The sequence below is a fragment of the Tyto alba genome, unplaced genomic scaffold, assembly GCF_018691265.1.
Source record: "Tyto alba isolate M040663 unplaced genomic scaffold, T.alba_DEE_v4.0 Super-Scaffold_2, whole genome shotgun sequence".
Classification (NCBI taxonomy): Eukaryota; Metazoa; Chordata; class Aves; order Strigiformes; family Tytonidae; genus Tyto; species Tyto alba.
In genome coordinates this window covers 57,464,022-57,608,200 of record NW_024881282.1, presented here as the reverse complement: position 1 = coordinate 57,608,200, position 144,179 = coordinate 57,464,022, and the positions used below count along the sequence as shown (strand labels likewise).

Genomic DNA, 144,179 nt, shown 5'->3' with positions numbered 1-144,179 from the left:
GATGCAAAGAGGAGAAAGAGAAATAATGCTAATGGAGTTGCCAGATTTCCAGAAGTCCTGGACACATGGCCACCACCCATGGCAGATTGACTATGCAGCCCATAAAACATGACATTGTGGTATCCCAGACATGCCAGACTTCTTAAATAGGCTCTGTACAGTTACTCTGAACATGCACTCACCACTCATGCTCCAGAGTGTGGAGGAATCATGTGTGTTGTCCTGGCAGATATTTGGAGGCTCTTCCAAATGATGCTCCAGAAAGGTGCAGAATGCCAGGTGTTGCTTTGTTGAGATCTGTTTCTCCTGTGAAGTCTACAGTCAAATAGAATTGTACCAGAGTCCTTCGCAGAGCCTGGGTGCTATCACTTACTTCAAATTGCTTCAGATATCATATTGCTTCAAATATCTATCACCTATTAGAAGCTAAATTTAAACTGTAATGTTAATTTTTTGGTCAAGGAGTGTGTTTGCCTACCAAGAATGTTATAATGGGACTTAGGATGAACAGAGTATTATGGCCCATTTTTATGAGGAGTAAGAGACTCAAGGATTGTGCCCAAGAAGTATATGAGAGGCTAAGAAAAAAGAAAATAAACAACACCGCAATGTATCTGCAAACACGAAAGCACAAAGATCGAGCATCCTCTCAGTAGACAGCAGTCTAATAGATAACTAGGAAAGGAAATTGTGTTACAGCTTAGCTAATTGCTTTTCATCAAGAAATATTAAACATCCCTTCCTACATATGAGGAGACTGAAGCAAAAAAACAGGGAATGGGCTCCTCTGAGGTGACTCACTAAGTGAAACAACAGAGATAAGAATAGACTCTGACTCCCAAATCCTCTCACAGACTGACCTGCAAATATCCATCACTTGTGCAATCACCTTAGCGAGGCTAAGGACACCTCAAGGTCACTGTAGAGAACTAAAGGTGACTTTAAAGATAGCCCTGTGACTATTAAGGCACAAAGCTCAGGGATTTTTCCAGGGATTTCCATGAAAAAGGGTATCCCAGGATAAATGTGTATAAAACAAGAGTGGACTGTCGTGCATCAGCACAAGAAACAAATAGAAAAATATGGGACAAATGCACCGGAGAGTGTGGACCTCTGCCACAATGACTTAACCAGCTACAGGCGCCATCCAACATAAACTGCTGCTCTGACTAAGATGTGCTGTGTCTCAAAAGCACCTTTCCCGGGCAGATTCCCCATACGAGAAGGACACTGACATATGGCCAGTGCTGCTGTTGCTTTTTTTCATCCAATTGCCAGGAAAATATCCTTGTCTTTCACCCTGTACAAATGACCACAGCATTGCAACTACGTTACTTCACTACTTTTGAAAAGACATTTCACCCCTGAGTAGTTCTTAACTGGCCATGCCAGCTTGCATGTTGTTTCCTACAAACAGAGCTTTTTTGATGTAGTTCTGGTTATACAGAGAAATAAATTTTGTGCTCTGCCACTGCTGAGAATGAATCCTGGCTTTGGAGACAGCGAGTGCCAGATAATTGATACAGAACATGACAGAGTGAAAAGTAAAAACAAGAATACATTCAGGGCTAAGACAAAAACTAGCAACAAACAGACAGCAGAAAGCCATAAAAATAAGGACGGACACAGTGTTGTCTGCAGTTTACACCTCTGTGGCTCCTGTGGTTGTATGAAGGCATTTAAAGTACACATAGTTGCTCTCTGGTTTTGACAAAACGGATTTTAAACTTAGAGGAACACAAAAGCACCTTAGGAGTATAAAAGAAAGTCCCAGGTTAAGGCTGGACATTATGAGACTGAGGACAGCAGAATGACGGAGACTGTGAGCTCCTCAGGACAAATCAGAAAAGCAAATGACTGGGTGAAGATAGGGTCTCCATCACCTCGCAGAAGAAGGAGACAGAGTTTGGAGTCTCCATGCCGCTCATCAGACACGATGTGTGCTGATCTGCAGCCCAGTTCTCTTTCAGTAAACAGATTGCTCAGAAAGATTGCTACCACTTACTGCAGTAAGGGAGCAAGATGATTTATTCCGGCGATGTCACTGCATGCCACCCCAAGGATAGCGTTCCTGCAGCACAGTTTCTTTGCAATACCATTCTGTTATCAAGAAATATAAATCTTTTTGATGAAGGGCAAGCTATTAAATGTGCGGAGCTTAGCTAGTAATGCACTAAAAGTGTATAGGCGGTGTTCACTGCTTCCTCAGCTCTTTCCCGAGGTGCCTGTGTAACCTTTCCTGGTGTCAGCTTTCCTTCAACCTTGCAGTATCTTAGCAGCAAATAAAATATTGCGGGGTGACTTCATTCATTGCCTTTTACCTCTGGGAGTCTATGGTGAATTTGTCTTGAGTCTTTAAAGACTGTTCTAGGTGGATGGATGGAGAACAGGTGTACTAAACTCACCCTGTTTTCCTTCATGTGCTTTAACCTACAGCTGAAAGTGTTCAGCTTGGAGCTGTATGTCAACATCCCAAACCACGAAAATCTGACAGGTTGGGAATCACACACGCTCCCAGAATAATCAGTTAGCCATAGTGATTATGTATGTGCTGTGGCTGGGAAAGGGACTTACGGGGACAGATTTTGGGAAGTGCAGATGGTCTTCCAGGAATCATTCAAATGCACAGCATTTCATTTCAGCTAGTAGAGTTAGTGCTGAAGAAGGAAGTCTTTTCAATGAAGGCTTTGGTTTCTGAGAATGTGATCACATAGTGAGTTCAGAGCCTTGGCCCAGTGCACCACCTGATTTATTCTGGTTTTCTCCAGGCAAGTATGCATTTGGGAATGGAGTCTTACAAAGAAGGATGGCAAAAAATAACTTTAAAATGTTTCTTTTAACCTCTTTCAGCTATCCTTCATTCTTGTAGAAAAACAAAGGGATTAGCTTAAATCACTGGCACTTTCTGGTTTGGCCTCTTTGGCATTGCACTGCAATGAAATACAACTCAAAAATGGTTTCAGAGGAGATTCCTGCCCCATAGCTATTATTGGCCAAAGTTGAGCACAGCTCGCTCTCCACATTGCACATGGGAAGCTCTCCTGAACAGACTGGCCCTATGCTGATGCTTGGATTCTGCTTGCTTAGCAGGCACCATGAAAGCAGGCAGCAGAGCCAGGGTTCAGAGGTTGAGGAGTTTATTTGGCTCCAAATCAGCAGCTAAGCTGGGGCTTAACCAACAGTGTGACCATCCCTTTAGCTTCCAGTGAGCTATGGACGTGTGTCAATAACAGGGATTTGTGTGAGAGCAAACTAGGCTCTTGCAAATGGAAATGGAAATAAACAACCGTAAGTAAATCTTGGCTAAATGCAAAATAACACAACAGTGCTCAGAAAACCCTGCTTAAAGATAATTTGTTTATTTCTTCCCCTCAAAATTTAAAGGAGATTAAATAGGTCCTTTAGAGATTTTTTTTCCCAAATTTAGCTTTAAAATTGCTTCATCTGAATTACAAGGGGTCCTTGACTTCACAGTGGGACTGGTCTGACTGCCGGTCAATGGGCTGTGTGGTTCTGGAGGGGAAAGAAAGGAAAACAAGGACAACTCTAAGCCTCCAAGGCCAGCTCAGTCTTCACTATAAAACTGAGGAGCCTGTTCTCCACCTGATCTTACTCAGGTGATCATCAGGGCATAGAAGTCACCCATATTTTTCATCTTGAAATTGAGTAAGGATGCACTATATTTGAGGGGAGGCAGAAAATGATCACCCTTGTGGTATTTAGATCCCTCTAGAGAAATTTAGATGTCTAGATAAATAATTTAGATTTCTAGATAAAATAATCTAGAGATTTATCTATAGTAAAATCACCTGTTCATGTCTGCTAATGTCACACGCATTTCCTTGACACCTTCCTGATCATCAGTTTGGACAGTATATTTGTTTGGAAGGGAAACACCAACAATTTCATTTAGAACAAGACACACAATGTAATAATTAATTACTTAAAATTTTGTAAATCAGATCACTTGTATTGAGTAAAACAAAATCAAAATTAGCATCAGCTCTGCCTTCATGTGGCTTAAATTAAATGTCTTTATAAGTCACTGAGCACAGCCATTGCCCACCTTCCTATCACATTCTTGTTCCTGCAAAGTCGCAGGGCAGTATGTAAACTTTGGGAGGTATCTGCAAGGAGCCCTAAGTGATGTGAGCTGTCTTGTTTCTCCACCTCCATATAATTTATGGTCCTTCATTCTGCTTCCATCCTGTCTTGTGTCTTTAAGGCAGCTGAGAGCAGGGACTGCAAATTTTTATATGAAGCACAGTCCAAAATTATTTTCATGCAATTTTTTAAAATAGTAACAAACTCTATCAGTACTTTAAAAATCCATAACCTTTCTTTGCTTCATGAATGTTAATTTTCAAGTATGCTGAACTAATATGATAGCATTGCAGCTGTGCAAGAGGAAGATGGTTAAAAATAACTCTACTGCTACATCTGCATATAACAACCATTTGCTCATCACCTCCATGTCCAGCATGACAGCACCAGGCCAACTGCATCATTTCAGTACCAGATGTCTTGTGTGAGCATAAACTTGTGATGAATGAGGAATAGAGTCCCAGAGGAGAGGGTATTCCTAAAATGAGGGTGGGAATTGCACTGTGGGTGAATGAGAGGAGTGATTTGTGCATGGAAGGTGTTGGTGGGAAAGCAGAGATTGATGCTTGGCAGAGAGCCAAGACAGACACACAGAGGTGGGGAAGGCAATGTTCACCTACCACTGGCAACGTCTGACTGGGTAAAAGATGTCTGGAGCTGAGGCACTGGGGTTTCAGTGTGTGTTCCCATGATAGAATCCCCATGTGTCTCAGGCCTTAGACAACTTTGGGATGTAAAGCTCCCTGTCAAGGTGGCTCAGTGACTAACAAGACTGTGATAGGGGAGGGATATGATATTGTCCCTCCCTAGGCTGAGTCTCGCACCAATAACCACCAGATCATCCTCCCTCTCTACAACAAGAGCTAACAGTCATTTCTTGCTTCAGAGCACTGTTAAATAATTGAAATTTTTAGCAGATGTTCACATGCTAGCATCAAGAATGTTCACGTGCATGTAGAAACATATACAGATAACAGAATTGTGTTCATCACATTGCTTGGATATTACACCATTTTGATGGGCAAATTATTTTTTTTATGGTTTAAGTTCTGTTTTCATATTTCCTGCCCTTATTGCTCACTGTTCAGGGCATGCCAAAGCTACTACACTGCTTAAAATACTAAAACTTTAAGAGATGCATGCCTTGTATCTAGTGATCTAGCTAATGATCTAACAAATAGATCATTAAACAACCCTACTCTACACATTTGTGCTAAGAAGATGGAAATTGCAAACACAATTATTTGCATTTTTTTGCTTTGTCTAAATTGGAAGTACTGCCCCTCCTCCCTCCTCCTCTTTAAACACCAAAGAGAAAACACATATTATTGTCCAGATATCAGAGAGTAAGGGAAGTTAGCTTCTGGTCAAAACCTGCTTAAAAGATTTATGTCATCAAATACATAAAGACGGAGCTTGAGGCAAGAAAATGATGAGTTGTAGGAAAGGGTTGGTTGTAAGAAAGTGTTAACACATTTATTATAGCTCTAGGGAAAGGTGTATTTTACATTCTTATCAGACCAGCTGTTAAACTATAAAGGCACTAAATTTTGCATCTGGTTTTGAAAACCCAGACAGAGTCACATGATTGACGCAATACTGAGTTGATCAGATCTATTTTTTAACTATAAAATGCCTTGTTACATTAGACATAAAACTGAGGAGTCTGGTCATTATGGCCTACACACAACAGTGGTATTTCGGCTTGTATTAATTTTGTTGTCAAAGATACAGCTGTTGTAGGAAATATTTTGAATTTTTAGTACCATCTGGTGTGCTGAAAGAAGAAGAAGTGCTTTAAATGTTGGCATAAATCCATTTTCTAAGTGGGTAATATTGGTGCTTTGAGAAGGGGGCTGTCAGAGCATGAGATGAGAGGAGTTAATCTGGGCTGTTTTCATTGTTCTATCACACTACAAACCCTACCCTACCTCAATTAAAACAAACATGTTTATGACTCTTCCAGGGTCCTCAGAATGGCTTGTCATTACTAAATATGTTTGCATTATCAAACATTTTTTTCAGGGTTTGACGTTTAGCTATGCTGGGAAGTGACAGGCTTGGGGATTGCACAAGGCAGGGAGCAGAGGAAGCCGAGACCTTACACCCAGGCAGTTATAGTAGCTCTCCTTGAGGGTGAGTACCTGCTTGATGGCCTTTCTGTAGTGTTTGTACCTCTGTTTGCCTCTCCACACTATCAACGCAAGCAAAAATCTTACTGATTTAACCTGATTTTGTTATGCAGATAAGTGATTGTGAGATCGACCTTTGTCAAACAGAAATTACTGAGCTTCTGTAGGAATGGATGAGTGTCTATAGTTTACATGTAATGTCTCGTACCCAGGAGTCATTTCCTAACGTGATGAATTGGGCTAGAGAAGAAGCAGGAACTCTGATGCAATAGTGTTCTTCCACATGGGAGTCCTGAAACCTTCATTCACAGAGTCTCCAGCGTAACTATGAACATTAAGACAAGCTTAAAACCACAGAAACTGAAGACGACAAAAATTAAGCAAATTGTTCCAGGGCAAAAAAGATGAAAAGCCCCCCACGCAAACAATATCATATGTTCACCAAAAGTCTTTTTAGAGGTAAAACACAGACCTCAGTATCCAGGTGCTTAAATCGGCAGAGTAGATGTTATTAGTGTCTTTTCAGTAAGGGACATTTCGCAGTTGCAGGCCGTCAGTGTTGCTCAAGTCCTACAGAACTTTGGGAAAAAGCTGCTGTAAACCTATGGAGCCCAGGAACAGCATGTGTGGATACTGCAGCTCCCCTATGGGCTGCGCGTCCTTCTGTCCTGGGGAACATTCAGAAACAGCGTCATACAGAGCAAGGGGAGTTACTGAGAGCTGACTGCTTTTCTGTCAAAAAAATCAATGTACATTTTTTGGATAATCATACAAAAAAGTAATTTTTACTTTTATCCATGAACTACTGGTTTTGTACAGTATCACCTTGTTGCACTATTAATCTCTCCAAATGATTATATTATTTCTTGCTGAAATACTACTAAACCCTGTTAGTATCATCTTTTGCTATTCTACAGATGATTCTTTGTGCAGCCAACTGGTTTCTTGAGAGACATCGACTTATATCCTGCCTCTCTGTGGGATACTTTCTCCTTCACCAGTACTGGGCTGTAAGTTAACTTTATTGAGTCTGCAGTACTGAAGATCTTCAACACTTAACGGTGAGCACATATTTTATTTTTTCCCTTCTATTCTCCTCCTTTAAAAAGCCATAGTTTGGATACTCATCCTTCTTCTCACGCAAATCCCTATGGTGGGGGCAGAGGAGATGTTTTGAATGACACTTTTAATAAACATTAGAACCGGATGCTCTTATTCTCAGTGCTCAGCACAATTTAATGTCTGCCCAAACAAGAGCTGTATCACCACACTATAGAGTGGAAATCAAGACCAGGAACTGAAAACAGGGCTGAGACTCATCATAATTATCTCCCCTTGGAAGAGTACTTGGTTTTGCTCTGGCATTTTCTAGCAGCAGGAGACCATCCTGTGATGATATGCCCTTCCACCAACATTATCACTTAATTCCATTCTTTTTGAAGGTTTTTATAGGGATTGGGTGCAGCTGTTTTTCATCAGTCCTTTCTTATTAGAGTTTCTAAGGATCCTGATTAATTTAGAGCCTGTTTCAGCTGCTGCTTAAGGAGATTGAACATTTTGCCCTCACCCTCCTTGGTCTGCTTTCCCAACAGATTTTAAAACATTGTGTGCAGTATTAAGAATTTCCTTGTGTTGTTTATGGGCACATACATGCATAAATTTTTCTCAGTTGAAGGCATCTTATTCTCAGAGGCTTAATTTTTTCTTTCTTCTTCCCCATCTTTTGATTTCTTAAAATGTGTCTAATTTGTAGGATAGTACAAAAATGCGTAGGAGTAAATTTCTGAGGAGATTATTATGTAGCCCAATGCTGGAAGGCGTTGAGTAACGCTAAGATCTGTCTAAAAGCAGGTCACTCACAGTACCTTGCAGGCCTTTCCATGGTTCTTTCCCAATTGGTTGCCTGTGAGTTTTCAGGGATTTAGCATGAAACAGTTCCTCAGGAAAAGGTTGTCTCCTTTCACAAATAATCATTTAGCTATCCTTTAAAAGATTTCAAACACATTTTTGTGTTACTTCCCTGCCAAACAGTTTTGATCTCCCTCCTCTTGGAAGTTGCTTTGGTTCTGCTTTTTACTGAAGTTGAAAGCAAGTCAGAGGTGACCACCTCCCTGACCTTGAGCTTGGACACTTTCATGATGTTCTGCAAAAGTCCTTCTCTTACCCTTGAAGCAAAGGGACTGAGTGTCAGGAAGAGGCACAGGGCACAGGAAGAGACAGGTTGTCGGAGACAGAGAGCCATGAGGAGATGAAAGCATGGTTGTGCTGGGCCACCGGCTCCCAAGTGAGGCTGGTGAATGCTGTGATGCCTCTGCACTTCTGGTAGCTTGTGCTGGTTTTGTATGTGTGGCTGGGTTTTTGGTAGCAGGGGAGGGGGCTACAGTGGTGGTCCCTGTGAGAAGATTCTCAAAGCTCCCTCGGCTCCAAGCTGGACCCACTTCTGGCCAAGGCCGAGCCAATTAGCAATGGTGGCTGTGCCTCTGTAATAAAGTATTTAAGAAAGGAAACCTGGGAGGAGGTTGGGAGTTGTGAGGAAGAGTGGTGAGGAGGACACCTACGTGAACACCAAGGTCAGTGGAAGGAAGGAAGAGGAAAAGAGAGAGATGTGCTGGAGCAGAGACCTCTGTATCCCTTGATGAGATGTCAGGGCTGCCTCCCTCCCCGCCACCCATGTAGGTCCGTGGTGGAGCTGATGCTGACCTACAGCCTGTGGGGGAGCACATATTGGAGCAGGTGACTGCACCCAAAAGAGGCTGGGACTCTGAGGGGAGAAGCGGCCCCCACTGCTGTAGTTCAGTGCTGGGAGGATTGCAATATGTGGGGGTGACCCACTCTGGAGCAGCGAGGGAAAGGCTGTATCCCATGGGGAGGACTCACGCCAGCAAAGGCTCAAGGAGGACTGTCTCCAGTGAGAGCGAAGACATGTGGAACAGGGGAGGAATGTGTGGCATTCAGCCGCCCTCCTCCTTCCCAGTGCTGGAGGGGGGAAGAGGGGAGTAATCAGCTGCATGGTGCTCATTCGTCCTCTGGGCTCAAACCATGACATAGCTTTTCAAGCATACAATGGCAGACTCTGAGCAAACCGGAGGTTTTGTCACACCAAGAACATAGCTCCAGTGTTACAGGGTTAGAAGAGCAGAGGATGGTGCCTTGAAGACCAGGAGGGCTGTGGTTGAGTGAAAAATGTAAGAAGAAAACCTTTGCAAGTGTTGAAGAGAGGGTCTTAGAAAGCTGGTTGCCTGGAAGCAGCGACATAAATCCTAGATGAGTCTTCTCTGTAGGCTATGAGCATTTCTAAAGCATCTTTACTTTAAATGTCAACTAACTGTCCTAAAAAAAAAAAAAAAAAAAAAGAAAAAAAAGAAAAAATGTAGTTATTTTGTTGATTTCCTGGAGGTAATTATAGGGATAAGGACAGTCATTTCAGTCTGATAGACTTAAGACTTCTGGTTTGGTCCTGATTTGGTTTCATAACCTCATCCCTTAGATACATTTCAGCAAATGTAATTTTTTTTTCTCCAGAAGGAGCATCCTGATTGCTTAGTATGGGCGTCCTGGGTTCGACCCCACCACTCGGTGGGAGTTTTGGGTAGCAGGGTAGGGGGGGCTACAGTGGTGGCCCCTCTGAGAAGCTTCTCAAAGCTCCCTCAGCTGCAAGTTGGACCTGCCTCTGGCCAGGACCAAGCCCATCAGCTGCGCCTCTGCGATAACATATTTAAGGGACCTGGTAAGGAGGAGTCAGACTTGTGAGGAGGAGTTGTGACATCTACATGAACACCAAGGTCAGTGGAGGAACGGAGGAAGAAAGGAAGGGGGAGGTGTGCTGGAGCAGAGACCCCCCTGTATCCTGTGGTGAGATGTCAAGGAGGCCCCTCCCCTATGGAGGGACCCATGGAGGTCTATGGTGGAGCATTGCTGATATATGGTCTATGGGAGGCCCCACATCATTATTGAAGGTGGCTGTGCCTGAAAGTGGCCAGGGACGTGTGGGAAGAAGCAGCCCCTGCTGTTGTGGTTTGGCACTGGGAGGATTGCAGCATGCAGGGTGTCCCACACTGGAGCAGCTCGGGAAGAGCTGCATCCTGTGGGAGGGACTCAAGTTGGAGAAAGTTGGTGTTCCACACTGGAGCAGCTAAGGAAACGCTGTGGCCTGTGAGGACTGTCTCCTTTGAGAGGGGGACCATGCTGGAGCAGAGGAAGAATGCAAGGTGTTCTCCCGCCCTGAGGAGGAAGAAGCAGCAGCACTGATGCACCCCCCATTCTTTGCCCCTATGCTGCTGGGGAGGAAGGGAGGTAGAGATATCAGGAGCAAAGGAAGAAAGGAGGGGTGGCGGAAGGTGTTTTTAAGATATGGTAATTCTTCTCACTGTCCTACTCTGTCTGTTAAGTGTTGTTGTTAGTGTTTGTAATAAATTTATGTTCTATTTTTCTTCCCCTAACGAGTCTGTCTTTTGTCCTTGACCATAACGAGTGAGTCATCTCTCCCTGTTCTTATCTCGAATCCTGAGTCTGTGTTTATTTTCTCCTTCTCAGCGCTGGGGGGAAGGAGGGAGTGAGTGGCTGTGTGGTGCTCCATTGCCCTTTGAGCTCAAACCATGACAACAGGATGGCTTTTTTTCTCAGCATCTTTTACAGATAAGACAAACATGTTGGAGTTAGCCATCCCCAAAAGCCTTTTGAAGATTTCTACCCAGTCCCTAAAATGGCTTGAAACCTAGTTGGCTCCTGGATTGGGCAAATCTTCTCTGAATCCATGAGGAAGTTCACTGTTAAAATGCCTGAAGAATTCATTCACCAATAAATTTCAAATGTTGTTTCCTTGTAATAAAGTAACCAATATTTCTGCTATTGTTTACTCTGCTTTTGAGACAATGGGAGTTTACAACAAAGAATATGAAGGTAGTACAAAACTGTTACAGAAAAAAGGTTGGAGAAATAGCTAATTAGTAACTATGGTGTGATGGAGTCTATAGGCCTCAACCTAGTTGTCTTCTACCATATAAATGCTGTATATTACATAATGCTTATATCAGCTTATTGGGGAAAAAGGATGAATTAAGGAGGGAACAGTTTTCTTCTTAGGCAGATGAAAAGGCTATGCAGAACCATCACGCTATTCTTGTTTTATATACTGTTTATGATTTTGTTAAGTGATCCATGTGGTTAGTAATATCTTAGTATTACACAGGATATCCAATCAGTCTTACACAGTGAATGTGTTATGCAGAGAATACACATTGCCTCTAAAGAAGGGGATAGGATCAGGGATCTTGAGGTTCTGTAACCTTTTAGGCCACATTTGGGGTTTGTAGCTTTCAATAATCTAATTTCAGCCTGTCTTTTATCCCCAAACAGGAGTTTATCTCTTTTTAAAAGTTAATGTCCTAAATATCTCAGTTACTGCAATGCTTTCATTTTCTCATTAGATTGCTCCTCTCACTTTCACATTCCTGTGGAGTTTCTGCTAAGAGTCGTGGAAACTGAGTAATACTCAATTTAGAGTTACATTTCCAAACCCATCTTGTTAAAATAGGTCAGAAATTTGCTAAAGTAAGCCCGATATTTTCCCTTTTCCAAAGGGAAAATGTGACCCTTGAGAACATTAACACATTTGCAGCTAGGATGTTCTAGGGAAAAGTCTGTGGTGGGACTTTATTTTCAACAATAGAGTAGTTCAATGAAAAATCAATTTACATATGGCCATTAATTAAAAAAAAAAAAAAAAATCAGACCTATAATGCTATCACATCTATGATCTACAGTATTTCTTTGTCTAATCTGATTTCATCCTCAGGTAATGATTTAGTCGAATGAAGGAGTCTGAAGTGGCTCGTGAAGCTCACTTGCTTAGAAAATTCCAGTCTCATTTTAATGAACAGTCTACAAAGTTGTAGTGGGGAACTGATGATTTTCAGAAGTCACTTACAATTCAGGTTTCCTTGTGAAGAAGTTGCACTTCACAAACTAGTGTCCACAACCTCAACTAATTACCTTATTTTTGTTTCACTTAGTTGTAGCATCAGAAGTTCTTCATTCTTACAGCAGAATAAACCACTTGAAGAGCCTGGGATGATGATGAGACAAGTGGTGGAAGTCTGAAAAAGATAAAAAGGACCTAAGCATGGCTCATTTTACTGTCACAAAAAGAAAAAAATGAGACCCTGATGGTGAGCTAAGGGAAGAGAGGGGAAGCTTACTGAGCAAGGCAGAGTTCTTCATTGACTGATGTCTTGCTTGACTGAGCAAATGAATGTAGTTTTTAATAAAAGAATTAGTTATGTTTCTGGTAATATCACTATCAAGTAATTTTGTTAAATTGTGTTAGTTAAAAGGTAATTCATAGTTAATTGACTCTGCTGTTTGCAGCAGGAATATGGTTTAGTTCCATCCAGGGTGCCCACAGAGAAACACGGGCAATAAAAGAAACTCACGGTGGCACAGCAAACACTGTGAGGTTTGTACATAGTTGCCGTAACACACTTTCTGCTCCTTACAGCCTTTTGCAGCTAAGGTTGTTAGGTGATATTTATAATGCATGATAAACTTTATTTTTCTATCTGAGTAAATGGATTTTCTGCTGCTACAGACAAAGATAGACCACAGATGCAGGACTAATTTACTGGATATTTATTCTCCCTCCATCTTGTTTTACTTTGCTATCAAAACATATTTTGTTTCTGCTAATCTAGAAAATTAAGCTGTAGTTATCTAAGGCTATTTACCCTGAATGAAACTATTCACACTGAGCTTTAATATGCTATAACTTATATAAATTGACTTCACACCTTTAGCTGATTGATTTATTTAACTTTCCTGAGTGACCCTGTGTAGGCAGCCCAAACTGTTTCATTAGTAAAATGAGGACTGCCCTTCAAGCTGTATCTCTTACAGCTATTTTCAGTGCCTCTCCTGCCCTTTTTCATTACTCTGAAAATTTAAAAGCTTGCAAGGAGCCTGAGGCCAGCCTTAGCTCTCTGCTGTGGACTGCACTTCAGATCCAGCCTTTCCTTCACCCCCATAGGAGCTTCACTTCCACCTTGGCTTCTGCAACACCTCATCCTCCCAAGCAGATTTGCCATCGGGCCTCCCAGCGTGAGGCACCAGGATGTCTTCTAACATTACCCACCCACATCCATTTTTCTTCTTCCCCTTTCTGACAAATTTTCTGCTTCTTTATGGTGTTATGTTAATTTGGTATTTTTCCTGCAACCTTTTTCAACAAGGACTCTGTCAGATACGTTTCCTACCAACTAACGTAGCACAAATCAAAAGCCCTCATGTAGGAAATGCGTGAGTGCCCCCTCTTGTCTATTTTCAAGTAAAACAGCTACATCACCTTTTCCACGGGGGGGTGAAGTAGAATAAAGTAATTTTGCTTAATCAGTCCATTTGCATTTCTTTACAGGCTGAAATGGAGTAAAATAGAGACGTTCACAACCCGATAAATGTTGATGTGTGCACATGCTTACAGACTGAAAGGCTGTGCTTTTTTTTTTTTTTTTTTTTTTTTTTGGTGGGGAGGGTTGTCAGAAGTACAGACACACATATTACTGAATGAGCATTAGGTTTTCTGCCTACTCCACATTTTCATTGTTTTCTCTGCAGACAGAGAAATGCTTTTGGTATTGCTTTGATCAGAGAGATCATAGATAATAAAATATTCTCTTTTTTCTCAGCCCTGCTTGAACCTTGGGATTTACTTTTCCTTGAAACAGGACCTTCAAAATGGTTCTGCCATGATATGAAGAAATCTGGTTTCCTAGCTAGTCAGACCCATAAATATTAACTTTCTCACAGACCCTCTAGAATAATTTAGGAAAAGAAAATATGTCTATCCTTTTGAAACATCTTAAGTGATGAGAATGAAGTGGCAAATGGAGGCCACAGAAATGAACTACCAGGAGGATGGATCCACCTCTGTTACTGTAGCTGTGCTGTCATCTGCTGAGCTGTGCTGATGTCTGTGGAGCTAGCAGGGCTGCTGTCAGGGTAGGTCAGGACAGAGAAAGCTGTGGGGCAGGATCCATTGGGAAAAGGATCAGTGCAATAATCTGTACGTTCAGGGACAGCCCCCATCCAGAAAACCATCAGCTCCTTGCAGCTAGACAAACATGGAGGGCTTGAACATGAAAATCCTAATTTGTGGGTTTACATATTTCCCCACAAGACCCCCCAAAACATTTTAATATCTTAAAGTGAAGGTCTGTAATACAGCCTGAATTTTTTTCTCTCTGACTTGTTTTCATTCTCCTGCACAGCCTTTGTTTTGCTGGCTGGAAAGTGACCCCTGGAGACAAAGTTAATCTTATTTCAGGAACGGTGCCCGCAAAACAGGGAGATGACTGTTGAGTTCTGGGTAATATTGAAGAAAAACAAAACACAATGCAGCAGTAAAGTCTGTGTGATGGCAGTGCTTGTGAGCAGCGCCACGCTGACACTTACAGAGAATAAAATCTCTGATTTATCTGGGTAACATGCAAGTCAAGTGCTATGTTATTCCTCTAGCACATCTAGATGTCAGGGCTGTGCCTCTACCATCTAACCAATATGTCACTGTGCCTGGCCTAATTAGCTCCATTTCTTTAATTAGGCCAGGCAGGTTGCTATGCTGATGTGGCCACGCTGCTTTGGGACCTCAGCAGGCATCTCTGCAGGGCATGGCACTGCACCGCATGGACCTGTCGGCTTGAGGGGGTTTGGGTTCCCACCCCGCGCTGTGGGTAGGTGTACCCACAGCATCTGCTCAGTGTTCAGCCCTTGCTGAACCTCCAGCGTTGGTCACTGACCGAGGACATTGTGTGCTTTGTTTGTGCTGGAGTCCTCTCTTGGGGAAAAGAATGATCCTGTAGCAACTGGTGGGCTCTGCTCCGTGGAAAGCACGTTTCAAGGCTTTGTCTTATTAATCTCCAAATAATTGACTCCTCAGTTGCAGTTCCTCTCTCCTGGGCGGATTCCACTGAGGAGAGAGTTCATGCCTCCCTCATTATAATTGAGTTAAACAGTCAGTCAGCCACAAAGCATGAACCCAGCAGAAATGGGGCTTGATGAGTCCCAGGGGCTGGAGAAGGGACGTCTCTCCCAGTCCTGTCGGCGCACAGGGCGGGCTGACACCAGCCTCCTCCTCCTCCCTGTTGCCCAAGTCACTGGGTGAGGAGTTTCAATTATCTCTGATCTAGTCCCATTTTGCATTCAAGCCCTTCAATGCTAACTTATTATTTTTATTTTCTTCACAGCTTCAGGATATTTTTGCTTTCCTAGGATACTGTTCCCAGATGAGACTACACTGTATTGACTCGATCTCTGCCAGAAAGAATTACAGATGTTTCAAAGGAAATGTGCAGAAACCATGAGGCTGAAACAGAATTAATTATGCTTAAAATCAAGGAAATATCCTAATAAGTGAGAAATGCGCCAATTTCTCTGAGAGCTTTTCCCTCTGCCTCTACCACCTGTGTTTATTTGCTTTTTACTTTACTATGTTGTACAACAGCTGGTTCTTCCATATGAAAATGTTTTCAGTAAGGCCACAGTTTTAAAGGATTTTTGGAATTTCTGAAATTTTCTAACTTTAGAGCATTTCAGTAAAATGTGCAGGTGTATTTGTTTGTCTGCAGGACAAGAAAACATGGTTCTGCAGCAGAGCAGCTGTTAGAATTGCAAGCTCTCCCTGACAAACTACAGGTCGAACATTTCACCCAGCCATCAAGCAGAGCCCCAGGTGTTGGCAGAAGTGTTCCCACCTTGAACCAGTGGAGTGAAATGAGTCTCTGCACTCAGCTGGATGACATGTCTCATTTTCCACCTGCAACATGTGATGTTCAGAGAGGAGCATTTATAAATTTTGTGTCCCCACAGCTGTATGCCAGGTGAATCTGCAAACTTGAGTGGTGTGCCTTGGCACCTTGTTTTCCAATGAGTTTTTCCCTTAGCAATGCCTGTCACCTGCACATACATGTACTCCAGCAATGTAAAATACTTCTGATCTGTTAATTTTAGGCTATTATTTTTTAAACAGTTTCCGCTTGGAAACACTCAAACAAAAAACCCTACTTCCTTGGGGATGAGTGTTGGGACCAGTGCTGTTAAACATCTTTGCCAGCGACATGGATGATGGGATTGAGTGCACCCTCAGCAAGTTTGTCAACAACACCAAGCTGCATGATTTGACATGCTGGAGAGAAGGGATGCCACCCAGAGAGACCTTGAGAGACTTGAGATTTGGGCCCGTGAAAACTTCATGAAGTTCAACAAGGCCAAGTGAGAGGTCCTACACATGGATTTGGGCAATCCCAAGCACAACTACAGTCTGGGTGATGAGTTGATTGAGAGCAGCCCTGCGGAGAAGGACTTTGAGGTATTAGTGGATGGAAAACCGACTATGAGCCAGAAATGTGTGGTCGCAGCCCAGAAAGCCAACCGTGTCCTGGGCTGCATCAAGAGAAATATGGCCAGAAGGTTGGGGGAGGTGATTCTCCCCCTCTACTCCGCTATCATGAGGCCCCACCTGGAGTGTTGTGTCCAGCTCTGGGGCCCCCAACATAAGAAGCACATGGACTTGCTCAAATGAGTCCAGAGGAGGCCACGAAGATGCTCAGGGGGGCTGGAGCACCTCCCTTATGAGGACAGTCTGAGAGAGTTGGGGTTGTTCAGCCTGGAGAAGAGAAGGCTCAGGGGAGACCTTACAGCAGCCTTCCAGTACTTACAGGGGACTACAAGGAAGATGGGGATGGACTCTTTATCAGGGATTGTGTGGATAGGACAAGGAGCAATGGCTTTAAACTGAAAGAGGGTATATTTAGATTAGGTGTAAGGAAGAAGTTCTTCACAGTGAGGGTGGTGAGACACTGGCATGTGTTCCCCAGAGAAGCTGTGGCTGCCCCCTCCCTGGAAGGGTTCAAGGTCAGGTTGGACGGGGCTTTGAGCACCCTGGTCTGGTGGAAGGTCTCCCTGCCCAGGGCAGAGGGGTTGGAACTAGATGATCTTTAAGGTCCCTTAGAAACCAAACCATTCTATGATTCTATAAAAATCTCAAAAACCTGGTACAACAGAAGGTACTAGATTTTTGTACCTTTGTTGCCAAACTGCAGATATTAATCAAATATCTAATGGGATCTTCGCGTAGTCACCTGTTTTAACATTTGCTCTTTCCTTTCAAGTCCTTCTGGAGAAAAGTCATTTCCACTAATTTCGGGCAGGAAAATACATCTTACATTAAAATATATATGAAGAGGCAGAAGGTATTTATCTAGACAGTTCTGTTTGCTGGATTTTCCTCTTCTGAGTCTGGTTTCTTTAATTTACCATATACTCATACTATCTAAACATACCTGAAGCTGTGTCTTCTGAACTTCCCTGGAGAACTGTGGTAGTCACAGTAATAACATTCATGAGATGAGATCATCTAGCCTGTTATGGAAGAAATATGTAATTCCACAGGAATTTTATTGTAATTTAGCATGAATTTATGTCTGCTTATTTGAAAGTTTATCTGGATAATGAATTGTATCCCTTAGGCATTCCATAATAGTTCTTATTTTAGTAATAGTATATCTTCAGTGCATTTCTAATACCAAAAAGTCTTTGTCAAGCACAATGATCGAAACTGAATGTAGTTTCCTCAATGTAATTTAACCCAAATTTTAATTCCTTTCTAGCTATGTATTTTAATTATACAAACTAAGGACTCAAAACAGTTTTCCAGTGTTAATGGAAAGCACAACTGATTCTCCCAGTGCTGAAAAATGCAAATCTCCTTCAGCCTTTGCTCAGCTCTCAGACTCACTGTATTTCGATGAGTCTCTGTCCTTAAAGCTCTGTCGTACAATGTGCATAGCATCACCTCTCGCTGAAACAGGATCTCACTGCCCTGAGTTTAGTTTGTAAATACGGAGCTTGGTTTTGGTAGTCCATGAAAGAGCTATAGCTACCATGTTGTAATGTGTGATCCCTGGTTGTCTGGACTGTGTTTAGAAAGAGGTTGAGCTTTTTCTCATGGAAGAATAATGCGTTTGAAACCACTGATTCAAAATGAACCGTGAGCCTGTTCGCAATGTTCCCTGTCCATAGTGTAACACTAACCACTGTGCCCAGTTAGGGCTCTTAGGCCACCAAGATCCGCATGTGACCAGTGTTACCCTGTGTCACTTCACACACTGCAACCTCTTGTCTCCCCGTGTCCCCCCCCACAGCAGCCACAATCACGCCTTCCCCATAGCCACACGAATTGTTTTCCTTCGGACTCTAATAATAAGTCAATTAGAGCAGGATTAGCCTCTGGGAAATGAATCCAGTTACTCCCCCTTTCCCAGGATGAGGACCTTAAATGATCTGCCTAAACATTTTTATTTCCTTCCTTTGTTTTTCCTGCAATTCAGTGAATCCCTTCTCTTCTAATTAGCTTGCCAGTAGGCATCTATCAAATGTTTCTCTTGTTAACTTACTGCCAGAAGAGCTTTGTAGCATCTTGTCAGGGTACAGCCATGTTTGGTGTCTGGTAGGGCTGGAAAGCAAACAAACAACCTCCACTACCCTCAGAAAAATCTCTGACTCTGTGCTGAGTTTTCACACAGAAACAGGCTCATTTTCCTCCCTGTCTGAAGCTCTCATTTTACTCCACAGGCAATTGGGAAGAATCATGCTGGAGTCCTTTTTATCTAAACACCGGCATGCCAGTGTTTAGACAAGAGGACTACACTTCTGGTTGCAGTTTTCATTTCCTGGATTAAGACAGGCAAAAAATGTGGTTTGCCAATATAAATGAGTTCTGGTCTTGTTCTGTGTTAAAAGGTAAGAAAATTCAAAATATCAGCCAGCCTGCTGTGCCTAGAATTTAACAGATCAGCACCAGCTCCTTGCCATCCCATTCAACCCTCGCCCCAACCCCAGGAAAACCCAGTCCTCCTCCCATTGGCCAGGCTGGTCTTGAGTGCTGTTGTCCCAGTGGAGCACCATTTATGCTAGAAGGCTCCTGGGGTTATGAATTGCCTGATTTCAGTTTCCCACGAGCCTCTGTACCCCCAGGAGTGTCAACTGAGACCAGGAGCAGCAGCTACAGCAAAGGCATGGAAAGAGCCAGGGAGGCACTCCAGCTGTGAGCACAGCTGTGTGAGGTTTCCCTGTATACCCTGCTGCTGCCCCAAGCCACACAGTGGCTTCTCCATGGCGTTTGAGACTTCTGAACTCATGTTACATATGAGATGCATGATGTGTTTTTTTTTTCTGCAGGGCCACAACCATCAATAAGCAAGAAGAAGAGGCAGAGCATAACAACAAACTCTGATTCCAAATGAGTTTTTGGGGAGCTGTAAGAAAAAACTCTGTAAAGACCCTGAGGACCAGCTGTGGAGCCTTTTTTGGTGATTCCTCTGAGCCCTAGAAAATGCACATCTTGTTTCCAAACAAATCACTGTAACTGTAGTGCTATAAAAACCTGGCTATAATGTGGGCCTTGAATTATGCAAAGAGCATAGCAGAAGAGTTTTAGATTAAGAGAATCACAGCATGAATTTTTGCAAGCAAGGCTGCTGAGAAATCTATTGGTTCTCAAATCTGGAAATGCAGCTTCTGCTTTTAGCTTTTCTACCCACTGTCTGCTACCTGTAAGGAGCTTGCAGATATAGCTGAATGCTCTGGGTGCTTTGCTTGATACCATGCTCTGAGTTGCACACTCATGAATCTTCATCTTCTGAACTGCAAAACATGTCCTATATATTAAACTTAATAAAGCAAATATCCGTTGACAGGGAATGAGGGGTTCATGTCAGGCAGAGCCAGTAAGAGAGACAAATGTGGAGACGTGCATACAGAAAATATTCAGGCAGTCGCCAAGCTCCGCTTAATCGACTCCGATGACGGCTCTGCACATGGCGTTCAGCAGCGCTGCTGCCCAGCACGGATGTCTCTCCCTGCCAAAGAGGTCCCAGCCATCGGGGCTGGAGTCACTGTGCATCAGCCCCTTCTCAGCATCCTCCTCCTGGCAGCAGGGCTGTGATTAACAGCCTGGCCAGGCTGGGCCGGGGGCCTCTTGATAAATTCAGTGTTTTAGAACAAAGCCATCATTCTCCAGAGCAGTTGAATGTGCTGTAATGAACTGAAATAAGGCAGAATGTAAAGGCAGGGAGATACAGGCACTCTGCTGGAAAGCAAAGTCATTAAAAATAATGAGCAGTCTTTCACTTCCTTCTTTTTATTAACTTTCTGCAGAGGACAACCTGGCACTTTATTTTTAACACAGTCTCCACTTTACTAATATCCGTTAGACAGATGGCTAAAATTTTTCCACAACATGCCCCACAATATTTAGAAAAAGAGTTAAAAAGAAAAAAAACCCCAAACTGAGCTCCCCCCTTCCCAATTCTTCTCTACATTCTTCAGCCAATTAGTTTCTCAATAACCTCTCCAAACCCAGCAACTCCTGCCACGCTCTGTGGCGATCACATGAAAAGCAGTGCACAAAAGTGCCATGCCCAGCAGAGCTTGAAGCATGTGCATATTGGCCATCAGTAACAATTAGTGAAAATTTGAATGAATGAAGTTTTGCAAGCTCATCCTTGGGACAGAGGCATGTCCAAAGCCACTGACAGAGCCCCAGCATCTCAATTCAGGCTGGGTAAATCAGTCCTGCCCTGTGGAACGGGGGTGATATGGGTGACAGGGCCCACTGAGCATTGCACAGCTTGGGCTGCTTTTAAAATGGCTTCTCAGGCACGTCTCCCTAGCCCTTAGAAAGGTCTGCTCACCAGAAACGAGGCTGTTAATTGCTCTAGTGGCTCTCTCTTCCCCTATAACCGCAGAAACCTTCAGCCCCTGCTCAGAACCAGAAGGACTGATCCTGCCCCTGTTCCCCGGACCAACAGCTTCCGTGGGCTCCTCTGCCCACGCCAGCTTCCCAGGTTTCTAATGCAGAGATTGCCCTTCGTAGACTCTGGGGTACCAAGTACAGTGAAGATTAATTTTAGTTACAAGCAATATTAAAATATGCCATTACTATAATCAGACATGTGGCTGAAATCATTGCCCCAGATCTTAAGAGCTCCTGAGTAGGATTTAGGCTTCTAATTTACACTCATAACTTGTCTTCATTGCATCTTTAAACTGATTATTATTACTGTGATTGTACCACCTGGGTCAGGGCCTCCTGAGCTCCTAAAACCCAAAGCAGCTCCCCAGGCCCCCTGGGGTGAGATGAGTCCTTGCTGTCCCCCAAGCTGGGATCTCAATTTCTGTCACTTCTCCCCGTGTGCCTACACATAGCACCACTGCACTTGAATTACAAAAATCTGCAACAAGACCAGAAATGAAAATTTTAAAAGGGTGAGAGATAAACTGGATGTTATCTCACATGGGGAGGGGCAGGGAAGTGGCTGGAAATGGAGACCAATATTGCACAGCCATCCACTACCTGCTGGCTACATCCCAAAGCACCAGGAAAGCCTTGGACATTTGGGTATGGTGGGCAAATGGAGCCATGAGCGGCATGTTAGTGCTCTCCAAGTCTGCTCAGTCATGTACAGCCTCAGTTGAATTTAGCATCAGCAGACTGCACTGGCCCTGCAGCCATAGGGACTCCAAAGACACCCTAAGAGCATCCTTTACCAACACCTTCACTGGCAGCTGCACAGACATTTGTGGACTGTGGTATAATGGTCTAACAAGCTTGTATAACTTCCACAGTCTTTGTGTTTTATCTGGTGCAAGCATTCAGAGAAATGACTGAGATACTGTGCCTGCCCTCAGACTTTGGCCCAAAAGCTAAGTGGAGTAATTGATGATAACACTTATCCAGAGGAGTTCAACTATTTTTTATGCTGCTTTGACATGTCAATTCCTCTGTACCTTACAAACCCTGGGTTTTGTCTCACATCAGTTAACTCATGATGAATCACTGGCTACTCTTAGTCTCCCTCTTCTGACACATTTGTCCGCAGACTGTGATTTCTGCTCACTCAAAGTTCTTGCTGGCACTTAGTGGAAGGAGTAAGCCATAATGCAGGAGGAAAAAATTTCAAAGCCATGAGCTGAGGACACATCTGCCATGCACCTTTCTCTGAGGTGTGTTTGGGGCTGGAGCTCCTCGGACATCCCTGTCGGTGGCAGGTCTGGTCCAAGCAACCTCCTGCCCAGGTCGCATCCCTGACCCAGGACCCCTCGCACATCCCTGCCAGCACTGCCAAGAGGTGACGCTGGACAGGACCACGTGTTGCTGCCTCCCAGTAGGGCAGCACACAGGGACGCCAAGACCTACATCCACCTAACAACAGCCCACGACATTTCTCAGCCTGCCCTGTGGACCCCAGGCATCTATTAAGTATTTATGGTCCTTTTGATCTGTTGTTGCTGGGGAAAGCTGAGATTGTTGTTGTTGGAGACCTGAGGGACGGAGCTTTTACAGTCATACCTCAGCTCCTAACAAACCCAAAGCATGTGCTGGATGAGGATGGCTCTCAAGTCATTGCTTTTCAGCCCAGCTTGCTTTCGATCCTTCTCCAACATTAAACTAGCATATTCTTGCAGAAAAATTCCCATTACTTGTCCCAATGTTTTGTATAACCAAATCAAGTCAACATGGTGTTTTCCTACACAACCACAGCGCAGCTCCCCATCATTCACAATAGCCATGTTAGTCTGGATTTACACGGGTGTCACGACGACCTAGCGCTGATCACTCGATAACGGAACAAATATTTAATTCTGAGTTGGTTGCAAATATTTGCACTTGAGCTGTGTTTCTCAATTGTAGCTGATAAAATGCACGCTGTCATTTCTGTCAAGAAAGGTCTGGTGGCTTTTTCAGGTTACCTTCCAGTGTGATTTCTCTCTGAATTTTCTTTCCATACTTTGGCTAGATTTATAGCCACTTCCACCAGCAGCAGAATGGGCAAGACCATATGCAATCAGTAGGTCTGCATTTCATATCATAGTCAGTTTTCTAAGTTAAATATTTTTAGAATTTCCTATTTGTATCTCCATTTATACATACAGCTATGTGTAAAGATTATGTCTGTCCTGGTTGGGACTGAGTCAAATTTCCAAAAATCTTGAACTTTTAATGAACAACATGAAACAGCAGAGCCTTTGTTTTGGTCAGTTCACTACAGAAGGTCAGAGGAAATTCAATTAAGAGTAAAATATTCATTGTGCTCACGTATCATCATATATTAGTCTTCTTCCTCTTGTTCTACAAAGTGCTGTGGGCTGTGCTGGTATACAAGACATACACCAGCTGAAGATTTGTTTTTATAAATCCCTTTTGGGTTTTCACTCCAGCAGGGCCCATGCCAGTGACTATCTCTGACAGCCCAGAAGAGATATGAACTGTAATTGATTGTGCCCCTGAGAGCTTTTCTTCCTGTTTGTGTGTGTGTGTGCGTGTGTGTGTGTGTGAAAGAGAGAGAGACTGTCTTTTATCTTTTGCCAAAAGTGGCTTTAATCCAGCTCTGAGCTTTTCTTCTTCATGCATGTTCCCAAAAGCAGCAACATTTTGTGTTTTCAGGGTGGGATCAGGAAAAGGCAACTTTCAGAGAACATCTTGCTCCAGAAAATTCATAAAGCATCCTTTTTTTCTTTAGAAGAGAGGCGAGGGAGATGGCAGAAGTGATGACAGAGCTCATCACTTTTGAAGACATGGAGGGAGTGGCACAGCTGCATTGCACCGGGCCCTGTGCCGTGCCGAAGGGCTCCGGCAGTGGAGCTCTGCCAGATCCTGCTGAGGTAGCTAGAGAGGTCACAGCTTCTCCCCTTTCTGTTCCTGGCCTTCCCTTCTTTTGCCAGAGGTCCTTATCCAGGTACGCAGTGCCACAGGGAGGAGGGGGCTGCATTTCACACCCAGACTGCCAGCTGGTGAGGAGGAGGTTGATCTCTTCACTAGGGTGTGAAGCACAGTGGAAGGATGTGAACTGTTTCACCCACTGCCACATCAACCCCCAGATGCCACGGGGTCTGGAGAGATGTGCAGTTCCTCAGCCCGTGCCTGCTCCCCTCACCATCGCTCCCCAGGGCTTGGGGGCTGCAGTTACATGTTAGATTGCAAAAGTGGCTCATATGCCCTCCCACCCCCCCCACCCCCCCCCCCCCCCCCCCCACCCCCCCCCCCCCGATTACAGTTGTCCTCCACTTCTGCTCTAACTAGCAGTTTTCAGCCTGAGGAGACCTGTTCAGATAGAAACTGATATCAGGAATAACATCTGCTGGAAGTGAACAGACTATGTAACACGGTGTCCACAACAGGGAAAGGAATAATGGTCAAAAAATATTTGGCCACATTTTTGGATAAAGCAGTGACACAGAACTCAGGACATTCATGTCTTTTCCTGATTCTGGTCCAATTTTACTCTATAGTTGTCTCAAAAACTCATAAATTGATTAATTACAAATCACACACTCTCTTAGTGAGTGTAAACTAGAATCACAGAGTCATAGGACAGCCCAGTTTGGAAGGAATCTTGGAAGATCATGTAGCCCAGCCTTTTGTGGGAAAGGGAGACTAGGTGAGATTGTGTAGCACCCTGTCCAATCACATCCTGAAAACCTCTAGTGATGGGGACTCTGCCATGTCCCTCGGAAGGTTCTTCCAGTGAATAATTGTTCTCACTGTAAAAAATTACTTCCTTCTATCAAGATGAAACCTCTCCTGGTGCAACTTGTACCCACTGTCCCTTGTCTTCTCTATATGGCTCCTTATGAAGAGAGAGACTCCATTCCCTTTGTAGCTGCCTTTTAAGTACTGGAATACTGTGATGAGGTACCTCCTGAGCCACCTCTTCTCAAATATTCTCTTCTTAAAGAAGAGACTTCTTCAGTCTTTCTTCAATGGGAAGGTTCTACAGCCCTTTGATCATCTCTGTGGCCCTCCTTTTGGCCCTGTCCGGTCTGTATGCATCTTTTCTGAGTTATGGGGACCAGAACTGGACACAGTACTACAGATGTGGCCTGATAAGCGCTAAACAGAGTGGGGTGATCACGTCTGTATCTCTGCTAGTAATGCCCCTGTGGATGCAGCCCAGGATTCAACACTGATTGTTGTTCAGCAGGACCCCCAGGTCCCTTTCAACAAGGCTCTTCCCCAGCCACAGAGATCCTAGCCTGTACTGGACTCTGGTTATTTCGTCCCAGGTGAAGGAACTTGTACTTGTCTCTGCTAAACTTCATACTGTTCTTTCTAGCCCACTTTTCCAGCCTGTCCAGGTCTGTCTGTAAAATGGTTCTCCCTTCTCACCACCCAGTTTAAGACCATCAGCAAACTTGATGATAGTGCTTTAAATCCCATCATACAGCTCATTTATGAATAGGTTGAACAGGAATATTAAGATTTGTTTCCAATGCAGAGAAATGGTTAGACTTTCATTTTATTCTGAGGCTAAAGAGACCACTTTGCCTCAGTCTCAGAAAGTTTATGGAGCAGATCATCCTGGAAGCCATTTCCAAGGACATAAAAGATGGTAAAGTGCTTGGGAACAGTCAAAGAGGGTTTACCTAAGGCGATGACCAACCTGATAGCTCTCTGTGATGAGATGGTTGGCAGTCAGACAAGGTGATAGCAGGACATATTGTTTATTTTGACTTTAGCAAGGCTTTCTACAGTATCCTTATAGCCAAACTGGTGAGACATGGGCAAGATACTTGGACTACAGAATAGGTGGAAATTGACTAGATGGATGGTGACCAGCAAGACTAAGGATAATGAGCAGCAGGGCAAAATCCATCCAGTGTCTGGTTAATAGTGGCATCTTCAGGGATCAACACTGAAGCCAATACAGTTCAACATCTTTATTAAAAATCCGGACAACAGAACGAGGTGCACTCTCAGTGGTTTTGCAAATATCAAATTCCCTTTTATTCATCACTTGTGAAACCAGGTTTGGTGTACTTTGTCCAGTTTTTGTCCTCTCTGGTACAAGAAAGACATTGACAAAGTGGAGCAAGTGCAGCAGAGAGCCACCAAGCTGGTCAAGGGCTGGAGCACAAAGCATATAAGGAGCGGCTGGGGGAGCTGGGCTTGTTCAGTCCAGAGAAGAGATGGCTTTGAGGGGACCTTATTGCTGTTTACAAAAACTTAATGGGGGTATAGGGAAGAAGAAACCATACTCTGTCTGGGAGTGCATAAGGCAGGAGACACAAATTGCAAGACAGAAAACTCCAAATAGATAGTAAGATTATTTATTTTTTACCCATTATGAGGGTAGTTATACACTGGAAGAGGATGCCCAGAGACTGTGGAGTCTCCATGGCTGGAGATGTTCAAAACTCAACTATACGAGGACATCCTGAGCAACCTGATCTGGTTGGCCTTCTAGTTGTAAAGCCAAGTAAAAATGGCTTTCCCAAGAGGGGTGGAGCTCTACATTTTCTGTGACATTTTTCATTCGTAGCTTAATGATTTTTCCCCTCATTGCTCTATAGAGATGAGAACCAGTCCCTGTGGGGCCTGACTAGAAAAACAGTCATCTGAGGATGTTTTCTCTTCTACAGTTACATTTTTGTTTTTTTTTTCTGTTAATGAAAAACACACGATGATTGTGTTAAATGCCCTTAAGAAACATAAATAAATTTTATCAGTCTTAAAACCTTCATCAACCAACCTTATTTTATTAAAACATCTGTGTTAAAATAGCTTGAAAAATGATGATAGGCGAGTCTGACAAGAGCTTCTTTCCATAAAATCATATCAACTGGCATTGCTGATAGCTTTCTCCTGCAAAGAGAACTCTTTATCAGTAACTGATGTTTTGCCCAGGATTGATGGTAAGCCCAGAAGCCTCCTTCCAGATCACTGTATTTATGTCTTTAAAATAATGGCACACAAATGAGCTTTCTTACAGGCTTCTGGAAACATAAGCCAAAACTTTCCCAGTTGGGTGCCAAAGATTGCACATTTAAATAATGTCTGCAAAGGCCATGGGAATCGCAGATGCTTAAAATTAGGTCATGTTTATTTATATGTTGAACACGGGTTTAGGCATCTAGTTTCTTATTTGAAAATTATACAAGTGTGAACAACCCACTTCCAGACAAGCATGGTTGTGCTTGTGATCATTTGCTTTGCTTATATGTAAAAAAACTGCTAAAAGTGGGTGTAGACAGCAGGAACTCGTTCAGCATGGCCATGCCAGCCGGGAAGGGCAGGGTTCCCTCCACTCCCAGGTGTCAAATGCATCATCAGACAATAGCAGAGGTGTGGAACGATGTACAACATCAAGGCACACCTGCGTGGGAATTTGCCACAGAGCAGGTCTGGTGTGGAGATTACATGGCATTTGAAGAAAGAGACTCAGAGAGGGAGGGAGAAGGAGAGATGGAGAGGAGAATAAGCCTTAAAATTAGAATTAAAGTGGGAAAATTATAAATCCTGCCAAGTCCTACTAAGCTACTGCTGCTGAGGACAGGGCTGTCCCTGAGTTCAAACCATCTTACTTGCTGCCACTTACACTGACATCAAAGTGTGCTTTTCCAGCTGGCTACATCCCGTCTCCTAGTGTAGGAGCTAAACATTGCTATGATAAATCCAGCTGAATCTCATCTGTAGAATTAAAAATCATGAGTGCACTGCAGTCAGCCTGTGTTGGTCTTGGCCAAAATTTGTAGGAAAGAAATTCACAGCAAAAGCCTTTTCAGTTCTGAGGGTGGGAGGTGAGATATTGAGGATGATCTGAGTACATGCCTCAGCAGGGCTGATTTTCCTGAGTGGGCTGCCGTGCTCACGTGGGCACACCACGGCTGATAGACAAACAAGCTTGTTCAGAACAAGCTGGGCGTCTCTGCACAGCCCTGCTTTATCACACCAGCTTTGCATTTAACGTTGGCTCCTGAATGCATGAGTCATTTTAAAGTGGTATTTCTGGCCAGAAATGGGACATATTTAGACACCAAATTTATATTTAAATGACCAGGAATTAGATATCTAAGCACCTTTGAAAATCTGGTCCTATGGCTTCCAAGTCACTAAAATGCACCAGTAAGTCTTAGCCAAAGGACTGGTCTGATCTTGCCATCTATTGATAGAAACCCACAGCTACAGCTGGGAATGCGTTTTCTTTACAGTCTTTTTCAGGCACCTGAATGGCTGGAGTCATTCAGTCTATGAAAATCAGCTCCTGCCTTCACTGAAATGAACAGCTAGCGTTTACAGAGTATTTTTATTGTCCTTTGACAGGCTAAAAAAGACTTTGCCTCCTTTACTGTTTCTAAAACAATAGGACCCAGGGAAGCAACTGTTTCTAACATTGGACAATACATTTACCCTCAAAAGACAAGCAGTTTGTTAAATGGGATGCCTGCTCCATCTCCAGTGTCCAGTTTGAGGGCACAATTTTCAAGAGGTGAGTTCTGCAGTTCAGGCCTCTTTTAAGTTTCTCAGTTTGGTTTCCCAAAAAAGCAAATAGACAAAATTGTTCATAGTTTTTTTTAAAAAAAAAAAAAAAAAAAAAAAAAAAAGAGGTCTAATAAACCATCTGGGGGTTAAGGGTAAGAGGTGATTTCCAGCCATCCTGTGCTTCTGGAGCCTCAGTTCTTCACCACCATGTTTGTTCCCAGCCTTGCCTCTGGAGATCATGACCTGCTTTACAGTGGCCACCTTTCTTATATATAATTTGCCAAGACCTTTTTTTTTGTGCTTAATTCAGAAAGGAAAGAATTTATGGACCATAAGACCTCACACAGACAAAAAAAAAAAAAAAAAAAAAAAAGAATCACAGAAGCAGGGAGGGGAAGCAGTCTGGCAAAGGGATGGATCAGAAGCAATAAAAGTGCTTTTCTGTCTCCATCATCTAGGGAACTTGTGACTCGTAATGTGGGAGGACTGAAACTCACTATGTAGTCCTGAAGTTAATTTAAAATATAATCAACAAAGTACTTAAAAGAATGAACCTCTGCCAAATGAGCAAGCCACTAAAATATGCCCAAAGTATGTTATATAAGCAGAGTTTAATGCAACTGATGGTAAGAAAATATTTGGAGTCACTAGGTCTGTACGTACCACAAATCAAAGTGTTGTGTAATTAGAATTATTTTGTCACCATCTTGTGGGACGTTAGGGTAACATCTGGTGTGCTCCTGATTTTAGCTTGTGGGTTCGCTAAGTACTGAAGAAAATGGTTAGGAAGTGATTGGTCTAAATATTACACTGGTGTCAGTGTACACAATACTGTAAAATGAGCATTGTAGAGCTCCTGCAGTTTTACTGTGCTGCTGAGCAAACTTTGCCATTTGCAGGCCAAATATTTCTCCCAAAGCCTGTATGCAGATTCTTATAAAAGTTGGCACAACAAAGGGGGAATCAGATTGCTAACATAAACAGGTCTTCTCAGAGAATGTCTCTGTTTCAGCCATCTGATTTCAAATGGTTTCCTTAAGCCCTAATTTATTACTTCAAGTTCAGAAACTGGCCTAGTCTGAAGATGCTTGAGAAATACACTCCCTCTCTCCATTGGTCCAAGCAGTTGGTGTCTGATGCAAACTTTTCTGGGTAAATGCAAACCAGATGTCCCCCAAGCCTAACTGGTGAACTTCTGTCCTGGGTTTATACCCTGAGCCAGTGCGAGTAGGTCGGAGAGGTGCAGAGCGAGAAGGGGCTGTCTGGGTAAGCGTGCTGCTCCAGACCCCTGTTCACAGAGCCGTTGTAGCTGCCCCCCCTCGCTGCCCGCATCCACCAAAATACAGAGCACACTCTTTCCAGGGCTGCTGGACAGCACTGAGCACAGCAAACCAGTTTTGTAAGTGAACAAACGCGCCGCGTTACGGGTTTCTAAGAGCGGTGCCAAGCCCGCACCGGCCCGGTACGGCAATTCCTTTGTGCCGCTCTGCCGGTGGATGCCTCACAGCCAGCCCTCCTGCTGCTGCTGCGTTAGCTGAGGATGTCGTCGTATCTGAGGGGTCTGTGATAGAGAAATCTGGAGTCAGATTATGTTTCCCAACTGTTAATAAAATTTCCCCTCGAATAAAAGTAGAGGAGCTGGCGCCACTTTATGTTATTCAAAACCACAAATTTCCTCTCCCTCGCAATCTGCCAGAATTGCAGACTCTTTTGCAACTTCTTAAAATTTCAAGATGTTTTCCTCAAGTGAGCATCCCCCTCCTTCAAAACACACCCAGGGAAAATTAGTGATCTAATTTAGCATTGCTGTTAATGAGTAGACGGAAGAGTGATAGTGACCTGGCAGGACAGCCCCATGCATGGGAATACATTAGCAAGTGTTTCATCCCTGCATCTCCCCCGCCTGGGGTTGTCAAAGGTTTTTGCAGCAAATGTCAACAGGAATGATGCTCTGCGGCCCAGGTGAAGAGCATAAGCTGTGTGCGAGCGGGACAAGGAGGGTCTCTTCACTCTCAGCCTCAGGGCTGCTCCAGCACTGGTAAATTAAACAGGGCTGGGGCTTGGGATGACCCCCGGCTCACTGGCTGTGGCATTAAATTGTGGCCATGTTTCTTGGTGCTGTTTTGGCCAGTACCACTCTCCAGAGAGCACGTGGGCATGTTTCGGAGCAGCAGGCTCCAGAGGCTCCTTGCAGCAAGGAGGGACCCCTATCTTGGAGTGGGGATGTGTACCTATAGACATATGGAGGTGACTTATCTTGTGCCAGTCACTACTTGGGAGGGTGGATGTAGCCATGAAAGCAAGATTTTGTTTGATGCCTGGCAAGACCTGTTTAATATTTCTTGTCTGAATCGATAGTCACATTTTCTTGTTAAGAAGTACCTTTGACTCTAATGTAGTTATGTAGGGAGCTGGATGGGAAATCATCAGATTATTTCCAAGTTCATCATATGTCACCTCACGTCTTTCATTGTTCAGCATGTTATAGTCCTCCTGCCCTGAGGCCTCTGGTTGTATAGGACATTATAAAATAGACCACTGATGTTAGCTGGAGCTTCTTCTTATTATGGCAATGAATTTATGAAATTTGTTACCAGTAATAAATGTTAAGAACAGTCAAGAACCCTAAACCAGGCGATTGGAGATCTGAAGAAGACATCTTTCATATTTGATTTGTCTTACTATTTCCAGTAGGCTGAAAGACAGGTGGCTCCTGAACTTCAGCAGGGCAGAAGGAGATCTGTCCTGAGCAGGACACAGCAGCTACCTCAGTGCTGAGCCTCAGAGGTGCCCTGCCATGTCGTGTGAGCCACAGCTGCACGCAGGACACCCGGGCTCCTGGGCAGCACCCGCAGAAAGAAGTGGGGTTTGGCTATGGGATTGGCAGAAGGCACTTCTGGGGAACCAGCCACCACATTGTCTCTAGGTGATGCTAAGGCATGAGCTCTGCACTGACCACTGAAGTCCATGCTGGATGGAAGCAGTTCCCTCCTTCGTGGCTCGTGGATGAGCCCTTTCCTGGTGACAAAGGATCGATGCAGTATCACTGGAGCAAGGACTGGGTGAATGAGTGTGGAAAACTAAATCACTTCCCAGCCAAACAAGCCGGGGTTTTATATGTGCAAGGGGGATTCTTTGACATGGTCTGCAATTCAGCAATTAGAAGCATACTCTTTTTAGGAAGATCTAGGTTTGAGACTATTATCTGCTAGTTGCAGCTATGAATATTCCAATAATTTCAGTTCATACTTGGCATGCCATGGATCAAATCATTTAGCTTTGGCTTATATGGTAAAAGGCAGTGTGAATTAGCAGCACTGTATACAACCACAGAGACCTTTAAAGCAAAATATTCCCTCAGATTTGCATTAAATTTCTGTTTTCAGAGCAAGTAATTCTCATGTAGCTATGGGGAATTTAACTGGCAATGTTTCTAATAGGACAGAAATTTTGAATAGCAACTCCTGATTAAAAAAATACCACAAAAGTTAGTGTGTTACACCATTTCTCCTGTATTCCTATTAATACAATATATTTTGAAAAATAACCACATGGTTTTTCCTGGACAAAATGCTAGAGGAAGGCACATGGCCAGGAACAAGCATCCAAAAAACCCATCACCAGGGAACTGGATCCCTACACTAGATCCATACACCTGCGCAGAGTTACACGCATATTACTGTGATTCAGTGAAGGGCCAGAAATACACCCTGGTATGGTGACTTGTGGATCAGAGCCAGAAGTCTCTTATTGTACTAAACAGTACTCACTCCAATTCATATAAAATTTTTTGTAATGTACCACTTTACAAAAAAAAAAAAAAAAAAAAAAAAGCTTTGCCAAGTTGCTTCTTATGCTTGTGCCAACTTCCACCTTCTGACACAGAAAATGACACAGGCTTGTTGAGTGTGTATGTTGAGGGGTGGGTAGAAATATTTAAATACACAGTTGTTTGAAGGTGTGTTTCCAAGGCAATAACATTAAAATATGTTACTTCACTTTTTTCAGCAAAGTAAAGCAGAAAGAAAAAATTTTGAAGAACTGATTTCTCCAAAAGAAGGATGTTTTGGTTATAGAAGTCAGGCTCATATAAAAAATATGAAACAACGTTTGTGGTTCATGGAACAAAACACACAGAAAGAAGAAAACACTGCACAGCATGGAATTGCCTGTAGATATATTTTTAATTAAAATTTTATGATTCTTACAGTATATATATAATTTATTATGGCAGTAACAACACAGCTCAGATAACAATGGTGAAGTTTTTATTTGATCATGGGCTAGGTAAGCTTTTCATGTAGTCAGAAACTTGCTTCCATTTTAGAGTCAAAACCCTCCCTCTCCCTCTGCTTAAACAGGGATGTAAGTTACCACTGGAAACAGTGCTTCAGAGTTTGCTCCCTTCGCTGCTTTGAAAATATTCTGAATGTCGAATTTCATATGAAGCAATGCTGTCAACAGCTGGCCAGGCAAAAACATTGCAGGAGGGTGTACTTCCAATCCAAAGAAAATATTCCTTTTTTATGCCTGCCTATCTGCATTCTCCATAGATCTGTCTCAACATAATACCTCTGAATAAATATTTGGCAGCATGATATGAAAAATATACCTGACCACATAAGAAAGAACAGCAACAAGTCTCTAATCCTGTCATGGAAGAGAGGACTTTAGAAGTTAAATAATCTCTTTTTTACTGTGTATTTTCTAGTATGGCTTTTATGTTAGCACACAAGTTTTGTGTTTCCCCTTTGAGGTAACAACTATGAATTTACTCCTCTTTTTCTTTTCCCTCTCAGAAGTTGCAAGCAGGAATTTAGTTGAGGAACTGGGGACTTACTTTTCTGACAAGAGCGGTAGTAAACTTAAGACAGAAAACAACAATTGAAGGGCAAAAGAATTCTTAGCTAAATACCTTGTAAACCATGATGAAAGGGGCTACTGGTGGCAGCTTTCTTAGCCCTGTCTGAGTTGCAGACCTTCCAGGAATACAAATATTAGCAGGGCTGCTGTTTTCTTTACTGACGCGTTAAAAAATGTTTTTACAACAAGCCTTTTCTGCAAGACATTTTAAATACAAAGCATTAAAAAGAAACTTTACGCCCTCTGATTTTAGAAGCACAAATTTCAATTTGTGTTCTGTGCAACTTTGTTTTTAATTATTCCAGCTTCTAGAGGAACATCAAAAAACTCATGAATGATGAACTGACCATGGATGTCATTACCATGATCAGTGAATGACTGCCAGAAACAACTAAAGTGCAAAAAAGGATTTCATCCCACCAGGTGTAAATATATGCTGCTGCTATGAATCACTCTAGCCTTTCGCATATAGAAAATTCATGAGCCCTCCTTGAATGTTCCTTGCTTCTGTAAATCAGACTGTAAAATAACACCATAGAGTAATTTCTAAAAGAGTCTTTCAGTATTCATAAATGCAGGGTTTTGCTTTCCAAAACAAAATAGTAATGGTGTGTGAGACAGAAATAGCTTGTTTTATTTCAGCTACTCGGAGAGAGTAGTTCTCTACCATTTACAATGCGGGTTCTCCCTGTTGCATGCTTTGTTTAATTACACAAATAAGATTTGAAAAACATATGCGGACAAGAAAATTCTGTTGCAGGAACAGAGATAAAACACACACGCAGATTAAAGAAGGGAACATTTGTTTATTAAAGAGGAAAAGGTTCTGGATGGCAGCATGGAGTCAGACAGGAGACAGATGAATGTATGCACAGCTGTTCATGCTTAAAGGCAGAATATAGACATAAATACAGTTAGATCTTTTCTCTGCTCTGCTGCTACAGTATTTTTATACAGTCGATTCAAAGGAATATCTGTCATAACTGAACACAAGAAGAAAATTATCAGAAACAGAGCACAGATTGCTTCTCTAAAGCCAGGATAAACAAAGCCCAGAAAAGCCTCTCAAGCTATGGTATTGCAAAATAAACTTAATTGTGCAAAAGGAAACCACCTTCTGTGGATGAGAAGATTAAACGTCAGATTCAACCCCACACCAGATAGATTGTTCTTCTGTTTGAATAAAATGCAGGTAGCTTTCCTCTGCTATCACCACAGTTACTGGTCTGTCTGAAGAAAAGCTAGTGTTGTGAAGCAGGAATGCACTTTAAAAGAAATACCTTACTTTTTCTATGATCTATTCAGCCTATTTCCAAAGTGAGAAAGAGAGGCTGATGAGGCCCACTCTAAGTGTTTTTTAATGCATAGATACAATGAGACCACCTTGAAAAATCGTAAATACTCAGGAAAAGATCACCAAGTACTGCACAAGAGCAAAGCAAGCCTTACAAGAGAGACCATAAGCTGGCCCAGAGGTTACAAATCCTTCCCCAGAGTTGCCACTCTCTAGCCTGAAGGACTTTATCTCTCATGAGTTTTGCTACCCTGACCTCCAGTCCTACTTTTCCCTGCACTAAGCGAGTAAGATAACATCTAACTGTTTAATACATGAGTAGGTACAAAGGCATTTAAGTGCAGCCTTTGGCATTTCATGGCTCAAGTACCATATCTACAGAACTAGAAATATGGAAGTGTATTGTATCATGAAAGTTAATTTTTGGAAGGGGTTCTGGTGGGCTTCTTTGGAGTGCAGTTGGAAATTGTTTTAATTTATAAATAAAGCTAACAGGGATTACTATGAAATCTCAACTGCAGTGTTTATATATACTGCTGATATCAATATTCATTTCCTATTTAAATATTCAATTTTCTTGCTTCAAAATTATTTTTGTACGTAGTTTTCCTGTTCTCTATTTCTAAAGTTTTTAAAATAGTACAGTGTATTTCTGTTGCGCTTCTAATTCAAGTTCAGTTTTGATAGCCACAGAACATCAGTTTTCAGGAATCTATTTGTTTATGGAAACAATAAATCCAACTCCTCACACTCCTCACTAATCTTACTTAAAGCCCTCTATATAAAGATATAGAAAGCATTTGCTAGATAGTAATATTTTAGTCAGATTCTGAATTTCTCGGGGATCTCATGGGCTACTGCAGTAAAACTGCAAAGACATAAACCCCCCTCCTTGTTACTTGTAACACTTATTTCAAATAGGCAATAAAACTGAGAGTTATACTAGACATATTCCAGGTTACAGGAGTGGAAATAAAAACCCAAATCTTTCCCTCATCTTTTCAAGTATATCTTGGATATTTTAGCCTTTCAGTTAGATAAGAAAAATACACAACCATCCATGAGAAACCTGCACACACACACATATATATATATATGCTGAAATCACACAGTCACAACCCTTCCCATGAACATGGGACTGGCTGATTGTACAACACACTTATGTGTGGCCCAGATCAAATGCCTGCGAGTATTCTGCTCCTCTCTAAAGGGAGAGTGGCACAACAGACCACCAAAGGATGAATTCAGCTAGGATGGAGACCTGTTAGAGGACTCAGAGCCAGGGTTTCCATCTCCTCCTCTTCCTCCCAGATACAACCTTTGGAGAAATGCAGGTAGAAGACATCTAGACGATGTCTTCAAGAGATGTCACAGGTACTGCCACCTGACAGTACACCATTTCATAGCACACCAAGTGTCATTCTGTTAGAAGAATGTGAGCAATGATGCTTATCACATTTAGTCCATCTTCAGCATTCAATATTCAGATAAGCAAGAAATGTGTGTGTGTGTGTGTGCATACACATAAGCAAGTGCAGTTGTGTCACCTAATATTTGATGCTGTCACTGACGGGATTGAAAATGTCCTAGAAGATGTCTAACAAAGAATCGTTACAATAATCTTTAACCATTACCATTCCTTAATTATTATTTTTTCTGTATGGAATAGTGATGGGACATCCGAGCATTTTATTTCCTAAGGATCAACCAAAGCTGGAGAGCTATGTGACTGACCAGCCATGGGCAGCTCAGCACACACAGACCCACGAGGTGGAGCTCACAGCGCTCTCATGGAGCACCCCGCTACCCTGCCCGGCATCTCGGCTGCTCAGTGCGATGGAAATCCACAGAAGTGTCAATTAAAGGAGATAGAAACGCCACACTGCAAGTACAACCTGTGATTCTCATTTTATTGCACGGACCTGCTAACATGTCAGCATCATCTAGTCTCCACATTCTTCAGAGCTGATTGTCAGGCTCATGTTTTCCTTAAATTGCCTTCAGGATGAAAAGTTAGTAAGTTGAAATGGGGTGATTGATCTAGCCCTTTTTCTCAACAAAATCAAAATCTTAACACAAAGAAATCACAAAATGCCAGAACAAACACGTACGTTCTCCCTACACCAGGGCTGAAACTGCAAACCAAGGAAAGAATAATGAAAAGATGCAAAAAATTAGAATACAATACAATGTTATTTTATGCTGAAGTTGATGTTGGGCCATAGGGCTTGTACTGACCATAGAAAATACATTTTTACTCAAAAATCACTATTACCCAATAAAAACACATTGTGTTGAATATTGGGGTAAAAGTTACTTTATTTGGTAGTAGATTTTCAGAGTGATTCTGTGGCAGCAGAGCTGAGTGCTTTCAAGCCCTTTACTGCAGTTTCAGGGATGAGAAGAAAATGGTCCTCCTGGGGATGGAGGTGGACTGAAGTTCCCCTTCTGCCAAAGCAGTTGTTGAGGGACTCTGTTATAAAGCAGTTGATCTGAGTTTAGCACAAGGAGGAAGGAGATTATTTCAGATTTCTACATTATTTCAGTGAAAAATTTACAGGGTAGTCCCCCAAGAAAGGTATAGGTGAATACAGGGGACAACTAGAAAGAGAACACAGATGTGGAGTTTGTACCTCTGAAGCTGGATTTGTTTCCATGGAAAATATTCCTATGACTATAAGCTGCTTGTGTGGCAGTTATTCTAGTATAAGTCAACGTCTATTATTGTGAAGAGGTATTAAGAATGTAATTATTCTGTGCATAAACAAGTTGAAATATTTTTGCCATACTTTGTACTAAGTGCTTGATATTCCCTCCCCCCCCTCAAAAAAAAAAAAAGCAAAAGCACTCTGGTACCATTCACACAAGCATATTTATTATATAAATATTTCATAAATTACAGGATTTTAATTATAAATGTAAACATTTCTAGGAAAATAGTGTTTTATATTCTTATTAATGTTTACAACTAATATAAGGCACATAGTGCAAAAATACATTTCTGATGCAGAGATCACAAAATAATTACCTACATGTGTTATCTAAAAAGTAGCTGCTTACACTTCTGTGGCACAGTACTGTTTTTAATTAATACATACTGCTAATTCATGGCTAACTCTTTGTGGATAAAAATATGATATAGCTGCCATTTGATCTACCAATTGTACTGGCGTGCAAAACAAATATTTGGTTTACAGGATGTATAGTTATCTGGTACACAATGTATGTTGTTATGCATGTAGAAAACTCTATTCTGAATACCTGAGAGTTGGCCCTGAAATGCATTATCTTTATACACATATATTTCTACAGTTCTGGACTGTAATGTAATACAAAACACCATATCGAAGAACTAGATTGTTTTTTAAACCTTGTAACTCTTTCCTACACATTTATGGAAGAACTAATTTTGACTGGCAGATGTTAGAACTGTATTTACAAACATTGAAAAATTAAACTAAGTCAAAAATGGACACCAAAACCACTGTGGGGCTTGATGCTGCCTCTGCCCAGGGTTCTCACTGAGGTTACTGAAAATGATGTTGAAATGGAATATAAGAGGGACACACACTACAGCCTTTACTAACATGCCATTGGCCTGTAAAAAAGGAGTAAGGTGTATATGGAAAGTGTTTAAGTAGATACATATTAATACAATCACAGATGAAATGCTACAGTAAACAGAATACACTGCATTTACAGTATACTTAGATGAGAGGCAGGGATTTAAAATCAGGTTTCCAAGCAATTTGTTTCCTTATTTTTTTTTCCTGTAACCACAACAAAACTAAGCCTAGATGTTTAACGTGCTATAGAGACTACAGAAGTTAAACCACACTTCTCGGGAATACTGCTAGTATTTGAGCACCACAAAGAATATAATGAAAGGGATGGGGAAAAAATGCTTTTACTGACAAACACACAGATCTATAGAAACTATCTCAAGTATGTTGGTTATATATTTTTCTGCTGTAAGTTGTTGACAGCTAACTCCTAAAAGGTTTCACAAAATTTGAAGTATTTGAAATTATTACCTGTCTTCTCTATATAGCAATACCTCTTTCCTTTCTACATTTTAGTACAGTTGATCAAGAAAACCAGTAGAGTATAAATTTTACTGAATACTGCATAAAAAATTGCACCAGTTAGTTGCAGGTAAATTATTACAATTATGGTACAATCTAGAGTGTTACCCATGGTAGCAACCTCAGTGCAATTTACTTGCTACTACATACTGTATATTGAATGAATGCCTCTCCATTAAAACCTGAAGATTTATGATTGTGATTGATGTACTTGCTAGCCCACAAACAGATAATACATCCCTGAATAATCACTGAAGAAAACAGGAATTCTTAGTAGTGAGCATTACAGTAATGAGCATTACAGAGATGAAAGCATTAAAAAATATATATACACGGCACCAACAATTTGCACCTAAACGGCAGATGTCCCTGCTTTGATGCTCTTACCACATCAGAGTTCTCACTGTATTTGAAGTTGGAGACCAATAATGGTGTTAGGAATACATTTTCCACAAAATCCTCCACATCTTCCATATATTTTGGTACCATCCTGGGAATTAGACAAGAAGAACTGTCAATCAAGAAAAGTGATTGAAATCCCAGTTGTACAAAAAGCTCCTTGAGGTTTGCACACAGTAGACCTTTTGAAAAATCATTCCTACAAAAACTAAATCAAGAGATAGCATCAAATTAGCAAAACAGAGATATCTTCTTTCCTGTCTTACCATCCAATGTTGTCTTAAACTGTGCATGCTTACTGTTCTTGTTCAACTGGTCTTTTGGTCTCTCACATGAATCAAGCTGGAGGTAAGTCATCTGTAAGGATCTTTTGTAGTAGGGTATCTTTAATAAAATGGGTTTTTTGGGTGTTGTGTTTATTATTTTTAAAAAGTATTAAAGGTTTTGAAGATACCTAATATTAAACCTGATTAATATAACAATAGGCTCTTAAAAGCTGTAAGAGTAGGGTAGGCAGGCAATGTTGATCTGGATTAGATTCTGGGCAGTGTGATTAAACATAGTTTTTGAATTACATCTGTAAAAAGATGAGACCTTGAGCACTACTGAGCTTTCACTAGAAAGTCATCACTTGCACCTCTGGAGGCATAATGCTCCAAGCCATAAGAGTGGGTAAAGGAAAACAACATTGACTTACATGGGATTTGTGTACGTCAGCAGTTGCATAGTTGCCCTGAGCAATCCACCTAACTGTACTGGATACTCTCAGACCTGTACCAGCCAAATTAATGCTGAACTGTCCCTAACAAAAAAAAAAAAAAAAAAAAAAAAGGAAAAAGGTAAAATACAGAGCTCATAAACAGTTCAGAACACTAAAACACTACATTGGCATATTTGCACATATCACTCGGTATATCTAGACATTAAGTACTCAAAGCTCAAAGGTGTGTACTTGGGTTAGTAACACTGCATTATACCCTTTTTTTGACAATTAGACACACAAACAAGTTATTCTGCAATAAATAGTACCCGTGCATCAGCTGATCTGTAGCATCTGTCTGCAGAGTCTGAATACAGAACTAACATCAGACATCAAATTATTTTAGCTCTCCTTACTACATATTAAATTTTAATTTACAAAAAGTATGGACTTGCAACATGCAAGAATGAAGCTGGCTTAAAAAAAAAAAAAAAAAAAACAAAAAACCAAACAAAACAAAAAAACAACAGTCTTTCAAGAAGGTGCCTGAACTTTTTGGAAATAACATGGTGAGGACCTACTAGTAGCTGGAAATTACAGACAAATCACTTAGTGTCCTGGTTTCAGCTGGGATAGATTTACTCTTCTTCCTAGTAGCTGGTACAGTGCTGTGTTTTGGATTTAGTACGAGAATAGTGTTGATAACACACTGGTGTTTTAGTTATTGCTGAGTAGTTCTTATCCTAAGTCAAGGACTTTTCAGCTTCCCATGTTCTGTCAGAGAGGAGATACACAAGATGCTGGGAGGGAGCACAGCCAGGACAGCTGACCCAAACTAGCCAAAGGGATAGTCCATACAATAGGACATCATGCTGAGTATATAAATGGGGGAGTTGGCTGGGAGGGGCTGATCGCTGCTCGAGGACTGGCTGGGCATCAGTCAGTGGGTAGTGAGTGATTGCATTCTTCATCATTGTGCTTGTCTTTCTTGGGTATTATTTATCTCTCCTTTTCTTAACTCTCTTTTCATTACAATTATTATATTTCATTTCCATTATTAAACTATTCTTATCTCAACCCACAAATTTTACTTTTTTTCCGATTCTCCTCCCCATCCCTCTGAAAGGTGGAGAGTAGTGAATGAGCAGCTGTGTAGTGTTAAGTTGCCAGCTAGGGTTAAGCCATGACACTTAGCCATCTAATTCTCAGATTTTTGCAAGCACACTGTCCAAGCATTACCATCTTATCTTCCATTTCCTTTTCACTATAACAAATAATATAATTGAACATGAACATAAATGGAGGTCAAAATAAATAAATTCACTGATAAATGGAATGTTCTGCAATACAAACCATTCAAAATAGTTTATTAATTCTAAAATATTTGCCTACGTAAATACATACTCTGAAAACTAGCTTTAAAACAGAGTCAGTTATGAGAATAAGAAATATATTAAAAGCAACAAACTATGCTGCTTTGGTAAACAAACTGGAGTACAGAAAACTATTAAATTGCATTCACACAGTAGCGCAATGTGCTGGAAAGAACTACTACCTCTGCAAAGAGCCTAATGGCCTTTGTGCACTACAATCAGAAAACTCCTGCACACCTCTCTACTATTCACTGAAGGCCTGAATTTCTGTATTCAGATCTAGTTAAAATTGCCTAAATCCTGTGATGAAAGATTTAGCAAAGATAACATTTCTATCATGTATGGTAGCTTCTGTATTTTATTGCTTAATATCACCATAGTCAGATTTATGTGTATATATATAAAAACATTTGTGTGGGTATATGTATGTGTGCATGTATAAAAATACAGCATTCAGCCTTTATTCTTGTGATTCACTGAAATTCCTTCATAAAAATTCAGTCTTACATTGTTCGATATGGCAGATTTGTTTTGAGAGTACTTCAATGTAAAGTTGCTGTTTTTATAGCACTCATACACTCAGGATGAGCTAACATAAGCTCATATGCATAGGGTAGGTTGTTCTTCAAAGTGCCCAAAAAGTGGAAGATTTCCATTTAATTAATAAAGCATCTGGAGGAAATTCATACAGTGTGGAATGCTTTCCACAATTAACAGGCCCAAAGTAACTTCATTCACAGTGACATCATTTTGCAAAAATAAATGAGAAGTGCTATGTACAATTATAATGACAGCTTAACAGCTGTCTGAGGCGTCATGCAGCATACTTGAGGCCAGGAACAGATTTCAAGGGCAGAGCACAGGAAAAGAGGCCTTTTTACTGAATTACAAGTGTTAGTTTCAGTGCAGATCTTATAGATGGAAATGTGTCAATGAAAAAATCATGTAAGCAGAATGATTTCCCAACAGAAGTTACAGATTGCAGATTTGTATTGTACTAAGCCCAAAGAGTTTGCAAGTTGAAGGTATCCAATACGGTAACGAACTCCAACTGTTTTCTTGTGAAGGGTTAAGTCCAGCCTAACTTAGGCACTTCATTTGTACCTAAACTGTACATAAATTGTCCCTAGCTGCCCTTGAATGCACCCACCCATGTAGCCTGTCTTAAGTTTAAGCACCTAGGCTAGATGGACAACAGGGATTTACCTCCATGCAAGTCTGAACTAGTCGATCTTAATTCCCTTTATAATCAGTGAAAAGAAATATGCACTTCCAGAGGATGGTTGACTTCAACCTGAAGTGTCTAATAGGGTAAGATTAGCTGAACTGTTTTCTAGGGAATCCCTTTTCTGCCAATGGGCTCCAAAGGCAAACTAGGTTGACTAGTTCAGACTGCATTAGCAAGAAGGACGCTGCAGTATGAGCATATCTTTAGAGTGAAAATGTTGGATCAGAGAGCCCAATGTCTGTAAACAGTACACAGACCGGTGCTTTACTCTGGGCTAAATCTCATCTAGTTCCATAGACTGAATCCTCATTAGCAGTCAAAGTGCATTAAGATCTTTCTTTTGGAGCTCATTGTTTGATTTAGTTTCATCCAGAGGGCATCCCCCCATTCATGTCTTTCAAGACTGCTCCATGATGTGAACCAACAAATAGTAAACTGGGACAATAAAGAGATTAATTTAAAGAGCACCATCCAATTCAAACTAAAACACTAATGTGGACACACCAATGGATGTATAAATTTTAAATTATACTGCTAAACAGGATTGATTTCCTCTGGTAGTCTTCAAAGATATGAAGCATCAGGAGAGAAACAGAAAAAAGATAAGAAAAATTCTGCAGAATTATAGAAAGGGAAAGTCTCTGGAGAAGAACAAAGATTGAGAAGGGATTAGGGGGAAACAAAGGGTACATCACATCCCAAGGGAAGGAAACCAATATAGGAAATACATAGAAAGCTGAATATACATGCATGGACCCTAGAGGGAATAAACAATTAGAGGGAGAAACAGGGGAGAGGAGATAGTGGAACAGGAGACAAAAGAGTAAGAAAAAACTACTTATTAATGTAGTACACAGACTAGAAAGGAGATTGGTTTAGAACCTTACAGCGCTAAACCAGTCACACAGATTTCCTGCCCCTTACGTACACATTTCAAGGGGGTAAGAAGTCATAAATACCTGTGGACATCTGGCAGCACTGTAGCAATCTCCAGCTGTAGCAAACGGAACTGCTCTCCCAAGTATAGTCTGAGCAAAAAGAAAATCTGTGGCTGGAAAACAGAAAATTACTCAACGCTGAAACAGCTGTATTAGTAGTTCAAGTGAAAACAGTGCAAAAAAGCATTAACATGTGGGGGTGGGGTGGGTGTTTGGTTTGTTTTGGGTGGGGTTTTTTGTTTGCTGTTTGTTTGGAGGGGGTTTTTTGTATGTTTTAGTTTGGTTTTTTAGAAACGATGTTTTAAATAGTCCATTCTAGTTAATGCAACATCAGTCCAGCCTACAAGACCAGTTTTCTTTCAGAGATAGGAGAGGGCTAGGAGGAGGACAGATGTGCATTTGGACACAGATCCAGGTGAGCAGGTTGTGGGCCACCTTTACACCTTCAGGCAGGGGCTTGAAAGCACTGCAAGGTTCCCTGTCCATTTAGTATGTCTGCCAAGGTCTGAGAAGGGACTAACTACAGCATAGGAAGACTTTCCCAAGAAAAATATGTCAGAGACTAAAAGGAAATGGAATAATAGGAACAAAACCTTAGAAACAGAAGCTAGTTCACATATAAAATACAGATCTGTAAGATTCACACCACTTGACCACTTAGGACAAACCAACAAATGAAGTAGTGGTGGTTTCTTAATTATTGTTTTCCTTTGAAATTTGCATTGAATTCCTAAAGGAAATAAGAATGTTGTTTGCCCAAGAATGGCACAGCTGGATCTATAAGTGGGTCAAAATGGTAATTTGGTAATCATGACCATGTGCAATTTCAGTAGAATGCTCACATTGGATAAAACTGCCAAAATGCTTACTTTTAATTTGCATGGAAGACACATCAAATCTTATTTTGCTGAAAACTGTGAAGCCAGCTGCAAGGTAATCATTTCGACAGGCACAGTCTTGCCTTCTGCTCCCATTGAAAGGACATTCATATGGATTCTGCAGCCTAGAGAATAGCAAAGATTTAGTTTTTCATTTGATATTTTTCCATAATATAACATCATGGTGACAAGTAATTGCATTGCACTATGCTGCATAAAAAAATACTGAACAACAGTTATTGAACAAGAAGTTCAGCTATTAATCTTGGCTCAATTGAAACACTACTGTGGACTGAAGCCATTTCTACTAAAGTCAAGATAGAATATTTTTATAATCATTTAGTGCAATTAACACAATTTCAGCCCAGAAGTATCCACATTTCCGCATGTGTGTTCATATGCTTGGATATTTAAAACAGGAAATCAAGGAAAAAAATTCTACGCATCTGTTCTCACAAAAGGTAAGTATCATCTTATTCTTTTATTTGGAAGGAATAAATGCACTTCACAAAGTTACAAAACCACTTTTGTACCTGAATCCATACACTTCAGAAAAGTTGTCTGCTTCACCTTTTACCAATGTCAAATATTCTTTGGGATTTTCTAAGTGCATGCCTGAGCAGTAAATCTGGAAGAGAAAATACAACCCCTCTAGCATAATCTTTATTAGAAAAGTATTATTTCATAAAAATATGTGCTGATAGAAACTCATAAATCTTAAGAGTACCTTTATCATCCTTCCCTTAACGTTAAGTAGGTATTCACCATCCTTTCTAATCCCTTTTTTAATCTGGATATCTTTGCAGGTGGTAAGAATTTCACCTTCAAAATGAATTATTAAATCATATTAATATTTCATGAAGAGAGCTTAGTTTTAGGACTTATTTTTGCATAATTGTACTCAAAATATATTTATAGCTTTTATGTAAGTAATCTGGGAAAACAATATCTTCAGCTGAAAATTACAGCTGCCACTTACATTCTTCCTCATGGCAGATCTTTCTGGCATCTGGTTTTAAATGAGGCAGGCACAAGTCACTGGAAAAGCCACTTTCAGTCATACATTCTACGGTTCTCTCCTTTATCCCCACTCCACAAGATACTGAGCACTAGACATGGATAGCCATCAAGAGTTAGTAAGATGGTAGTAAATAATTAACATAATTATGAATTGGCATTCGTTTATGTTTGAGACAGCTATCAAAAATGAGCTTGCACATCTTTACTCACTTTGGTCCACTTTCCCACTCTCCAGGTAGCTGCTTGTGAACATCCTTTGATATTGCACTTAAAAATGTATGGGGATGGCTCTACCGGGCAAACTTGGTACGCTACAGTTCGAAGGCCACGGGCATGATGATTTTGAACTGAATGGCTTCCAACACAGTACGTGATCCTCTGCTGGTAACCAAACCCACAGCTGGCTGAGCACTGAAATAAAATCCCCAAGCACAGGCATCATTTCTGTGAAACAACCTTTCTGCAGCATTGCAATTACAAATAAGTCAGCTCTGATCCTCACTTTGGCAAAAGCCTGTAATCAGGGCTGGTACATTAGTGCAGAAGAAGGTCTACAATAGTTATGCATGCAAGGTGGTGGGAATTCTCATGCTGCCTTTTTCTCAGAGCTCACAGAGGTTCTGGAGCAGTTCCCTCCCAGCTGCAGTACACACACACAGACACGCAGATATAGGTAGTGCAGATGTGCAAGGGAAATAAGGCACCAATCCACCACTTCACTGAAATCAAGGAAAAGGTTTTGGTTTACTTCAGTGAGATCAGCTTGCAAGAGAGTTTCCTGGGAACCAGCAGAGAAATGCTGTGGTAGGGGCAGCTGTCCTCTGGCTGGTGTTTGGAGGTCCCAGGGCATCTACCAGAAGACTGATAACAGTCACTACAATAAATCATGGCTCATTAGAAGGTTCAATGTAGACAATGTTTAGGCATCCACGTTCAGATTAAAATATACTTTTTTTTTTTTTTTTTGCTCTGCACACTTAATGTACGTTTTACAGCAATATAACATTCTTAAAAGTAAAGTTATATAGAAGATGTGCAAGCAGTATCATTAGTTTACCTGTGACAGTTCTCCTGTAAGCACAATATATTTAGAGGGAGTTATCCTGCAGATTTTGGTTGATGGAGGCTTTGTGGCAGGATCACAGAAGCTTTCATCCACTTGGAGCTGGTTTTCATCCACACACTTAACCTTCCGGTGTATTTCCTTTCTTCTATATGATGCCGAGCACTGAGTATGAGAAGAACAGTCACAGTTTTTGTACTTAAACTAGCCATTTACAGAACAGAGTTATTTGCCAATTGCCACACACCAGTAAAACCCAAACAGCAACACCTTTTATGACATCTGTTATCAGTGTTGGACTGAATTACTCACTGAAACAAAATCCTTTACTTTGTTTTCAAAGTTCAGATACCTCCAATCAGCTAAAAAGCTGATAGTGTATAATGACATGACACCCTAACTGTTGGGTGAGACTGAGGAGAAATATGAAAGAAATAACTTGGTCTTTATTCAAACAAAAAGAATCCCTGGGAGTATGTATCTGATATTACATCGATAAAAGAAAAAAATCCCTGCCTATTAATGAAGCTAGTGGCAGCTTTGAGCAGTAGTATATGTTGAGCCTGTGCCTTTGTTCTCAGTGTCCTCAGGCCTCCCCTTGGGGCACGTTGGTAGGATGCAAAGCCACTGCAGTCCTGCCAGGACAGGATAAGACACTTACTGCTACCAAAATCCAGAAAAGTGGAGGTACGTGCCAAGTAATACATGTCAACAGCACGTCCCCAGGTACAGATGCTTAAACTGACCTGTTTGAACTTGCTGTGATAAAGAAAGAAGGCTCAAATACATTAACCCCACTCTCAGCAGAGGCAATAATCAGTAACTCCATCTACTACAGTCAGACGGGAACCCAACTTAATAGTAATCTGGACCCAACAACAGTCAATTAGAGGACTCAGCAAGGTCTGTCTGTTACACAGATCAATCCTATTGTTCAAATATTATTAGTATTGACTCAGAGGCAACTTGAAGGACAAAAACCAGATGCTGTACATTAAACCAGTTCTGCTAGAGGAGACCTCTAACTTGTATCAAGTCAGGTATCCATCCTTTGAGATTTTCAAGACTGCAAAAATTCTCTGCACAGCCCATTCAACCGCCTGAATTGACCTCAGTGAGGAAAAGTTTTTCATAACATCCAGTTTGGACCTCTCTGGCTTCACCTCACTCCTGATGCCTTTTGATTTTCTACCATGTGATACTGTGCAGAGCCTGGCTCCGTCCTCTTGGTAACTTCCTTGCTGTGGACTCGAATCAGGGGATGGAACGTGGATACAGTTGGCTGGTGTAACTTACAGGAACACCCGATCTTTTATCGCCATGGAGCAGCTCAGAATATTAGGCACATAAAGAATAACCCAGTCATGCAGTAATGGGAACAGGCAGAAGAATCCTTTTGGTTATGCTTTATACATTAGCTTTGTAGACATTCTTCTCTTTAGTATGAAAATGCATGTTTGGTAGGAGAATGCTGGGTGCTGCTACCAGCCAGCCTCCCAGCTGCAAGCTGGAGAAATGCAAAATCTGGAAATTTTTCTGCTATGCTGTGACTGGTGAGGCGAGGAAATGACACACGAGCACTCAGAGCAGAGACAGCTGGGCAAAATTCTGTGAGTTCACTGCACAGGGAGTGGAATACAGATGGATAAACACTTGAACTACTAGATGTACAAGGCTATATATGAATCTGGTTAGAGAAGGGAACTGAACACAGGAGTTTCAAGCAATAACCATGTGGAAGAAGTCATAAACCAGCCTGAAGATGTAGTGAAACACAATGCATTTGTAGTGGAGAGCTCTGAATACCAAGCTGGAATATACAAATGTTTGACAGGAAAGGAAAATTCAACCTCATTCTTTGAAAGTGTATATTTGTGCTAAAAGAACATTCAAAGTTGCTTCCACTAATTCCCAATTTTAACAGATTCATAGAAGAGAACACTTGGAAAAAACTATATTGTCAGCTTTCCCTCAGTATAGTTTAACAGAGGACTATATATGTCCTAACTGCATGAATATAATCCAGGACACCAGCAGAACACCAACAAATGATTTATACATTAACAGTAGTCACTGCTACAACATTGTGTCCCTGAGACTTGAATCTTCATCTTCTAAATTTCAGATTTTCCCTCAGAAACTTAACAGTGCAGATTATTAAGACATCATAACTGCACAAACTGGGGTTTTGTTTAATGTTACAGTAAGAGACAGGCTCTTCTGTATACCATTTCAGGTATTATACATAATTTTTGGGTTTCTCTCTCACTATCTTTATTTATGTTTTTATGTTTTCATATATGGATACAAAAGTTATTAAATTTTTAGCATGTAGAAAGTAGCCATCATGTCTTCAGCTCTCTCTTGAAGGTATCTTTAGATTTTCTTAAAACTGAAAGTTAAATTAATATTTGGTAGAATGCTAAGTTTTATTTTCTTATCTTGCTTCGTATTTGGTAGGAGAATGCTGAGTTTTATTTTGCTTATCATCTTTTCTGTCAAGTCTTCCATAGAGATCTTCTTGAAAACACTGTTGTCCAAAGGTTTTACCTCTGAGGTTGTTATTTGCAGCTGACATTTCATTTGTATTTCTGTTCTCTAAAAGTGATTTTTTAAATGATATTTCATTATGAGGTTTTATTAAACATTTTATGCACTATATAAAGAACTTTGTATTCAAATTACACCGTTCTATCAATAGGGACCTGCTCAGAGCTCCACCTGAGCTTTTGTCGACAACAGTAGACAAGCAAATCCTGCGTAAGAGAGAAAACAAAGCCTTTGACATTTTTTTGCCACTCTTTAGTTTCACAAGCTTGACCTTCAAAATATCCATCAGGGTCGCTTGTTATTCTGTAAAGTAAAAAGTATTAGAAATATACCTAAACACAGACAAGAAAAAAAAAAAAAAAACAAAAAAACAAAAAAAAACAAAAAAAAAAACCAACAAACAAACAAAAAAAAAAAAAAAACCAAAAAACCCAAAACAAAAACAAACAAACAAACAAAAAAAAAACAAACTTATAACATCACTCAGTTACTTCATACAAGTTGAAAGCCTTACTTACACCTTCCCATTCATCTGCCGACCACCGGTACTGCCAGCAGGCAGGCAGCCAGCAATGTCTCTCGCTAGCGGGCCGGGTTTCAGGGTTACACATTGCTTCACTCACTCGACCCAGGCCGGTCAGCTGACAGTAGGTGTCCCTTTGCTGAATGCCCACTCCACAGGATCCAGAACACTGAAATTGATCAAAATTAGTTATGTCAGTGTGAAATGAGATAGTCCTCAGTAGGTGGTACAGTTGCCATTATTACAAGTTCTTAGGATATTATTTAACATGTACTTCACAGCCCCTAGTGTATTAGTGTTTCATTGTATCTGAAGAAATTTATGTTGAAAATGTAAAACTACAATTAAAATAAAGATTTGTAAGAAATATGGAAAATAAATGCATCAAAGTTATCCAGACTAATCTTTCTGTTTATCTTAATTTACAGTAGGAACAATCACTATAGGCATACCCAAAGCAAAAGTTTACATTCTTGCAAGATCAAACAGTTTAAGTTCTGAGTTTATATCATTCCTTTATTAGACACTGACAGACTTGTCTGGTGTTTCAAAATGCAAATGTTAAAATGAAAGAAAAAATTTTCAGTGTTTCCGGTTAGAAAAATCCTGCAAATGGTGCAGTATTTCAAGGATACTTCTCTTTCTTTTGCAAGTAGTACTAAGGATTTTGAATCCTGAGGAGCTTAAAAAGGTTGAAATCCTTCCTCCCACATGCCTCTTCCTCCCTCCTGGCCAAAGGTATTTCACTACAAAACTAACTCTTGCTGAGATAGACAGCCCGCTTTTATCCCAGTCAGAATCACGATTAGGTCCCAAAGCCTACTTAAAGACTCAAGCCTAATCATAAAGTAGATTTTGCTATACCAAGTGTGGCCAAGTTGGGAAGAGTGGTAATGTGTCTTTATCAATGTGAGGAATTATATTTTAAAAGAGTGAGTGAAATGCAAAATATTGACATGTGCTCAGTTACACAAAATTTCACAGTAAACTGAGAGATGTTTTACAAGAACAAACCAGAGAAAAGGCCAGTATTTGTGCCCACAAGCCCTTTTTCTTGTCCTTATCTCACAAACCTGGCTTCATTTCAATATCCAGACTATGATAGCAATCACAGTGGTACAACTGAACTAACCACTGAAGGTAAGAAGTAAACTTCCAAAATTTACTGTTTTTTTGAATTTACAAGGGAAGATGAGGAAAGTCTTAAGTACCCATCCAGCTCAAGGTTTGGGTTACCAAATACTTCTCAGTTTTCATATATATTTATTTGTAATTACTTAGTTACTTTTCTTAAAAGAAAAAAAAAAAAATAGAATTAGCTACTTGCTAATTTGTAGATTTCATTGTGATGTTTCATATAAAAAAAAATTCTTTACAATTATTTCCATCGAAACAGTGCGTCATGAATATGATCTTGGCTTGTACTCTCACAGAGAACATAATTACAGCAGATTTTACATACCTCTTTCCATCTGCTGGCCTTCCAAGCAGGACATCTTCCAGCTCTACATATTTTGTATGTCCGTGGTTTTTTCAAATGTCTGCAGTTTCCTTCTTCTATTTTAACTTGGAAGCTATTAAAACAATGCACATCACGAAACTTCAAACCTTTTCCACAGGAAACAGAACACTGAAAAGAAAAGTGTATTTCATTACTTTACTAAAAATCTTGAAGTAATAAGAAAACCAGACGAAGCTGTGGTGTCGCCCAAAATGGACTCTGATTATAGGAATAAATTTCTGTATTATGACACAACATCTACTGTACTTATCTGAAATTCCTGTGTAAGCTCTTTTGTACCGAGCGTTACAGATCAGATGCCCAACATCTCTCATGTCTTGTTCATCCATTGATGTCGTCATTGACTAATACCTCAGCTCAGCCATCCATATGCACGTGGGAGACAGCTTGATATTACGATCTCACAAGAACGTGCTCTAGCAGCCTTCTGTTTCCAGTAAGTACATTGCTATTTTCAACTAAGCATGATGCTTATCATAAGCATTAAAGAAAGGAAAATGCAAAATCCTGGGAATGCATGTTTCCAGCTATTAGGCTACAAAGTCATGGTTGCTCTGGCACCTCCCCTTCCATGAGCTTTGGGTATCTTGCTATATGTGACAAAAAGGCAAGAGAAGAGGTATAAAGTAGACACTATAGGTTATGGTGCAGTCCTTGGAGACATGGCCTTGCCCCTCCACCCTGGCATTCTGTTTCCTCCAGAAAGCTGCTACGACATACACAACTGGCTCTAGGACTGACTTCTCTCCCTCCAGCGTAAAACAAATGGGGCTGTAGACACATTTTTGTGAACCCTACCCTGACAGTACACCCTAACTGTGCTTAGAGTGTGTCTGACAGACTAGTCTCTTCTGGAGAAAGAACCATTCCCCTGCTAAATTGATGGACTGCTGTGAGACTTTACTGAGGTCTGAATTTAATTCTTCAAATCAGGGCTGTCCTATCTACCTGCAGAGCAGAGCCACAGGTCCTAGGGAACTTTCAGTCAAACAAGGAACATCTGAAGCACTCCCAAATTAGGTAGATGCTCAGCTGACTTATCTTGAACCATGAGCACTGTGAATGAAAGCACTTAAGTGTGTGTGTGTGTGTGTATATATATGTATATATTTAAATTTTGTAATTAATATTCCTATTTAATAGCATCCTATCAAAACATTTTGATCAATGGAGACTCCTTTTCTGTCGGGAAAGACAATGTGCTTACTCTGTTCTAGGATTTCATGGGTACTCTATTTTACCCTTGGACAAATATTTCTACACAATCAGGTAGAGAATTTATATTCAAATAAAAATTTAATTTATAAGTGGGTGTGAAAAAAAGGATTTAAATATAGACTTTCCTCAAAAGCACCAAAGATATTTCTCTTCCTTTTATGTTACATCATCATCTATGTCACTAATATTATACATTAACTTAACCAAGCACTTTTAAATACATATATCTTCTATTTTCAGGAAATTAGGTTCAGATCATACAGCTTTTAGTACAAAACCTGGCAAATATTTGCCTGAGAGCAACAGCTGGAGAAAATCTTTTAAAATATAGAACAATCAAGTATAATAAATTAACCTGCTAGGGAAAAAACACTTTTCACAATAACAGTAACTACACTTTGTTAAACAGAACCTTAGCTGACCAACTTGTCCTCAACAGCACAGGGATTCCATTCCTATGTGTCCTTAAACATTTACATGTGCAATTATCACGCTTTAACCCCAGCAGGCTACTAAGCACCACCCAGCCACTCGCTCACTCCCCCCATGGCGAGATGGGGGAGAGAATCAGAAGAGTAAAAGTGAGAAAACTCATGGGTTGAGGTAAGGACAGTTTAATAGGTAAAGCAAAAGCCATGAACAGAACACAGCAAAATGAGGAATTCACCACTGGGGAGGCAGGGGCTCAGCCATCCCCAGGACAGCCGGGCTCCAGCACGGGTAACGGTGACTTGGGAAGACAAATGCCATCACTCCGAATGTCCCCCCCTTCCTTCTTCCTCCAGCTTTATATGCTGAGTGTGACAACATATTGTATAGAACATCCCTTTGGGCAGTTGGGGCCTGCTGTGCCCACTCCTGACTCCTTGTGCACCCCCAGCCTGCTCGCAGGTGGGGTGGGGTCAGCGGCAGAAAAGGCCTTGGTGCTATGTAAGCGCTGATCAGCAATAGCTAGAATATCCCTGTGTTATCAACACTGTTTTCAGCAAAAAGTCCTCAACATAGCCCCATACTAGCTTCTACAAAAAAACCCCAAAACTCTACCCTAGCCAAAACCAGCACAGTAATCTTAAAGTTTTAATTGAAAGTGCCAACGTGTTTAAAATTAAATCTTTGAAGAATAAAGCAATATAATTAATTCATCACACAGTACAATGGTTAGCACGTTTCTCTTATGTAACTATAATTATATTGGAAAAAAAAAGATAAGAGTGCTGATTTGCCACAACTTGCCTGTTAAGGAATAAGGTAGGTCAGAAAACTTAAAATGATGCAAACCATATCGCTATAAAAGCCCTTCAGGAAACCAGGCTCTGAATTCAGTGGATTTAATTATCAAAGCAGACAAGATAACACGTAACTAAAGTACTGATATTATCTTGATAATTGATTCTACTGTCCTCTTAAAGCTTTTTGTTTTGTTTTTTTCAGGAATTTAAATCATAAAATGTAGACATAGGGGGCCTGTAAACTCTGAAGGTTCTTCCTTTTTGTTTTTCAGTAGTGAGTGAAGTGTAGCTCAGAGCTGCTTAACCTCCTCCTGTGATGAGTTAGGAAAACACCACATGCCTCTCCTTTCTCAGTGGCTTTCCCCGGTGAAGCACGAGCCCTCATGAGGGTGCAGAGGGCTGTACCAGGCAGAGCCCTTCTAGACCCCGTGAGGACTGTGTCCTAGGCTGAGCTGCAGCCAAAGAAGGTGTCCTAAAAAGTCTCCACTTCAGGATGTGAGGCTACCATAGAATAATCTCACAGCACAGAATAATCTCTCTTTAATTTCACATTGCCCTCAACATTAGGTATTAAGACCATACTCTTCAGCATGTATACATACTTGTTTACACAGCTCGTGCAGATATCTTTTTATTCAACAAAAAAGAGATTTATTGTACAGGGCTAATGGCTGCTAATAGCAATAGCATATACAAAGAAATCTCTTACTCTTCATTCTCAATCTTCCAAAGATTGCCCAATACTATCTCTACCCACTAAATAGAACATTACATGTTTACTTCTGCACAGGTTAGAATTGGGTCTGGGTTTTTTTTTCTTGGTTTGGTTTGGGTTTAGTGTTTTTGGGGTGTTTTGTTTTTTTTTTATTTGGTTGGTTTTTTTTTTCTCTTCATTGGTCCAAACTCAAATGAGTTACACCTCTTATATTTAAATGGCCTAATTTAATCTTTATAATTCGTGTTATTCTTTCTTCTAAATAAAGAAATTGAAGATTTGTGTCTTAAGTTAGCCTATTGTAAAATATTTTTAGTAATTACAGAGCAATGCCTATATAAAGAGATTATTTGCAGTTCTCTTTCGTAAAGATGTTTTACTAAATTTTTTAATTAGAGTACAATTATACAGGAATTAAGAGAATCCACATTTGTTTTCAATCATATTAGATGGGAAGCTGAAGGAGTTCAGTTTGAGTGTTAAGAATAACAGAGGCTTTATGAGCAGTCATTCAAACACTAAAACTTTCTTTCACTCAGATACTGTTTAGCTTTGATGACTCAAGCTAGCTGAAAACCATTGTTATTTTAATGTTTAATTTAGACACACAAATGAAAGATACTTAAAATCTGTAGGTAGAATTATTTTCAGTTATTTTAAAAATATTTTGTCTTTAAAAAAAAGCAATTTAAGGAATATAATTTAACTTTGCAGTAATGTAACTTTGGATAAATCATCTGATATATTTTTCCTTCTTGCTGCAAGAGACAATAAGTTACATGATGTTGCCAACTCATACCAAGAAAATATTTAAATAACTTTTTCCAGGGAGTCTTTTCACTCCGTATTAATTTAATGTTATGTTTAACATCTTAAAAAGACACGTTCAACAGGTTGGTATTATGTTGAAAAATCTTAAATGCATTAAATCATTACAAAAATGTAAGTTTTCTAGAAATGCAGAGACAGCATTTCTGTACACAGACTTGTTATCTTATTCTTTCACATATTCATCAAGTTACAGATCTGAGCCTGTGCTTCCATATATCCAAACCTCCTGTTGAACAGATCTTACACTGAAAAAAGAAACTTTACAGTGCAGGAGGTAATTCACTAGTATCCTAATATTATGGGTTTCAACTTAACTTTTGAAGTTGTTGGGGTTTTTTTGTTGTTGTTGTTTTATGGGTGAAAGATCCTGATACTTTTAAAAGCTAAAAAAAACCCAGACACTAAGTAACTGTAAACCTCTGCTTAAATATGATAGCCAAAATTTAAAAACAAGTAAATTGCCAAATTAAGAAGTACCTCCAAGCAGCTTTACTGGTGCTTGGGCTACTGTGTCTCCTGGAATTGCGTGGAGCAGCTCTTGCCCACTTCAGCACAGTTCCACAGGGCCAGATCCTTCTATCTGCTGCAGTGAGCATCTCCCACCCACATCAGTGTGAAGAGGAGAAACCTAAATATCTCCAAGGATCAGATCCTCTACAATTTCAGTGGGATCTTGATAAAATTTAGGAACCAACTTCCAGGACTGTTATTCTTAAGGCCCTGCATATGTATCGGTTACAGAAGCACCTAGGATGCCCTGAGATGCAGTCAAAGACCTTAAAAAGTTCCTTTGGTGCTAAAGTCTAATTCTACAAGCACACATAATTCTTTCAACAGGCTGACCAGCTCAGCACTTTATAAGCCCGTAAGGGCAACCAGCATCCTGAAAACCAATTTTCCTCTATTTCCACTAACAAATTAAAGAAAGCAATAGCTCTAAGAATACACTGAACGCAGAGTAGGTGAATTAGACACGTTACAAAACACGGTGATAGACGATATCTAGTGCAAACAAAGAGAAACGCTCTTAAATTTTTTTTTTTCTTTAACACATGAAAAAGCTAATGCTTTCACCCTGGATGTAGATGATCCATGATCATCAATGGAATGTTCAAGACAGTAGGTACTGTACTCTGTAGGTATAGTAAGTATAGTATTCTCCTGAAGTTGGACCTCTTCTGGCTTCGTTCCTTAGATAATATATAAAAATAGTTCTTAAAACTGTTTCCTCCCAGAATACCTTGGTGTCAGATGCAGGCAGGCTCAGCTGTGTTTTTACCAGATAGTGACCCACCTTCAGCAAAAGAAATGAAGACTACTCCTGTCCAATACAGCTTCTTATTGGAGACTCCTGACAAGCAGATAAGGGTTGCCTGTTCTCCAGCACAGAGAATGACTACCAAAGAAAGGAAACCAACTCTCAAGTGCTGAATCAAAAGCTTTAATCAATATAAAGTGGGGGATGCCTCTTAGTTTTTCTGTGAGGGCAAAGCGTAGATCCTGCTCAGTTCTTTGAATTAAAAATATAGGTTCCATAGAAGATCCCTGAGTGGGGTTCCCAAGTGGCTAAAAGCATCTAAATACAGCTTACAGGAAGGCATCTTGCACTGAGTCCTATCCCCACACTATTAGTGTTTTCCTTGGAGAGCTGCATATTGCACACACTGACCCAAGACACCTGCCTGACGAGCTTCCTTTCAGGTTTGTGTCATCAGTAAGAAGTGTCAACTTCTCACTTGTACAGGAGCAAGGCCTTGTTCTGTTCTCTGGAAACCACTCATGACATTTTAGAGCATCTAGCCTATAGCGTGTTTCTTACAAGGCTGAATTTTGCCCTTCATAAGCCTGTGCTCCTTCTTGGAGCTCCTAACACATTATTACACTCTGTCTGTGAAATATGGTCCTCTCACTGCTTGGTGCCCACTCTGCTCTGTGAGATGCTCTGGTAGTGATCTTCCCAAGGCTTAACTCTCCTGACTGGGGAAAGTACAACCACACTTAGCTCACTTGCTGCATGACCTCCTTCCATTCAAAGTTGAACATGGTCAAGAACAATGTAGTCCTTATGGCTCAATATGTCTATAATGTGGCTTCACTTGTATTTCATTCCACACAATTGGAGGCGTATGGATAGTATATTTTCCATGTATTTCCAGCAGATTGCATGTATAGGAAAAAAGTAATCCATAAGAACTTTAAATCTCAAAAGAAATATGAATGTTTCTTTTAAAAAATGCAAGTTGAAAAAAAACATCCTGTAACAATTTTACACAGAAATTCCAGTACTTGTCTCAACATTGGATAAAGTAATATCTCCCATATGTCAGGTTCTTTTAAAAACATAAAACTACAGTAAAAAGCTGGACTTGATTACTATTGTTCAAAGTCATTCCATAAAGCTGGTAACTAGGATTCATCTGCTCGGGTTTTTTTCATAATAATAAAGTTCTGTGAGGATTAGCCTGACAGAACTCATGGTGCTTTCTGTGGTACAGACAGACTCTCAGACAGGCATGTCATCATCAGTTCCTACCAAATTAAGGCTCTTTCTGCAGCCAACATGCAGAATTTCACTAAAAGCTTTTTGTTCTTTTGCTATTATTTCATTGAAAAGTTGAAGGTCTTGGATTATTTGGTGGATTTTCTTTTAAATTTTCTTAATCTTTTATTTCAAGGGAGTGTTTTGTGTAGCTTAGCTGGTAGCTAAGTGGACTTCTGGATACTGAAAAACAGACCAGTAAATGGAAAGCATATAACAGTTTCTTTTTGCATTCATATTAGATATACAGGGACTTAAAATATAAATGAATGTGACTAAAAGTAGTACTTTAACTATACTGGTTTTGGTTGGGATAGATTTATTTTTCTTCATAGTAGGCAGTATACTGCAAGGTTGAGGATTTGTGACTAAAACACTGTTGATAACACATGGATTTTTTCATTACTGCTAAGCAGCGCTTACATAGAGTCAAGGCCTTTTCTGCTTCTCATGTTGCCCAACAGCGAGTGGGCTGGGGGTGCAAAATAGGTTTGGAGGGGACACAGCTGGGACAGGTGACCCCAACTGTCCAAAGGGATATCCCAGACCATGTGTTCAGCAATAAAAGCCGGGGGAAGAATGAGGTGGGGAAGTTCAGAGTGATGGTGTTTTGTGTTCCCAAGTTATCATTTGGCATGCTAAATGAAGCCCGGCTGTCCTGGAGATGGCTGAGCACCTGCCTGCCCATAGGAAATGAGAATGAATTTCCTTGTTTTGCTCTGATGTGTGCGTGGATTTTGCCAATTCTTTATCTTAACCCATAAAACATATTACAAATGTTAAAAAGTATTTTCTTCCTTTTTTGTTGTTTTTTGTTGTTGTTGTTTGTTTTGTTTTTTTTTTTGTTTTGTTTTGTTTTGGTTTTGTTTTGTTTTGTTTTTTGTTTGTTTGTTTGTTGTTGTTGTTGTTGTTGTTGTTGGTTGTTTGGGGTTTTTTCCTGTCAGGTACTTCTGTGGTTCAACAGGAAGACAAGTTTAAAAAAACCCGATGAATTTCTATAATGGATCAGAATAATTACAAACCTACAGGGTTAAACACAGTAGTTGCTTGAGTTGTCTGACAATCTGCATTTTAATGATCTTTGATTGGCCCAAAAGTCTGTTTGGGCTCTTTCAAAACTATGCTAGAAGTAGAATGTGACCACTACTGCACAACACACTAATAAAACATTACTTTGAGCATTACTTCATTGAGAGTTACTTCAACATTTCATTTGCCATATTAGAAATAGCTCTTGTGCCTGCCTCCTCCCCGTTAGCTGCATCTCCCCAGGGGTCCTTGCAATGCTTGAGCATGAAATAGGTATTTTTCAGGTAAAAGTATTCAAAAAGTTGTTCTTTCCTTTAAGTACATAGACTACTATCAAGAAGCAACAGACTCTGTAATTAGGTCCTACCGAATTCTTTGAATTAGTCAGTAATTCTTCACTAAAACAGGTACAAACACTTGCGCCATTAGCTCAAGTGCTGAGAAAGGACCATGGTTACAAAAGACCAAACATTCCATCACTCCTGAGAAAGAGCGGATTGAACTCCAAGAGTTACGTGTATGATTTACTGCTACATCTAAGTTACACCTTTGCTCACTACTGAAGATATTTAAGTCACTTAATTGAGTACAGCTTCATTTCAAAATTTCAGTGTTGTAGCACATTCCTCTGGTGTTCAGAAAATATCTTGATTTGATTAAGTCCTCCTTGCAGCTGCAGTCTGTAAATCTGCTTTGCCACTTTTCTAAATGCGTTTTTGCAGCTATATCAATGGAAGGGAGGAAGGCTAGGCTAAGGAGCAATCAGAGACTTCATCCAATCCATTATGCTGCTCAGAGTTTGGATCAGCTATACCTGGACCATTCTTGACAGCAGTTTGTCAGTCTTGTCTTCAGTGACAAGGATGGTACAGCCTCTTTTGCATGCATTTTTCCACTGTATAACCATGCATATAGTTAGAAAAAATATCTTAGGATTTAATGACAGTCTCTCTTACTGTTAAATAAGATGGTTACTTCTCATTCTATTCAGAAACACTCACCTCTTTATAACCACTGATTACATGTTGGAAGAACACCTCGTTCAGTCCATTCTTCTCTAGACTTGGTCTTGAAAAACACAGCTACCCGAGCCTCTCCTCATTTGTCACTTTATCCAAGTCTCTTACCATCCGTGTTGCTGTTCTCTGAACACTCCAACTGTCTGCACGTTTTTACAAGGAGGTATCCAAGACTATGCTGTATATCCACTGAAACACTAGAGTTACAATATGCCACAACACAAAGCATATACCCAACAAGCATATACTCAGTATTATTATTCTTTGTTCAAGTCCTTTGTCGCCTTCCCAGTTTCAAGAGTTCTGGATGACATTTGGAAGATAAGATATAGAGTGACAACTAATTTCTGCAGTAATATTTGCAGTCATACTGCAAACATGGCGAAATCTTTGATGTAATTTAATAATAAATGCACTTCCCTCCTGTAAGTGTGAACCATATTCCCTCTAGGGCTGCAATGCTATTCTCTGATCTAAAAACTACCTAGGTGACATGTGTGCAACACAATTTGGGCTGGATCTCTAAGCTCAGTAACATATACTTAAAAAAAAAAAAAAAAATCAAGAAGGCCTGTATCTCTAATGACCAAATGTGCAGCCAGCTAAGCCCAGTGAGTTCCAACAGGTCCCTTTCTCTCAAGCTGATGAATTACTGCTGAGTGAGGTCTATTTGTAGAAAGCACCAAATAGCCTCCACAGTTACTGCAAATTCCTCCCTGTCTGTTGCCTTTGCATGAGGAAACATAGCACCCCTTGAATCTGTTTGACCTCTTGTGTATCAAAATGTGAAAGGTGAGAAATGAGCACTCCCCATGTTTCAGTAAAATGCAACACAAACATAATCGCCAAAACACTTTGCAAAGTTCAGTCCATAGCACAGCTCTGGCTCCCATGACACTGACAAATGGTCCCCCAAGGTCAGTGACACAGTGTAAATCTCTGTATTGCTGTTGCTGGACTTGCCAAAACCATTTGCAAAGTGTGCTGTTAGTTACTGTAGCACATCTAAAAACCACTAGGTATAGACAACCCATCAATGCATGATCTAATCACACCTCTTTAAACCAAACAGATAATCATGATGTTTAACTGTTGTTCTTTCCCAGGTTTTAGGCAGAGAGAGGACAAAAATACAGGTATTTTTTCTGTTCAAGCTCTACAGTGAGACTTCACAGTGCAGGCTGCCAGTTCTATGCCACAAAAAAGGCACATTTTTCAGCTGTTCAAAACTACTATCACCTACAAAAATACAAATTAGGATTAGCTATCTAAGACTGAACGTTCCATGAACTTTTTAGACCTGCCTGAAGTCCTTTCTGATTCCTTGCTAAGCATGGATGGCTCACGATTCTACAATCACCTTCCCTGACCTAAATTATTGAGAAAATTTGTTACAGCCTCTGAAATGAAGTTTTATCCCCAAATCCTTATCCATCCCCCTATAAACAAAATTATTGTTCTGATTTGTAGGGATATTTTAATGAGTAGACCTGTAGGTAGGCTTGAGAGTCTCAAGCCTCTCTATTCTACCACATAAAGAAAGCCATCCTCCTTCCTCTGCTACTGGATTCTCCAAATATACCTGAGTATTTCAATTGCAATATTTAACACCCAAGTTATTTATAGCTAGATTCTGCAGGTAACAATCAAGTTTTTCTAGTTAACATTGAGCTAAAATTAATCCAAAAAGTATAATTTGATAATATTTTTATACATAACTCAGTTTGCATCAAAATTACAGTACTTATGAGAACATATTTTCTGTATTCAGATAGCTTTCAAGTAAAAGTACTAAGTTACTTATTTACAGCATTATTTAAAAATCTTCAATTTGAAGAACATTTTTCCTCCTTAACAATTTCACATCAGTTACTTGTAATTAATAAAAAAATGGTAAATTTGGAGTAGAATAAATGATAGATTTTTATAAAGAGAAGTAGTGCTAAAGTCAATTCCCTCAAATATTCATGAGGAAAATTTGTAAATTTGCCTTTCAGAAGCTATTCTCTTCAACACAGAATTTCAGGAAGGATGGCCCTCACACAAAGTAACTGCCATTACTTACTGCTCTCATCGCATGAAAACCAGAGAAAATTGGCTGCAGGTATTATCAGCTGCAGCCAGTATCATCATCTAATATTGGAATTTCTTAACTTTACTCCTCTCAGCAACACAAGGAGGCAGTAATAACTTTTTTTCTAAGGTCAGTCCAAAAAACATGTCTACATTTTTGGTCTGGCTACTCACTCTGGCTGCATAATGGGGTAAGAAGCAAGCACACACCAAATTTCCACCATCCATATATTGGTTTCCAGGGCTTCCAGATAGGTATCATGGATGCAAACAGCAGTGCTCTCCAAACCAATCCCAGTAGGTGGGTGTAGGAGACACTGGAGTGCACTCAAGTATGACTTAATAGCTTCATGTGGCAGCTGAAAACAGTCAGAGACAGCAGCAACACTTTTGAGGTCATCTAACCTGTCCACAGCCATGACCTTTCTGACAGGATTGGGTACTTCGTGCTCCATAAAACGGCAGCCTTTGACAGATTCTATTTAAAATAATAATTTCATTTCAACTTTCATGTGAAGGATAATGGAAAACTGAATAATTATTTTCCAAGTATGCTGAAGCATACCTTTATCAGGTGGACTTAAGTGAGAAACTACATATCTATACATACATAGATAAAGTAGAAGTTAAGGAGGAATAAAGAGGATTAAAGACAGATTTTAGGATTGATGTGGATATCAGGAAGGTAAAACTGTTATGAAGGGAGATATATGGCACCTACTAGGAAAGTGTTAATATATTCTCTGAAAAATAAAGACATCATGATTAAATGAAACACAACCCAAATAAACCCTTCCATTATATTAAAGTAAGAATCATCAGGACAGATCTTGACAGTAAGTTGATTTCAAGTCTGCAGAAGTCAAACTCTACTGACGATTTTACAGAGGAATTTTAGACAATATTTAAAGTTGCCACCACATGGTTCAACAGTTTTTGTCCTGTGCAGCTGTCAGTAGCCTTAATGAGGGAAACCTCTCAGCAAAACAGCAATCTGCCTGGCTGGCAGATGAACAACCGTACTCCTTGCAGCTGTTGGAAAAATCAAAACCAGAATTTTTGAAATTCCACTTAATGATCATCCACAAAATTTCATTTATTCATTCTAGTTAGATTTGTGAATAAGTTTGTTAATTTGACCTAACATCTCATAGCACTATCCATTACCTCAAGCTCAGCACAAATAAAACAGATGACCACGTCCTTTTTTGAAAGCCCTGTCATGTCTTTCCCCCTCATGATGAACACCACCATTCTGCCCATCACCGCCTAAAGCCTGGCATCCTTTTTAATGATAACTACAGAGCATTTGAAAAACAGGCTGTTACCATGCTCAGCTCCCCATCTACCGTGACACTCAGCCAGACTTCGCTGTGCTGTGCATTCCCAACCTGTCTACGTACATCTTATAATGAGACTGTATGCTTTTCCAGTCAGCAGCCTTCTCTGTTTTACCTATATAATACATATAGCACAACTACATCTTCAAACAAGCTTTTAGCTATTACAGTAACACAACGACAGAACTGACAAAACAGCTGCAATGTTATTTTAGCAATTGTAAGATTTAGTTTTTACACTACCTGTATCTTTGGATCCTGGTGCATGTTCAGTCACATCCAAGTCCTTTTTAAGGGCATGCTCAGATAATAATTCAGTGCCTAAAGAACTGCATTTCATAGAAGGTGCTGCTTCAGGTGTCCTCATTAAAGAAAATGAAACTTTCAGAAACTTTTTTCTGTGACTGACCATGTTTTACATATTATATAACTACTGTTCCTGCATGTTCTTTTTTTTTTTTCTTTTTTTTTAATATATCTTTCCTTTCCTAAAAGTTTCAAACTCTTATTACTCTCCACTTTAAGAAATAAATTAATTTACAAGGGACAAGATTTTGTTTCTTGACAAAATACTATCCTTTTTCTTTTAAAAGAAAAGTGTTGTCTGACTTGCTTGGAGGTGACTCTGGTACTCTGCTGCTATAAAGAGTGAAAATTCCTGATGCCAGGTAAAAATCTCAAGCTTTAGGGGGACTGAGAACTGATAAATAAAACAAAAGCCTTTCATAAAAGTTCACTGTAAAGCCTAAAAAATGCTAATCACATAACTCAAGAAAGGAAAATCTGGGACAAATCAGTATCCAAGTTTAAATTTCATAACAAGGAACCAAATTGACTGAAATTTTGGAGAAGAATAAGTCAACATGGCATACAGGGAGGAGATTACCACCTCCCTATTTTCCGTGAGAGTATAATCTAGGGCATTAGAGAACAATTATGTTGTGTTCTGTGTTGTGACAAAGCCACTTCACATGGATCATGGAGACATCAGTGTGAGTGTTTATGAAATGTTGTGTGGCACAGTGGAAGAGGAGGAAAATAAAACAAGATGAACAGGACAGTGGCAAATATACGAGAAAGGCTAGAAAAAGAGAAATTAATTTCACAGAAAATAAATATCATACATTTTTGGACTTGAACATGAAAAGCTGAGTCAAATGCCAAAATCAGACTTGGTTGTCATGACCTGTCCCCCAGATATTACTTCCTTTTGGTTTTCAGCTTCCCTGGAAGAAGAGCTCACTGTTAGTCACAACAGTAAGCTAACAGAGAACCATCTACCAGTGGCAGGCATGCTAACACTGCTACATGACAATGCCAAAACAAGTCTTGTGCTAAGTGAAGATATTTTGTGTTCCTGTTGATGTCTGCTTCATATTTTTTAAAATTTAAAAATGACAATTGAATGAGTTGATGATTAATATGTTTTCCTTCATCCAATTGTGATATGTCATTACTGTTATCTCACTGAACACTTCCTTTATAGGTTCCATTTCATCTCTCAATTACAGTAAAACTCGAATTGTAGTTATTCTCCCTGCCTTATTTGCTCTTGATTTGAATCCGTTGCATCTGGTTACCACCTGAGGATAAACAATAGATATTTCCACCACCTTTGAGCAGCCATTTGGTAGGCTCTGCTACCTCATATTCAGGTCTTAAGTGTTCCTGAAGGGTCTGCATGTACCTCTGCTAAGAACTTCACCATCAGCCCTCAATTAAGCAATATTATCACTGTAATCAATGACAGTATATATCAGAACAATGAGAAGTATGGTCAGCTTATTAATTGCTGTGAGGGAGGGAACATATAAACTACATTGCTTAGCCAGCATTCCTGCAACAACTTATCTGGTACGTGTACCTAACTTTCATCATCTTTCAGTTGAATGATATATACAACAGACTGATGGCTGAGGCAAATCACAGTTAGAAATACAGGAACACTGGTAAATTAAAAAACAACAAAACCCCCCACCCCAACAGACAATTCTGCCTTACCTATCCTTCTGAAATCAGTGGCAAACAGGAACGGAGCTAGACCCTCACTAGGTCTTTCTGAAAATCTTAATCTACAAGTATAAATTTGTATCAAATTTACAAGACCAAACAGCAATCGTGCTCTTTGCCTTCAAAACCTCCTAGAAAGTATTTGGTAAAAATGCCTGTACCACTACACCATTGTAGACGTCAAATTGCTGACTTGGCCAGACTTCAGCAAGTCTCACCTTTCTTTATTCCACAGCCATGTAACACTAGTAACACCTTTAAGCAATTACATGAAGGCAGAGGCACTGGAGACAAACAGCAAGTAAAGTGTAAGCATCAAGAAAGAAGGGTGGTAGAAATGGAGATAGGAGAAATCCAGAAGAAATCAAGGAATTCCAGTGTGAGCAAAAAAACTGCGGGCTTTTTTTTCTCTGTTTTCAATAAATAAACTTCTGGAAACATTTTCCAAACAGAGAACAACAGATGTATCTGTGTCCATCCAGCAGTTGTGTTCACAAACCTCCACGAAAACCAAACAGCAACACAAAGTGAATCCACTGTTGCTTCCAACAACCTGACACAGTTTAACAGACTGCATCACAGGGAGGATAGCCTCCTGCCTCTTAGGAAGCTCAGGAAAACTGAATAAATGCATGGGAATAACATAATCTTTATTTTCACTGAAAAGTAACGTTCATCCCTTCAGAGCAGCATTTTATTCATAGGTCTTCACATTAAAAGTTGGGCCATATTTTTAACATGACAGAGGATCTCTGGTCTGGAAACCACATTCGCACAATGAATGGGTTTGCACAGAAGAAAAGCAGTTGTTTATACTCTTTTCACAATTTAAAAATTAATTTTTTGGATTCTTCTTTTTTATATTAAGAGATAGTGTTCTTTCAATTAACCAATTACAGTAATAACTAGAGATAATACAGTCTTACGATGGTAGACCAATTAGTCTTAGCTGAGTTTTCAAAAACCTAAAAATGAGCAGAAGAAACACTAGATACCAGCAACTGCAATCTCTGATTAATCATGTTGAATCATGTTAGCAGCAGCAAAACAGTAGCTCAGAAATTAAAGGAATAAGAAATATAAGAGCTCTGTGTGTCTGCTCTATAAAAAGTATCACTTCACTTTTTCATTGGATTAAAAACCAATGTTTTGTATTTGAACTTTAAAGAAAATCGGAAATACAAAGCAATATATACTGGAAAGATATAGTATTGTCAGAAAATCTTCAGACCTTTTAGAGGTATATAAAAATATAACTCTTTCTACAGCACTTAACTAAATATCAACTAAAGAATTTGGAAAAATGACACAAATTACTTTAAATATTAATTGGGCACAAAAATACGTTTATGAATATATTTTAGATATTAAGAAATACAACATTTTACCTACCTTCCCATGTTGAATTCCAGTTTGGTTTTAATCTAAGCCACTCTTCTGTATATTTTCAATTTACTTACAGATCAATCTTTCCAACATTAGTCATGTGCATAAATGTGGGCAAGCATGCAAACTTCTGAAGGACTGATTCAGCAGGAAATCTAAGTGCCCGATCCTGCTCCACTGAAGTAAAAGGGCTATAGATAGATGCATGCTAGAACGGTCTTCTATATTGATCAATATATATCTTAGTGGAGTCACTGGTCTCCCACAATTACTGGTTTTCAAAGAAAGGACTATGAACACCTGTAATAAAGAACTACAGAAGTCTTATTTCCTAACCCATGCCAGGTAACCAAAATATGTGTCTATCAATCTTCGTAAATGTTTGGAAATGCTAACACCTTAATATATGTTTAACAACTTTTAAATTTGGGTCTCAAAAACTAACTGAACCAATATTTATGAGTTGTGACTGGGATTTTCAAAACTGCCACATATATACAGGCAGATCAGAATGGTTTTCACACTGATCTGACCACCCAGAACCCTTCAGCTTTTCTGAAAGTTCTAACTCTGCTAAGAAGAAATAAAAATACCAGTAGCTTGACATTCCTTTCCTTCTCATTAAATGATTATATGTGTTTACAAATGGTATTAAGGACCACCTGTTTTATTTCGCCTTCCATGTTATTCTGGTTTTATTCTTTCACTTTGACTATGTTCCCCCCCTACATATCCTCTTTCTAAATGGAGAATCTGAAAGTTCTGCAAAACTTCTCATGCAAAAAGTGTTTTAAGAATGTAAAAAATTATGTCTTTGAGATTAAGAGCTGAGCATTATGTTATGATCCTCAGTTTTCTATGGTTTTTGTCACTAGGTGGGAGCAGGACTGGGCTATAAAATTATAGCTCCAGCAAAAGGTTCAACAGCTAGTATCTTTAAGTTTTATCATCAAAGGTCATTCGCCAACTACCTATTCCAGTCCAGCTGTTCAGTGGCATTGCTGCTTTCATCAGTAACAATGTTTATATATTTTTTTTCTGTTCAAGAGCTTCCCCCATGAAAAAAATGTCATTAAAATATCATATGAAGTTCATTGCAACACAAAGATTACTCAATGGTTAAAAAAAAAAAAAAAACAAAAAACACTTTAAGCAAAAGTGGTTAGTTCCCATCCTCTCCCCCCTTTTTTTATTTTTTTTTTTTTTATGGACTTTAAACACTAGCATTCCTTAATAAATGACACATTAAATAGAAACACAAAGCCACACAACATGCATAAAAAAGAAGGGTTAAAATGCAACTGTATTTCACAGACACAAGTCACAGTCATTAAATTATCACACATACATTATAACTTATTTATTATTTCAACCTATACAGGCAACATAGCACCGAAATGAAGAAACTTCCTCTAAACTTGATGAACAGTACACAAATATTTGTTTTTTAATTTTGGAAACAAGTATTTTCTTTCATTTTAATCATAATTACTCTAAATGAAATCCACTATCCCAAGTCTGTTTTATGACATTATTTGGGCAGTGACATCTGTTATCAGTTATCTCTGAGAAGGCACCCCTCATTTCCAAAGTTTTAAAAAATTAATAGCATATGCTAACATTAAGATTTCAACCAGTGGGATATTAAATACATGTGCTGTATTGGTAATGAGGTATTTTGGAGTTCGACATTAGGCAGCAGCAGAAGTAGAGGTAAAAGACTGAAGCTGGTTTTGAAAACCAAGTTCACTGATTCTGAATTCCCTTTTAATATAAAAGATTATCTTTAAAGATATAAATACTTTTTACACATTAGAAAAAGTGAATGAAGGCACTTATCATACATAGCAAGATTTTTTTGCATTAAAATGAAAACAAATAAATATTTTACTTATTCAAGTTCGGGTTACTTCTGCTTTTGCAGAAGTCAATGGGATGTCTGACAGTAACAACTCTGGAAGGGGACTAGTATGTCATTTCTTAAAAAATAAATTTATATTAATTAAAAGTAATAATAGATTTCTTCCACTAGTGCAAAAACAGAATTACATTGAAATTATTCAGGAGCAACTAAAAAGAAAACTGAAAAACTACAAAAACAGCTACTTTAAAGAGTGGCCACATTATGTGTCTGAAGGGCAGTAAGTAATAGCAGTAAGATATTTCTGACACTTAAAGGTAACTTAGAAGATGAGCTGATACACTCTTTTCATGCCTATTTTCTCTGAAATCACAAGTAGTACTTATGAAACTACATAAAAATTCTAAGAGTGTGGAAAAAAAATTTATCAACATTTCAGACAAACAAAATATAATTATCTTCTGTAAGGGTCAAATCTTGCCTGTATCACTGACAATAAAGACACCTCAGCACAAATCAGATTTAGACTGTTCCCAAAGAAGTCTGAAAAACTAACATTCTTAAACTGTAGTTTTGTGGGACTTCTTTTTTAATATAATTTGAACAGTTAGTGAAACACTTGTCCATGATACTCAGTTTCTTGACTAACAACAAAGTACAATTGACATGACTAGCTTGCTGTCAGTCTTTTTTTTCTTTTAATAGTGATCGAACAGCATAAAAGCACTCTGCACAAGTACTATTCTTGGGAAAGTTGTGTCTGTCTACTTTTAATCTAAGGTCCCTTTAATTACCAAAAGTATCTTTAAAAAGTTTGAAATAATTAAGAAAAGAATTCTATAGTTATCTGACTTCACAACTGGTATATGGTAAAACTCTGGGACAGACTCCTCATAAGTCTTGACTTTGAAAAGAACTGGATATATTATTTCTCAACTCACAACATAAATGTGAAGTAAAAGAGCAGGAAGCCCAACATGCCAAGAAAACAAATGTAAGAAAACAAAGTGCTAATGACTGCACTACAGTTAACTCATACCATGAGTATTCAAATAAAATTCCAAAGGTAAGTGGTTTTGAGAAAAATCTAACAGAAAATAAAAACCTCAGGATGGACCTTAACTTTGCTATGTTCTGAACTGTAACTCGTAGTGATTAGCAGAGCTGTACAATGACTATATGTGAAACTGTTCAGATGAGGAAACTAGAACACCGCAAAAAGACTGACCGAGAGAAAACTGAGGATGGTGTGGTGGTGAGGCATAACTGTTCATACTCATCACCTTCAAGTTACAGCAGCTTCCTGCGCTGCATCTGCTCAGGTAAGACATGCACGCAGTAAGCTATCTGGTTTCAAAAGTGCTATTATCAGATTTACTGATAATAGACTACTGCAATGACCTTTAGGTAACACGCGGTTACAATCTGGATTCAGTAATCCAGTTATGCATTCTTTCTAAAGGGATAAGAAAGGATGAGAAGCAAACATATCTTTCAAGTTGTGCTCACCTGGTTAAAATGCCTCTGATAAATTTTACGTTGTTATCCATACTCATACAAGAATAAATGCCCTAATGAAATACAAAGCTTCCAGGGTAACATCAACTGCTACCACCAGCTGCCTAAGCAGGAAGCTTACTGTTTGGCTACCTGGCTCTCCCAGGGTTTTGGTAAGTGCTGAAAAACGATGTGGGACTAAAAATAAAAGCAAAAACTTCTAAACAACTCAAAATTCTTGTAATCCAAAAATGTGAGCAAGCTTTCCTCACTGTGTGAAGCTGGAAGGTATTGTCTTCCCACATATCAATAGCCTATTTTATTCTTCCAGTGTAATTCCTCCTCACACTCCATAAAGCCTTTAAGAAAATATATAAAACAATAAAAGCATGTATGTATCAGGAATTTTGAGAAACTTACACTTGTTTTCTATTGCACAGCAGCAATCTACGAGGCATAGAAAGAGACTAGAAATGAAGGTATGACCATTTAACCAAGAGATAAATACCAAAATCTTAAAAGAAACTGAGATAAAAAGGAGAAGATTCAGCTAGTAGTCAAATACAAGCCTTGAAGTGAAGGCACCATAAAAAAAAACTCAATTAAGAAAAGCATACTAGATGAGTAAAAGAGTTATCACCTGTTGAACAGCAGAAGGAACAGTAAAACAAAACATTTTTTGCCCAAGTACCAGGCCAGGCCTTTGGCACTGGAAATTTCCTAACTTGCTACTGTGTGTCAAATTATTTCCTAGTACTGCTAAAAATAGTATTTTATTCTCCAGTATAACTACTTTACATTGGTGTTACACATGAAAGCTTTTCAGGATTGTATATGTATCTGCACTATGTATCTGAAGATGTGTTGTATCTAAACATAACCATTAACCCAACTAACAGCTGATTTGTTTATATTCCCACATAACTTTGTGTCAGGTAACAGATGACTGTTTGGCTAAGAACACTAAAGCACGTGGATGTGGGAAATGCTGTTCAAAGGAAAAAAGGCTCAGTATTGAAAGTAACAAAGCAGCAGTATTGAACTCAATTAAAATAGATTATTCTCTTCCAGCACAAAATTGTTAAACCTAGTCATTACGGTTCAGTTTTAAAACCTTACTGTATCTATACAAATTTGTAATACTCTCTCTTTTCATGATTTAAGTAAAAACCAACTTCTTGTCATTAGGGTCAGAAAACCTGAACCACTCTGATGAACATTAATACAATAAACCAGAAGTTTTACTGCATGGACTAAATACAAAACCCCAGTAATGCACTGTGGAAAGAAGGGATACAATAAAAAACTACACTGGAACAAAGTCCTCTTAGCCAGCTGTCAGAATGCTATTGATTTTTTCTTGACATTATATAATGTGACATATGGTTTCCATACTTTTTAGCTTGTGTTTTATTAATTCTTTCATGAAGTTTTGGATCATTGCCTCAATCTCTTCACCAATGAAACTAGAGTAGTCTAACAGAAAAATATCCAGGATACATGGGCCAAATTTACTGATGGTGCAGCTCCATTAAAATAAGCAGCTATATTTACCTCAAGTATCATTTCACTTATAAATATATTACAAATATGTATATATCAAAATACATACATCTGTAATGTAAATTTTGTATATAAAAAAAAAAGGTAGTGCACTTAGATACAGACCAATTAAGCAATGAAATGTTGAAATCAAATATTTCAAATTTTGAAACACTTGAATTTAGGAATGTTTGTGTAATAATTATCAACCTCATTTACATTAAGAATTTATGCCAATATTCTTTGTAAACAAGTCAGAACCCATCAAGATGCACAGACTGGGTGTAAATCCACCCTGTTTCCTTTGGGTTTGGATAAAAAGGCAAGGGGAAAAAAAAAAAAAAAAAAGCAAGCATGATTCAGGTTTTACTAAAGAAAATACTCTTAGAAATTTGCACAAAACTAAGAGGGCAGAAGATGTAAACTAAATTCCAAGAAGATTATTGTCAGAGTCTCTCAATGACCTCCAGATTAAATGAATTCAAGTTACAGGCAAAAGGATGTGTTTCCAAGTCATTCTCCCTGTACAACTTCAGAGTCTTCCTGACTTGGATATCATGATAGGAAAATTCTGGACTGAATTAAAGTTTCAAAACTTCCAAGAATCACAGTTTCTGGATATGCATAATATTTCTGAGAAAGTGTTCTGCAGTGGTATGAGCCTTTTAGAATTTGAGACTTACTTGCTTCACATCCAATTGGACAACTGCAGAAACTGGCTACAAAGGAGTATACAGCCTTTAAGTTTTGTAATGGTCAGCTTCAGTAGCCATAGACAGATACTATAAAGTGTAACAGCTTGTAGCTGCTGAACTGCAGAAAGCATCAACCAGAATTCTGGCTTCAAATCGTAAACAGAGCCTTCCTTGCAACTGCCCTATTGTTCATTTACAAGACACATTTTATTTTAATTACATTGTGTAAAATGAATCAAAACCTGAAAGAAATGTACTTAAAAAGCATATTGCTAAAATTCTTCTATCCTCAAATTTATAGTGATAACTAGTAGAAGAAATTAGCATGCCCCAATATGGAAGAAAGCATAAAAGACACTGACAACTGAAAACCTAGAACGATCCTTTTATGTGGTGGAGCAGGTTCTTGACTCAGGACTCTGAATTAGTTTTAACTAATTTGACTTTTTCTGAATCTATTTCTGTTGGAATCTAAAATCCAAGAGGAAAGTATCTGGCTATGTAAAAAAGCTAGAATAATCCGTGAGCAAAACTTTTAGTCCAGACATGGTTTAGACAAAGCTACATCAGAATAAGGAAAAGGTTTTTAAAGCAATTTCGATACCCATTTCTGGACTGGCCGATCCAAAGACAGGGACAGCATTCAATGAATTGTTCCAGGTAAAGCAATTGCTCAGAAATTCCCTTCCTTCTCCTCACCCTCTCCATGTACTACATTTGTGCCATGCATGCCAGAAGCAAAAGATGGTAGAATCTATTCTGACAAATTACACTACACGCATTAAGTCTTGCATTTCAGTTTCTACTTATATTTTGACATTGGAATCTCACTAGTTGTCATGGTTTGAGCCACGTAGATATCAAAGTGTAATGCATTGCTTTCCAGACACATAAATAGTACTCAATACTTCTATTGTTTTACCTGATTCTTGCTGTCTTTATAGAGAAGGGAATAAGTGTAGATGTGACATGCTTGATGGCTCCAGCCTCCAGAGAGTGTCCAGCCACTAACAGTCCCTTATACTAGAGCATATTGTATGTCAGAAAGGCATAAGGTAGGCAGAGCCATGATCTATCACCAAACTATCACATCACCACTGACACGTGAAGGCTAAACAAAGACATTTACGCTAGGCTACAACAGTGTTTCTGTAAGTAAAGCTTTCACTCTCTCACAATAGTCATCCTCAATGAATAAATTTTGATCTGTTTAAACAGCAACAAAAATTAACTGAAGTTTGCGTGTTGGCAGCATTCAAACTAGCTAAATTACTGAGAAATGACAGCCTGTTTAATATGTGAGCCTGCTTTTATTTCCTGAATCTGCTACATTTGTTTCTGCACACCATGTGATAGCATGATGAAATTAAAACTATTACTGAATAACCACAGAGCTTTCACTCATACATAAAACACAGACTACAAACTCTCTCTGATGACTAGATTCCATTCTAAACTTAGTCTTTGAAGGATTAAAATGGCTTTTTATGTCAACTGAGATATAAAGCAACATGAAAATCTTTGCAAAACTAACCGACATGTAATATTTACAATATACTACATTAGCTTACAGGTAACCTAATAATGCAGGACAAACTGCTTTACTCAGGGAATTAACAGCCTGTGAATAACTTTCAATCTAAAAGGAAAACAAACATTGAGTTCAAAGGCAACTGTGTGCTGGATGCCCTGCTTGTTTTCTCAGCACCTGAAGTTCATGTATCAATTAAGCATTAGCAAGTCACCACTAATTATATTGCTAACAGCTAAATAAGATACACTGGTGTCTGCTAAACACAAACCCAAAACTCTGTTTTGCACAGTGGAAGAAGGAGATAACTGTGGTAAATTATTAATTCAAACTTTAAAATGAAAGATTGCAATAAATTAGAATAGGTTATATAAACACTAATAAATTAAAGTTGAAATTGGGCAACATTTAGAAAATGTTTCCATGTTAATTCAAAGAACCAAATTGCATAATTATACTAATAGTAAAAAAAAAAAAAAAAAACAAAAAACAAAAAACAAACACAACAAAAAAACCTGGTGTCCTAGCTCATCTCCCAGGAATATTAATGACAGGTTTTTAACTGATTTTGATGGAACCAAAACTGGATCCAACCTCCTTTGATTGTCATTACTCTCCGTAGAATTTATCACAATAATAAATATCATTGTCAAATTCACTGCTTGAGAAATATAATGTATTCTATATTGTAGAATTTGCTATGATTACTTCGGTATGTTAATAATCTACTAGTGGTAATTTTAAAGATTAATGGTGATTACTGTAGGCATTTTTACACATTAACAGACAGTGACATGTAGACAATAACATATAGTTACATAATAATTATACATAGACAGCTTTAATTAGTCACTGTTTTAAAACCACAAATATAAACTTTTATACACAAATATACATGTAATACGGAGTAAAATGTTTGATGACAGAGTGTAATATACATGTGTGAGTTATTTTATAATTAAATATACTATTAGAAAAAAAGTTATGCACTAGAAAGCTTTTTTTTTACAAATATAAATATGTAGATAATACTACAGTGTAAATTACAGCATATACTTTTCAATTTAAACACAGATCAGATCATCAACCTTCAAAATAGAATAACCTGTTAGGTATTGCTATCATCTATGATGGTTTCTGATAATTTTCAAAATATTCCCTATGATGTTTTATAGAGCATGATACTGTTCCCAATGAAGTAAATGGCTGTTTCCCATTTAATTCAATGACTGCAGGAACAATTGCTTAATAAAACTACATAGACTATATTTCATATGCATTATTATTTCACTGTTATTAAATAAAATAATGATATATTTTTTAAAAGGCAGGGGGAAATAGAGTGACAGAAAGAACAAGAAAGCAAAAAATATTAGTGAATGCTATCGTACCGATTTCCATGGTCCCCGATGCCATGAAACATCACCAGGGCAAGAATGCACATTACATTGTGCCATATTAGGTGGCTTGTCTAGAATTTCACAGTTTTGATCACCCAACATTTGGCCAGTAGGAAGCTGACAAATCACCAGTCTTGTCTTTATTCCATCTCCACAAGTTTGAGTACACTGAAAGACAGAATTTCATATGCAACACTTCTGTTGAGCCAACATCTACCATTAAACCAAAACGATATAGCAGTAATCAGTAAATGTAATTATTTATTATGTCTATTTTCATATTCTCTGGACACTCAATTCAAGAATAAGGACTTACTGTCTAATCTCATAGAATGAATAAACTATTCTCTCATCAAAACATTTACCAAACTAGATTTTTATAGTTTATAAAGTGATTTTCTACAAGAAGTCTCAGTTACAGAGAAACTAGTCTATCAAGGAGAAGTAGCCATTTGTGAGAATGGAAATTGGTGCTAAAACTAGTTTTCTCTGCCAGATAATAAAAAAAACCTCAGACATTGGGCACAGTTTCTCATTGTCTAACTTAGCCTGTATAAGTGTAAAATGCTTGCAGGTTCTGTTTTCTGGGTTTTAGTTTCCATGTAATTCTGCAATACCAGGCAAAAGTACTAATCCTCATTTCTAACAAGCTATTAAAAACAATCTGTTCAAAAGTGAGCATGTTCCAATAGTGTATAGCTTTTTACTGTATTTCAGAGATTCTAAATTGGACAAAAACTGCAGCATGTGCATTAACTGGATCCCAAGTCTGCTGCTATGGACAGAAAAAACCACTGCACTCAGACTGGCCTTGAGAACTAAATGGCTAGATTTAGCCAAAATGAGGGAAAAATAAAAGGAAAATGAAAGTCACTCAATTTTTCTTCTTTTCCCAACTCTGGATATTGATGTATCAAGAATAAGAGGGCAAGAATAGCAAGAGGTTAGATTAGAATGAATGCCAAACTAACCAGCTTTACTGCTTTCTATAGTCTTTGAGCAAGAATACATGGTTAAGATATGACATTACATGGCATGGAGAAATCATTCTTTGTCCAATAGTGTATAATGTTTCATCAAAACATTCTAATCCAGGCACACCTTTTAGATGCATGATCCCATTTTCATACTTCTAATTTGTAATTACAAACCAGTAGATAGTACTGCTTGCACTTATTCTAGTCTACCTATGAAATTTGATGTAATAAACTTTCTTTATAGCTTCTTGTGTTCATTTTTTTTCCTTAGACTACCTATTACACTGAAGTCTTTCTGCATACAATTCATCTTTTCATAAATTAAAACAATTTTGTACGTCTCAAGATTCAGGATGCTACTGCAACACTCAACTATATGCTATACATACTTCGCCTCACACAATACTTACTTCTTTTGGATGTATATTTACACTACTGTTCTGGATTTGATCAAGGAACACAGTTTAGATAAATGGATTGAAACTCATTCTTTTTAAATAAATTTAAAAATGGTGTTTAGTTCCATTCACAGTCAAATAATTATGTTACAATTTCTAAGCTTATGTGGTAAATAATGTTTCCCTTTGAAAGTGAAATGATCTTACTTCTCCCCAGTTCCCATAGTTCCATCGTGGGCAGGGTCCAGAATCACAGTGTCTTGACTCTGGAGGTTTTGTTGCCTCGTCACAGTAACTAGCACTTCTTCCTTCCTCATCTTGACATACTACAACTCGACGGTGAAATCCACCTGCACAAGTACTAGAGCACTACCAAAACATGTAAATATATGTATCATCATTGCATAATCAGAAAAGCATAAAATATGTTAGTTAACTTAAAATTCTTATTTAATCTTAACTTTCAAAACAGAAATTTGCAAATAAAAATTCTACCATGAGTTTTAAAATTGAAATCACAGAAAAACTACATTTTGAATTTAATTATAATAATTTTTAAAATAATTGTGCTTCTCTTTTGAACAAATATGTACTGCAGTAATATTCCAGAAATGTCAACACACGTGAGACAAATTAATATATTAAATAAATAATTCTTACTGCCCCCCAGGGTCCAGTTCTCCATTGATATCCTCCCACAGAGGGACGGTTCCACTGGTTTATATGGTCTTGTGGATGGTGTATTGGAAGGTAACCTATTTCTGGAAGTTGGCTTGGATGGTCATGTATATTTGGAATATGATGATACACTGGTGGACATGGTGGCATGTTACATTCTTGTTCTTTGGAAGGTCGGCCCTCAGGATCACAGTATTTCTCGTTGATTTGTTGATGATAGTTGACGCAGATAACTTGTCTTGTTACTATTCCACTATCACACGTAACTGTGCACTGACCAAAAATTAACCCAACATTTGTGACAGAACATTGATAATTAATAACTAAAGACATTTATTTTTACTTTTGACAATAAAAAAATGTATACTTTTTTTTTCAAGGGATGCAATTTCAATTACACTTGCCCCAATTTCCTGGGGCATTCAGAGACTTTGGACAATAATCTAAATAGACACATTAAAAAAAAAAAAATTACAATTAATACTTACAGGGGACCAATTTCCAACTTGCCACTCTCCACATGGGCTAAAGCAACTTGAAATTTCAGCTGGTCGTGGTAAATGAGCACAGAAAGATTCATCTGCTATTCCTCCATGAGCATCTCTACAACTCACATAGCGAGCACGATCACCCTTCCCACAGGATGCGGAGCACTGTCAGAGAACAATGCAAGCTCACTGCACTTTAAGAGACCAAAACAAGATCATGCAAGCATCTAAAACATTAACATAGCTTAGTATCAGATTGATTTTACAATTAAACACTGAGAACTAGATTTCCATCTCACACTGATAAAGCCATGCATTCAGGAACTGAAATTAAATATTATGAAATGAAATATTACTGGATGGTTTAGGCCTTAAGAATTCCAACTGACTTGGAACTGAATGCATGGCCTCAATTCTTGTGAAGCAATTCAGAGTATCTGAATAGATAGCATTTCAATTGTAACATGGAATCATTATACAGTAGCAAAAGCAATTTTTTCTATTTTTAATAAATAAAACATTAGAGAGTAACATCTAGAACATTTTAGTTATTACGCAGTGATGCAATATTTACATCAACTGATAAAATAAAAACTGATATTTACAATCCATTTGCCATTCTAGTTTATATTAGCATATTCCACTGAGCCCCTTCCGGTGCTTTCTTACTGAGAAGTTCCAGGTGGATTTAGTGAAGAGCTTTCGAGTAGCCTCAGTCTTTACTGCTATCTAGTTAAAATAGTTGTGCAAAGATATAATTGCGTTATATGCTTGGTTAAGAACCTCTAGGGATTAACAGACTCACCCACACTTTCACAATGTTGAATTTTCACATTGCTGTCAAGTAAAACTAATTTTCAACACTATCAAAACAAAAAACTCTTCCATTAAACAAACTTTGTGTAGAAACCATTTTTATACTGCTTATTTTACAAATTATGTAAAAGTAGACCTTTAAAACCCCCAACTGTTTAATATTGCTATTTACATAAAAGATTTAATCATATTTTAGAATGAAAGATGTTCTCCACATTCAGAAACTGATCAGTTATTTAAAAAAAAACACTTCCTCCTTGCACACTCTCAATCACATGAAAGCTATTTTGCTCAGAACCCAAGCTCCCAGAATCCTGCTTTTTCTCCCCTCCTTGTTTTCCCTGTCTCAATTTGAAGCACTCAGAATTTGCTGGGAGTGTCTATCTCCTCCTTAAGAAACAGGTTCTTAAGAAAAATTAGAGTTCCTTTAAATTTTATCCCAAGTAGATCTCAGTCTGAAAAATATACTATTGAGAGCTTTATGGAAAAATGGGTGAAGGAATAGAGGACTGCTCTGCAAGATGTGACCACTATTACATTACATACTGGGGTCCATGATCCATATCTCCACTGGGTTGCCTTCCCTACATGAACTAGAGGAAGTGATGTAGTCCATAATTTTGTATTTTCTGGACAAGAGGGCAATTCACATTCCTGTGGGGGGTGAGAAAAAAAAAAGAAAAGCTTTCAAAATATACATTTTGGAAGAGCAAAATGTAAAGCAAATGGCTCCCACAGAGATCGATCCTACCATTATAACAAGCCAGCAATAATTAACAAGTAAATATCATCTTCTAACTTTTCCCTGGTGTTATTCAAAGGCTTTTCATTGAATTGCTTTGTTTCTAATCAAGAGGCAATGAAAAATTATCTGATGTTAAAATTGTATAAGTAATAGCTAATATTTGCACTTTGAGAAAGAACTGTGTCAGGCAACTTGCTAGAGCCAAGAGGCATAGATGTTACTGCGTCCTGTTTCACAGCCACATGCAGTACAGAAGAACTGAGTGAAGACAGTAACTGTGCTGTCCTGTTCTTTATACCTTTACTTACTGAGAACATAAAATTGCCCAGTTTCAGTCAACAGCCAAACAGGTACCACAATTCAAAATACAAAGCATACTCAAACCCAGTATTTTCATATGTAAGTGGAAATAAATTTATACCAATTACTTGGCTTTTATATTTTAAAATCTTATTCAAGAAGCCATCAGAGGGCTGGTAACTTTTGACTTGTTTACTCTGGACCATAGAATCCTTTTTTTTTTTTTTTTTCTTCTTCTCCTTGAGACAAGAAGCAGAGTATGCCCTCAAGGAGGTATGTGGTTACCAGCTTAACTGAATATAAGTGAGATGTATCAATCTGGTGGCCAGATCAACATATTAATACATAGCACCTAAGACACCATTTGCTTTTATTAATGGTAAACTCACTGACTGCATTAGAAATATTTCTTCTGAAAAATAGTAGACTGAAATTAAGGTAAGTGATGAAGTAAACTGAGTCAAGAAAAGGTAAAGAACCATGCTAACACCACAATGAATCATAATTCATGTCTACACAGTTATTCCAACAACTGAAGCCTTCTTCAAATAACCATGACATTCTTTTAAGAACTATATACAAGCAGAATTTTAGAGAATACCAAGCAAGTTAGGTGCTATTATTAAGCATCATGGCAAGCAGTCTCCTTATAATATTCTACATGTTGGAGCTTCTCCCCTGCCCGCAAATAATCAAAGGCCTTTGGACCCCTCCAACCATATACCAAATTTTCAAATCTCCAATTTCCAAATTACTCTTCTTTGACTTAATTCCTTAGGCTAAATTTGAAGTTCAGAAAAAAGCAGATAGTTTCAGTATTTTTTCTCATTTTAGAACTTGCTTCCTGCAAGTTCCCTCAAATAATCAGTAGACAGCACTTGTATTTAGATACTTTTAACTAAAAAGTACAATAGACTGAAAGGTATTTTTAAACTTACTTGGTTATCTCTTGGACGAGTAGCAGCATTACATTCCCTGTCATCATCCAAAATAACTCTGTAAGTCCCAGTAACACATTTGACTGCACGCATCTGGTATCCACGTCCACACGTTACGGTACACTGTTAAAGTCAGTAATTTCACACACTTGAAATAGCACTATTTATAATCAAATTTCATTTTTAATTACATTATCCATTTAAAAACTCTTTTGAGAATGAATAGGAATGACTACTGGGATAGTGTTAATTTTCTTTACGGCAGACCATATGGTGCTTAAACAGTGTCCACAACACCAATATTTTGGCTATTGTTGAACAGTAGTTACGCAGGATAAAGGCTTTCTCTTTTGCCCCCTTCTATCCCCTCCAGTGAGTAGGTTGAAGGTGGGCAGGAGACTGGGAGGGAACACAGCCAGGGCAGCTCACCCAAACTGATCAAAGGGACAGTCCATGCTATAAAATGGCATGCTCAGCAATACAAACCGGGGTAGAGGGACTAAGGGGTGGCTTCCAAATGAATCACTAGCTGCAGCTGTTAAATGTCTTTCCCTTCACTGTAAAGTTTGACAAGAGCACACTCAAAGGCAGCACCTAAAATGTCCGATGGCTGAAAATATTATGACATAAATCCCATCCTATAAATGTTGTGGTTCAAACAAAATACTGGTAAAAAACCCCAGGATTTGAATAGCTATTACCAGATGGTATGGTGGAAAAACTGCAATGGAAAGCTCTGCTCCAGTGGCATGGGTTGGTAAATTGCTTGTACAAGTTATTCCAGCAAAGCCATACACAGTGATTTTTTTTTAAGAGGTATTATATTATGGGACTGAATGAATTTTTTATTTCATTTTTGCCTTTAGCTTGTAGGAATGGAAAACCAGCACCTTTTGATGAAAAGATGACTCAAAAGGAATTTAACATTATGTTATACAACAGTGTAGTTATTAAAAATACACTAAATTTCAAAAAGTATATTTATTCTTTATTTTACTAACAGGTTGTATGTAAAAAAAATAAAGATCAGCTGCTATTCAGTTATGAATTCTCACTACATCCAAGAAACACCAAATAATACAACACTTCTGTTGGTTTGAGTAACCTGATCTTATGAAAATTCAATGAAATTGAGCACCTTATTATTTTTTAATTAATTCCCACTTATTTGGTGACAAAATTTTCCTCTGCAAATTAATTCACTTTTTTCTAGGATTTTAAAGCCACTCTGGTATACATTAGATGAGCATCATTACACACAGAAACATTTTTCAACAGCACTTTCACATAAAGAGATAGCAGAATTTTTTATCACTGAAGTTCAAAACAAAACATAACAACAAAATACTAAGTCTTTTTGCCTGATATTATTAGCATATACACCTCTATGATCTTAAAGCTACTGCTTAAGTACAGCCACACACCTACAAATATTTGGTCTTTTATCTGTCTCATTCATCTGAACAGCTCACTACCTACATTTTCATTATTCTAGAGATGCAATACATCGATGTGTAAAAGTATCTTTGATATTAAAGCTCAAGGTCAATGACTATTTTAGGCAGTTAACTTATATGTGGATGTTCCTAAATTACAGGTTAGATAGCCAATAGGAGCAAATAAACATGTGAATCAATTCAACTAAAGTAATTATTTAAGATTAAAAAAAAACAATTAAAATGTTTAAAAGGTATTGTTTTGTGATCGTTCATAGTTTGAACTAGAAAACAAGAAGCCAGGAATCCTTATGTACTCACTGATCCCCAAGGCCCTACTTGCCACGATGCACATTCTTGATGTTCACACGGTGTTACTGATTCTGGTCTATTATTTGGATTACAGAAGTCATCTCTCAGTTGTTCATCATTAAGTTGGCACCATACTTGACGATGATTCATTCCTTTGCCACATGTCACAGGACACTGTAAAATTATTAGCATCATCAGTTTGTAAAGACACAAATCTGCATTAATGGCTTCACTTTCTTTTAGCAATCTGTTGGATTTTAAAGATCACATAAATAGCAAAAATATTCCATGAACATAAGTAGTCCAACAAAACTAGGCCTTTTATGAACTCTTCATTTCCTGTAAATAACAACCCAAATGCTAATACAAAGGAACCACTATTAAGTTTCTAAAGCTACAAAAATATGGGAACAATGTACAGATCATTTATTTCCATTAGAATAGAGAATACCTGTTTAAAATATGAGTGCATGTATCACAGCTTTCACAGGAAAAATGTTTAATCTATCCATGATTCTTTTATACCTATATCTTCTGTAATAAAATGGATGTAATTCTGTTTTTCAGTTGGTTGGATGGTTCTCATTGCGTCATAAAAAAGGAAAGTATGCATATTACTGTAGACAGATTTACTTTTAAGTAGCTTCACTACCACATTTTATTATACCAAAACCTCAGAACAAAATAAATTCTAGGTGTGTTTTTCAGAAGTTCTCACACCATTTTTACATCTGGGTTGTATATCAACCAAATCCTACGACTTCAGAATTTTTGTTGTTGTGTGCCCCAAAATAGCCAGAACAAAAACCCCAAACACTTAAAGCAGCTTATTTCAGTACTGATGACCAGGACCAAAGGTGTCTTGAGTTTTACATGGTTCATTACCTCACTCCAGTCACTAACAGACCAGCTTGGACATAAGAATTCATTGCAACTCTGTGTTACAAGTCTTGGAAGTTCCTGGCATTCTCTGTCAGGAAGATGACGACCCAAATTGTTCATACAAAAAGCTTCTCTGGTTCTGACACCTCTTTCACAGCTCCTGGAACACTGTGTTGTATAGACAATATTATGAAACAGGAAACACGAGATGACAAAACCAGGTCAAAATATATCATCAGTCTTAAAAGTTGAAAGACATTAATGATTGTGTTAGACAAATGTTAATCCGCAGACTGCTAATACATTCATGTGACATATATTTGGCATTTTGTTTAGTAGTTCCAAGACAGAACTCTTTAATGAAGATTAAAGCTGAAATTGTACTTATTCATTTTCTCCAAAATATGCATAGAACTAAATTATTAAGACTGTAAATAAAATATACACCTTTAACCACCAGATCTCTGCTGACTTCCAAAACCAAACTGCAAACAATTTAGCTAGTTTCTTACAAAAATATGAGGAAGTTGCTGAACTATTAAGATTGGTATTAGCTCGTCCTACAAATCTGCATTTGTCAAACATTACTTTTAATTACTTAAACTAAAAAAAAGATATAGAAATAAAATTTTTTTATGAACGCTAACCAGAACTATAATGGTACAATTAAAAGGTTTTTAATTTGTACCTCTGACCATTCTGTGTAGTGCCAACTTGTTAACATACAGTCACCATGGCAGGGCTCTCTTGTTGGTGGTTTCTGCTGATCAGCACAGAACTTATCATCCACTGGAGCACTGACTCCTTTTGAAATAGAGTACTTCATGCAGTGGATCTCTATAGACCGATACCCTGGGCCACACTTTGATGTGCAGTCACTTTTGCCAACATTGTGCCACCTACAAGGATAAACTGTTATAGAAAGCTAGCTATGTTTTAAAAAAATAAGACCACGGTGAATAAAGCACTCTGAGAATGTTCCAAGAATTGTCATGTAAATATAGATATGCACTTTAGGGAACAGATAAAACTGTAAAATCTACCTCATGACTGGAATTTTCAAAGCAATATAAAAGAATTTGACTCATAGGCTTAAAAACATCTTTTTAAGTTTAAAGGATCTTTTGTCTTAATCTCCTAGGTGACTTTGAAAAATATAAGTTATAATTCTAACTGTTCATCCTCTGAACACTCCAGTGTGGGCTTTCTTGGAGCACAAAAAAAGTCTGTTTCAAATTAGTTCTAGTTGTGGGTACAATTCTGGTGAAAAATGTATTCTACCCAGCAATACAAGTTTTCATGCCAGGATATATAGAACAGATTCACAGTCCTAACAAAAGACTGTACTTTACCACTGAAAATTAGAAAAGTACACTAGTTCTACTTAGATTCAGAGGTGTAAACGTAATATATAAAACTATTATACCAATAGCTTTGAGGAAAGGAAGGAGAGACAGGAGGAATAAGGGAGGTAGAGAGGGCTGGAGGGACAGAGGATAAAACTGCCTGAATTACTTTGTTTCAAACTCTATCAACAAAAATGTGTAAGACCACAACAGCTCCATCAATTAGGAACCTCTTTTTACCTTAATTCACACTCTGTGTTACACTCCTCAAAGACATCTGGTACAGTGGGTATAAGTTCACATCTCTGATCAGACACTACCGCATGATCACTTCTACGTATGCATGTTACTCTTCTTTTTCGAATACCTTGAAAAGGAATCAAAAAAGGCAAATAAAGGGCTAAAGCAAGAGTGCCTTTTTACAGTCATGGATTCCATTCATCATTCGCGCATTTAACTGAGACACCCCGTTAACACTAATTGTTGTATACATCAGATTCTGCACAAACATGCTGCTTTGTGCAGCTGACTACATTCCAGGTGGAGAACAACCTTGTCCCACTCACCCCTGCCATCTCCCATCTGTACTGCAGTGGTAGTGGTAAATGGACTGCAAAAGTGCAACAGTGCATTTACTGATCAGGCTAAGTATTCCATATGCATCATGTCTGTCTTGGTAATTCCTGTATTTTCAAGCCATCCCGTTAACTTAGATATTGTGAATCTTTTCTTTAAGGAAGCAGAAAATTTGATCATAAGGTACCCAAAAGAGCTGGAGTGCTGGGAGAAGTACCACAGTTGACAAATGCTCTGCTACTATAGCACAAGAGCACATCTACAGCCTGACTCAAAACCAGAAGAAACTCACCATCACACATCTACAGGTATTACTAGCACTTGCTCTTAGGAGTATCTATCAAAAAATCTGTGTACATACCCTTCATTTACATACTTCATACATATTGCAGTTCTATTTTTACACTGTAATGGCCTACAGAATAACAGTTAAAAAAATGTAAAATATATTTTTAAATAGCTTCACCTCACGTAGCAGGTAACCTAAACAAAAAAGACAAACATATATATATATGTATATAAAATATATATATATACACACACATATATATATATAATCTCTCTATATATACACACACACACACGAAAGATACTAGACAAATTAGCAACCATCTGGAAATAGGATAACCGAAGCCTAATACATATTAGATATATAATACTGCTTTCTAAGGACGCATTAATCTTAATTCAACTTTTTTTATTGTTACAAACTACTCCTATGGCTACAAAAAAAAAAAGGCACACAAATGTAGTTTTGAATATAGAATAGCATTGCATACAAACTGAAAACAGCAAAACAAAATCAGACACCATTCTGCCCTTAAAGGCCCTGCGCACCTAAAGTTTACGGAGAGTGCTGAATTTCTTCCTTACAAGTAGGGGTGAGAAATCTGAGTACTTAAGACTAGTCCCTTCCTAAATGCCATCCGGTCCTTTGGTTCTGGTGACAAAAAAATTCACAGTACCTTGGCACATCCTGCTGCAGTCTTGCCAGGGTCCATAAGGATCCCATGTAAACAGATCACTTCCATCTTCTATTGGGATACTGAATGAATAACGCACATCAGGGTTGTATAAATTCCCTACACACAAAACCTTAATTGAGATAAAATGATAGCTGTTTTTCAGTGAACTTGAACATAAAATTATGAATAGAATGATCATGTAGCAAATTTTCAAACTTATGAAAAAAGTAAACATGCACCTGTAAGGTTAGCTCTTCTTCGATTCTATCAGTGCTGTTAATTCGTTCTATCGTATTGTTTGAACCACTGTATTCAAAAATGGCTCCTTGTATATTGATTTCTCTTTTTGACATGCTTACAACAAAATTTCCATTCAAGATAAAATTTCCATGAATATCAGATAAAGCTATAAGTAAAATAAAATATTGGAAATAAAGCATCTCTTTAATTAAAAGGCTCTATCAATAAAAACTCTTAATAATATATCTTCTCATCAACACTTAGCTTTATTTTAGTCCATGTGTAATACCTCAAAGTTGCATCAGTTTCTAATGCATTAATTCAATCCTAACTATCAGTAACTTTCACCTGAGCAGCTGTCATGGATTTTCTCTGCATTAACAACACAAGTTTAATAATATTTGTTCTGCTGAAGGGTTGACTGCAGTCATCACTTTTAAATTTGGTTAGACTCTGCTACTGTAGAAGAAAACAATAATTATCTGTATGTTTGGCCTATTCTACAGCAGACATTCGTCTTTTTGCTAGAGCTACTTCTAGGGAAGTGACTTTTAAAAGTAAATTTTAAAGTAAAAATAAATTCTTAGGCATTTATAATAATAATATAATATAATCACCAATTTACTATAATAAAGATGAATAACAAGTTAAAAACTAAATTTAAAAATAAAGTAAAATTTTGAGTAAATGTATGCTATTTGGGCATAACTACATTTGAAATAGTAGCTAGTGTCAGGGGGTGAGGTTTATTTCTGTGTCTTGTGAGATGCATGTGCAACAATAGAGCAACAGGTGGCAAGAAAAAAGTTTTGCAACCTCTGAAGTTTGTTGAGTAAGATGGTAATGGAAGAAGAGAAAGAAGGAAAATATGCACCAACATTCTCTCAGGCACTTCAGATATAACATAAGTACTGTGAAATAGAAGTACCAAGATTTCTGGTACAGTGTACCTATGAATTCTTTGTTCCTCTCACACACTTGCAAATCTATCAACATGTGATCTTTATACTCAGACATGATAGAAAAAGATAAAAGCAAGACAGCTGATAAGCTTGGTGAAGGTCAGATTGCTTACTTGATAAACAAAGTGTATGCTTCCAAAATTTAAAACCACAAATACCTGCATTATTTCTGAGTTCACTTGTAGAGTTTTAATCAATATTGCCACAACAACATAAAAAATTGACATAATGATGCAGTGTGCTATAATCCTTACTCTCTAGCAAATGAATACACGTTTAAGAATGAGAAACCTAACAACATCTCACTCATTTTTCTGAAAACTAGTATCTACTGAGAGACTCAGGCAAATGATGATACAACGTAATTAGATATTTGTTCTAAAGACTTTATCAGACTTCTGATAATATATGTCTAGAGCAGACCTCTGGCAAGAGCACAAAAACTATCCATCAATGTTATAAACAGGAAGCTTTTACCAAGGTAGTTGTCATCTTCTGGTTTCCCTGAGTAGCTGTGCTGTCGAATATCAATGTTTGTTGCTCCTTTGGGAATATTTACTACAACATTGTAACCTGCAATGTAACAATTCACAAAATAATTATATACAAAAACAGTCAAATACTAGTAAATATCAACATATGTTTAACTAGTTATATTCACAAAACCCTACAGTGCACCAGTGACAGCCACAGCTGAATGCCTTCATGTTTTGGGAAGGAAATGTGAATATCTTCATGCATATTAAATTTCTTTGTTGTTGGTTTTTGTTTTGTTTTTTAATCAGTTGAATTTTTATTTTCATAGCTCATTAAAATTTATGCCTCTGTTCAGAAATGTGAAATCAATTCTTTACCAATAACATGAGCTCAACCTACTCAGAAAAATCTCTAGAGAACAGTGCTACTCTAGAAAGCAGTCAAGTATATCAAGTGGGACTCAGGAAACATCGTGGCACCTCACAATTTAACCACAAAACTTTTATACAAGTCTGAATAAGTCACTTAACACGAAATAGCTCCACTCCCTGTTTATACAATCGGGTTAGTTTTTCTCTGTCTCACAAGACTATTACATGACATCACTCTAAAGAACAAGTTCTAAATACTGAAAATATTGCAGTGTTGCAGGCCATACGCATAGGTAGATATATCAGATAAACTACCCATGCTTGATACACATTCTGCTACTTAAAATGTTACCCTAGTGTGCTGCTTTCAAAATATAAATGCTTCACAAATGCTTCATCCTTTCCTGTAATACCACCAACTACTATTATGGTAGCCTTGTCATAAAGTAATAAAATAAGCTGTATCAAGATCTACTTTCTGGAACTGTTGCTCTGCACATAACCATAGCTTAAAAAAAAAAAAAAAAAAAAAAAAAAGAAACTATTTCTCACAGACACTAGTCACAAATTCAAAAGGATTCTTATGTATAATAAAAACTTGAGTATTGCAAACATTTTAAACAAATAATAAACACAAATATGCAATATGAAGCATTAATTTTTGCTAACTTTTCCACTTATGCTGTGTCTAACAGTCTTGCCTTGATTTAACTTTAGTTAGTTGACTCACGTCTGTGGGTAAAAATTTAAATGGCAATGTCCTTTTCATAATTCATCAACTTCTCAGTGCTTTTAATCTATTAAAACTATGCCATGAATTTAAATGACCATTTAATCTAATCACAGGTCCATCACATTTACCAGCTGGGGGCAGCACTGCAACTACAAATTGATATGCTGCATGCTCTGGATAAACAGCATTTGGTCAATCTTCCAACATATTGGGAAAAAAACCCAAAGCACTCAAAAAAGCCCCTCATCTCACACACTGAAAACCTCCTGTTAATAGAATGACAGAAGACAACATATGGGAGGAAACTATAAACAAAACTTCATAGCATGTTGTCAACAATACACTGGAGAATAGATCGCATACCAAGGCACTATGAATGACCACTTCCCAGGAAATCAATCCTCAGATAACTTGCTGATAATAGCCAACATAATAATTATGGGCACATAATTAGATTACCATTTCCTAAACTGGAAGCCAAGTAAATTAGTATTTCATTGTAATGAATTTATGATGATTGTTTTACTACTGTTTAAACACTTAATGACAACATTATAACTATTAATACAAGCACGTATCACAGGCTGCTATTGTCTAATTCCAAATTCTGCCTTAGTAAAACAACTCGTGTCAGCATGGAAGGGAACCAGGTGAATTTAAAAGAAAAAGATCAAGTGCACAGACTTTGTCATACTTATTGTGTGATCCTAGCTCAGAACTTTTTCAGAAAAGAACATTTCCTCAGACAGTGTTTTCAGTCATCAGCTAAGGGATGTCACAAGCCTCCCATGGACACTGACATTTTAGTAATCAGCTAGCTACAACCTCTTGTGTGCATTGCTGCACTCCTACTTGAGCACAATTGAGGGATAATCCCAAATGTTTAGCATACTGTCCAGTAGCATAATTCAGTATCCTCTTTTATATGATATAATTCCAAGAATTCGAACATAATTTAAAACATTCAACCAAGTATAAAACCAAAGTGATAAATTCAGGTTTTCCTCACTGCAAAACATGTTTGTTTTTTTCCCCTCTAACTTCAGTTAGAAGCAAGTAAGTCCGTGACAATGCAAAACTGATAAACAGCAGAGAGTGACAGTCTTAGTCATATAAAAATAAATGGCATTTTCATGTAATGGTCACTTGTATCAAAGGTATTTGTGACAGAATTCACATGGTACCTATAAGTAAAAAGATTTTTCATAGTCGTGGAAAACAAACACACTGACAGTCTTTTACTCAGAATTATCAAAATAATACATTCTTTTCTTTCAGTGTTTTGGCCACATGTTCAGAAATCCAGTTTCTAATAGCTGATTGTGTCTTCTTCCAACTTCTCAGGATAGACACAAGAAAAGTTACATGTATTTGTATGGGAAGGGTAGCTATATCCCAACTTTTTTTGTTACTCTTTTCTTGGTGCAAGCCCTCTGCCAGAGGAACAAAAACAAAAACCCAAATAAAACACCGAAAACCCAACAGAATACTGGGCATACTTTCCTCTTGGACCAGCAGTTCCTTTGTTCTATGAAGATCCTCTTTGGCAGCTCTCCAGGTATCATTCTCACTTTGCCTGTGGTCTCTTTCAACCACTGAAGCAGCATGAAGGAGTCTTTAGGAACCTGCTGTTCACCTGGAGACTTCTGTCCTTATGTTCTACGCTCTAACTGCCAAACTGCATTGCTACGCACATACAATAGCCTCTCCATACTTCTCAGAAAGAACTACATGCAGAAGAACTATCAGTAGCTCTATCAGAAACTAAATCAAAGAAATAGGAATGACAAGGGTTATTCAGAAGTTTCTCATTCACTACATGCCAGTGAAGAGGAAAGAAGATAAACGTTGCTGCCCATGTTCTCTGGAACAAGAAGGGTCATATTTCATGGGCTATCCTTTTCACTATAGGAAAAAAGGAACCTCATCAGCTGCTCACACCAGACACGTCTTGCTATCTCTTTACACAACCAAAAGGAGAGATTGGAATAAGTCCTTCAGCTGCAGTTTCAAACAAGCGAATGCAAAGTGCAAAGCAGGAAGCATTCTCCCTTTCAAAGTACTTTTAACCCCCATCGTTATCTTCTATTCCCATCTTTTGTTTTGACCTTAGAGCAGATTTTTTTTTTCCCCCTTGAATGGGTTAGTGTATCACAATGTTTGCCTCTGCATCCTTGAAAGGGCACATGTGACTGAAAATCAGAGATATCTTTTGTTGACAGAGGCCCTAAAGAACATACGCTGAAATCCCACTTCCTCAAATGTAAAACATAATTTCTAAGCCATAGTGAAATGTGCATCAAGATTAAAAAAAAAACCCAAACGTACATACCATAACGAGCACTGTTGAAAGTACCTGCGAGAGTCTTACATGAAGAATTATCACCACCACAGATTCCACATTTGTCTCTCCTTGCCTTGGAATTCAAAACATGATCACAGCCTGCTTGCTACAAAAAAAATACAATAGCTCTGTGTCACTCAGTCCAGCAGAAAACAATGAAAACAAACAGTGTAAGCTTCCCACTCCCCCAAAATATTCTTATTCACTGTATATATCTGGTCTTCCTTGGCAATTCATGAAAAGCCTTTTATGGTTTTGGGTGCTGTGATGGATGTAAAGGGCAAAACACAATAGTGCTGTTGTACTATGAATGTACAATCCAAATACACTTAAGTCAAGAACTGTATAAGCACACATAACAGTATGTAAAGATTTTGTATAAAAAAAAAACCCAGAGTATATAAATTTGAAGTTATGTTTACATTAAAAAGTCTTGGAATCCTAAAAGCAGTATGTATGTGTACATGACCATCAATTCTTTTAAAGTGTGCCTTGACTGTAAAAGAAGCAAAGGAATATGTACAGACTATGCTGGTTAAACTAGCATAAGCACAATTTTTGTTTACATATCTTTACTTAAACTTGCCTTTTTAAAAAATTATGATAAACAGGACAATTGTCTGGCATTTCCTCTTCCCTCTTGATTCAACATTATAAAAAAGGCTACATTTTCTCCTCATCCAGAATTTACTCAGTTTTACTGCAATCAGCAAAACAACCTGGGCTTGACAAAAAAGTCTTGAGTTGTTATAACATAGTACCTTTCTTCTCCCCCAGAAAATCTTGTGGCACTTTTATAATTGCTATTAAGCAAAGAATGCTGAAATGATCCCTTTCAAGGGTCAGTTTCTCCTGATTCTGCAATGAAATAATAAATATATAATCTATCTACTCTTGCATTTTTTACTTTTTTACTTCTTTGATAGCAGAAATATGGTGTCAATAAACAAAGAGCATGCTTCTTTCCTCCCTTTATGCGAATTTTGGAATAGTTTCTCTCTGCTCACTTGGACAATGTTAACTCTCTTAGATATGAAGCTTAACAAGCAAAGACTCGTAGGTCTTCAGATTCAACTGTGTGTTCTTCACTTGATTGTATCCATTTCCAGATCTCTAATTTGGTAGTCATTAAAATTAACTTAAGTAAATTCAAAACATCTTGCTTAACATATTTTCAGTAATGGTTATTTGGATGAATGTTTAATATCTACTTTACCATCCATTAAAATTGATTTTAATAATTAATAAGTTTAGATTTAAATACCCTGCATAAGCCTTGAACACAAAGGTCATTGGTTTCTGCTCCACAGGGAGTACCATCAGCAACTCTGTCCTTCAGCTGATAGTAGGAAGTTGTTCCAGAAACTCGGCAAAAAAGTTTACAGCGATCTTTCATAGAAACTGGAAAGAAAATCCAACAGGTTTCTTGTCTGTTTTAAAACTTTAATTAAAGTAACATTTTTATTTCATTAATTGAAAAAAATTATAATTACTTACTACCACTGTATTTTGGAAGCCAGCGAACAGCAGATGTAAGACCGTTGATATTAAAGTGTTTGCCATCAAATTCAGAGCACTGTTGCTCCCGGAAATCTTTTTTGCCTTTTGGACATGAATCAGTATTACATGATCGAAATTTCATCCTGCGGCCAACACAGTACTTTCCTCCATTTCTTGGTCTAACAAGAATAGGTAAACGTAAAACACACGCAGTTTCTAAAGCTGCTGTTTGTGATGAAAAGTGGCTTAAGCCACTGATCTAGAGGGGAAAATTGCACACAGCATTCTGCCATCTGTTACTGACTTTCCCACACACATTCTTATCTTCCATTGCACTGTGCATACATTTATACCCAACTGAGGAAAAGAGAAAGTCCATGTAAAATACCACTGTTGAGGCAGGTGGTAATCAAGCTACTGATGTTTATTAATATCTATTACATCTTTCTTTTACTGTTATTTTGCCTGGAAAAAAAGCATCATTTCATGCTTTTATTAATTTAGCTGAGATTACAGCCCTATTTTTGCAGAAGAAGCACCTCCTTCAGTAATTTGAAATTATTATTTTACAGAGGGACAAAGAAAGAAGACAGAGTCAGGAGCAGACACACTCTTTTCTGTAGTCCTAATATCAGTTTCAGTTTGAGGATCAAAAGAACTAAAAAGGGAAAACTGTGGAAAACACCCTGTTTACTATAAAGTCTAAAATACATTTCCTAACTGTTATAAACTGTGCTACACAATAATTCAGTATTAGTAGGTTCTTGGGGAGAAAAAAAAGAATAAATAATGGCATATGGATACCATTAGTTACTTTAGACTGACAGAGGCATATCTAATGAGAGTCTAGCCTACAGCCTCTTACTCATCCTAGAAAATTAAATAACCTCTGTCATTTGATTGAGGTTCATTTATCCCACTGATATCATGATGACATGACTTACTAGAAAAATCCTGAAACTACCCAGGCTGCAGCTATAGTTCTGCTTCTGGAGAAGTTAAGGGTAAAGTTCTCATTGACTTTTATTACACAGAATGAAACGCACATTGAAATATTCAGTCAGTGGAAGTTTCTCATTATAAAGGTAAGTTGTAAATGACTTTGCTGTAACCAGCATTCCTTGTGGGCATTACTGGTGGTGATGTTGTGAAAAAGCCTTAAATCAAAGCAAATCAAGCGTTCCACTAAAAAGATTACTAGGGAATACATCTATTTCTTTCTGCAGCTTTTACTCCAAAGAAAGCATCTCAATGTTTAAAGAAACAATCAGCACTTAGAGTAAAACTAGAAAAAAAAAAGACTCTAGCAAAATAGAAATATTTATAAATATGAATGATTTAGATTACTCTTGTCTCTCAACTACAAGTTCTCTGCATATTACAGTCTGTTGACTTAACTCTCTTTTCAAACATGGCTGAAACAAACATTTTTTTTTTATTAGTGTTTCGCATTAATTTGCACAACTCACAATACTTTCATTTTGTTTTGAACCAATCCATTATGTTGCAATATCTTCATTATGCACTAATGTAAGACATAATAAAAAACATACTCTGGTCTATTACACAGCCTGGTGGTGCTCTTGATTCCACCTCCACAAGTTCTTGAACATGAGCTATAAGGTCCCCATGTTCCCCATTCTCCATCTACAGGACGTGTCTCCATTTCTCTGCTCACACAAATCCCATGGCGACAGTGCTGCACAGTTGACAAACAAAATAAAATTTCCAAGTCAAGCAGAAGTTTACTGTATTCTTTAGGCACAGAAAGAACAAAATTTAAGAGCTCACTGCTCTTAATCCGGGTCTGGACATTTTCTAAAATGTTCAAATTCCTTTAAGATATCTTACTCAGTAGTTACATTTTCAAAAATGCTGTCTAGAGTTCTTTGCTCTCTGTGGACGCTGAATATATCTTTAGGTCTTGTAACTTTATTCAAATGTCTTTATAAGAATCTCAAAATCCTGATCTTGAATTCCTGATATATTTTCCTGTGCAAACTTCAAAAAATAGATTTACAGTAGTCTTTTATATATGCGATTTTTCCAGTTTAATTTGGAAATTCATGATACAAAAAGGGAAAAGGTATGACAACAAATCACCAAGAAATGCAGGGTGTTTTGAGAATTGCAAAAGCTAAATATCTAGTGGGATTGTTTGGGAAAAGCAGACAAGCATTTAAGACCTTGTTTACGCTAAAGCAAGATGATGTTATAGAATCATGCTTGAAATCAGACTTTCACACCTATAACAATAGGTGTAAATATCTTATATTTTCCTTTATATCTTGCAATAATTTTATATTTACTACTAATTTAACAATTTTATTATTACCATTAAAACTGAATTAGTAGTTAAAGAAATAATAATTCTTCAAGCAAGATACTATATTGCAATGTCTATTGTTATACTTCAGATCTTATTACTGCTAAGAACTACATATTTCCAACTAAAAATTTACAGAAAGGTGCAATTTTAATTTCATCTGCTGGTATTTACATTAAGACAACAAAGATTACAAGATTATTCTGTTGTGGTCATGTCAGTTATGAGATTTCACCACCCCCCATCCATAAACTGTTATTTATAGAAAGTTGTAATTAGAAGCTATTTTTTTCAGAAGAATCAAGTGATCAGTTGCTTGCTTCTAAGTATTTACTATTTAAGTCCCTGACTCTGCAAATATTTATCCACTTCAGTGGTTACTCAAGAAGTACATGACTAAAAAGTCTAAATGAGAATCTTATGATTGGTGCATGTGTGACTTTTTCCAATGAACCTGCAAGAATTACCAGCACTAATCCTATTGATGACTTATGGCAGTTGGAATTCTAACTCACTTGTATGCTTTAAAAAATCTCAAGTGGTCTATTTGATCACAACATAGTGGAATAGTTTACATATTAAAATAGAATATTTACAAGATACTATAATGTCAGCACTATGCCTCCTGCTGACTTCTATGTGGATAATGTGTCCTCAACTTTGCCCTTGACTCCAAACACCCTCTGAAGCATCAAAGACTACCCACATATGGAGACAAGACACTGGGCAGGATGGACTATGTGGGGTCAGTGTTCATACACAATAGAGAGAATTCTTTATTTTAGATGACTGTTTGCAGACTCAGGATTAGACTGATCATTAGGTTTGCTGTCAGGAGGGATTCTCCTAGTTGTATTGACAGGGAGTGGCTTATTCCATCTTTCCCTGCAGTACATACGTGGATCAGTCACTAGAATCATCAGAACAGATTATATCAACTCAACTGCTTGTTATTTCTGAAGCTTAGGCTTTGCCTCTCTGCTCTCTGTGACAAAATAACTTCAAATTACCTTTAAGTCTAGAATGGTTCCAGTACGTAGTCTCTGGCACATAAAACAATTTAAGAACCTCTGATACACAGAAAATAAAATAATTCAAGGATTCTAAAAACCTTTTCAAAACTAATCTAAATGTTACATAGAATTTCTCAAGAGTTGTTATGATGTTACAAATTTATTGTAGGAACTATCAATTAACATACATTTTGCTAAACACACAGAAATTATGTGTGCAATCTTTTTGAATATACCCAAATGACACAAAACTCAAATGTTTAGTGGTTTTATCACTGCATAAAATAATTCCTAGAAGCAATTTTCTCCTAATTAGCATATGATTTTATTATATTGTAACTTATGCTCATACGCTAACAATTATTTTGCTTTCAAAATAGGAACTTGTCACAAAATCAGATTCTCTTTTCTGAGTTCTGCCTGAGTTCCTATTCCAACTTGGCCTTATTGCACTGACTCTTGCAAATGGGCCATATATCTTTCAAGTCCTGAGTGCCTTCCCCTAAGATGATTCAAGGTGATTTTCAAGGTGATATTCAAGGTGATATTCAAACCCAAAACAAACAGAACAAAAGCTAGATCTGTCTTGTCATATAACCATTTAAATGATTCAGCAAATTGGCCAGATCATCACTCACTTGATGCCAAGAATAATGCTTTAACTTAACACCAAAAAGACACCATTATTTCACTGCATATCTGCATGATTCCTCACTGCAATGCTTACTGTTACTTTTTATCACTTTTTTCAAGATGCCCTTAGGGTACCTTTGTACCCAAACCTTCTAGAACCTAGCATGCAGTACCTAGCAATAGATGATAGACTTTTACGTCATGCAGCCATAAGGTAAATGTGAGGAAACATTAAAAAATTGCCTTTCCAAGAACTGTCATTAGCATCTTCGGAAATAATTCTTTACTACTATAGGCTGAAGAGTCTAAATCCCCCTTCACAAAATGAATACTGCACCCAAATATGGGACAGTGACCTAGAGTTTAGGTTCTTCTTTCATCCAGAAAAACATTTACAATACCTTGAAGGGAGATTTCAGGAAAAGACAGAGTTGTAAAATGAAATTTTATACCCACAACAGCATTATTTTGATCCATAAAAATGCAAAGCAAATGTTCAAATCTGGGATTTTAGTAGCTTATTCAACAAACTTGTCTCATCTATTATTCTGCTGCATTCCTACAGAAGCAACACGATGAAGTCACAGTAGAAAACTCCTGCACCAGATGCATTCCAGATGTTCCTCTGCGCTTGCTTGAATCATTCATTGCTTCACTGAGAATACTATAATATACAGAACTTTCATAAACTTAAATATAATCGCTATTTTTTTCCTACATTTTGTTATGGAAAATATGACGTATGCATCATGTAAAGTAGGTATCACTTGTAATTCCAAACATACTGATTTCAGCAAGTGGCAACTCTGCTCTAGCCAAGGTCAATCGTTGGTTTTCTGTCAAAAAGGCAAGAATTCTGACTCAAATCCACATGTAATTACTGTATCTTCAGAGATAAGAGGGAGGGTTAATGGTTCAAATTTGGGATCAATGAACCTACCAGTACCCAGACTTGCTTTATTAAACACCTGTTTAAAATAAACAGTCTGACTCTTGCCTATGTATTAAACTATGATATGGTAAACTCATTTCAGGTACTTCCAACTTAACTCATGGCTTATTGAACTTGCTAAATTTCCAAGAAAGCGATTCTGAAATAAATTATCAAAGTGTTAATTGCCAGGCTATACTTGGTTTTGACCGAATCAAGGAGAATGATAGATGCATGCAGAACAGGACAACAGCTCTTCAGAAATAAAGCACTTCATACACAGCCTGGTATGACTCACAGTAGGAAAAAGACTCCAAGTTCACTCTTACTGTCTATATATTCCAGACTACTCCCAAAGATACACATGGGTTTTGAAGATCTTGGGGCAAAGACTGAAATACTGACACTCAGTATATGAGGACACTGTTTCATGCATTGGAACTCCATGTAGCCTTGCAGAAAAGGAGGCTCAAGAAAAACTATTCATCTATTCCCAGACACCGGCACATTTTTATGGATGCTACTGGTAGCTGCTGTTGCTTCCGAAAAGAAAGAAAATTGAACACTGAACATGAGTTTGAGGGGAAAATGAAAAGGACAAAGCATTGCAGAGGTGGACATGATGGTCTGTATTTTTCATTCCAAATATCCCATTTTATTGTTCTGATTTCTTTTTGCCTTATAAAATACAATTTCTTCACTCCTGATATCCACACAGGGCCCCAAGAATGACTATGCACCAGTGAATAGCACAGGAAAAGAAAGTTGTAATGGATTGAATGCGGGAAAGGAAAATGGGCATAACTGGTGCCGCAAAGCACTTAAACACTAAACGCAGTGCTGCAGCACAAGACCAGATCACTGTAATGAATCTGGAATGTAGCTGAGGTGTCGGCATAAACTGTCTCAAAGTAGATTCAAATCGCAGTGCTGGGAAAGGAGTACAAATCTTAGAAGTTACACAGATTCAGCACATAACCCCGTGTGCAGCGAGCGATGATAAGAACACCCACATAGATGAACGCCAAAGTCTGCAAATCTCAGAGCTGTGGTTTCGGGCTCTATTTATGTCTATGGGGTGTTCGCATTCATTCCCTTGAATTAATATACTGCTACAGACCTCTCTCTGCCTTGTCTCCTGCAAGTGAACGTTAGGAAACATTTCGCTGCACATTAGACATATGCCTGCTCTTCATCTTCTTCCCATAATTCACATACCCAGGAGAGCACACTGATCAAAAACCAAGACTAGAAGTTGGCCTAGAGCATATTATGACAGTGAAAATAGAGCAGTTAGTAAAATGAGTATACAGTACGGAAGAAATACAGTTTGGAGAAACATCTAATGGAAGTTCTAACTATGGCATCTCAGGTCTCTATCTCTCTAGCATGGATTTTCAGACAAGCCTACATTTATTGCTCAGATGAAATTATCTACAAAACCCACAATATTTTAGTATTTTTTTCAACATTTTCAATATTTTTCTTGCAAAAAATCTACATACTTTTTTTCCTCCCTTTAAATATTTCCACAGAAAAAGCCTTTCTGAAATCATATCTCATCAGAAAAGTGTTTCACAAAAATCCCTATTTATAGCAAAAATTCTTCGTTTGAGTACTTAAATATATTTTACTGTGTTTTTATGGTTCAAAAGACCTTCTGCTGTTTCCCATATGGATAACATATCCCCCTATCAGCCAACTCTGTTAAAATCCATCCAAATTTTTTATACTTACTTTACATATATATCCATATAATGAATTATTCTTTCAGATTAACCATCTTAATGTATTACATTCATTAATTAGTCATGCAATGCAATGATTTTTAAAATAAATCAATACATGGGTAGTAACCTATAACTGAAGAACAGCAAATATACTTCAGAACCAGAGACTGGTACTACTTTTACTGATCAAAGCAATTCTTTGTTGGTCTGCATGCCCATTCTCAGTTGTCCCTGCACCCCTTTCTTTATGTGGCTATAAAAGCACTTGGATGAAATCTTAATTCACTCAATAGTTATTCTAGATATTTTTAGGGACATTAGCTCAATATACAGTATCAATCTACAGTGAATAGAAGTAATAAACATCTCTCTCAGATGCACAAAGGCACATGCTTTCCAATCAAACCGTTACTTGTATCATGTGGACTCCTTCATGCTGTTAAGCAGCTTTTCCCAGAGTTTTCTGACATTGTTTCAATGTTTAAGTAACAAACTGTCTTTATGTAGAACACTGGGACAGCTCCAGGACACGAGAAAGTTTGGGTCAGAGTCACATAGCTACCTCCTACCTCTCTCTTCCAATGTCCAAGGAATCAATGGAATATGGCCATATTTGTACACTGCTCAGGAATCCAGGAAGGATCAGAGAATACTTTTGAGTTTCTGAAAAAATATTTACTAAAAAAAGACACCTTACTGGGTATTTTTGCTGTTATTGTCATAGTAAAAAGACTTGTTCTGGAATACCACTCCTAGAAGAGAGATAGTTTCACCAACTATTCTTCTTTGGAAGTGGTTTCTTTTTTGTCTCAGATGTTCATCACCAACTCAACAGATGAGTTACCATTACTGAAATATCATGTAAAGTACACTGCTAAAAACTGCATCACTTCATTTTACAGAAGCCATGATTCTGAGCCAGGTGCAAACTGGAGATGGATATGTGTAAGGAGACTTTGTATATCAGTTGGTTTGTAACCAATTTGGTTGCATCTAATATTGTAGATGTTTCTTTTCCATAATACTACTTTTAATTAGGTCCTCCATAAAATGGGATGAAGTATTTTCTGTGAATGACATCAAACACACTGTGAAAACTGGTACCCTTTAGATTTAGAATTATGAATAAATCCAGTGAATCTAGGGATGATACCTATTAACATCATTTTGTGGTGTTTTGGGGTTTTTTAATCTGAACAAAGATATTCAACATGCCAAAACCTGAATCGCTCTCCAGACTCACCTCTTTGGTATTTCAGAAAGAAAGGAAAAATACCCCATAACTTCCTATGCTCAAGGCGAGGAGAAATCTTCTGTACTATCCCACAGTATAAATGCAAGTAAACTCCTCACTACAGAAACCCTTGAATAGCATAGTCTTCCAAAAAAAATAAAAGCAGCATAGTAAAAGAAAAGGAAACAACTGAAAACGTAATCCAAACAGATAATACCAAGAGCTTGCTGGTCTGCAGAAATTTCAAAGCACAAAGACATTTCTGACTAGAATGCAACAAGAAAACCTGAGAGGAAGTGGGGCTAAAAGATCTCCTCTAAGTCGTTCATATGTCCTATACACCCATCAAATCAGCTCCTACCTGGAACAGAGGGCAACAAGAATTATGATGGTTAAGAGGAAGAAATGGACAATTAAAACATTCCAGTTTCTGTCCTAATGGAAAATAGCTCTCACATGTTTTGTGATACATAGGGCCCTCCTCTGGCATCCTCGTCCTCAATGCAGCATATAACTACTGTTTGTACTGTGATTTATTATGTTTTTAATTTGCACATAGAGTTTACACCATCACAACAAAAATTACAACTGTATGTATGAAATTCATTATGGCATCCAGTGAGCACACTACCTCCAACTAATCATATGGCACAGTTCTCAATTCTGAACATACTCCCATGATAACTTTGATTAGAGACAAGACAAAAAAACAATATTTAATATTTTTCATGCCATTGTGCCTCTTTACACAATAAAAATAACATTTCAATAGAAACTTTTTATTGTGGTTATGGCATATAATTGTATCTAGGAAGACAATTCAGGAATGTATACCTTTGTATTTAATACCATCTCTCACAAAAACACCGGAAACACTTTCAAGCAATGGCTAATGTAGTCCTATGGTGTATAGAAACCCGCCACTGCAAAAACTAGTAAATGTTTATATATAGCATGTCTAGATATATTTATTATCATTTTGTCTCTGAAGTACCGATTAGGCCAAAGACTTTAAAGATTGCATCCTCTGCTTCAGGGGTGGTCTGTGTGATGTTACATGCGCTGGCAGAAGCTTAGACTTCCTACGGAACTTTATGAACCCAAGTAGGCAAACAAAAAGCACCTGAAGTGATGAGACACAATGTGAACTTCAGTGGTGTGAGAAACTGTTCTCAGACACAGTAGAACTACTACTTATAGGCTCCTGTCAGATCTAAGCACTCAATGTATAAAAAGAGGAGGTGAAGAAAGATTTTCAGATATTTCATCAGAAGCCCAACAAGCAAATATAATTCATTTTTGCAGGTACCTCTAGGATGAACAAAGTACAGTTTGATCAGCTCAAAGGAATTTGACTAGACAGCAAACAGAAGTAAAAGTGAAAGTTTTCCATTTTAGTAAAATTAATTTTAGATTAATAATATTAATTCTATAGAATTATATACTTTTAATATATTCTATATGTAATACATATTTTCTATATTATATATGAATACATAATTATATTGATTCTCTATAAATATACATACATAAAATATATTAAGACTATATAAAATATATAATAAATATCTATTCTATAGTATCTTGAGATATATTAATATATATTACAGAGTCACTGAGCTCTACAGGTGTGTGCACCATGAGACATACAATACACAATTCTCTTTCAAAATGCATGCACACTGATAGATTGTATATGGCAAGCAGATAGTCCATTAGGAAGTGCAGGCACTCAGGAAAAGCTGTTTGCTCATTCTTTTGAGAGTCTCTGATATGATTTGATTTATATCTTCTTGTAGGTTTGGGGCATGGAAGGATACATGGACCATTAGAGCAGTCCATAGAGCAAGATCCACTAATCAGACACAAAACCTGAAGAAAAACTAAAGACTACTGTGAAAATAAACTCACATGTAAAATCGAAGCTTAGAAAGTTGATATGAAAATTACAAATGCCTTAAATGGATCATTTCTGTATTCATCACAGCAATAATGCTGCAAATGCCAAATATAAGTTTTTTTAGCTTGCTGGCAAATACAATTTACAATTACTAGTCACCATGTCTTATTCCCATTAACATCAACAGAAACTTGCTGACTGAGCTTGAAAGGAGCTGTCCCTTAGACAGGAACAGATGACAATTTGTCAGATTAATTGCTGTTCTTTCTTACATCTTTCAGAGGTAATGACTGTAATTAGCTCTTCACTTCCTAGAGAAAACTGGTTTCACTGCAGTAATTGCATAAAATGGGTTTTTGTGTTCTTTTATATAAAAAGTCCTCTGATGTTGGCAAATTAGAGTCAAGCTAATTGAACTAAAGATTACACACAAAGTTTTATATAAAGATGAACTTTCTTTCTGATCAGTGACTGACTGAAAAATGGGTTAAACATTATAACACCAGCTGCACGCATAGGATTTAATCAAGCAGAGCTTCCACAGCAACCTTCGAATAACCTTTCCTAATCTTGCAAGAGAGAAAGAAATCATTTGAGACAGTTTACCCACTAAATTGTTATCCATTAAGACAGTATTTTCAAATTCCTCACTACTACTGTCATAACAAATACAGAAAAAGAAAAAAAAAATATTCTATAAAGATTAAAAGTTATTGGGGGAAACTGAGTAATAACTGAATGAAATGTAGCAGCCTATTATACATAGAAATTAGACTACATATTTTTTTAATCATCTTTGAACCTATAAAACTATCAAAAGATTAAAAATTAACATTGCTCCCACAGCCTCTGAAACTGCCAAAGCGCACTACTATTAAAAACAGCTCAACATAATAATCCAGCCGTACTTAAGATAATTACTGTCATACCTGCGCATGTAAAAACAAAAAAAAAAAAAAAAAAATCTCTGAAATATCTATTCTCACAATCACCTGACAGATAAGATAATACTTTTATTTGTTGGTGGTGAACTGAGACACAGAGAAGCCAAAGACCAGATCAGCAAAGAACTCGAGCACCTAATTTCTGTTCACTTCCCAAACTACATATAAATCCAAACTTAAAACCCTCAAATCTTCACTGATAACTCTGGAATCAACAAGCCTCCACCACTATGTCTGTTTCTATCAAAGTTTTTCAAATGCCTTGACTATATCTACTAATTAGATATTCATGACCCTTATGGACAGCCCAAGAAAGGTTATATCATCCGCGGATACAGATCAAGATCTGCATTCAAGACAACTTGCCGGATGAACAAGTAGTGAGCTGCACTCATCACCCAAACACTCTCTACCAAATGAACCATGATCAGGGTATAAGAAATCCAGCTTCCACTTATTCTTTTTTTTATATGTCAAAACATTCAACCCATACCTCATACAGCCAGGCAGTCCTACGCATTAGAGTATAAGTGAGAAGAGAGCTCCTGGTTTTTAGCACTGAACAGATCCAAGTATCCTGAATTATGTTACAATAGGCAAGACAGTATACGAATGTGAGTTATGTGTGATTAAGGCACTTACTGAAGTAGGTGAAGTGGTACTGATACAACGTGCAAATATCTACTGAAACCAGGTATCCAATCCAAAGATTCCCTCTTTCTGAAAAGGTGTACTGCTGTATTTAAGTCACTCGTCTTAATTCGTTCTGCTTCAGTGAAACAGCCTCAACAACACAAACTAGGGGAAACATGCTTTTGGGATGTCTTGTTTCCAGGAAATTCAACTTGGAGCACTACTGATGAGGAAAAAACCCGACTTGTTGTGAATGATCTGAACTTTTCAAACAGAAGGAAAGATGGCAACTTTCTCCTGAGGTCTTCCACCTATTTTTAACCAATGTGATGTCTATAAACTTTTATAATAATTCTGAACAATCTATGTTATTTATGTCACAATATTACAGAACTAAGAGAAACTGTCGGTAAAGTCAAGTGGGTACTGTTCACACAATCAGTATGCTACAGGTGCAGTATTGCCACTGATCTTTCTTATATACATGAACAATTTTGCCATATGCAAGTACTGAGAAACAAATCAAGGCTTACCATTCCCACACCACAAACTGTTCCATCAGCCAAAGGCATGTGCTGAGTACGACAACCTTTGTGAACACCTTCCGTGCTTGTGCACCATAAGCGTTTGCATTGTTTCTAAAAAGAAAACAAGATTACTTTTGTTGTATCTGTAACACCATTTTAGACATTAGTTGTGACATTTGTATTGTTTTCTCATACTTTGTGGGCTTAGTGCTTCCTATAAGTACTACCATTTTTCAGAGATAAAACCCCACAAAAAGAAAATGGATTTTGCTTAAGGCCAGGAAGGAATGTGGACTATTTGAAACTGATCCTATTAGAAGTAGTACGTAACTTCATTACCTAATTCAATAGAAAATGTAATAAAAAGTATGTAAGAGATTACTGTTGATACTATGCAGCACAGTTTGCATGTAATGCCCAGAAAAAGACTTTTCTTCTTAAAAATATACTGACTAGAAAATTAAGAAAGCCTCCTTTTCAAATTGTTAAGAGACTCTTAACGGACAAATAACCTTTACGGATTACCAGATTTAGAAAGCAGTCTTCAATAACACCATCTTCAGGTCTTTGAATCCTCCTTTACTTTTCTATAATATTCCCATAAAGCCCAACTCCTTCTAAACAACATTTTACCTCATCAAAAGCTCCACTTAATTGTCTGAATCTGATCTTAATTTCTCTCCTTTAAACAGCTCCAACAAGACATTCAATACTAGTAGAGGTATTTGACAAGTTGGTCCAAACCTAACTCTACATGACATCCTGACAGTAACGAACGAAGTCATAATGTTATATTTGTATTTATTTCCAATTGCATTGGCCACATTATGTTTTCAAAACACAACTTATGTTTCAATATTAATCTACTCAAGCTTTCTTTCCAGATCCCAGTTTTGCTTTAAAGAAATTTTTGGTTAAGTATACAAAATGTACACTCTAACAGGCATGGAAATATTTTTTGATTCTTTGACAAAGAAGAGGGCATCTACACTTTGGACCAAACATTTAGAATGAATATTTGAATTAATATATTAACTTTCAAGATACAAATTTTTAAAAAGTGCTAAAAGAAGCAGATAAGAAAGACCTGTTAATGTAAGATAGAATCTATAAAGTAAAAACATTTGTACAAAGTGTTGAAATAATTCCTTTTCAGTATTTGCAGGAAGCCTTAATTTAAGCAGCTTTAGATCTTTTAAAGGAATTATAATCATGTTCAGATGTGCAAATCAAAATGAATGCATCATACTTTTTAATTCTATATATTTCTAGCATATAATGCTGCAATGCTCTCCACTGAAATTCTTCCCCCTTCAACAGAATGGAATCTGAGCTTTGGCATATTTCAGGATAAAATTCTTCCAAAACCAGAAGTCCTGAGATTTCAATTCTAAACCTACCTTCCAGTAATTTTTTAGTATAACTTGAGCATGACTTTGTGTGTTTTTCACTCACCAGATATGGGCACACTTGTGACCCAAGACCAAACATAAGTTCACACTGCTTGTTGACATCATACATTGACCCAGGCAGCTGAGAGGAAAGGTCATATATTCTTCCACTAGGTTTGTCCAGGAGGCATTCACCATAACCAGTACTGTTGTAAGAACGGGAACAAAATGTGAGTAAATCACTATGAATTCATTAGAAGCCTACTCACACAAGACACACACACATCTCAGTGGAGTTATGGTTTTGCATGCCTACCTCCCTATATAATAACTTTAATTAAAATTAATAAACCAGTTATTTGATTCTCCTTTATTGGATTTTGCATTAGATCCACCAAACAAAGCTTAAGTTTTTTTTTTTTGCTTTTTGGTTGTCATTTATTGCTTTCACATTCTTAGAGGAAAAAAATATGGTACTGCCTAAACTATACCTACCACTTATTTTTTAAATAACTTCTGAGAATAAAGTGTGCCTACTCTGACCTACTAAAGTCATACTAAAGATATTTTCAATAACCAATGCCACTATCTTAAAAAAAAATAAATAAATCTTCTTAGCTTTACATGTTGAGTGCAGCTTTAACAAAATCATGAATCATCCAAAGAGTTAAACACATGTATTTTTCTGGAGGACTGAGGCCCTACAAGTCAGTGGTTAAACCTAAGAACAACACAAAAACGTTATTTAAGCGATACCTTTAAAATACTTCTCAGACATGAAAAAAAAACGAAAGCAAACAAACAAACAAAAAAAAAACACAAAACAAAACCAAAAACGTAGCATTATATTGATACTTACTCAAGAAATTCAGTGATATATTTTTGACTGCATTTTGACCAGGTCCATGGACTTGTATGGTAATTTAAAGTTGGAGCCATCACATGGTATTGATGTTTAATTCCAGCTTCTTTACATTTAAAACTGTCATCATGAGGCACATTAAATCTGAAAAACAAAACAGACAAACTCCAAAACAAATTCAGCAATAATTAAATGAAACACTTTGTTGTAGCAGCAAATGCTTGAGTTTTGAGTTTGAAAATGCCTTAAAATTTAATGCGACTCACTTAATATGACTATCTGCTATTATGGCAATAGGTATCTTAAAAATGTCACACTAAATTCTCTTCTTATCCAAAATGCTCCTAACTATGTGGTGATGGGCACGGGAATAAAATTTACAATTACATAGTTCTTTATCTCAGCAGAAATCTCCAGTGTTGTGGGAGTATGGCAGTTTATAGGAACGATCCATCTCCTCAATTGAATATACAGGCCATTGCTAGACAGTCCAGAACATATTACCCCACTATTCACATCATAACTCTTACTATTCTGTAACAAAAATAAACTGCAGAGCACATCAACATCATATTTATGAAGCCAAAACATCGTTTTATTTTATATCTCAGTTTAAGTACCGTGACAAATGGCATGTATCTAAATGAACTTCCAGGCACATGAAAATCAACAAGCTAGCTACTGAGCTCTGTAACGTTGTCGTTACCTACACTGTGGCATGCCACATGCAGCTAGAGTATAGCACCTTTCTGCCATCACTGATGAGGTATGCTTCATAAAATAAAATGCTGTCATCTCCTCTTATTTTTCTGTGTAAAGTATTTCTCTTTGTGTTACTCTATTGTATTCTGAAAGGATCAAACACAAGGAAGAATATTTCTGTGTTATATTAACAATTGTCTTTTCTTAAAGGTAAATTCCTGTCAGGGCTTGAATACAGTTGGAGTTAACAGGAGCATGTTGCACATCTAAAAATATCTGTCCCAGCATCCCAACTTGTTCATATGACAAAAGGATGGAATACAGCTGTATGGCCAGTATTTCCCATAATTCAGGATACCAATCAGGTTATAAAATTCACAATTTCTCTACCTCTAGGTGGTGCGCAGACCTGGCTTACTGCAAGGGGCAAAAATAGTAACTCTTCTAAAAGGACATAGTAGACTGCATCCTCTTAGAAATGTAGAGCCCATTTCTGGAAATCAGTCATAATAAAAAGGAAATTAAAAAAAAAAAAATTACCTGCTGGGAAATAGGTACTTACACATGTCCAAGCTCATGCGCTATAGTAAAAGCAGCACTGAGTCCATTTTCTTCGCTTATAGAACAGCTGCGTAGTGGGTCACACATTGTACCTAGCTCTGCTAAACCTGCAAAATTGAATGCTTATATAAAAGCTTAACAGAATGAACGTTCATGTAGAAGGAGTGATTCTATAAACAAATACTATGGCACCTGAGTTGGAAGTCATGCTTCAACTATGCAGTAAATTTACACAAAACGAATAACCACCTGGCACCAAAGTATGTTCCAGGGCAGAATTGTGGGACTTAAATTTTGCATCTATTTTCTGATTTATTCCTAACTGATTTTTCTCCCTACAGTGAAATTCTCAAATTTTCTGTTACAAAACCATGCTGATTAAAAAAAAAAAAAAAAAAAAAAAAGAGTAACTCACCAAGGGTATCACACTTCTCTCTAGCTCTGCAGATATCTTCCCTTGAATGAAAAGATTTATTTAAAATTATTACAGCAAATAAAATAACATTTTTAAAGTATTTCACTGTTTCTATACTAATTACAGTAATTGCAAATCTGATTCACAATTTTTAATCTTACAGTCCATTCAAAAAATTTGCATTCTAGTGAAAGAAGTAATGTAAGTTAACCAGACAAAGCCCACAGTATTGCTTTCTATCTAGCTTGCAAAGAATAAAAATACAAATTCTGTATTATTTCTGTACAATGCAGAAGGTAGATCAAGCATGAAATGCTGACGAAAAATGTGCAGATTGCAGTATTCTTGAAACTACCTGATGTAGTCGACCATCTGCCAAAATAACAATATAAAATTCAGGACAAATATCAGTTTGAAGTGCTGGAATGTGTCCAACTTGAATACTGGGGGGAAAAAAAATAATGAAGAATAACAGCAAAAGAGATATTTCAGTGAGTGAACATCAGAACCTTCACTGGGGCAATTGTTGTACAAGAAAAATTTATACTAATATTTAAATGTTTTCCATTTGTAAGCTTTTGGTCGTTCTAATTATGCCTGAGCTATCTGGGAGCTGAATGTCACCGCATCTTTCAGCTGATTCCATTATGTACAACACCGTCCCTATCACATATAGGTACAATGGTTAACAACTTCATTTCCCTCTAACCATTTCAGGTCTAAGTAATTTCCATCATCTCTAATGAAAAGTTCATCAGATGGCTAGTAACCAACATGACACTGTCAGAGTAATTGTTCACGTATTGATAATCAGTGGTTTGGGAGGTGCAAGAGAGTCTTTATTCACTTCAATTGTCTATGAACAATATCAGTAAAATGGTTAAAAAGTGATGTCGTAAAATAGAAACTGAAACATTTGTCTCACCGAGCTGAGTAATTATGGCTATTTCAGATACTGTACCTAGTGATAAGAACAGCAGTATCATGATGAGAAGGGTGAGCATCATCCAAAGTGTTTTGTGCTTGCTGCCATAAGCAAAAATTACGAAGAGTAGTAGCTGCATTAAAAGTGATAGCTGGTCCTTCCTAAGCAAGAAATAGCCAAAAAAACTACTAAGGATTTTAATATTCATGCACTTGCACTTACTACTTTGTTATTTGTGCCCCTAGTCTGCTAAATAATGACTGTGCATGGAAAGGAAGTCAGCAGGACTCCACATAAGAGTTCACTCCCATTCTATAGGATCAGATCTTAATTTGGCTACAAGACACCAGTCATGAGAACCCATTATTTTATTCCAGGTATGTGAGCATGCATCATGTGTTAAATACTAAAAAAAAATAGTGACAAGACATTAATAATAAATATAAAAACATGTATTTGGAAAGCGTGTACTTCTTACAATCTTAAAATATTACAGCTGTTTGGGCTGAAAACGCTCTGTCAAAACCCTCTATAAAAGCTGTCATTTTCCTGCCATGTTTCCATACGTATAAACCAGTTATGTCATATATATAGTTATGCCATAAACTTTCATATACTATCTGATTTATGTTCATTTAGGTCAACAGGACATGCTAAGAGAGTTGAGGAAATATAGGAATCAAATAAAGGCTCTGCAGTTAACCTCACATTTCACATTTAGTCTCCTATTTCAAAACACAATTTTATAAGAAAATATTTTGTATTTAAAACTAAAAAATTTTAAACTTTGGAATTACAACGCAAATCTATGTGTTTTGTTTCTTCTATTAGAAAGAAATCTTCTTAATATTTATTTTTCCTACCTGTTCATTGTGAATTACAATTAATTTTACAATAACTATATTTATAAGATTTCCAATACTTGAATCTTTATAGATTGCTGCAACCTAAAGAGAAAAAAAAAAGTCCAAAGATTAGAATAAGCTCATCTGATAAACCGTATGTATTTTTGTCACACAAGCAAGTTATCAAAGAAAACCAAGTTGCTACACAACAGACATCCAATGCATCTGTCAGTACCTGTCTACCCAAGGATATGGTGAAAGACCCAAAACAGTTGCCCACCTTTTAATATCCAAATAGATGTATTTTTATATTAATTTCCAAGCACTTATATACCATGTTGAAATGCTAGTCTTAGAAGTATAATTATTATACGCTGTAAAACCTGTAGCTTACTGATAAAATATCAAAGAACGAACAAAAATAATGTTACTGTGACTACCACAGACATAAGCTGGTTTATGTGGATGATCTGGAGAACCAGTACCCAAAATATTAGAGTTTTAGAAAGCAAATTTGAACCAATAAGTTTTTGCCCTACCTTTTAATAGAAGCTGGACTGAGTTGTAAACCTGTATTGAACATATGCATGACACATACAAAGGTTTCTTTTCTCATTCATAAAATTCATATTTACATACCCAACAGTCATTTTTATATGTAATCTTGCAGCCAGATATTAAAAATCATGAGTCAATTCCATACACCAAAATGAACCACTTAAAAAGTTATTTTTCATAAAAACAGTAAAAAAGTTTATTCATTCTCAGTAACAGCTTCAGACATCACATCCATATGGATTCTGCAATTTGGCCTGAAGCAGTTGTTGAATGACAGCCATATCTAAACATGAGTTGCCACCAAACACAGAAGTACTGGCTTTCCTCCCTTCTGGCTTGTGCTAAGGCTACAAGAGTAACAGGATCAAGTAACTGATCCAGCTGCAAAACAGTGGGGTTTTTTTGGTTTTTTTGTTTTTTTTTTTTTTTTTTGTATGATGTTATATTGATCAACAGGAGCTTATTCCTGGTGCAGCCCCTCCAACACAGGTGCTGACAGAGGGAAAGGTGCAGAAGAACAGACATCTTTCAAAAGTAGCCTACACTTGAAATGGCTCAAATTGCTTGTGAAACCACAGCCCTGCTATGCATGAATCCTAATTCTGCTAAAAGTTGGAACTGACAGAGCACTGGCTCCCAATTCATACCATCTCTTTCTCTAAACTGGAGAGAGCACAATGCACAGTGTTGTGCTTCATTCCTTTGGTGATACACAGGCTGGAAATAGAGGACTTGATAAGGGCAGGGAAGTAGCCTGGGCTTTGGAATCCATGTGGAGAACATGCTTCAGAGCAGCACAGCTATTGTCTGCTTCCTTCCATATGGACTCCATCCTTGGTTACTAAACAGCAAGGGTCCAATTATTCTGAGGTGGGAATAAGAAGCATCTCTCAAGCACTCACTGAAGAATTCAGTTAGGCTGAGACACATTCAAAAGACATTTATCAAAGAAAAAGTGTCTGCAAAGGCTCAAGCACTACTGAGGCAAAAAGAGCTATCTAAATTTGAGTGAAATAAAACTACGATTTTGCTACTATCAAAACTACTTTTAAACTACCACAGTCAAGCTCATAATGTGTTCCTATAGTTTGAGATCCACTTTAATAAACCTAGAAAGTGTATTTCTGATTATCTATCCTCCTCATGAAATACCATAAACAGTCAAAGCATGCTTCTGAATGAATTGACATCTTAGAATAACATAATTATCACATTCATCCCAGCTCATCTAACTAGCAGTGAAATGTCCAAATTCCTTCAACAGTCAATGGAAGAGACCAGACAAACTATTATATAGACATGACTATGTGAAGATACATAGATATATGCATTTTCATACAAAAAAAGGTAAGATATTTCATTTCTCCATCCCCTTACTATGGAGGGAGATGTCTAACTTTCAGATGTATGAGGCTAAGGGAAATTAATTCCAGCCCAACTATTTCAAGTTTTATTTCTCTTTAGCAAAGAAGAAACAGAAGACAGGTTCATATGGCATTCCAAAATTATGTCAGAGAAGAATCTGAAATGAGATCTGTGAGGATATTTGGCTTATAATAGGAGGACACTTGTCTTGAGAACTGACACTCCTACCACGCAAGCTGATATAAGAGCCCTTACAACAGAATTTGTTACAGGATAAAACTATACAAGGAGATTACGTGCATATAGCATTAACAGAAAGATCTTCTATGGAACAGGTAACAAAGCCAGACTGTTTCATGTCCAGATTATAATGTTGAAGCAGGCACTGCTATAGAAATACAGTAAACAGAATCATGGAATGATTGGGGTTGGAAGGGACCCTCAAAGACCATCTAGTCCAACGCCACCCCAGCCACAGGCAGGGACACCTTCCACTACATCAGGTTGCTCAAAGCCCCATCCAACCTGGCCTTGAACCCTTCCAGGGAGGGGGCAGCCACAGCTTCTCTAGGCAACCTGTGCCAGTGTCTTACCACCCTCACAATAAAGAACTTCTTCCTCATATCTAATCTAAATCTACCCTCTTTCAGTTCAAAGCCATTAACCCTCACCCTATAACTACATGCCCTTGTAAGAAGTCTGTCCCCATCTTTCCTGTAGGCCCCCTTTAAGTACTGGACTGCCCCTATAAGGTCTTCCTGGAGCCTTCTCTCCTCCAGGCGGAACAACCCCAACTCTCTCATAGGAGAGGTGCTCCAGGCCTCTGATCGTCTTCATGGCCCTTCTCTGGACTCACTCCAACAGGTCCATGTCCTTCTTATGTTGGGGGCCCCAGAGATTAATGCAGTACTCCAGATGGGGGTCTCATGAGAACAGAGGGACAGAATCACCTCCCTCAACCTGCTGGTCATGCTTCTGTTGATGTGGCCCAGGATACAGTTGGCCTTCTGGGCTGTGAGTGCACACTGCTGGCTCATGTCCAGCTTTTCATCTACCAGTACCACCAAGTCCTCAGCAGAGCTGCTCTCAATCCACTCATCTTCCAGTCTGTATCAATACTAGGGATTGGCCTGATCCAGCTTCAAGATCTTGCACTTGGCCCTGTTTGTCTTTGTGAGGTTCACATGGGCCCACTCCTCAAGCCTGTCAAAGTTGCTCTGGGTGGCAACCATTCCCCCAGGTGGATCAAGTGAATCACCCAGCTTGGTATCATCTGCAAACTTGCTGAGGGTGCACTCAATCCCACTGTCCATGTCATTGATGAAGATATTAAATAATATTGGTCCCAGTACAAACCCTTGAGGGACACCACTCATTACTGATTTCCACTTGGACATTGAGCCATTAACTATAACTCTTCAGACATGGCCATCCATCTAGTTCCTTATCCATCTAACAGTCTACCCATCAAACCCGTATCTGCCCAATTTAGCAGACAGAATGTTGTGGGCAACTGTATCAAAGGCCTTACTGTCCAGTAGATGACATCTGTACCTCTTCCCTTGTCCACTGATGCAGTCACTCCATCATAGAAGGCCATTAAATTAGTCAGAAACATCTTTCAATTAACTTCTAAATCAGTCTAGTCAATATCTTGTTTTGGAACAGAAGGCTCTGAAATTCAGGGAACAGCTGCATTCCACTGGCTGTCATATAAAGAGCATAGAGGTCATCTGAGGTAGTGACACTTGTCACAGCAGACAAAAACCAATACAGGATTTGTGCAGCTCTACAAGGGGGGGGGGGGGTGTGTGTGTGTGCGCGTGTGTATATATACATGTATATATATAAAGTAGAATAAAGCAAAGGGATTGAGAACTGGATGGACGGGGGTGGGGTGTTAACTAGGTTCATTTAACAATAAACAATACCATGAGTGCCTAAAGTGTGGCTACCAACTTTCAGTGCAACATTACCCCTCAGTTTCTTAAAGGCCTCCTGTACCACCGTATGTGAGAGAAAGACTCATTTCTGATCATGGGTGATGAGAATGATCTGGGCAAGGAGGCCAGGCTGGAGCCTTCTTGGGATTAAAATTTAGCATTTCTTGTTCTTGTTTATGGTTATAACTGTAGTGGATGGATGTTTCCTCATGAACATTAACAGTCCCTTGAAAAAAAAAAAAAAATCTGTTACTGTTGTTTAAGTGGTGTCTGTTGAGGTTATCTACTAACAAAATCTAAAAACATAGAGAAGGCAAAGAAACCAACACAAAACCCAGTCAAGTGTCCTCCCTCCTGCCTGTTGACACAACGTCCATTTAAAATATGTGAGTAAAATTGTTTCTTAAAAACCCAATACAACTTATATCTCAGAGGAGATGTATTAGACTAAGATAAGAAGAGAGAAGAATATCTCATTGCACACCTGAAAAGAATCTGTTGCAGGACCTTCAACACCATATCCATGCACCATCTGAATTATCTACTGGCTATGTTTGTCTGGAGAACAGCTGAGGCCTGAAACAATGTCACTTCGATGCCAGAGGCCAGTAGTTCTTGCCAGAATCTGAAGCATACTTTCTCTCATACTGGAGACAGGTAAGCTCATGCTAAATGTAAAAGCAACATGCTCTTATTAACCCTATGCTTGAGTCAAAGTATGGATCCTTTGGCTCATGGGCACTTTCATGACCTCCAAGCATTCAGTTATTACAACTGCTTTTGAAAGATCAAAAAGTAAGACTCTGTGCTGATAATAAGATGCCCATACCAGTGAAGTAAGGTATATTCTGCTGGCTGGCTGAACACATGCGTGAAGAGAAAAATCCTGAGAGTTGAAAACCACAAACCAGACTTGAAGATTTACCTAGGGAACTGTACAGGCTAAAATCACCAACTGGGACTTGAAATGATTGATCAATGCAGGGAAGCATTAAAGATCGGAATATGAGATTCTTATTTTTAGTAAAAAAAAAAAAAAAAAAAGGATAAGTACTCTCCACTCCTATCTAAGGATATCTCTTTCACTGCTCTTATTGGAAGCATTCATGAAAAAGGATGATGAAATGGGATATAAATTTGATAGAATACAGTATTTCTTTACAACTTCCAGATCTACTTGCTTTACAGTGATCTAAATCCAGGCTTCACAGAAGTAGAAAGTAATAGCCAAGTCTAAGAGAAATTAGTTTCAAGAGATTTTTCAGACTCTTAACACCAGCATCAACACCACAGAACAGTTCAGACTGCACAGCAACAAAGAAAGGAAACTATATATATATATATATACACACACACACATATATATAAATTAAGCTAGTTACCCTTCAGTGGAAGGATCACAGCTTTCATCTTCATGAAATTCTCAAAGATTAAGTCAGATCTTGTCATCACCACAGCTATGGCAGCCAGGTAACTAGAAGCAACTTGGTCATAACAGCTTAGTTGATATCCTTGTTAAAACTGTCCATTAAACTAGAATTGTGAATTATGGTAAAATGCTCTATTTAGAAAAAAGGGCTAGTACACAAGCAAATACATCTAGAGGGTAGAAGATAAGTAAATAATACACCCAAGTTAAACTGGACTTCTTCAGCTCTTTTTTCCTAAATGTTGTATCACAGGGCCTTTTTCTTTCCCCTCGTCTGTTACGCACAACTATGGTACCAGGAGAATACACACATTCATATCCCTTGAAAGAAACACAATAGCACTTCTCAGCGCACGTCTTCTGTAGGCTCCAACAATCTCTTATTTATGACTGTGGTGCTGAAAGGATGTAAGATATCCAGTATCTGGGAGATTTCTCCTTCACCTCTTCTATGACCATATCCTGATTCTGTCATATTTCATAAGGACCCAGAATTGCCTGAAGTCACAAGATAAAGAAGTCATCACAGCTTTTATTGCTTCACTGAGAGAATGAGATCTGTGTTATTTCTGTTGGTGTTGCTCCTATTCTGTTCAAACCATATTTCTGTACAAACCTGGGCTTTCACTAATGGAAGCTAATGCTGGCAGAGACTTCTCATGCAAACTTGCACAAGTATACCTACATACCTCAGTGTCACCATCTTTTTCCCCTACAAGTTTTAATTCATCTCCTGTCCGTCATCCAAGTCTTCAATCTACCATCCCCTGCATGAACCAAGTAAAGGTTTGTTCTAGACAACTCTCTGTTGTGATCTAGTAAAGGCAAAAAGAAAGAATACATCCCTTTTAAAGACTGAGTCACCCTGCCAGGAATGCCTGTGCTCTATCTTAGCTCTAGCTTGGGACTGAGATGTTTGCAAACATATCCCTTTAATATTGCAATAACTCAGTAAACGATAACTTATCATCATCTACAGCCTTTTGATGAAAATACGCACCAAGGCTATAACTGGATCACATCAAATGCCATCTTGTACAACTCTGATGTCAAAGCAACCTTCTTTTCCATATCTGAAAAGCTACCTGAAAAGATCATTTCACAAGGCACAACCATAGCCAGGCTTCTCTAGTCATTAGAAGCTACTCAAAGACAGACATATGAGTGTTGCTTAGCAAAATGTCTCCTTATACACAAGTCCCAGGTAGCTTAGAGCAAGGCCTTTGTCATAATTAAACAGTACCAAGTCTTCACTGTTAGGACAGACCCTGAACCCTGTACCACTGAAGAGAAAGTCGGAGATAAGTACTAGACTAATCATTAAATATCTAATTAACAACCACCACCATCACCTAGGTAACAATAGTAGTAAATAGCACTGACAGCAGTGAAGTGTAAAGATGGGCAAGTATGTGCCTGCGTACATACTGCAAAATTTCATAGAACCATTTACGTTGGAAAAGGCCTTTAAGATCAAGTCCAACCGCTAACCTAACACTGCCAAGTCCACCACTAAACCCTGTCCCTGAGCACCACATCTACACGTCTTTTAAATACCTCTAGGGATGGTGACTCAACCACTTCCCTGGGCAGCCTGTTCCAATGTTTAACAACCCTTTCAGGGAACAATTTTTTCCTAATACACAATCTAAACCTTCCCAGGTGCAACCTTAGGCCATTTCCTCTCCTCCTATCACTTGTTACTTGGGATAAGAGACCAACACCCACCTCATTACAACCTCCTTTCAGGTAGTTGTAGAGAACGATAAGGTCTCCCCTGAGCCTCCTTTTCTCCAGGCTAAACCACGCCAGTTCCCTCAGCCACTACTCATAAGACTTGTGCTCTAGACCCTTCACCAGCTTCACTACTCTTCTCTGGACACGCTCCAGCACCTCAGTATCTTTCTTGCAGTGAGGGGCCCAAAACTGACACAGTATTCAAGGTACGGCCTCACCAGTGCCGAGCACAGGGGGACAATCACTTCCCTCGTCCCACTGGCCACACTATTTCTGATACAAGCCAGGATGCTATAGGCCTTCTTGGCCACCTGAACACACTGCTGGCTCTAATACATCTGTATTAGCTGGTGGACCTCAAATGTAGTGAGGTATATGACATTTCATATACAGGCACCCTGGAGCTGGAATACAAGGACAGTCACAATTTAAAAAACAGTAAGGATTTCTTATAAACATATAGATATCCATATGTATGTCAAGATCAGCAACAAGTATAGCTCAGAGAATTTTGTATGAATAATACTTTGAAAAGAATTGTTTTCAGCTATGTATATTCATTGGGGTATACTCAAATATTCATTTTGCTTTTAACTACATCAAAATGCAACAGATCATGTGGTTTTGTACATACAGAACAAGAAACAAATTAAGATACAGAACCTAAGCACAAAACACCTTTGTGCTGGATCTCTACATTTCACTGAATGAGAGATAAAAAGCACTGAAGATTACTAGTAATACACTAATCTGAGTGAAAAAGTGGTATAATACACGTTTAGTAGTCTAAGTAGTAGATGCAAGGATCAATATGCTCATCACTAAGTTCTGAATTTAAAAATATTTATTGTCTTCCAGATGGTAGTCATACAAATTAAATGATTAGCCTACAAATTATTCAAGTCTACTGTCTGTTTTTAAATTATAACTATATGACAGAATCAGCAATGTCAAATATTCTTAAAAAGCTAGTATGCATCTATGTTTTCACAGTGTTATAGAGAGATAAACTGTTAACAGCTGTATAGTATGAACTGCAAAGGAAGTATAAAAACATATTTTAAATTAATCCCATATATATTAAGACAAACAAATTTGGATGCTTTTTAATAATGGGGGCAGCACACCGAGGTGCACAGATCCTTCCACACAGGAAATATTTCATGATCAGTGCTGAGGATTAGCTGTCAGAATGGAAAAAAAAAAAAAATATATATATATATAAACAAGGCTAAAACTAGAAAATTTTTTTGCTGTTAAGGCCTGTTACTCACTGCCTTACATGTTACATCTCAGTAAATTACTGTTGCCACAAAACATTACTAAAACAACAGTATCTATTTCAAGGTTCTTTGAAAGCAGCTTGATTTGCATAGATCTGAAAGACTACACAGTGAACAAAATTATGGAGGGTCAAAGCCATTTATGTGCAGTCCAAGTTAGGAACCTGTCTTGATGAAAACTAAAAATACCAGCTTTTAGTACCATGTTATAATGGTACTATTCTACCATTATATAATGTCATTTTATGATTTCACAGCCTCACTGCAAATTACATGATCTAAATTGATGCTGTCTCAATCCTCTCCTTGAATGCATGGCTACCCCCCTCCCATGCTCCAACTCTAGCACTCACATGACTGGGCAGTCGGCCAAGTTCATGATCTGAGCTGGCCAACATAGCCCTACCTCAGGTGGTTTTACGCATCAGGTTTTCTTTTCAGAAAGGCCAGATTATGAAGTATTTGCCACAAGCAGACTAAGAACAGACCAAAAAGATTTTTGCTACCAAACAAACTATATAAACAGTAGATTTCTTAAAAAGATATCAATAATCAGGTACCTGACTCAGAAAATGAGGACAGTACCTCAAAATGTATCATGGAGCCAGATTTGATAAGGTTTCGGTGCTTTTACAGTAAAGTCCAGTGTGTTAATGAATTATTTCAGCTGATAAGATCAAGCCTTCATATTGGGAACCTTCAAACTGTCATGACATAAGATAGAGTCCTCCAGCTACTAAATCTATTAAGGCAATACCTACTGCCTGCTCTGCTGATGAAATGCTTGGAGGAACAAGAAAGAACACTAAGTTAAGCAATCACAGTTTTCTTTATTATTATATTCATAATTTCATATTAAATAATGCCACTGTATTGTATTCCAGTACAAAAGTTTTGATAAAGTCATACTGCAAAGGTATTCCTTGTACTTTTAAATACATATTTCAGTCAGAACTAGTAAGAATTTCCAAGACATAGTGTAAATACTGTGAATACTCATCCTGCCAAGATTTATGCAATTTTAAAGAAATGAGAAAATGCATTCCAGTTCCAGTTCAATGGGATTACTTGCATGCTGAGAGTTAAGCCTTTTCAGGTTCAATTGGATGAGTGACAAGACACTTAAAACCCTAAAAATATTTAGCAGTATATTTCAGTTCTTATTTTCCACTCATAAAACAGTATCCTATAGCAGCAAGTTTACTTTGGTGGCTTATTGATGCCAAAAAAATAAAATAAGAAAAAAAAAAAAAAAGAAAAATGGGCCATGATTTCAAAGGTTCTTCTGGGGGCTAGATGTCTAAGTTTCATTAAAATTTAATGGGATTTATATGCTTAAACTTTTTAGGTTTCTTTAAAATCCAAGCCAAAACTGAATATCCTTAAAAGTTTCAGAAAGATTATAGGAGTAGAGTATAATGCTTGATTCATTTAAAATGCCAGCAACCTGACAATTTCCCATAACAGGAGAAGTTGCTTGACCAGACATAAGTACCAGTTAAATTTAATAATCAAAACTATCTGTAGAATGGCAGAAAGGATAAAATAGTTTAATTTCTTCCCTTTATGCATAATGAAATAAGACTAATAATGGTTCTATTTCAAACACTAAAAGCTGTGGTCAAGAAATGATCCACCAGCATAATGATGAATTCTAATACAGATTACATAGCAAAAACTGGTAGTCATCTGTGTTCCTATTCTTCACATTTATTACTAGCTTACTGAAAAAAGTAAGTATTATAGGGAAGGAGAAGGAAGAGAAAAAAAGAAACTGAAGACTGTGTCTTCATATGCATTATTTGATTTGTTTGACAAAGCAATATGAGTATAGGCTTGGACCAGATGACTGCCAAAGGTCCCTTACAAGTTAAATTACTCTGCGATTCTACAACATCACTGAAATGCTTCAAAGAGGAGGGATATGAGCTGGGATACATATTCTTGGGGTGAGGTGGGGAGAAAGTTAACTGGACTCTGAAGAAAATATTTCAGGATTAAGATCTGATTTTATATTAAAAAAAAAAAAAAAAAACAAAACAAAAAAAAAAAAACAACACCAAACAAAAAAAAACCACCAATCTGCATTCCTAAAAGCTAAATGTTTCTAGAAATCACATTCTGAAGTTTTAAGATTACCTTCCAAAGTAGCAGATGTACATGTGGAAAAAGAGTTGCCAGAAGATGCCAGCTATACATGTCGTGGTTTGAGCCTGGTCAGCAGACAACCACCACACAGCCACTCTCTCTCCCTTCTCTTCCAGCAATAAGAAGGGACAGAGAGCCAGGCTTGGGGTTCGAGATAGGACTGGGATGGGGAAAAATTGCCCTTTATGGGCACGAGCAAAAGGCAGACTCGTGAGGGGAAGAAAAAAAAAAAACATACATTTATTATAGACACTAACAACACATAACAGAGTAGGACAGTGAGAAGCATTGCCACATCTTGAGAACACCTTCCCCCCACCCCTCCCTTCTTCCCGGGATCAGCTCTGCTCCCGATATCTCTACCTCCTCCCCCAGTGGCGCAGGGGCAGGGAATGGGGGGTGCAGTCAGCGCTGCCACTCTCTCCATCTTCAGTGGGGGGAGCTTCTGGAACTTGTTCCCCCTGCTCCATCGTGGTCCCCCTCTCACAGGAGACAGTCCTCCACAAACTTTCTCAGACATGAGTCCCTCCCACGGGCCACAGCGTTCCCCACACTGCTCCGTCATGGGTCACCAACTTTCTCCAACTGGATTCCCTCCCACGGCTGCAGCCCTTCCCGAGCTGCTCCGGTGTGGGACACCCCTGCACGCTGCAATCCTCCCAGCACTGAATTACAGCAGTGGGGCTGCCTTTTCCCACGAGACCCCGGCCTTCTTCGGGCACAGCACCTTGATCAACCAGGTGAAAAGCACAGGCCATAAATCAATGTCTGCTCCACCGTAGATCTTCATGGGTGGCAGGGGGGGCCGCCCTGCCGTCTCACCACAGGATACAGGGGGGTCTCTGCTCCGGCACACCTCCCCCCTCCTTTCTTCCTCTGTTCCTCCACTGACCTTGGTGTTCACGCAGCTGCTGCAACTCCTCCTCACAAGTCCCACTGCTCATCACCAGGTCCCTTCTTAAATACGTTATTGCAGAGGCGCAGCTGATTGGCTCAGTTTTCGAGCAGAGGTGGAGCTGACATGGAGCTGGGGGAGCTTTGAGAAGCTTCTCACAGGGGGCGACCCCTATAGCCCCCTCCCCTGCCACCAAAAAAACTCCACCACTCGCTCAACCCAGGACAACATCTTACTATCTAATCTACTGTGGTATTCAAAGATATTAAATTCACATTAAAGATGTAGTGTTTTATTGTATGCCATTACCTGAAAGACAGTAATAACTGCCCTGAGCCCTAGTTTTACAGTATAGATAAGTAAGCGCAAGAATGAAATCACAAGCTTTTTAGCAAAAACTGGTATTCTTTCACTCATATATATATATACACACACACATATATAATGTTAAATGCTAGGACCTTAAACACAGTTCATATAGACTCTCTTTAGCAGCAATTATACAATGCATATCCTATTTACCTAGAAGTCCAATCATGTAAGTAAAAAGACAAGATACATTGCACCATAAGGAATAGTGGTTGAATGTACACCATCTACAGATGCAGGAACTGTGGTTGTTCTTAAAGAATACCAGGAATTAAATTAGTTGAAATCACAATACCTCATGGAAATTATAAAATAGTTGTTTAATTTCATCTTACTGTAAAGCTTTGTAAAAAAAAGATTTCATTTTAAAATAGTGTTTTGACCACTTCATTTTGGTATGAAGTGCAAAATGAAGTACAGCTCTATTAAAAAAGTAACTTTATAAGATATGGCATCTTTGGGATCAGTTGTTTCTGAAAGGATTCCGAATTCAGTCTGTACTATAAGTTAAAGGAAAAATAAAAATCTACCTTTAAATACTGAGTTTTCTTTTTGGTAATACATGAACTTTCAAAACTTCACACCACTGCTGGTAGAAAAAAAAAAATAAGACTTTATCAAATTAACATATGTTAATCTCCCTTAAAATTTCATTATTTTTCTTATAATCCAATCTTCTACAATTAGATCTGTGTAATAGGTATCAGCACCTCTACTGCCATCAGACAAAGATCTAAACATTAGAGTGAACAGAACACATTTCAGCTGCCTAACTACACATTATCTAGTGCCACTTCAGATTCTATAGATTATCAGACACCTATACAGAACTGGCAGATACAACACGATCTACAGGAGACTTGAACACCTTCAGGAAGCAGCAGCTGAGGCCAAGTCAGATGTCCTATGGCATCCTAAATGGCACTGGACATTTCTACAAAGCAAATTAATTGATCCTAGTGGAAACTAGAGAGCTATTCTGTTCATCCACAGGTAGACGTCTTGTTGGTCAAGTGAATGGCTCTCTTATTTAAAGCAGATATCTCCAGGTACCTATATGTAGGTGTCTTAATTTGTAAGCCCAAAGTTAGATGCAGTTTCAAGTAAAATGGACTTCTTGAATACATGGAAGGACATAAATCTGGACATAATTACTATGCAGAATATTTTAGCACGCCTTTTCCTAAAAAGGAGTTCAACAGATGTCATGGTAAACCTTTTGATTTTACAGCTTACTGTATTATATCCTAAATCAATACAAGAAGCGTTTTTTTGGTTCAAGAAAGAATTCACCACAGAGAGAGCTCAACTAAATTATGCCAACTCAAAGTCTGACCCTTATTAATTTGAAATTACTTGAAAAAACTAGGATTACTATAACCGAGCATTTTTTCCACAATGCCTTTTAACCTCTGTCTGCTGTAATCAATCCATATGTTTAACTCACTGAAGCTTAAGCATTCTTCTAATGCAACAGCAAATCAGGAAATAAGGCACAGCATTTCACCTACACACCTTACTGCATTAAACTAAAAAGATCCATGATTTTAAGTTTTGGCCCTATGGGGTGATTTTATGTTTATAGAATCTCTTTCTTTTAATACAGAATTCAGTCATACCAGAAGACAAGGAGGTTGCAGAAGAGAAAACAAAATAACAGAAGTGGAAATGCTAATATTTAAGAACTTAAGTGTACTTACTATTGACATCAGTGTTAGTATGTAGTGCTGTAAATTCTGCCCATGGTGACGAACCATTTTGGTGTCAGCTGTAACCATCACTTCTACATATCTTGGATAGGAAAGAAAACGTTTTTTCCTGGAATGTGGATTGCCACCATCCTCTATAGAGAGGTTATTTAAAGCATACTTCAAACTGAGAGACTTCTGTAAAACATTGCTCTCTTCATTTAAACTGCTGAAGGTTGGATGTAATAAAGTGCTCTTCTTCAACTCTTTTTCTATAAAGTAAAAAAATATTCACTGTTGAATGCAGTTTCCAAATTTAAAGAGAAAAAGAAGCAAAAGGCTGCCCAAAACACCCAAAGCAAACTTATTCCAAGAGAACCTGTGCAAGAATTAAAAAAAAAAATATTAAACATGGAAGGCTGCAGTAGAAACATCTAATTAGACATCTTATAAATTACCATATAGTTTATCATAGATGGATTCATTGTTAAAAAAATAGTTGAGAGAGCAGTATTATACAGTTCCTAGAATGCAGTATAATCCAAACAGGCAGGCTGGAAGAAGATTAGCACTACAGTTTAAGCAGTGCCAAGGAAGCAAGGTAATTAAACAAAATATGTATTTTTACACATAAACCTTTGACACCAACAGAATCAAAGACTGAACCTAAGTCCTTAATTCACATCCCTACTGACTTTTTCATTTATATAGCATTATTTTTATATAAATAGAGTTTACTTCATAAGCAAGGACACATCAAAAGCCTTCAGTGACTTCCTTGACAGCTTTGTAGCATCAGGTTCTAAAGGAAATACAGAACTTACCCAGATACCTCCAAACTAAGTACTCTAATACTTTAGGTTATGCTGTATAGCCCAGACACCAGAGTCTTCTGATGTCCAATACATAAAAACCATGCATTGATCAGGGTGTCACCTTAGCAATACCCCACAAAAATACATATCTGAATTCTCTCTACTCTCCAGAACTTAAGCTCCTAACTAGACACTTCAGCCCCCTCAGAACAAACATCCACCACCTTTCTGGAAGCTGGACTTCCTCTTAAAAGTAGCTGCCAAAGGACAGGTCTACTAATCCTTTAATTCTAATGACTTAGTGACTACAACCCTGAATCAAGAATTCAGAGATCCCAACTCTGTCACCCTCAACTTGGGAGGAACTTGACAGATCAGTACTCTGTCATCTTTAAAGTTAGGGCAGAGTATAGCCAGAAAACAACAGCAGAAGGACAACACTAAGCACCTAAAAATTTGCTGAGTAATTATCTAGAAGTTAGTCACAAACTATAGCTATAATAATTTCAAAAACTATTAGCACTAACAATAACGAGGGGAAAATTAGGGGACTAGCTTTGAAAAGGATATTGTTCATGAGTACCTACACGTATTAGATGTGTTCAGACTGACCAAGTTTGATGCACTGAAGAGAACTGGCTGAAGCAATCTCATATGTACATTATCTTTACTAGGTCACAGAAGGTATCTGAGATTTCAGAGTACTTGGCAAAACAGGAAACAATCTATACTTGAAGTAGGAGTTTAAAGACAACCTGAATTTATGGACCAGCCAAAACCAATTTAATACCAGAACAAATCAGATTAAGTTTGTTTATAAACACCAGAAATCAACAAGTGGATGAGTAATAGCCGTCTTATTTGCCAAAAACATTATGGTAAACTCAGATGAGCTTCTCTGTATTAAGGAAACAGGATTTATGGACAGAGGAAGTGCAGCAGATGTCCTATCCTGAGTTGAGTAAGGTTTGCACCAGTGTTTTCAATTAATTTTTCATCAACAAGTTAGTTTAGAAGAAACCAGGATAAAATGAGGAATATACTAGACAATTTTAGAAGTAACTATCATGGTCCAATTTCAAACAAAAAAGATGTACTGAATGCTACTCCTCTCCATATTCTCTCTCAAGGTTCACTTACTAGAGAAACTCTCATGATCAGAAGTATTGCTAGATACCCTCTGCTCCTCCTTAAAGGAAGGATACGAACAACCAGGCAAGACTAACATAAAGAAGAGATTTGTCTCCTTTAATAAGGACAGAAATACAACATGAGGTTTTTCTCCATGAACATCTCTGCAACCTTGCTCCTCCAAAAATTACAGTAATCCCTGGCTCACAATCTTTTGTAGTTGGTCAAATAAACAGAAAGGGGGGAATGACCATGTTCTTAATGCTTGGAGACTTTCTCACACTAGGTTGCTTATTCAATAGAATTATCATATGCAACATGGAAAAAAAAAAAAAAAACCCACACAAACAAAAAACCAAACAAACAAAACCACAAAAAAAAAAAAAATCAAAAAAACCCACACCACAACTGCAAAACCTCTACTTTGATTCCATACATAATATTCATCATTAAAAAGAGAATCAGAAATAAGAATTGTCTGATTTTCAAACAAAGGATTAACTACTTGTTCTGCAAGGACAATAAATTAATAGATAGCATCAGCTTCCTAAAATATAGCTAAAGAAAAGAAATACCTTTCACTAGCATTTGTTGAATGCAAGATCATAATGGTTGCTTTCTGGCCTTAATATATACAGAAAATCAGAGTTCTCAGCATATTGTTTCCAAGTATAAAATATGCTTTAATAATTTTCCAAAATTAAAATCACTAGCTACTCAAGCTACACCATTATTTTTGCTATTTATCATTTTCAAACATCTAGACAGATGTTCCCTAAGGAAATAAAATTGGAATGGTATTATATTCCTCCTCTTCAGATAGTCATATTTATGTACTCAGCTTTGCTTAATCATCCCTGAAGTGCAAGTACATTCAAAAATGCATAAATGCAAATTCCAATCTCATGAAAGGTATAGAATTTTAATTAGACAGGATGTTTCTAAATGCCAAGCTGAACCAAATATAAGCTGCTTTCTCCTATTGTGAATCTCCACCCAGTTGTGCTTTCTTTGAAGCCCAATAAACAAAGCCTGTATGCTTCTATCAAAAGCAAAAGAAAAGCATTTATGTCAATAGCCTTAAAGTTTCCAACACAATGAAAAATATTTTTTAAATGGTACTAGTATAATAGTAAAGGTTAAGAAGTGCATTGCTCAGGCAAGATCTTCAAAGGCTTCTACATTATTATATCTCAAAGCAGATGGTATCTCAGTGTTTAGAATGGGTCTATGGACACCTACAATCTCAAATAAATCCTTTTTAATCCCATTCTTTTGTCTAGTTTTTGTACTTTGATTGTAGCTGCAGGTGCCTTTTTCACATCATACTATTTTCCAACTACAAAGATGCATGCATAACTATGAAAAACCACTGAGTTTTCTGCCCCACTAAAAAACACGTTAAAGCACAGTGCTTTCTACCCACTGCTTCATGGCTTAAATAAAGCTTTTTTGTCCTTCATACTCACTTTCACTGCATATGTTCTCACTCTTAACTTACTTTGCTTAATCATTAACCTATATACTGTGAAGCTATGAAAGAACAACCATACACTTGCCCCATATCCTAATAGTATGCTTGTAAATTACTCCATTTTAACTGAAACTAAAAAATTATTACAATGTAGTATGAGTAAATTATTAAAACACTCATAAGGACAAAAATCTACATTAATGGGTAATATTAGATACTTCCATTATTAAGGGAGACAGATATCTTGCATTACCTGTTAAATTGAAAGAAGTTCGTTATCTTTTGTGAATATAAGCAACAACTCCTGCAGATCTATTCTTTAAATGTTTACATATGGGACAACAGAGGTGTAAAAGTAAACCCACAGAGAAGTTATCACAATATCATGAATTTTAGGGTCTTTTTACATGCACATTTTGGCCTACATTTGAATTAGCCACTGGCAGAAAAAAAACAAAACAAAAAAAAAAAAAAATGGCTGCCAAGCCTACATGAAAGAAATTTGTAGCTTCTAATGGAACAATCTGGAGATAAATAATCTTTAAAAAAAAGACAAGATTTAATATTAGTAAAGAAAAAAAAAATCTGACATTTGAAAAAAGTCACATTGAAATTTAAAGTACAACTATACCTGAAACTTGGCAAGGTTTATGGGATTTCTCATACTTTTTTTTAAGTTCTTCATGCCTGTATATAAGATGTGGTTTGTTATGCTCATCTTCATGTTCACCTCCATCCGCTTTCATCAGAGGTTCTAAAAAATATTCACCATCATGTGCCTTAAAGGTGCCCATCTGAAAGTAAGAGAAGTAACTGATTTATTTTCCACTAAAAATGAATCAATATAATAAAAAATAAATCAATATAAAAATAATTTTTATTCAAATAAGATGTTTATGATATTATTTTGAAAATAATGGAAGTAAATTTGCATTTGAGAGAGTGGAAGCTTCAGTGGAAGCTGGAGATGGAATCTTGAAGGTAAGACAAAGAGAAGTTTGTTTCCAGAGTCTGGTCCCACCAGAACAACTCATAACAGACTACCTTGCTTATTAACAATGTATCATAGACTATCACCATACAGAGTTAATGAAACAAAGGAGATCAGAAAAGTAAAGAGGATCTAGGTATAACCAAGCAAAAGGGAGCAGTGGCTATCAAGAAATCCTGCATTTGAGTGTTGTCTAAATTCTAGACTGATTCGCTGTCCTCTAGCCTTTATGTATTTTTCTTCTAAAATTGTATTTTGCCCATAGATTAGAAACGGTGATAACCTGATATTCTTTTTAAAGACTTTGAAAGAAGCTCCAGCTATTCAAAGTTGACAGTTTCACTAATGTGTTTTTCACCTCGAATTTTTCCCCCTCCTCTACAGCAGACACACACAAGTAACTATGTAATGGGAACCAAAGGAACCTGATTATTAACAAAAGCACTGGCACACATACAGAGAAAAAGAACAAAAATTAAGCTCCCTTCTCCCATGTTCTCACCCCCTAATCCATTCATTTATGAAATTTTAAAACAGGACCTCTTCTTTTTCACTGCACTTCTAACTAAATTCATAGTTTCCCATATTTTAAGTACTTTATCTCAGGAGATAAGGAGGAGGAAAAAACATGTAAGAAATTAATCAAATTATTTTCAGAGTTTTTGGCAACTTCATCACTTCTGCCAATTAAATGCCTAGAGTGAGCAAGTGCACTGCATCCTGTTAGCTGTTTTGCCATATTAGTGAGGTATGTTGACCAATAAGAGAGTAGTCATAATCTACATAATATGGTTTAAGAAATTAAGTGTTCATGTCAATCTTGAAACATGAGGTTATAGAAAGAATGACAGAGCAAGATACATGAGAAGTGAGAACAGTGTGGGATTTCTTTTCAAACAACATCCAAATGCTCTTAAAATCTGCTACAGACTACCATAGTGCCCAGGGTATTGTACTGGAATTATAATACCCCTTGAATTTATGATCCTTCAAGGAATTACCAGTTTTCTATGTTTAAAAGTCTGTTAGGCTTCAGGCATATGTCAGACTATCTGCAATCTTGAGTGATGCATAGTGGACATATATCCAAAATCACAGTTATTGTAAACCCACTGTGGTTGGATCCTCTGATTCACATTTGTTGCAGAATGAAAGACTCAGCTAATTAGTATTTTCCTTTCAAGACTGTTTCTGCGAGTTAGATTTAAACACTTCTTCCCCTCAGTTTAATTTAAATTCTTTGCAAGTAGGCTTCATGGTGGATCCTTTATATGTTCAGTTCGGCCTTCTCACATCCAGTGTTTCCAGGACATATGATTTGTGGAGGACAGCAGACCAAGCATACTGAGAATGCTATGTGCCTCCTTGTAAAGGGCCTCATGAAAACAGATATGCCACAGCTTGTCCATTAGTCCTAAGTAGGTGCAACCTTCTGGGCAAAATGACAGGGACAGACAAGAGCTGCCTGTGACTCAGGGACAAAGCAGCAAGAACTGATGCTAAGATTCATGTTGATGTTTATTATATAAATTACTGAAGTCCCAATTACCAGAACATGATAAATTTTACCCCATACTATTTGTGAACGCTAATATGCTAATTAATTCTTTTCTCCTGATACACCATAAACCCTATTTCTAGACAAGAGACATTTAAAATGTTATTTTGATTTTAGCAAAAACTTTATTGCTACTGCTTTATTCCACACACACATTTTACTTCCCTCCTTCTCCTAATAGCTAGAGCAGCTATTCTCTATTTTTTCTTCAATGGCTTTTCCAACTAACAGGCTTTCAGATTTTACAAAGAAATGGTTTCACCTACAACAAACATACCGATCATGAGAATAGTAGCACAGAACTAATAAAGAAAGAGTCTGTGCTACAATTTAAACCTAACTCATCTTCCAGAATATCAGACTTTGGCTGGAAAAGATGAGCTACAAGAACAAGACTATATTTTTCTACCATTTCACACTCAAAAAAAAAAAAAAAATCACTAAGATATGCTTTTGAGTGAGTCTGATCACTGTGAAAATTCCACTCAAGACTCCTGACCACATCCTCATGCAACCAAGTGCTACCAGAGGAAAATCCTATCTAGGAATCCAAAACCATCTTTATGCATGCATTATCCTATCCAGTGGATTGGGAAAAAGTCAACATCAGGCATCATGACTAATCAAAGTCAATCTGGCATTGCTGATACTCCAAAAGCGGTATTTCTGCTTTGCCCCTCCTCTAGATATACACCCCACACTTCATTTAAGCACTAGCAATGGAAATCAGGTGCACTGTGTACCAACTCTTCTGTACATTTAAAAATCCTACCAAAGATTTTTTTTAATAGAAATTGTTAAGGTCATCTGGAAATTTTTTTTCCTGGAAAAAAAAAAAAAAAGAAAAGCAGATTCATATCAGCAAGATCTTACTGTAAAACCAGCCCACCAAGCAACTCAGAATGGTGCTCCAAAGCCTGTGCATCAAGCTGAGCCTAACAATGAATAAACAATATAAAATGCCTGTCAGCATCTGTGGCTCAACTTTCATTACCCTGATGTTAAGTATCTCAGAACTGATACATGTATCAACTGAAATCCAGAATCCTGTGTTGAAAAAAGACACAATGAAGCCATCAGGGGAGGGAAAAAAAAAAAAAAAAAAAAAACAAAAACAAAAAAAAACCACCCACACCACAGGGAACTCTCCCTCTTTTAAAAGATACTCGGAAGTAACAGTAACTGTGCTCATCTTCACAGTAAATGATTATAGAAATTGCCTAGAAAGCAAAAGAATGAAGTCTCTTCCTTTATACTCAAGATGATATAAAACATACCATAAACTTATAGACCAAATAGTTAAGACAGACAGCTGGAAAAGAAGAATCCTATATTATATTTCATGACCTCAGATTTGCTCTTAGCTTTTTGTTCTAAATAAAAGATTAATACAAGGTGGCACAATAGTGTCCTTAAGGCTTGAGATTCAACAACATATAAACAAGTAACTACTACCACTAATTAGGAAGAGCTCCCGCCAGAAGTCTACAATAAATTTTGTGCACATCCCCTATCCAAGTTGAGAAGAACTCATTATATTGCATGTATGAAAGAGCAGAGGAAAAGAGATCTAAACAGTGCTCTATCTTAAGAAGGCTATATGATATTTGTCATTTAAAACCCAAGCAGACATTGAGCTTGAAGCCACCAATTCCAACCCTTTAAATTCTCTGTGAAGACTAAAGATGGATTTTGATTAGCTACACATGGTTATCTCCTCATTTTCCTAACACGTAGGTCTACAAAAATTCACTCACCAGCTACACTGTCTGTCTTACAGTCCTTCATTCATGAAAGTGATACTTAATCTGGTGACAGACTCTGCTGATACAAGCGGAGCCATTACTGCAAGTTAGGCACACAGGGAAAGGGGCTGTGAGATCCAAATGAAAAATACTTTTGATAAAACCAAATAAAACAGTCACTTAGATATATGGAGGCAGGTTGCTGAAACAGGAGCCCAAGCATTTGCAGGAAATGAAATCAAATGAACTGGATTTACTTATCACCTACATACACCTCTCAAATCATATAACAAGAAATCTGACTGAAACATTCTATTTCTGTTCTCAGATAAAGAGGTAAAAGTACATTTAAAAGATCTCTTCAGTAGAAGCAGAGTACAAAATTGAAAACAGTCTCTTGCACATCACAAATAAGTGGTCCAAAGAGGGGAGTACTACTCAGGACTATGCACATGCATAGATTTGAGGAAATTTATGAGAAAACCCCCATTACAAAGATAATTTATTTACTGGATTTAAAATACTCTGGATGAGCTACACACTTTATATTAAATCAAAGTTCAATGGATCAACACAGCTACTCACTATATACAGTATGTCTTAGTGGCTTAAAACTGTACAGTCTTAATCAATGTATGTGCTCTATTCCAAGAGCAGTAGAAATAAGTATTGCAGAAGTTATGGTTAAAGTATGTACCATGCTCATATACAAATTACATCCTTGTGTATAACACCAACTTCGTAGAACACATGGAAAACATAAGGGATATATAGAAGGTTTCAGAAACATGGAATTAATCTTAATATGTCCAACAGCAAAATTGGAAAGGTTTCAGAAAAGTGCTAAAAGAACAACTGAAGTTCTGGAAAACATGACTCTAAACTGTCAGACTCCCTCTCAGGTAAGCTCCACTCCTGCGCTCAAGTATTTTTCATGCCCTCATGGCTTCTTAAATCAAACTCAAAAACCTGCAAGTAGTTTGCAGCAAGACTACTTTCATGGTCAAAGTAAATTATAAAATCTCTTCCTTTTATATTTCTCTCTTCGCTCTCTCCCCTCCCTCCACTTTGTGTTAACTTGAAGTTCCTCTGAATCATGTGAGAAGCCCATCACCTTTTTCTTCCTGCTCCACTGTTACAATGTTTCCTAATGGAAGACATAAGCAGTGCAGCTTAATGAGTTCTCTGAAGAAAAAAGTATTAGAGGTTATCTGATCATGGTACACTGCCAATATCTGGAAAAAATATTACTATTCTAAGATAATTCAGCTAGAAACACAACAAGAGGTAGTGGTTGCAAGCTAATGTATTAATTAAAACTAGAGCTAATGTAATAGAAATAAGAAAATAGTAATAAAATAATAAATAATACGCCAGCTAAGCAGGTGGGAAGAAATATCTAGCAATGAGTGTTTTCTGGTAGAACACCTTTTTAGAAGTGATTGAAAGCAACATTATATTTTAAGATCTTAGAGAGAAAGAAAATAAAATGCTAAAAGCTTATTATAGGGAAAAAATATATTTAATCATAACTTTAACTACGATCTAACTACATTTCCTTACAAATTCTGCGATGTTAAGATTTCATGAGCAGAAAGCAATCACACCTTGAACAGAACTGATGAGGCACCCACCTGTGCTCCAAAGTGCCCCAGTCTGGAAATGAACCTAACCACTGGTTAAATAAAATTACATAATTCCAAATTGGAATTTAAATTCCATGTAAACTCCTAAAGTGCTCTTACCTATTTGTACGTTCACATTTGTATGTTCACACCTGATCTGGATCTAGTGTCCCTACTGCCAATGCATAAGGGTAAATATTCTTGGAGGAAGTGTAAAACCTGGTACTAGGTATCCTGAACATCATTATACAAGGCTATTCTAGGCAATAAAGTCTGACTGAAACCTGGTGAAAATGGTATTCCAGGGGTTTCTAAATACAGATCATAACAACAACAGACTATCTAAATAGCAGACAACTCAGAGATTGTTACAATAACTATCTCAAAATCAGCTGGAAAGAGCAGACCTCATAGCAATTAACAAGATTCATTGGAGTGGAAGAAAAAGAGATGGGCTATTTATTTTTACCTTTATATGCAATTCACAGTGAACAAGCTAGACAAGTCAATTAAAAATTATGCAAAAGAGCTTTGTTCATATATATATACATGGAGATTTCATTATGGAAAAGCAGCTATTCTGCAATCCCTGTTGAAACTGGTGAAACAAAATGTATATATATAAAACTATAAAACTTTTTTTTTTTATTAGTTTGGTTGGGGGGTTTAGGAAGGAGAAGGTTTTTGGCTTTGATTTTTTTTTATTTTTAGGGTATTTGTTTTCAACACATAAATAAACTATTAACAAGCTAAGTATTCCTACAGAACATAGACCTAGGGGATCCATATGCTTAATCTTGGAGGAAATGCCATCATATAATCTTCTGTCTCAGTAAATGTCAAGCAAATTTACTTTTGCAACTTATCTCTGTTTAAAGAGAACTTCTTAGCTTTGATGCTTTTGAAGTACGCGCAGAACCACCTTTTTCTCTCACTGGGTGATAAATAGCTCCATAAAGTCCTTTCAAGCTCATATGCACCATCAGGCAGTTATCATTTAAGTACATGCAAGGTATGGCTAGATTTTCACCTGTTTTAGTCACCCACCCTGTTACCTTGAATACTTTTGTCAATGTGTATACCCTGAAGGTATAACCCCTTCTCACACTGTCTGACTTTGCTACCATAATCTTGCCATTTTCTACATGAGAACTCATCTGAAACAGTGACAACTGAGACTACAGCAGATACATTATCTCATGTGGGAAGCCTATCTATTCCCCAAGAGTAGAAAGTTCCCTGAGATCCATGACAGCTGACTGCCACCTGGAACTGAAGGCATTAACTTAAGACAAAAAGAAACAAACAAACAATCCGTTTTGCACACGGCTTCAGTAATTTAGCTCACCTAGTGACAGCAAAGGGCCATATGTTGTGTCCTCTCCCCTGCCCTGACACTCCTATCACTCGTGTTCATGCACAATGCCTTCTGTGTACTCCCCCTGGAAGTTTAATAAACATGCTTATACACACACACACTCATATACATACATATATATACATACATATATATACATACATATATATACATACATACATATATATATATACATACATATATATATACACATACATATATATATATATATGTGCATGCAAATCCAATCTCCTAGGGCTGCCCATAGCTTTCCAGCAAATTCACCCATGTCACAAACCCCAAATGATGAGAAAAACTGTGGATTTCCTATAAAGGCAGCAGTTAAGAGCAGGCTGCAGCCCTCTGGTCAATTTATCTGGCAAACAGAAGGTGCTCAAGCAGCTGTTGGGGAAAAAGGCTACCAGACACTGGATGTGGGCAAAAGTTAGGGCAGTGACGGCTGAGTGTCCTTGACATAAAACATTATTAGGCACGTCCCAGTCTGCTTAAAGGACAATTCATGCAGAATTGCTGGTGAAAAGCTAGACACACTCATATCCTACTGCTTCCAACAGACATTTTCTGTGACAGACCTTCAGCTGCACAACTCACACAACTCCATATATTTTCTCAGTTTACAATTGCAATTACCACTTGTATTTACTGATCTGTGCAGGTCCAGATGTAAAAAACACAGCATCTGTACAAACAGTTTCAGGAAAATCAGAGATGTAAAGAGCTTGGGGAAAGTGTACTAGGGACGTTTCAGGTTTTTCATAACAGCTGCAAGGGGTCCTAAGCTGTCTTACTATTTTATAACAAATTGTGTAATGAATTGTGATTTTGCCAAGGCAGGCAGGCAGAAACTGGTTGAGATACAGAATCATATTCAAGTAAATTCAAGTGTTATGGTCCACTCACATGTATGTGAAAGACATCTAGTGTCTATATGTAATAAAACAAAGCCAAAAAGAGATGAGATAGCAACAGTAAAAGACATGTACCATTCATTCTGTGACCAGCAGAGCAAGACTAGGAAGACTTCAGGCAACTGCAGTCATTAAAATAGACTCTTGTTGAAAAATGTAAGATCAAGTGTCACAGAAGTAGAAATATTTGGTCCTGCTTGTGAGACTATATATTACAGAAATTCACAAAAAAAAAAAAAAAATCTTTACCTAGACTCTTTCAAAGTAGAGAAGGTAGAGTTCAGTCTACTTCCTGATCCTTTTTTGTTCTGTTTAGCTATAAAAACAACACCCAAAAAGACAAAACGTTTTATCTTTTACTTGCAAAGTCAGTCCTTGTACTTGAAACCTTTTTGTGCTGGTGAGAGACAGAACAAATGCACAGGGTAATAATAGAACACTGAAATTTTTGACTGTTATATTGCAGAGATTGAGGGCTGGAGTCTCACCTTGTATATCTGTATGACAAGTGAAAGCAGAACTATTAAGTGGAAGTCATCATGTCAGCCATTCAGCAACAATAAGTCTTAGTTTGTCCGAATAAGAATTGACTGCCATGAGTAGACATTTCAATATGATTTTTTTTCCTAGCTTATAATGGAATCTCTACATTAAGATAAAAACCTATAAAAGCTAGTACGTGGCTTATGGATGCTCATAGGTTTATAGATGTGACCTGAATGCTAAAAACTAATCCCCGCTTCAGATTCAGGGCAACTTTTTTGAAGTGACAGCTCCTAAGTTAAAACATTAAGAGAGGTCAAGGTAAGTATATCTTCCAGTGACAAGTGTTAAAGCTTTTTTAGGAAAAGCAATGTGATTTAAGTCATTGAAGTTACTAGTGCTAAGCAGAACAAAACTGGGGAGTAAATATCTGCAGTCTGTTACTTTCACTAGATCCCCACAAGAAACTAGATGCTGGCTATGCTAGCACTAGCTTCTAGCTTTTTTTTTTTTTTTTTTTTAAAAGCCAAACAATTAAAAATTACATTTCATTAAGACAACTCCAGGACTGCCTACTGTTCCTTAAAGGGAATCACTGCGCTAATCCACAGTAGCAGACAGAATTGTTTTCAAAATCTCCAAGAAAGGTGATCCACTGACCCATATTAATAAAAAAAGAAACACAACCTCTTGTACTGAGGAAATTCTGAAGATCCATACTTCAGTTCATATTCCTGCCATTCTCCAGACAAAAGTAAACTTGATGTACACTAAAGGAGCGTGGCCAAGGGGCTTCCCTGAGCTCCTGAGGAAGCTGATGCAGACTTTGTTATACTCCAGAAGCTACATTAGAACAAAGCAGTCCTGCCTTCCTGGACTGTAGAAAGCTGGTAGCCAGTAAATCCATGCAAGAAATTCACATGTACTTTCCTACTCCTAACTTTTGCCAGCCAGTGAGCATCTGAAGTTGCTCTATACACCAGAGACCGTGCACCCAAAAAGATGCGTTTCCTCCCTTCTTACCTTTCCCTTTTCACAGTAGAGTCACATAAAACACCTTTGGTACTTAGGCATCCTCCCAGATAACAATAAATGATTTTAACTATCCTCAGCACCAGTCAACACATTCCTGACCTCCAAGAAAGAATACCAGGCTTCTCAAAGGACTAAACAAACGGTTTTTATAGTATTTATTCAGGATTTAAAAAAAATAAAAATAAAGCTCTTTTCTTCACAGGGGCCTGCTGGGGACTGCAGGCTCATTCTAGTAATAAATGGTAATAGGTACCTCATTTTAAGATATTTTATTCACTCGTATATTTACTCATATTTGCCCGTAAACTTATAAACCATATGTTTTTGAAAGCTAAATTTTTAATTTTTTTTTTTTTTTTTTTACCTCTTTGATTTTGCTGGCTGGATAACATTTGAGAGGTCTCTAGTCTACATACATCCAGGGACATCCTCACCAGATCTTGTTTCCCATGTTTGTAGGAAGCTATAACTGACTAATGAAATAAAAGTAAAAAAAGATATAGAACTTACAAAAATAAAGTGAAACAAAAGCATGAAATTTCAAAAATTACTCTAAAGATGCAAGAAATATGCCTGTCTGTAATCTGATGTTCAACTAGGCACCCAGGCCATCACTCCAAATGACCTTCTGCCTTTGACGGCATCTCAAACTTCCCTAATTACACACTCCCTCCTTGCAATTACTACAGACTCCATGCTGACCTTCTAACCTCCTTTTGCCATTTGCATCCCCGAACCCAGGGCATGCTCTGAAACGTAACACGACAAAACTGCATACAGGGTGTCAGGAGCCATTAAGCAATGCTCCATGGGTACTATGGGTTGTACATGTTCTTGGCACACTCAGAAAAAGGCTTATCTGAGGGTGAAAAGGGAAAGCAGAGCTTGAAGGGGAGAACACACTCAACTTGAGAGTACAAAAGAGAAAAGCTAAGCTGTGAATGAAGCCAGTGCAAAGCTTGATAAGTGAACACAAGTACCTGGTTTAACTTCAGATCACCCTGGCACATCGTCAGAGCAATTTTTAAAATTCCATTATTAAATTTCCTGTACCTCTTTATCTAAGACCAAGTCCTTTTTTCCTCCCTAGCTTTTATAGCATTGGTCTACGACAATTGCCTTATATATGCAAAGCTGGATGATAAAATTATACCAAGTAGTTCAAAGCAATCTCTTCTATTTTAATTTCCATACACCAAGCTCAAGTTCAGCATTGAGGAAAAGGGATCCTACAAAGAGAAGGGATTTTACTTAAAATAAATATAATACAAAGCTACCAAGTCACTTGTCTGGTTTCTACTGTCTCACTAACAATAAATAGTATCTTACCTCAGCAGCAGCCCCACTTAAACCTTTGCACAAATTCATGAAGCATGGTACTGTTCAATAAAAGAACAATAACTGACTAGCTTATTTTTGAAGCATTTTGTCAAATGCACAAAGCTACAAAATTTTAAAAACCTAGAGAAAAAAAAAAAAAATATATATTTTTACTAACTTTCGACAGTAGAACCACCTGGGAGCTGCAAATGCATTCAGGTAGAACAAGATCACACAGGAAAATTCCACCTGGCCTCTATCTCCCTCCTTTCACATCCATTCTTCACTCGACTCCAAAAAAGTTGTCTCCCCTGGCAGTCACACAAAGGGTATAACATTTACTTTGAATCCATGAGGATGAGGAAGAACATTAGGCTGCAGGTTCTGAGTCAGGTTGGAGGATACTCTGTACAGATATAGGCAACCAGCTGGCTATGACCACCTCTTCATCCCCACACAGTCCCGCCCTGGGAAGCTATCGGTATGTCCCACAAAAAGTGAACCAGCACGTCATGCAGGGCTCTTCATCTTCCCAAAACCTCACCGGCTTTATTAGTGAGGGGAAAGCAGCCACAACACCGGGTGTGCTACACACCCTACTCAAGGCTGGGTCTGCCTTCTGAGAGAAGGTCCTGAGAGCACCGGGACAGCAAGACCTTTGTGGGTGGCTCAGACTAGGCAATCTGTCAGTCAGGCAGTGACTGAGGACGTGAAGTTTGGCTGGAAGCTACAGTGAAAGTTCACAAGGCTCATCTAGAAGGGGAAAAGTCTCAGTTTAAAGGTACTCAGGCATTTCAGAGCAGAAGCATACCTGATGCAGACTGATGTAGTAGTAAAGGAGAGACAGAGAGAGAGAAGTGATACATTCAAATTATTACAGAGAACAAGGTCTTGTGCTGAAGAGTTTAAGAACTGAAAAACAGGTAGCTGAGACAACTTTTAAGTGCAGTAGTTAAATATTTTTTCAGGAAAATTATTTTCAGTGCACATGGTCCCTTCAAGTAAGAAAAGGTGATGGTTTGCAGGCACAGAATTAAAATAAGCAAGAGTTATGAAAAGAGAAGGTTTCAAAACTTCTCATATTTATTCCATATCAGGTATGACACTATTCTCAATGCCATTGTGTATGAGCATCTACTATGAAAAAAATGTGAAAAACTCCACTGTATCTGTGATTCATTCTCATTCCTACTCCCTCTGTGAGTTAGTGCAACATACTGGGACATTTGGTATAGGTTTGAGTCAGGTTTTGTATAATGCAGACAAGAACCAGTGACAGCTGTTTGCAAAGCAGGATATACAGGCAAAACTTTGATGAATACAGAATTACTGGTTTTGAATGCTTACTTCTCCAGTAATTTCCAAGGACTAGCCCAAGCCTACAAACCTCAATCCAGAGTCAAGGTGGCATATATCCAAATATCCAAGAATAAGCACAAGACAGAGGTGTCTCTCTCATGTACCAATTATTTCTGATCTTTTCCATCATATCACCTTCTTTTAATACACATTACGTTGTCCTGCACACATCCTGCCAACTCCATTCTATTTTCTACAGGCTACTAGAAAGAGACTAGAATATGCAGCTGGATTTTTTTCAGTTCCCAAAAATAGAAGTCTTGCACCTTTACTTTCCTGAGTGACTGCAAAAAACATGGAACGACCTCAGCTTAAATTCACAGCAGTATTTACAACATCATATTTTTACAGTGTGCATGTCACACATACTTGTCCTCAGCATTTCAATAAACAGTGATGTGGTATAGCACTAGGTATCAGTCATCTCGTTTCTAGACACAAAACTATAAACACAAAACTATAAAATTTAGCAACAACTGCTTTGATAAGACAGTTGTGTGATACTATTTCTTCATTATCACTCTGGAAGACATAAGGAGTGTTATCAAAGGATAAGTAAAGAATGTGTATCAGTGGAATTTTGATTTGTTTGCACAGATCAGTTCTTAAGCAGAGTTCCGTAGACACACTCCCACTGAAGTTAGTAGGAAGCTTCCCATTCACTTTTAACAGAAATGCGATCAGAAAACGCTGCTGCACACCTATTAGAACAGGACATACCTCTACAGCTTTGCTGAAAGCAGAGGAAGAAAATTATCAGTATTAGATCTTTTCTTATGCAGGGCACCATTATTCCTCTCTCATAACCACACAGTATCTATAAAGATACAAACACATAACTGATGACAACTAACAGCATCATTTTACCAAAACAATAGCTTACTGTGTTTCTGAGTCATGTTTTTTCCTCCGTTATAATGCTCTTGGTGTCAGGAGTTACATCAACGAATTCTACTACAGGCCAGCAACAAATCCTTTGAAAGCAGCATTTGTATATCCCACCAAAAAAGTATCATCATGACCGCAAACTGCCAATGCCAAGACATTTCATGACCAGCTGCTTGGAATGATGCCCGAGAATTTCCAGCTCAGTTCTGTGGCAAAGGCATCCCACTACATTTCTTTCAGGAAGGAGAAGTATATGAACGGAGGCAGGAGGTAGTAACTGACATGCTTACCAAGCCACCACAGATGCTGAAGACAGCCATGTGCATCTCCTGTGCATTGACATGCCCACGGTAGAAACAGTGGCGCAAATCAGGGAAGGGCTGCTTCTGCAAGGTCCCTACGTGCACCACAGTGTACTGAGCAGCAACAAAGCCTGCATCAGCACTCAGGTTGAGCTGGAAGACCTGCCCGTATGCACTGAGCTGGTAATGTGTTCGGAAAGCAGCAGGCTCCAGCGGTGCCTCCAAGCTCCTCTTCCTCCTGCTGAAGTGACGCGTGTGAGGGAAAACCTCGCCGAATTCATTCACTCGGACAGGTGTGATGATTTCGTAGGAGGAGAGCTGCTTCACGAAGGTCTCTGCAACAGAAAGCGGGGAGGCTCAACCTGCCGCAACGCCACCGAAGCGACCCTCGCCCGCACCCGCGCGGCGGGTGACAGGAGCGGGGCGGCGGGGGGGGGGGGGGAACGGACGGGGACCCCCCCTGCACGCCCGGCCAGACCCCGCTCCGGCCCCACCGCAGCCCTTCAGCGCCTCAACCGCCCCCCCCACCTCCTTCAACACCCCGCGAGGAAACGCTCCCCGCTCGCAGCCGGGGGAGCGGCGGCTGCCCCGCAGGGCACGGCGCCTGCCGCAGGGCCGGGACCCCCGCCCCGGGGCCACTCCGCCGCCTTTGTTGCCGCTTGTTTACCTTGTCCCGGGTGGAAGCGGACTCCCCACGACTCGGCGACGAGCACGGAGAGGGGGCACAGCAGACCCGCCAGCCACCTCGCCGCCACCCGCATGGCTGGCTCCGCGGCGGGCGTGCCCGCGGCGCCCCCGGGGCCGCTGCCTCAGCAGCCACCGGCCGCCGGGGCCGGCCCCGCACCGCGCGGCTCCTCCATGCTCCCCCCTCCTCCCAGGCCCCCGCCTCCGCTCTCCGCCGCCGGGGCGAGTGAGGGCGGCCCTTCTTCCCTTCCTTTCCTTTCCCTTCCTCCTCCTCCTCTTCTTCTTCTTCTTCCTCCTCCTCCGCCGCTGCCGCCTCCTCCTCCTCCCTTGCCCCTGCCCCCGCCACCGGCGGGGAAGCGCGGAGATGCCCGGCTGCCTTCAGGCGGGGGCCATCCCCGCACCCGCACTTCAAAGCGGGCCCCGGGGCCCGGCCCGCCCCCGGGGCAGGAGCTGCCCAATGGCGGAGGGCAGCCCCCGCGCGCGGCCGCCGCGCGGGCACCTCCTCCCCCTTCACGCGCCGCCCGCCCCGGGCCGGGCCCTCAGCACCTCCGAGGGGTGGGGTGTGGGGAGCGAGGGGGGGCGCCCCGTCTCCCCAAGCCGCCTCGTGCAACTGCCATCGGAGCCCGAGAGAGGTGCCATTTACGGAAAAAAATAATAGTAAGAATAAGAAAAAAAAAAAAAAGGGCTTTTGAGAAGCCTGGTGCTGCCGAATTCGCCCTGAGAAGGGCAAAGGCAGCGCTGTGGGGGTCGGGGGTGTCGGCTGGGGTTCCGTGTCCCCCCCACACGCACCCCGGCCGTCGCCTCACCCTGGAGGTCAGGCGCTGGGTGAAGAGGTTTCCACACACAGCTGCGAAGGATGGGGATCTCGGGGCAGGGTCTGACACCACAGTGTTGACAGACTGGACTTGTTTTCTTTTAACACCGGGTCCCCCACTAAGATTATTCAGTCCGGGCAAAGTCTTCATAAAACTGCTTGTACCAGCACTCAGGGGAGCCCTGCATCCCTTACACGGAGCCTGCGGATTATCAGCCTTAATGAAAACAGGTTGTTAGGGGGCCAAACTCTGGCAGTCACTGTACAATGGTTCCTTTCCAGGAGAAGTAGGCAGGTCTAGAATTTGTTTTAATGAAATGTAATTTTTAGTTGTTTGCTTCTCAAATCTAGTTCTTATAGCTGCCATTGAAACTACATCTTGGGGGGGGGGGGGGGGGGGGGGGGAGCAGGAACTAGAAATTCCCCAAGTTGGAGGAACCATTTAGTTGATGAATGATCACTGTTAAAGATGGGAGAACCATTTTCAGCATCATCCATCTAAATGAAAATATCGACAAGGCAGATATCTGTGGTGAACCAGGTTTCTAAACTGGATGGGGATCTAGTCAATGCAGGCCGCAAGATCTGTCTATTCAGCCACCAGTGCTCTCCAAGAAAGGTGAAATGTACATACAACTTCCCAAATAATCCTTCTGTCTCCACTTAATAAAGTGCTTTGTCTCAATCTTTTGTTGTCTGCTTCAACAAAACAGAAGTCAGATAAAGGGTTTAAACAGAGATGTTTATAATCTCAGCAAGTAATCTCTGTGTTCATCTGTTCATCGGTGCACTGGTGGCCAAGACAGCACGAACAACTTCAGAAGTGATAACCTGATTATTGTACGGCTGGAGGGAACAGAGTGCACAGGTGGAACTGAGCTTATCCAGCCTCTTTCTCTGTTCTTACAGGAGTACAAGAGGAGTCAGTGACCACTCTGTCAAAGGCAAAATGGACTCAAGGATGGCCTTTGAGCTTGAAGTCCCTTTTATATCTTAAGGCTGTTTCATGATCTGACTCACTTGTTATTTTAGGATCTTGTAAGGTAGAAACAGAGTTGGAGAACATGTTTTCTTCTCCTGAAATGAGGGAATGAGCTGATCAGGCTTTGAATGAAGGTGAGTAGTACTGGAAGAACCTTCACTGCTAAAGTCAGGTATCCTCTGTCAGAATCCAGGGTTATAGAAGGGATATCAGGATTGTTCCATAGCATATTGGTATCCAGCATAATCTTGAGAACATCGAGTCTTGTTGGGAATACTGAGTTGTCTTCTTTAATACTCTGAATATGGCAGCTCTCAGATGCATATCAAACCGTTTCATCTGTGTGGGTCACTGATAAGAACTGTCATATGACAAGAAACAAATACTTGGAATCTGAAGACTTCTGCAAAGCAAGAACAAACAGAAAGTCTATGTCTCCAAATACCATGAATATCAAAGTAATCCAACAAGAAGCAAGAATTCCAAACTATTTCTTCTAAACTGCATACACTGGAGAAGACTGATCATGATATGTAAACAAAACTCCAATTTTGAGCACTGGTTGGTGAGAAAGAATAGGAGGTGGAGGGAGAGAGCTCCATCCTCACTGTCACAGAAGTACGAAGATACAAAGTTCCTTTCACTACCCCAAGATGTCCCGTTACAGAAAACTAACATATAGTGTGCTCACGTCGTAGTAGAGCAAAGTTTAAAGATGAATGCTTCAATTTTACTGACTGTTGTAAAATGCATGAAAAATGTGAAGAAATTAAATTGGGAGGAGTGATTGTTGCTCATGCCTGAGACTTCTCCAGTGAATTAGAATTTGCCCCTTTTTTGAATCTCACTTGAAACAGTAATCAGAGTGCAGCAAGTTATCTCCTTCCTTAGTCAACTTGAACGGTTGGCAGTGATTAAGTAAATGGGGGCACTATTTCATTAAGTGTAAGCAAATGGCCACTGATTAAGATGTGATGTTTCACTTGTTTATGATTTGCAAAATTACTTTTTCTAAAAAAGAACAGAAGCACTAAGTATCAGGGAAGCCAATGTTCTCACATGAAGCTCCATTGTAACCCAATTCAAAGCAGATATAAGCAAATGACTCTATTTTTTTAACTATGTATGCATTTATATATGTATTTCCAATATTTTAGGAAAGGCAACATTTACTTCAAAATGTGAATATTTTCCTTAAGTCTCATTTCAATGTGCTTAACCTTCCCTGTATTCTCCATTAGAACACCAGCTCTTCTATAGTAAATGTTGAAGTTCCATATCTGTCTAAAGATTGACTCTTTTAGAGCAATTTAAAATTGACAT

At 38.3% G+C, this 144,179-nt stretch overlaps 1 protein-coding gene across 2 annotated transcripts; it reads right to left on the bottom strand.

Annotated features, from left to right (window-relative positions):
• Positions 1-37,579: 37,579 nt before the first annotated feature.
• ADAMTS20 (ADAM metallopeptidase with thrombospondin type 1 motif 20) lies at positions 37,580-141,424 on the bottom strand. 2 transcript variants are annotated; one of them, XM_042792774.1, is made up of 39 exons: positions 141,044-141,424; positions 140,365-140,711; positions 127,416-127,578; positions 123,377-123,636; positions 109,968-110,051; positions 109,141-109,265; positions 108,180-108,220; positions 107,766-107,871; positions 106,499-106,645; positions 105,704-105,845; positions 104,255-104,359; positions 93,931-94,076; positions 92,375-92,556; positions 92,142-92,278; positions 90,866-90,983; positions 87,430-87,525; positions 85,990-86,156; positions 85,751-85,880; positions 84,450-84,576; positions 83,552-83,762; positions 82,867-83,031; positions 81,991-82,155; positions 80,234-80,356; positions 78,797-78,904; positions 77,435-77,599; positions 76,929-77,219; positions 76,476-76,637; positions 74,885-75,061; positions 50,919-51,086; positions 49,452-49,625; positions 46,378-46,548; positions 45,531-45,731; positions 45,280-45,409; positions 45,028-45,122; positions 44,834-44,928; positions 44,292-44,425; positions 43,444-43,535; positions 39,881-39,985; positions 37,580-39,274 (listed from the first exon to the last, which is right to left on the bottom strand). In XM_042792774.1, the coding sequence occupies exons 1-39, from the start codon at positions 141,135-141,137 to the stop codon at positions 39,185-39,187; spliced, it is 5,739 nt and encodes a 1,912-aa protein (XP_042648708.1). In that variant the 5' UTR covers positions 141,138-141,424; the 3' UTR covers positions 37,580-39,184. The 2 variants fall into 2 exon arrangements, with proteins under 2 accessions (XP_042648708.1, XP_042648709.1); XM_042792775.1 differs by lacking the exon at positions 39,881-39,985.
• Positions 141,425-144,179: the final 2,755 nt, after the last annotated feature.

Bases quoted from the DNA above. Each gene is read 5' to 3' on its own strand.
- ADAMTS20 (XM_042792774.1), bottom strand. From the start codon at position 141,137: ATGCGGGTGGCGGCGAGGTGGCTGGCGGGTCTGCTGTGCCCCCTCTCC. The intron at 110,052-123,376 runs GTAAGTACACTT...TTTTCTCTTTAG, and splicing joins TACTAACACTGATGTCAATA to GTTGCAGCAATCTATAAAGA. The intron at 82,156-82,866 runs GTAATGAACCAT...ATAATTTTACAG, and splicing joins CTGTTAGTGACTGGAGTGAG to TGTCCTGTGACATGTGGCAA.